This window comes from Panthera tigris, chromosome B3 (genome assembly GCF_018350195.1).
Source record: "Panthera tigris isolate Pti1 chromosome B3, P.tigris_Pti1_mat1.1, whole genome shotgun sequence".
Taxonomy (NCBI): domain Eukaryota; kingdom Metazoa; phylum Chordata; class Mammalia; order Carnivora; family Felidae; genus Panthera; species Panthera tigris.
The window spans coordinates 50,839,092-50,983,270 of NC_056665.1; the positions used below are offsets into that span (position 1 = coordinate 50,839,092).

General features: G+C 38.0%; 1 pseudogene; it reads left to right on the forward strand.

Annotated features, from left to right (window-relative positions):
* Positions 1-11,396: 11,396 nt before the first annotated feature.
* Positions 11,397-76,274, forward strand: LOC102956373 (annotated as a pseudogene).
* Positions 76,275-144,179: the final 67,905 nt, after the last annotated feature.

The window sequence follows — 144,179 nt, forward strand, 5'->3', positions numbered from 1 at the left end:
AGGGAAAACAGAGAATGAAGAAAGTAAATATAAACGCAATTCTATGTTAAATGATGTTAAGTACTGAGGAGAAAAAGACTTTGCTAACACAAAGGCAAGGAACAAGGCAGAAAGCTTATCCATCTTCTTCTGTACTGGCCCTGGCCCTGGCACAGTTTATGGTCCAGAGTAGCAGTCAATATTACTTGCTGAGTGAATTTAAGAAGAGGATTCCAGTCAGGGCACTCTGTGGCCAGGGTACCATGCTGAAGATACACTATAAGACCTCTACCCCTGGGTTCTCCTTCCTTGGGTATATGCAGATGGTCTGTCTTCCTTCAACCCACACATTTTTTTTCTCCAAATCCAGGTAACATTCAGTTCGTCTTATCCACACCTTTCCTTATTTAATAACATTCTAGTCTGGCTTCTCTGAGAGTGGTATATGTTCCTTGGACTAAACTTGATTCTTTCACATCCAGTTCTTTCCCAATAATTTTGAAGATGGGATTATCTTATTGCATAGCCAACCTTTTTCACTATATGCCGATGCTTCATAATGTCACATAGTCTACTTACTTTGGGGATGTATCATTAAGTTTCTCCACATAATTGCCACAAATCAAACACATCTGACATTTATAAATGTGTTCTTGCTGGGTGCCTTCCCTTATTTCCTTTGGCTTTAGCTTGTGTTTCTTTGAATTCTGCTATGGTTAATTCTCTATGATTTTCTGTCCCAGGAAAAATTAGTCAGATTATACAAAGGGGCTACAGCAAGTTAGAAAGGCAGAAGAAATAGTAACTAATAAGCATCCCATTACATATATATATATATATACCATATATATATGGTATATATATATATATGATATATATATATATATATATACCATATATATATATCCCATATATATATATTATATATATGGTTTCATCTGTTAGTTCTCATGTGCACAGAGATAAATGTCAAGGGCAATTTGGGTCTTTAAGCATGACAATGAAATTTAGGATATAGAGAACAAAGAAATAAACATTTGGCATTATCTTCCACCTGTCTTCACAAATGAAGTGGGTGAGATCTTAATGAAGGATTCAACTGCTAAGAGTGGCAGATGAAGGACTAGCATATACATAGATTAATATCAGAAATGATCATTATAAGCTTAAAGTATTAGTAATGATCACAACCTAATGCCTTTTTAAAGTAGATAGACATGAATTCAGTTTTTGGAATTGCATAATGATGACTATTTAAGGATATCCTCATAGGAAATTTATTGTTTAAACATTTGAGGTTTCTGCCACAAGAAAAACAATAAACAAGTACTTTATCAGATCTTAGAACCACGCAATGAAATAGTCTATCAGTGGTTCTGGTTTGCAACAATCACAAGTCCCCCTAATAAACTCAGGAGGATATGTCATATTGCCCCCAAATTCCCTACAGATTCATTTTCAAGTATTTCACTTCTATCTGAGTTTGAGTTTCATTTATTCTGAGAAACGGCTTCCTTATCAGTAAAATATATGCATTAACATTTGCCACCAAACCAGCTCTCAGAAATGATTTGTGAGGTAGAGCGTATTCTCACTAAATTTCCTGAGTTTCCCTGTATAAAAAAAGATTTTATTTAATTTTTTTTAACGTTTATTTATTTTTGAGACAGAGAGAGACAGAGCATGAATGGGGGAGGCGCAGAGAGAGGGAGACACAGAATCCGAAGCAGGCTCCAGGCTCTGAGCCATCAGCCCAGAGCCAGACGCGGGGCTCGAACTCACAGACTGTGAGATAGTGACCTGAGCTGAAGTCTGACGCTTAACCGACTGAGCCACCCAGGCGCCCCCAAAAAAGATTTTAAAGCACACATGATGAGCTTTGTGACAGGCAAATAAGCTTCAATGATGAAGCTTTCCATTGGTCTCAGAAAATGATGCAGATATTTTGCATACATTATTTTACTTAATTATCACCACTCTGTGGAAAAAGTAACTATTATCGTAATTTCATAAATACAATTGAGACTCAGAGTCATCAAGTACCTTGTTCAAGGTCATGCAGATGGGAAATGACAGAGTCAGAATTTAAACCCTGACTTCATTGATGCTACCTTATGTTTTTTACCTAAAAGAACAAACTTTCTTCCACTCAAAATGATGTTCCTTTGGGCTGTGTCACCTCCCCATATTCCTATCCTCAAATTTTAAGTCACCCACCTCTATTAGTAGGATATTTGAGGCTTCCAATTAGTTTGTTAGTTATAAGCACAATCCCAAGCCTATCTCAGCACAATGACTTATCCATTTTACCAGGCAGTTTCCTTCTGTGTCTGAGTACCTTGTCTCTCCTATTAGAGAAGAAGAGGTAGGTACAAAGACAGGCATCAACCCTAAACTTCAGTATGCACTGATCCTCAAACAAGCATGCCAGTAAGATGGAACAAATGGAAAAATATCCCCAATTGAGAGGCTAGCTCTGACTTGGAAGCAATATTAAATACATCTTGTTCTGTGTTTTGAGGTTTCAAGGGACAGATGTTCATTCAAACCAGCTCCAAACAAAGAAGGAGACATTTTTCAGAAGTTCCATGAGAAAGAATCTGAACAAAGCTGAAAAACTGTGGCTATAAAAGCACGAGAGCTAGGGCTGCTTTTTCTCTCTCTTTCCCTTATAGCACGTACTGCCTGGTAGCTGCATTCTCTCCTCTTTCTGACGGTAAGCTGTTTCATCTTACACATGGTCAGTAATGGCTGCCTCACCATATCCCTATAAAACCTCTTGCCTTGAGTACATACCCCACAGGCAACTTCTCATTCATCTCTCAGTTCCATATTTCAGACAAAGAGTCTGATTTACCCAGCTCTTCTTTTCAAACCAGAACACATAATCCTATGTCACTGACTAGTTTATGGGTGGGTCACCTCTGGATTAGAGGCCCACACCTATTCCAGTTGGCTGCAGGGACAGAGGGTACAAGTCTCCTTGTCTACCACCCTCTCTTTCTGAAATTAGAGGCACAGATGGGCAGACATCATGAACTCTAATGCACATATGTTCAAGTTCAAGTCTCCTTTGTTATGAGGTGTCCTTGCCATCTTTTCTCCAAAGCAATGGAGACAGACAAGATCCATTTTCAGTGAGGATGTTTATGAAAGAAATAGTGTCACTTCATAAAATAAATAGTAAAGTCATAGAAGCTAAAATATTAAAATTAAAATTAGAGAGTTAGGGAGGAAACAACTGGTATATGTCATCAATTTTCAATCTTGTTCTAGTAAAAGGAATGTCAGGCCATATCTGTAGAGTACCACCCAACTGAGCATTTCAAAGGCAATCTGGAATTTTTAGGTTGGTTCAGGCTGAGACTTGATAAATGGGTCAAACTCCCATAGTTTGAATTTAGTCAGGAAAATTGTCTGCAGAAACTAGGGGCAACCCTACGATTTGGGGTTATTTTAGCAACTAAATTTGATGAACAATGTGTTCATCTGTTAACATCTGGGGACTTGTTTAAAGAATCATAATTGCCTCCCAACACTTCAACCATTAATACTTTATCAATACGGCAGTGAAGTGAAGGGGACTTAAAATACATTATTATAACCCAAAATGTGCATGTCTCACATCCTTTTCAATATTCACTTTGCAATTCCATTACTGATTGTCTCTGACAGCAGGTATAGTACAACTTTATGGCCAGTCTTTTCATTTTATGAAGCTCTCCATCTGAAATATTAGAGAGTTGGGATTAGCGATTTCATAGACACAAGTTCCATCATTCATAAATCTTTTATCTTAAAATGGAAAGCATTATCTTTAAACATCTTCTACAAATCTTTCATGGGAATAGAAGGTCATTTATGAACTATACACAAGGTGAATAAAAGAAGTACACTTTATGAAGTTTTTGGACCATTAACTCTAGATTTTGCTTTTTTTTTCATTCAAAAAAATTGTATCTTTGAATGTTTTGAGAGAGTGATGGGAAAATCAGCTTCAATGAATTTTCTTTTTGTGGCCACTGATGTAGGTCACCAAGGTGATTGAAGTCTCCCAGCAGACTTTTAAATATTTGAAGCTGAAAATATTTAAGAGTGTACCAAATGAATAGTGCTTTAATTTTTATTTATATTCTATTTTTGGTATGGTTGTGATTATAGCCTCACCAAGACGGGTGATCAGTAATGAATGTGTCCTGTTGGCAGATCCCTCCAGGGCTCTGATTCAATCTTTTGAGTTATGGGATGAGGACAAAATGAACTATTTTTCAAGCTTGTAAATATGTGACAAATGACAGTGCAAGAACTATTGATTCCAATCACAGTGATACAATGTTTCATAGTCAAGACTGACTCTGGCTTTACAAATTACTTGCAAGTTGAACAGTAAACCCATGCACAACACGCTTCAACCTGGATCAATCTTCAAGAATATTTGTGTCAGTATTCGCCTCCAATTTGAATAAATTCCCAAAGTGAAACGGACTTTTCTTTTTTTACATTAAAAGGTGCTGTTGGGTTTACCCTAATCTTCAAAAGGAAGAAGAAAGCAGAAGGAAATCTTGTAAAATCCCCAGTGACTCTATACACAGGTATCTGCTTGTGTCTTTATTAAACAGTCATAATCAAATGTAATTGTGAAGTGCCACTCAAGAATAGGAATCTTACAACAGATAAAAACTTGTAAGTATTGCCTAGTTCAGCATTCAAATCTTATTAAAACATATCTGGAGACAAAACAAATACATAAAACTCATTCAGCAGATTAGAATTTGACACCACAGTAGCCATTATGTTCCTGTTTGGGACAATTGGATCTGATTATTTTCAAAAAAGCCTCTCAACATGACAGATAATTATATATGAAGACAGACCCTCTTAAAATCCTCCTTACTTGATCATGAGCACTCCTGTGTGTGAAGAAAACTTTTCCTAAAGAACCACTACACAAACCCAGTAGAATATAGTTTTGGGGGGCCAGAATTTTGCAGCGATTGTGAGAAGGCAGCATCTGTACTGACCCCAGCCCCACCCCCACCCCTACCCTGCCGTGGAGCACCATTTTAAACTTGCCCTCAGGTTGTCACGGTATATTTTATGCAGGACTGACCTTAGCGGAGACTCTGCATGCTGATGTATTATTGACCTTCTTCCCCACTGCTTACTCAAACAGGCCATCTGGGTACCAGGACGGTACAGGGAATATGTCCAACTTTCCAGACCAAGATAAAAATAAATAAAATGCGGGGGCGGGAGGGGGGGTAGAAGGAAGGCTCTTAGCTTGTACTATGGATTTGTTTATTCAGAAATAATTGGCGTGGATCTGGCCAAGGCACAATTTCATTCTTTGTGTAATCCGCAGGCCTCCTGGCCCCTCCCCTCATTGTTCGTCTCCATTAAAGTGTGATGAGCCACTAGGCAAGGAAGGAGGGCAGGGAGGCTGCAAGGCCACCACCAGCCCCTCATTATAGAGTCACACTTCTGGGGAGGCTGGAATTAACCAGGGTGTGAGGATGGACACTGAGCAAAGACAGACCCAACCTCAGCCCAGTCCACCATGGTGAGGGCTGCTTCTTCCTCCCATCCCTCTACTATGCTAGGAGTGAGTACTACGGATCTGGAGCCTGGTGAGCCAGGTTGTCATTGCTAGGGGTTTACCTGGCCAGCAGCCCTCAGCTGTCCCCCAGTTGAATCACAAAGAGCCCAACCTTGCCAAGACAGGCCAGGCACATTTACAGCTTCCCTGGTGAATTTTTCCTAGGCTGGAATCCATTTTTAGCGGCTTCACTTGGTTGATCAATGGTTTCCTTTCAATGGTGATATTGACTTAGGAAAATAGTTCAGAATGTCAGATTCAGTTCATACTGAACTGCTCTCCGGGACCCAAAGATAGTTGTGAGTTCTCCATAGCACAGAACACTACCAATGACAAGGGAGGGTTCTGCTTAACCTCTTTTCTTCATCATCAAAAAACTCTTTCTCTCCTTTTCTGGTGTTAAGTGCGATTTGTTTATAATTTAGTTAAGGAGCATAAAGGTTTTTAAAAATATATAAATTTTAAATATTTTATTAAGAAAAAAACATAGTAATCTTTTGGACCTCAGCCTTAATATCTTTCTGGATCTCTCTCCTTAGGCAAGGGAAACAAAAGCAAAAATAAACTATCAAGTCTGCATCAAAATAAAAGGAAAGTGAAGGAAATCATCAGCATAACAAAAAGGTGAGGTCCACAATAAAAAGGCAATCTACTGAATGGGAGAAGATATTTATAAATATGAAGAGCTCATACAACTCAACACCACAAAAACAAATAATCTGATTAAAAATAGGCAGAAGACCAGGACAGACATTTTTCCAAATACATGGACAACAGAAACATGAAAAGATTTTCAGCATCACTCATCATCAGGGAAATGCAAATCAAAATCACAATGATGCATTAATTCACACCATTCAGAATAGCTAGTATCAAAAAGACAAAGAAATGATAAACATTGGTGAAGATGTGGAGAAAAGAGGACTCTTGCACACTGTTAGTGGGAATGTAAATTGGTACAGTTACTCTGGAAACTATTATGGAACGTCTTAAAAAAATTAAAAATACAAGTACCATATAAGCCAATAATTCTATTCCTGGGTATTTACCTGAAGAAAACAAAAACACTAATTCAAAAAGATATATGCGCTCCTATATTTACTGCAACATTATTGGATATAGCCAATATATGGAAGCAACCTAAGTGTCCATTGATAGATGAATGGATAAATAAGATGTGATATATATATAATGGAACAGTAGTCAGCCATTAAAAAGAATGAGATCTTGCCGTTCACATCAACATGAATGGACCTAAAGGGTATTATGCTAAGTGAAGTAAGCCAGACACAGAAAGACAAATATCATATGATTTCACTTACATGTGAAATGTAAAAAACAAAACAAGTCAACAAAAAAACAACAACAAAAAAGAGAAACACACTCATAAATATAGAGAAAAAACTGGTGGTTACCAAAGGTGAGGAGGGTGGGAGGATGGGTGAAATGGGTGGAGGAGATTAAGAGGTACAAAGTTCCAGTTATAAAATAAATAAGTCACAGCACACAGAAAAGTACAACATAGAGAATGTAGTCAATAATATTGTAATACATTTAATTATCATCAGCATTTCATAATGTATGTAACTGTTGAATCACTACATTGTACACCCAATTTTTGGACTAAATATTCAGCACAGTTTTGTGTGGCATAGAAATGCAGATGTTAGCTAAGAAAAAGTCCCCTCCTCCCTGAAGCCTTCTCACCCAATTGCTCCCATCTAGTTCCTCTCCTCCCTTCATTCTTCCACTTTGTAGAGATTGTTATAATATCCTCCATAATATAATGTGTTGTTCATCCATGTCTACCCTTTCCAGAGTCTGAAAGGCTAGGACCACATTGAATTATCTGTACCAACTCAGTACTGTACCTAGCACAGGGGATAAATTCAATAAATATTTGCCAAATGAATGACTAATTATAACTAGTTTCCACAGATTTTCCTCAATTTACAATGGGGTTACATCCCAATAAGCCCATTGTCAGTTGAAAATATTGTAAGTCAAAAATGCACTTAATGCACCTAAATTACCAAACATCATAGCTTAGCCTTACCTATCTTAAACATGCTCAGAACACTTACATTAGCCTACAAGTGGGCAACAGCATCTAACACAAAGCCTATTTTATAATAAAATGTTAAATATCTTATGTAATTTAGTGAATACTGAAAGTGAAAAACAGAATGGTTATATGGCTACAGAATGGTTATAAGTGTGTTGGTTGGTTATCTTTGCAATTGCGTGGCTGACTAGGAGCTGTGGCTCACTAACACTGCCCAGAGTCATGAGAGAGTATTATTACTGCATAAAGGTAGCCCATGAAAAGGTCAAAACTCAAAATTTGAGGTACGGTTTCCACTGAACGTGTATCACTTACCTGCTGTCGTAAAGTCGAAAATTTTTAAACTGAACCATCGTAAGTTGGAAACTATATTTAGAATTTAGCAGTATACCTGGCAATTTAGTTAATCATCTCAATTTGAGGAGGTGGGTATTCCTCTCATCCCCATTGTAAAGAGTGGGAGAGAGAGGTTAAATAGTAGCTAAAAACCTGAGTCAGTTTGTACTTGGCTTGATTACAGAGCTTGAATTCTAGCTACCACACCACATGATAACAGATGAATGTTTATCCCTACCATTGTATGCAAATGAGAAATTTATGCTTCCGTTTGGGGTTAAATAAAAACAGTTTTACAAAATCACTGGGTATACTGGGTTGTGACAGTTATTCAGAGCCTTTGGGGAGACCTAACACAAATTGTAAAATGCATTGAGGCTCTGTTATATTTGTTGAAACTTTTTTGCATTGGCAAAATTCAAAATGTGTAAGCACACACTTTGGATATGCATTAATTTTGTCTTCAGAAAAGTGCATCAATCTGTGGTATCCAAACCCACAAAGATAGTAATAATGTTGTTTTACCATCCAGGCTCTGCAATAGACAAAACTCTTCCTAGCAGCTTCTCTTATTAGCCATATGCCTTTGAACAGCCAATACAATTTCTCTGACCCTCACTTTCCTCCTCTGTAAAGTGGAAATATTAATAGTGCCTTCCTCAGAGGGTTGTTCCAAGGAATAAGTGAGATAACACTTAGGAAAAACTTAGCACATTAACTGGTACATGTTTAGGAGTTTAATCAAAGATGGGCATCTACATGACATCAAAATACCTAAGTATCATTGAATACCTATTCAAAGTAAATAAAAATTAGCAAGGATAATATAGAGAACACAAAAAACATAAAAGAGAAAAAAAATCTGTTCAATAGCACTAAACTGTACATTTAAAAATAACTAGAATGGTAACTTTTATGTTATGTATTTTTTGCCACAATAATAAAAAAAAAATCTCTCCATTATCCTCAGTGTATATCATAATGAGAAAACAAAAAGTAAAAGAAAACAAACCTTCTATCACTGTAGAAATTTCTAAACTATCTAGAACAATATATACTATTTATTTTCATGAATGTTAAAATTTAATACAGTGAAAATTTTTCATTAGAATATTTTTGTGTGTCAAATAATGATAATATCCAAACAAATTTTTATTGATGTTTCTAGGACTTTTTCATATCTTCTTTATATTCTCAAGAATTAAGTAGGCTCCCACTAAAATTTTTACATATTCTAATATTTAGGATGTTAATTTTTTCAAAGCACATTTTAAAATCACATTTTCTTTGCAACCCTTCTAAATTGATATTTCCCACAATCTGTAACAAAACACAAATCTGAATCTGAGGCGGTGCCTTGCTGAGGGTTTGTTGGTGCCTGTCTAAGAAAGATGGGCTTTCTTGGGCTCAGAAAAAGAAGAGCGGAGCTACAGAGTAAGAGCGTGGCACAGGCAAAAAGCTGGCTGGTTCCAGCCTATGGCTACGGAGTCCCCATTTCATGTGCCCTTCCTGCTTCCCCTCTAACACAGTGAATTGCCACAAAGAGTAGCATTTGCCATCCTGATATTTCTGAGACCTGTCCTTAAGCCTGACATCAGGCCATGTGGGGGATGTTAGAAAGTTCAAGAGAACTTTCAGTTCCTCAGAGGTAAAGGCCAATAGGTTGAGCATGGATAGTTACAGTAAGAAGGGTGGAGGGTAGCCTCCAGGCATGTTGTCTAAGAAAACAGACAGAAAGTATAAGACAGAAAATATAGACTCAGGGTGCCCTCATGACAAGCACTTAGCAATGTCAGTGGCCTTCTTTGGCAGTGTGGCCTATGGGACCAATGGCACCTCTACTTACCCTCTGCCTTCTCTTTTCTTTGCTTTTCAAACATGATGTAGACCTGAATGATAGTGGCTGTTCCACTTCCAATGGGCATTATTTTCAGGAAGCTTGTGATCAGCATGGTGTGAAAGAGTGATGTTGCCACCCATGGTTGGTCAGCCGCAAGGAAATTTGACTCAAGGCCATTGAGTGCCTCATAAAAGAGAAAGAGAATGTGTGTGGCCAGGGGTTGGGGTGGAGGTTGGTCATTACCACCCAGATATGTGGTATCTCCAAACCTGGCTGGTGAGCAGAACTTCCTGGGGAACCCTATACATCCAAAGCCAATATATCAGATTCTCAAGAGATATAGCTCAGAAACCTGTGATTTGAAAAATAACAAAAAACAAAAAACAAGTTCTGATGATGAGCCAGTTTAACAACAACTGGAATGGTATCTACATCCAATTCAATAGGATCATCATAATAAGAGTGAATGTGCTCAAAGGAATGATAGGATTCCTGATGGTACTTCCTAAACATAGCCATTTATTTACCAGTATTATGGGACACATTTTTATTGAGCACCTATGTGTCAGCAATGGCAGTAATGAAAATAAACAGAGCCTTTACTCAGACTACTTACCGTAGACTAAAAGAGACACCATGTATTCTTGGGCTCTTGACTTTGTTCTTCTGTGTGAGGACATGGAGACAGTATACCCATCCTTTTCTTGAATAAAGTCAAACCAACTGCTTAGCAAAATGTAAATCAAATGGCTTATACCAACTGTATGACAAATGCTAAGTCATACATTTGCTAAGTAATATGGGACATTCAAACATTAAATTAAAATACTATATATGATTTAATGGCAATAACCATAATTTGTTAAACACCTACTCTGTGCCAGGCATGGTTAGACATCTTCACATTTAATCTCCAAAATAACGTGGGGCCTGCCTGCCTCCAAAGTTCTTTGCAGTGCTGCTGTTCCCCCTTAACAACCATGTGAGTTGTCTTACATATCCCTGCTGACTGCAGATCCGTCACTCAGTTGCCTTGCAATGTTGGCCAATTTACCTAATTTTTCTGAACCAGTTTTCTCACCTAGAAAACTGGGGAATATACAACTTACTTTGCAGAGTTACTGCAAAGTGAGGTGAAATACTGTTTCTAAGGTATCAAAACAGCTGCTTGATGCATAGCAGGTGCCCAGTCAGTGCTAATTCTTTCAGGTCCCTAACTATTCTCTCCTGTCAGCTGGCACCCATCTTGTGAGATTCATTCACACTAAACAGGAATTGGAACTGAAATTCTCAGTTTCCCAAAGGTTATATGTATCCGCCACAGGTGACACATTTATGTAAAGGAGACATGCCACAGATGTAAAGTGCTGGCATCACACAGCATGTGAAAAACACCACATACATGGCCACAGGCATTAGGAGTTGGGAAGTTTGGGGAGGAACAAAGACACTGTGGACTTGGTAGCGTCAAAAGTTCAGACTAATAGTGAGATTTGATGACAGGGGTTTCAGATGCATTTTAAAAAGGGAGAAAGTAGGCAGGTTCTCTTACATCAACCACCTAAGAGTTGTGCTGTGCTATGAAAAGCAACGACTCTCCTTTTCCTCTCTGCCATCTGCCTGGCAGCTGCAAAGTAGCAACCATACGTGAATGCATTGCCATCCATGTTGGCCAGGCATGTCCAAATTGGCAATATCTGCTGAGAGCTCTATATTGCCTGGAACATGGCATCCAGCCTGATGGTCAGGTGCCAAGTGACAAAACCTCTGGGGGAGGAGATGACCCTTTCAACACCTCCTCCAATGAGAAGAAGTCCTGGCAAGCATGTGCCCAGGGAAGTGTTTGTTGATCTGGAACCCACAGTCATTAATAAGTCTACACTGTCACCTACCACCAGCTCTTCTACCCTGAACAGCTCATCACAAGCAAGGAAGATGCTACCAATAACTATGCCTAAGGGCACTTCACCATTGGCAAGGAGATCACTGACCTTGTTTTACACCAAATTTAGAAACTTGCTGATCAGCACACAAGTCTTCAGGGCTACCTGTTTTTTCCATAGTTTTGGAGAGGAACTGGTACTAGGTTCACCTCCCTGCTAATGGAACGTCTCTCTGTCGATTATGACAAGAAGTCCAAGCTCGAGTTCTCCATTTACCCAGCCCGCCTTGTTTCCATAGCTGTTAAGCCCTACAACTCCGTCCTCACTCCCCACACTACCCTGGAGCACTCTGATTGTGCCTTCCTTGTAGACAATGAGGCCATCCATGACATCTGCTATAGAAACCTCAATATTGAACTCCCAACCTACACTAATCTGAATAGGTTGATAGGTCGAATTCTGTCCTCCATCTCTTCTTCCCTCAGAGTTGATGGAGCCCTAAATGTCGACCTGCCAGAAATCCAGATAAAGCTGGTGCCCTACCCTGCACCTACTTCTCTCTAGCCACATATGCCCCTGTCATTTCTGCTGAGAAAGCCTACCATGAACAGCTTTCAATTGCAGAGATCACAAATGCATGCTTTGAGCCAGCCAATCAGATGGTAAAATGTGACCCTTGCCATGGTAAATCCATGGCTTGCTGCCTATTGTACCATGGCAAGGTAGTTCCCAAAGATGTCATGCTGCCATTGCCACCACCAAGGGCAAGTGTGCCATCCACTTTGTGGACTGGTGCCCCATTCACTTAAAAGTTGGGATTAATTACCAGCTTTCCACTGTGGTACCTTGTGGGGAACTGGCCAAAGTATAGTGAGTGAGTTGTGTGCATACTGAGCAAAACCACATCCATTGCTGAGGCCTGGGCTCACTTGGAACACAAGTTTGACCTGATATATGCCAAGCGTGCCTTTTTTCACTGGTATGTGGGTGAGCTAATAGAGGAAGGAGAGTCTTCTAAGGCGAGGAGGAAATGGCTGCACTTGAGAAGGATTATGAGGAGGTTGGTGTGGATTCTGTTGAAGGAGAGATGAAGAAGAAGAATCCTAAAGTTAAAAATGTCACAAAGGTACTGCTTTTATAAGGAAGCTTATTCTGTTTTAAACATTGAAAAGCTGTGGTCTGATCAGTTAATTTGTACGCAGAAGTATATATTCTCACATACAATTACTGACCTATGCTTTAAAACATGACACTTTGTTACAGATTCAAGCTGTCCATTTCTCTTATGGGTTTGAATAAAGTATTCCCTATCTTAAAAAAATAAAAATAAATAGCAAATAAAAAAAAAAGCATGTGATTCAAGATAGACATGGAGGTGAAAAAGCCCAGGTGTGCTCAGGGGTCAATGAGATGCCAGGATGCGGGGGTATAGGATTTGTACAGAGGTTTAAGACAAGCATAGGACTTAAAAGTTCAGACGGGCCAAATTATCAGTGATCTAGAATGCTGGTATAAGGAGACAGGTGATAAGGAGCCATGGTTTCTTGAGCAGTCAACTAACAGGGTGAAAGCTATGGGCTGGGGAATATTTGTCTGGAAGTTATATACCTGATGGAATGGGTGGGGCAAAGTAGAGGTCAATTGCAGGTAGTGGATGTGCCCATATTTAAAGGATTCTCAGCTGGACTCCTTCAACCCTGACTTTATGATTTATTTTAAGTCACCATTTTGGGGTCTGCCTCCATTTATTCCCTATCCTTCATCCAAGCCGAGTATGGCCAAGGCCTTTGTCCTTCAGACTCAAAGTTTTATGATCATCTTCTACTCTTTCCTATCCCGTAGTATCCATATCCATCTAATTGCCATTCACATTGACAACCTCACTCATTCATTTCATTTTAATAGTGTGCTTGGCATCATACCATAAACATATGTCATCTGTGTGCTGGCGTCTCCATCCATGATGCCAATCCCTTCTTCTAGACTTGTGTCATTTATCACCTGGTTGACTTGTGCCTCTTCTATTTGGGAATCTATTTATCAAATATCACTAGCATTCCAGCTAATGAACAACGCACACAGAAATAGACTATTAGTGCCAGATAGAATGTTAAAAGTCATCTAGTCCAACACTTACAATTTATTAAAGAGGAAACTGAGGCTCTGAAAGGTAAAGTCACTCTAGACAGTAGACGAACATTTTAAATCCAGGTCTGCTGATCTCTGCAGCTGTTCTTAACATTTATTATATTATCGCCGTAAGTGATTACGGTGTATGACAATTCCACTAGCCAATAAAGCACAAAACCAAGACCTGCAGAGCTAGAAATAGAGTCTAAACTTGCTGCTTAATAAAAATAAGAAATCCTCATTTACATTTACAAGAAGGTAAAATACTCATCAGCCTCCTTCCATTAGAGCCAACAGCCACAACCCAAAGAATCTCACAAAAAGACTAATAACTCAGAGAGTAGGAAACTATCACCCATGGGCCAAACCAGCCAACTGCCTGCTTTTATAAACCATGTCACAGTAGGTGTGGCTTGGATCACAACCACACCCCTTCATTTACATATTGTCTATGGCTGCTTTTGAGCTAAGATGAGAGTTGAAGAGTTGTGACAGAGACTGTATGACCTACAAAACAGAAAATACTTACTTCTTTTTTCTTTTACAAGTTTTCTGAACCCTGGATTAGAACATTTTAGTTTTATGCAAAGCAAAAATGAATTCCATATTTGGGTGAGGGTTTTCTGGGAAAGCTATCCAAGGTGGTAGCTGGCTGGCCTAGAGTTTAGCACCACAACTCATTGTAGTTCTTAATTCCTACATTGGGTCCTAAGTTTTGAGCTCCTTTGATACCAATTCAGCCCAAGTCTTTTTCTACCTGTTCAGGCAGAAGCCCATAGATATAATTCCACCTGTCAGCAATCCCTCATAACCTAGTAGTCTCCCAACAGGCCTCCCTGCCTTCAGTCAAAACGTCCAAGCTGCATTCTCCATAGCTCCCAGTGCTCCTCACTGTAAGCTAACTACAGGGCACATGCCAAGCCAGGCCTCCCTTCCCATGTAAATTGTTCCAGTGGCCCCCACTGCCTAGGGTAAGGCTGCTTTACCCCAGCTGCACATCAGAGTCTTGGGATGGTTTTTATAAGTATAGATGTCCTGGTATCACCTCAAAAGTACTAAATCTGAAAAGTACATACTCTTTTGAAGCCCTTAAGAGAGGGCTTCCCTGCCTGTCCTATCTGAAGGAGAATGCTCCCATTGGTCTCTGTCCTATTCAATCCTATTACCTTGTTTTATTTTTTTAATAGCATTTATCAGGGTCTGACAGATTAGAGCTGCTTGCTTCTTTATTGTCTGTCTTTTCATCAAATAATATGAGCTTCCTGAGTGTAGACTGTGTCCCAGGTACCAAGAACAGTGTCTGACCTACAATAAGGATCCAAAGATATCTGTGAAATTTTTTTGGGTAGTCTTCCTTCATCTGTCCTTGGCTAACCTGTCCCCACATCCAGGTTCCTCTAAACCACCCACTTAGAGTGGTCCCAGTGCACAACGCTGCCTCAGTACTGTCATGCGCCGAGTTGCCTGGAATGTCCACATTTGCCTGCTGAGTACATGACTGCTCTTCCACAAGCCACTGCAAAGTTGCCTCTCTGTTCCCTGACTCCGGTAAGCAGAGGTGAGCCTACACCTTTCAGCTTCATTACACATCTTCCCACTGTTAGGATTATTTAACACATAAAGACCTCCTACCACTTAACTGGAGGCTCCCTAAGGGCATTCATTTTTTATTCCCAGAACCTAATACTTTACTCAGCAATACCAAACCTTAAATAAATGTTTTTTGAATAAACTAATAGATGGGTGGAAAAAGAAGGAAAGGAAGCAAGGGAGGAAAGGGAGAAGGAGACAAGGAGAGGAAAAAAGGGAGAGAGGGAGGAGAAAAAGAGAGAGAAGAGAAGATGAAAAACCACCTTGTGTTCACGGTGGTTTGTTGCTAAACCAGCAGATGCTGTAATGTAAAGCTGAGTGGTCAGCTCCAGACACATGATCTATTCAGCGATTTCTTTTGAAGACTCTACTGTTTGCTACTGCAACGTTTTCTTGAAGATGCTGCCACAAGGAAGAAAGGATGGGCCTTCCCAACCAGACTTGGGGGATGTTTTAAAAGCCTTTATTTGGGCACCTCCAGTCACAGACTTGGTAGTGTGGTGGAGGAGAGCAGCAGAGAAAACAGTTAGTGGAGACTGAACAGCCTCAAAATTACCTGGTTTCAAATGTGTTTATACATCCCCTGCTCCTTTCCAACACATTTTCAAGGCCATCTGTGGCACTGAATGTTTTAAAGTAAAGGTTTTATGACACCTTTAAAGTATACCTATGTGAGAGGCTAATTCAGGAATATTTTTCTAAGGTGGGGAAGCAATCAAAATTGTTTTTCTCTATAATGAAACATGGCCTTCTCTAGTAAATAGTAATTTTCACTTGGGTTAGGGATGCATAGAAGAGGAGAGAGAGACTGCAGTTGAGGAATTTGCATGTACTTGGAAAGGGCATTTCGCATATGGCTATTTGTGATGATGTGCCTTTAAAAGTATAGCCCTATTATGGATGCATTTCATGAGTTAAAAGGGTGACATTTCTTCGTATTAATAAAATAGAGTTAAGTTCTAATGAGATGAACCTGACATAAATATCCAATTTTAACTGATAGAGTTTTTACATTTTTCATTGATGATAAAAAACGGCTTCCTGATTAAATGAGAAATTCTAGCAGCTTCTTAGAAGAATAGTTAGGAGGAAAAAGAACATAAAATAAAGATGTATTGCAGAGGACAGCAAAGCTATGCAAGATTTCACATTTTTCTTAAATGCACATGACAGGGCACCAGTGGAAAGCGCTGTGTGAAATGATGTACAACGAGTGAAACTAAAGCTCAGATAAGTTAATTGAACTTGCCCCCAGTCACTCTGCAAATCTGCAGCAGGGATGGGATTTGAACCCAGAGCCACTGAGTTATGATGTCATTTCTAACCTCGGGAGCACACACATTTATAGAGACATCAAGAACATCATTGCAAAGCTTAACACCAAAAAAAAAAAAAAAAAGAAAAGAAAAGAAAAAGAAAAAGAAAAGAAAAAAGAAACCCAAAACACAAAAAAGAACAAAAACCAAAAAACCAAACCCTGGCTGCCAAAGCTGATTTCTGTTGTTAATTCTATTGGGCTAGATCCCATGGCACTATGGTCATCTGTTAGGTTGTACCACTGACTGGTCATTCTCCTTTCAAAATGGGCAGTAAGACTGCAGTCATCTATTTTTAGAGTTTATTGTTTCTTTTAAAGCTATTTATGTCTTTGTAATTTAAAGGGGGAAAAGCTTGCTAAATCATGTACAGTTAAATTTTTCTAATCTAGACCTCATTAAATCCAGGATTTGTGCTAATTCCATCCAAACTGAGCTGAATTGTGTGCTATTTTTGAAGAAAAGATGAATAAGCAAATTGACAGCATAGTTAAAGAACACATTTAACCTACTTAAATTAATTATGTGTTTTTAGGTATGTTGGCAGGGAATGATTTGGAGTGAATATGCTAAATGATAGTAACAACTGCCAATATGCCACATGTCTGTGGCCAGACCAAGAGTCAAGAGATAATGTGACATATTATTGACTTTGATCTCAACGACAAACTTATGAAATGGTCCTACTTTACAGATAAGGAAACTGATAAAGATGTTATTTCATGTGTCCAAGGTATCACAGTAGGGGAGAATCAGCATTTAAACCCAGGTCTGGCTGGCATCAAAGCCTGTGTTCTCACCTTCATGCTCTATTACGATAATTCCTGGTCATCTGGGAGTCCCAGGCTTCATAAGGATATGATGAAAGGTGAGAAGCAAAACATGTTCCAAATGTTACATATGACCTCAAAGAGGCTTTGGCTCAAGAATGCCTATCTTACAGCCTATTTTTAAATCTCTTCTGTTCATAAAAGTGGGGTATCTATTCTAAACCATTTTGCTAGCAGAGTGTTTTTTGGATAACTGTATCAGAAAGCAAGGCAACCTTTTTATTTGCAAATAGATTAATTCTGGCTTCTCATCAGTTCCTCCTTAGTTGATGTTAGTGAAATTTTGTTGTATAAAGATGGAATTATCTTAACACTAATTGATAAATTATACAATCATTTTATTTGGGGCAGTATCCTGGTTGTTCCATAAATTGGTCCAGTGCAAAGCTGGCAATAAGCCTGGCAGTAGGTGCCAGCACTGTGTTAGAATCCAGACAGCTGCTAAAGGCAGTGCCGCTCAGAGCTATGTTGGAGCCTGAGGTGGAAGGAAAAATAAGCAATACTGATCATGTCTTAATTTAAGATTTCAATATTTTCTTCATCATGGATTTTTCGTTTTAATTTTTATTTTTAAAATAATGCATTAAGATATTACTTATCTTAGGGCACCTGGGTGGCTCAGTCGGTTAAGCATCCTGCTCTTAGTTTTGGCTCACATCATGATCTCATGTTTCATGAGTTCAAGCCCCAAGTCAGGCTCTGTGCTGGCAGTGCAGAACCTGCTTAGGATTCTGTCTCCCCTCTCTCTGCCCCTCCCCTGCTCATACTGTCTCTGTCTTTCTCAAAACAAACAAACAAACAAACAAACTTAAAAAAAATATATTACTTATGTTAAAAAAGGATATTACTTACCTTGATCGCTTCTGAGTTTTGATCACCCCCTTAAATGCTGCATCTGAGACCAGTACCTCACTTGCCTCACCTTACTCCCAGTCCTGGATGGTCTGGATGTGACCAACAGAGTGTTCTTAAAAATGGAACATTTCCCATGAAAATCAGTATTTCTAACATCCCTTGTAAAAACTGGAAAAAATGGCAACATTGGACTTGCCTTTTCATATGGCAAAAGGTGGCTTTATCCAAGTGGCGGCTGCCTCGACTGGAGAGTAACTGCTGATTTCTCAGCATCCCCCACCACTTCCTGACTGGTTCAGTTACTGCCTGACCCCTGTAGGACTTGAGTTGAGTATTCTGGGGCTAGACCAAATGTACAAATATTATTCTCTAACATTCAGGAAACATGTTTTGCCATAGCCTATAATATTCCTTCAGGATTACCAATGTGCCACTCTTGACATTAAATCACAAGTTAAGATCACTGTCAGCAAAACCCTGAAAATAACTCCATGGACCAGCACTGAGGATCACAGATCACAACGCTGAGGGTGCACTTCATGTGTTTCCTATGCAGAGCCAACTACTTTTTGCATATCAAGGACTGAAGTACTTTCTATCATTGCTAATATTTTTTGAGCACTTAACAATGTGCCTAACTCTATGCTGAAAGCTTTACATATATGATCTTATTTAGGCATCAAAAAACCACATGAGATATTCATATCCCCATTTTATAGATGTGGAAACTGAATTACTAAAAGGTTGAGAAAATTGGCCAAGAATACATAGCTGGTAGATGGAAGAACTTGCATTCACACCCAGAGGAATGACACCAAAATCCTACTCTCTTTACCACTACACACACTCATTCTGTGGCCTTCTGTTGTCTTTAATAACAGACATTCCACTTGTTAAATTTGCTAATTGCTCTTTGCTATCAATGGCACTAATATTTCACAAACACACGGAATTTGAACCAAGTGTACACAACAGCTGCCTATTGTATTAAATTAACTTTAAGAGCCTATCTTCCTTGTTTTTGTGTCTTTTTTTCACAGCAGATTAATTTTTCAAAGGTTAATCACATGACACTTATTTTAATTATGCTTCTCTAGTCACGACAAATGACAGCATTTGACTTCTCGTTGCCTTCCTTTGTATTGTGTGACCAATGAGATTATTAATAAATGCCTTTTTATTATGTAGTCATGCTGTAGGTGCCCACAGGGCATGGGCCAGCCTCATGTATTTTATTCTGGGTGCAGTGTCAGCAGGGCCTTGCGGATTTGCTAATGAGCTAAATCCGGTTAGTGCCACATGCCCTGGACTGCCAGGCATCTTTTAAATACATCACTGCTCTCAGAGACTCAGCTGGGTTCAGTCTGAGAGAGATTAACTTCTCATTCCAATTAGCAGAGAGTCATATTGTTGGAGGGAGAGCTCCTTATGTAGCCCCAAACCCAGAGCCCTCTTAATGATGAACCAATGGCTGGTCAACAAACCCAGATTTAGAGAAGGATGGCCTCAAGAAAGGATTTTGATGTTGTTGTTGTTGTTGTTGTTGTTGTTGTTGTTGTTGTTACTATTATTTAATTACTTGTTTTGTGTATGCCTTAGAGGTCACCAGGGAGAGGCTTTTTCTTTTCAATGTGGAAAACATATTGACTGCTATCCAGCATGATGGAAAATTAAAAGGCAAGGGACTGGGGAATTTAAAATAAATGTAAAATTGAGTATTTATAATCCTTGACCACATTCCTCTACCTCAAAATACTGGGTATAAATGTTATTCTAAATCCCATGTTTTATTTTTTCAGATAATAATAATAGCTAACAGTTATTGAGCACATATAGAGTCAGACCTTTATAACTGCTTTATGAGTATGAATTAATTTAATCCTCATAATAACTCTTGGACAGAGATATAATTATCCTCCCTCTTTGTACTATTTCAGACAAAATGTGTAAAATAATGTCTCTGCTCATCTTGTGTTTTTGTCCTTTCACTTATCTTGTTCTTGAGTTGAATTAACATTTTAAACTACGAATACTGTAGTCCATGATTTTGTCCAAAGGGCAAGTGGACAATTATTTTAAAGTGGAATGTTTTGGAGGATGAAAGCCAGGCCCTAATCAGGCCTCTACAAAGATACTACAGATGTACAGAAAAAAATAGAGAAGTTCCACAGACATAGACAAGCAAGAAAAAAAAAGGTGCCTCTTCTCAAGTACAATTTCTGATGAGAAAAAGATGTGCAAAAAAATAGCCTGAAAATCAAGAAAAGAGTAGAAATGCACATCTTTCTTTCATTTAAGATTAAAAATGATTCAGAAAAACAAACTTGAAAATATGCTCAATAGTAAAGAAAAAAATATCCTTTTTAGATTAAAATTATCTCACCATAGCTCTGTAGTAAAACAAGCACACTGCCCCATCTAAAGAGAACTCCAGAGGTATTCCTGAATAGAAATCAATGTGCACACCCTAACCACAAAGCCCATCTAAAAATCAATGAGGTTTTTTAAAAGAACTTGTTTTACAAGAGAATGTATTCTCTGCAAGCCATGAAAACCGAAGGAGTTATATTTGGGGGTCGGATAAATCTTTTTTTGAAAGTAATACCCCACACTTTAAGTATTATAATCTTTGTTTTAACAGAAGGCAAAGATAAGAAAGGATTCTAAATGTATAAATGCTCTCTGAAGCTGTAATTGTACACATATGCACACACACACACACACATACACACATATAATGGCTTTAAAATGGCCTTCCTAACTAGAGGCAGCCACAGGCAAGACATGCTATGGGAAAGGGCTTGAATGGACATGTAAAGTGTTCATAAATGTGCTTTTTCAAGAGTGTAATTGCTTCCTTATCCTTATTGTCTGCCAGGGAATCAGAATGGCTGGTACGGGGCATACAGCAGAGCAAACAAAGGATCCACTTGAAAAATTATAAAAAATTTGGTGGGTGTGTGTTTGCATATAGGCAGGGGGTGGAGCATTGGTTTGTGTGTTGGTTGGAGGTAGGGGATACGCGCACCAAAACCAACCAAAAAAAATTCCCACAGATCCCAGAATCTCACTTTCGCTCTCTTATAACCCATAGTTAATTTTACCAAAGAAACCTATTAGTTCCCTGTATTTCTGAAATGGGACTTACTCATCATTTGGGTCCCAATGACGATTACTCATCATTTCTTTTTTCCTTATTAAAAGCAGCCTCAGAAGGATTTACCAAGTGAGGAATAAAAATGTCTCCTTTCTAAGGGTTGGCACTACATCCACTGTATGGCCCCACCTCTCTCTTGAACTGGGCCGTGGCTTCTCCTTCATGCTGCTCTGGACGACACAGGGGACTGATAACCACCTCTGGCCCTCTCCAAGCTGCCTTTGGCTCAGTGGCCTGTGGGCCTTTGGAGGGCCACAGCTGAATCTTGCTCATCCATGTGTTTCCTGAACAAAGGACACAGATGCTACAAGGTTAGCAATGCTTTGCTAAATAAAGATCTAACTCCTAAAAAATGTGTTTATTAAAACTGATAAAGAGGAAAGCAGAAATGTTTATGATAGCCATTAGTCTGCAAAACTTTATTTTTTAAATCAGGATAATTTTTTTCATCATTAATATGTTGTAGAACATCATTTTCCAACTCATTAATAAATATCTAAGGTATGAGTAATTTGCCTGAAGTAAGTGTTTAGGAAAAAACAACATACTAGTGCACAGGGAGGTATCTTTGATGCCTTAAAATTGAAGAGTACAGTGCAGTTGATGAAAACAGATGAGCTTATAGGCTTTTGGGCTGAGTCCTTGAGCAAGGAGATTCAGCCTGAAAACCTTAGTGGGGGTGATGGCAGCACAGCAATTGGCCTTGCAGGAGTAGAAAATTCAGGCTGGAGCCATCATGGGAATAACTGAACTTTGGGACTTAGGTTTGCCACCCTCAAACTTATGTAACACTGATTTCTATCAGAAATTTAATGTGTTAATCTATAATACAGTATCTCTTAAATGTTCAGTATGTGCCAGACATAGTATTACCAATTGGCCAAGACAAGGCCCGTATCCTTCACAGGGCTTGCAGTCTAGAGGGAGACGGTAGGGAAATCACTACCTTAGATTCTCAAGGTGTGGTTCCCAGATCAGTAGCATCAACATTGCCTGGGAGCCTGCTGGAAATGCATGGTTAGTCCCTACCTGAGTCATGCTAAATCAGAAACTCTGGGGTGGGATAATTTGTGGTCTAATAAGCCCTCCAGGTGATTCTGATGTACTTTACAGTTTAGAACCAATGGCCTGAAGACTAATTACAGGCAGTGGTTTTTCAACTCTGGTTGCATATTAGAATTACCTAATGCACACCTTCCCATACCAATTAAACAGAATCTCTATTCATTAGCACCATCTTCTTTAATCACCTTTTCCATGTACCTGGGTTTAATCATACCATTATAACTATGACCATGCCAGAGGTGCTACTGACATTTACTATGTCCAACACTCTCCCTGAAATTTCTTCCATTATGTTTTTCTTAGATGCACTTTCTATTTTTAGCTCTCAGTTTAACTGAAGATCTAACTTCATAAGAATTATTTCACATGTTCAAGAAGTTCCAAATGTCCCTAGACATCTTTCATTATCAACTGCCTGATTTTCCCTTTTGAGTTTTATTTCTCTAGCTTGAAACTTTTTTCCCTGTTCAGATGAAATTCTGCTGACAGAATAAACAATAATCAGTAGTTGCAGTTTATGAGTAAAGATTCTAATATAGAAGTGCTGAATGGAAGATATTAATAAGGATTCAAAGGGTAATTACAATTTAAATTTCCTTGTTTTTGGCTGGAATGATGCTATCAAGTCAGTGTGGTAGGCCTGGTTATCTTGTACTGATAAAATCTGATTGGAAAGCAGTTCTGCTCACCACAATGCCACCAAGGCAACTAATCACCAGGGAAATGCAAATCAAAACCACAGTGAGATATCACCTGACACCTGTCAGGATGGTTAGTATCAGAAAAAGAAAAAAAAAAAAAAAAAAAAAAGACAACAACTGTTGAGAGGCCATGGAGAAATTAGAGCTATTGCACACTGTTGATGGGAATGCAAAATGGTGCAGCCACTACGGAAAACAGGGTGGAGGTTCCTCAAAAAATTATAAATACAACTACCAGGCCCCACATCACTCATCATCAGGAAAATGCAAATCAAAATCACAATGATATATTACCTCATACCAGTCAGAACAGCTAGTATCAAAAAAGACAAAGAAATGACAAGTGTTGGTGAGGATGTGCAATCCCACTTCTGGGTATTTATTCGAAAGAACTGGTAGCAGGATCTTGAAGAGATATAGAACTCCTGCATTCATTGCAATACTATTCACAATACCCAAGATGTAGACACAACCTAAATGTCCACTGGCAGATGAATGGATAAACAAAATGTGGTATAAACACCCAATGTAATACTATTCGGCCTTTAAAAATAAGGAAATTCTAAAATATACAACATGGATAGACCTTGAAGACATTATACTATGTAAAATAAACCAGTCATGGAAAGACAAATACTACTTGATTCCACTTATATGAAGTATCCAGATAGTCAAATTGATAGAATCAAAAAGTGAAGTGATAATTTCTGGGAGGTGGGAGGAAGGGGAAATGGGAAATCACTTACCAACAGTCAAGTAAGATAAATAAGCTTTAGAGCTCTACTGACGATATTTTATCTATAGTCAACAACTGTATTGTACACTTAAAAATTTTAAAGGAGGTAGATGTTATGTTAAGTGTTTTTATCACAACAAAAACAAAAATTTGATTTGCATTTATGATAAATAAAGAAGTCTAAAAATAAATTAATAAAGCATGGTACATTAAAAATCTTTCAAAACATGGTATTTATGGAGGGGGGTGTAGTAAGTCGCGTCCTTGGTGGTTAAAAAGTTTACAAAACACTGTTTGGTGCTATCAGTCATGTGAAACTGAAAGAAAATGGCAGTTCTGAGGGTACTGGGTATGTATGGAGAAGGAAGAAGGGGCTAGCTAAATACTGAGCCACAGAGAAGAAGAGGGTCCTTCCACCCTGCTCCCCTTACCAGAACAAATGAAGGTTGGAGCTTATGTGGAACCTGACCAATGCAGGGTTCCTGAGCTGGGCCATGTTGGGGAAGTCTGTTGCCTGAGGTTTTAGTAGGAGTCTCCAGGGTACAGTTACTAGTAGCAGGAGTCCATGGGAGCACCAGGTCAGAACAAGGAAGAGAGGTCAGGTCACAAGTTTGTATAGAACTGGACAGAGAGGAAGACCTTAGAAATGAAGTCAAGGAGGGATGATAATAAAAGAAGTGTAAGTTGACTCTTGGAATAGCATAGCTAACAACTCTCTTAGGGAAAAAGGTATAGGACTACTCTAGATCCTAAAGACAAATTTATCAGTTTCCTTTATGAGCTAGCCCTGAATGGCTAAATCAGACACCTTAACACAGAAGAGACCTCCTCAATCTGGGAAAGAAGACCTATACAGACTTAGGCCCCATTTGAGTAGCTGTGGACAAACCTACCAAGATGTGAGCCTTGTCTCTGAATGGATACTATTGCTCACTGGGGATTTTACTAAAATGATCAGATTCATTTTGCTTGGGTTTGCAATTGCAATAATGACATTATTTAAAATACCACCCATAAAACAGCTATCATCATCTGATTCATTTTTTGACATGTGCTTATATTTTGTGGTAGTTTGAAAGAAATAGCAGTGAAGTTAATGCCTCATTACCTGGAACCTCTAAGGTTAGATCCTCCAACCTAAATCGAATCACAAAAATACATTTACAGCTAATTCACATATTAGAACATCTTCCATCAATCATTATTTGTGCACTCAGAGATTTGCATACATCTTGTATACCACCCAAACTCCTCTCCTATCGAGCCATCCAGTTTTCAGCAAATGCTTCACAGTCACAAAGCAAAAGTACAGGAAATATGGCTGGAAACTGCAGGGTGAAAAAGAGCCTGACTTAAACTGGAGGCATTCCCTCAACCACCATGTGAGGGCCGGAATAAGGTGAAGTTTTAAATCTAAAGGGACAAGGTACACAACTTAATTTCTCTGTGTCTCAACTTTTTCAATTGTTAAATGAGAGTAATACTTCTGCATGTACCTCATAGGCTTAAGTGTTAACTAAGAATTATCATGGTTCTACATAATGATGGTAATACGTCTTCAGTTGGACTCAAAGAAGTTGTACTCTTTCAGCTCTTTTCCATCACAATGTTATATGAAAGAATTCTGACTATATTTTGGAGGACCTGGTGACCAACTCACATAAACAGAGTTTAAGGTTAGAGAGGTAGAAAACATGCCATTTTGTAGGATGCACTGAAAGAAAACGAACCTCCTATGGAAATCAATATGAATTTCTCAGCTAAAGTCAGCAAACACAAAAGTGATGTCTGAGAAATAAGGCATCAGGGACAAGATTGTATATGACCATGTGGAACAAACTGTATATAGCTCTTATTATAGGTTGCAGTAATTATAGGAGTTGCCTTTACTCAATGTTCATTACATAATGTTTATTTAATTCTTCCATCCAATCTAGGAAGTAAGTATGGGGTTGTCCTTTTTAGACATGAGGAAAGTGAAGCTCAGAAAGGTAAAGTGCCTTACCTAAGGTCACACACAATGAATGAAATGGATAAGTGGCAGTGCTGGGGTTTGACCCTGGATCTTTCTGACTTCAGAGTTAATACTCTTAAATGTTATGGAAGCTATCTTGAAAGTATGAAGTCACCTATTTCCAACATATTTTCTTCTCACCTTCAGAATGCCTTAGCTAAAGAATCCTTTCACATATAGCTATATATATGGCTACTGGAACTGGGAAGAGTACGCAATGGACTTAATATTTGTGTCGCCCCAAATTCACATGTTAAGACCTAATCCCCAAAGTGATGGTATTCAGAGGTGAAGCCTTTGAAAGACAGTTAGCTCATGAGGGTGAAGCCCTCATGGACAGAATTAGTACCTTTATGAAAGAGGCCCAAGAGAGTTAGTTCCTTCCATCATTCTGCCAAATGATGATGCAGTAAGAAGACCAACATCTATAACCAGGAAGTAAGTCCCTACTAGTCACTGAATCTGCTATTACCTTGATCTTGGACTTCAGCTGCCAGAATTGTGAGTAATAAATTCCTGTTGTTCATATCCAGTGTATGGTATTTTGTTACAGCACCTGAATAGAGTAAGGCACTCGACCCAACCATTACAGTCAGGATTCAGGTATATAGAAATTCTAGTTAAAAAAAGCAAAAGAAAAACAAAAAACAAGGATTCAGGTATATAGAAATTCTAGTTAAAAAAAAAAACCAAACTGGATTGACCCTGTGAATTTATCTGCTCTTCCTCTAGAAATCTCACTATCAAAGTAATAAAGGAAAAAAAAAAATCTTAAACAACTAAGAAAATGGGAGAGTTCATCAGTGGGAAAAATGTTTTCACAAGTTAAACAGATGGAGAAGTGGTACCTGATGGCACAGGAGAAAGTCCTAGCTTAGGATAAGCACAGAGGTTTACAGCTAAGGATATCAATGGTCTGGCAAAAACACAAAAGCGTTGAGTCTCAAATACACCAAGAATAATGGAGATGAGAGCCAGATTAAGATGTGGAACTGGAAACACTGTAACTAATTGAAAGTTTGTCAAAGGAACAGTGAATCATTACCTCCAATTCCTCCTCTGCTTTTGCATGGACCACCTTTAAGACAGTCAGGCATCTATCCCATAGACAAAGATGTCAGAAGGTTCCTCTTAAGAAACTCTTAAGAGGGTTTCAAGAGAATATCTTCAGGGGTTTCTTTGTGGTTTCTTAGGGCTCCCCCTGTTACTGTGAGTTCTGCACTTATAACACAACAGTTAAATAAAATAGTTCTGCTGGTATATAACACACATTATCAATCAGATTTTTTGTTATATGTAAGTAAATGTAAGTAAACAAGCCAAGGTAACTAGACATTTGAGGAACCCCCCTTAGAATGTTAGAGAGATACAAAAATAAACAGTAAGACATAGCCCCTAGAAAAAATAATTTGGAGGACATAAGAAACTTTAAAAAAGAAAAAACCTCTAATCAATAACCTTAGATTTGAAGAGACAATGAATCTATAGGTTGATATATGAACAGAACAATCAGGCTTCAGCTTTTGGAAGTATGTTAGACGGAATATTTTAGGATGTCCTCCCTTTATAAAACCCCTACATGATGTATAAACTTTAACACATATGCTTATCTATTGCTGAGCTCACTAAAAAAGGAAAATGCCTAAAAGAGAGTTGAAGCCATAATGTTAAGGGTATAGATTGCACAAACCAGAGTGTTAAATGAGTACAGGTTATCCTGATGGCAAATGCCATTAACCAGAAGGTAAAACTTGGGGGATAATGGTAATATGTGGAGAATAAGACTCTATCTTATACCAGTGCCAAGTTGGAGCTGAATCTGAAAACTCCACATAAAGCCAGTATACTTTGAATACCTGGATAAAAATTTGCTTGGTACCAAGTGAGACGATATAGAAACTTGCCATCACCACATTTCTAGATAGAAAGTAAGAGTAATGACAATTAATAATAATATCATCATCATCATCATCAACATCATTGTATGTCCTGAGAATTTTTAATCAAAGACCAGCTGACAGGTCTGAGCTCAAATTTCTATTATGTATTTAGTTATGGGAACAACATGCTAAGAAATTCAGTAAGTGGTCCCAGTTTAATGCCCCCAACATCTGACAGAAGTAAACACTAATTTTACTTTGAGGAATGCATTATCAGCCCAGGTCCCTTGAAATATCAATTCAGTTTGACAAAATATAAGCTCATAATAAAAAATAATACCATGAACATAAGGAGGTAAGCCACCCTGACTAAGAGCAGAACCAAGCAGCCACAAAAATTAAACTGACAAATATCAGATATTGGAATGATCACAGACTTAAGATGACTGTACATAAAATTATTGAAGTTGGTATAAACAAGGAAAAAGGATTATAAAAAATAATCAAGTGACTTATAAATAAACCAAATTAGCTTTTAACAATGGAAAACAGAATAGGTAAAATGGATTAAATGGTAAAAAATATTCCATTTATAAAATAAATATGTCATGGAGATGAAAAGTATAGTATAGGGAAATATAGTCAATAATTTTGTAGTAATGTTGTATAGCAACAGATGGTGACTATACTTATCATGGCAAGCACTGAGTAATGTATAGAATCATCAAATCAATATGCTGTACACCTGAAACTAATATGACATTATATATTAACTATCCTACAATTAATAAATGAAATAAAAAAAAAACTCATGGAGTAACTCACAAACCAGATTAGCATAGTGCTGGAACAAGTGGATATCCACATATTAAAAAAATACATATTGGGACACAAACATTACATACTTCACCAAACTTAACTTAAAATGTATTACAGACCTAAATAAAAACATATAAAATTCCTAGAAGAATATAAGATAGAAGACAATCTAGATGTCATTGAATTTGGTGATAATTTTTTAGATACAACACCAAAGGCATGATCCATGAAAGAAATAATTGATAAGATAGAGGTCATTAAAATTTTTCAACTTCTGCTCTATCTCCCTCCAGAGATCACTGTCAAGACACGGTCAAAAGAATGAGAAGAAAAGCCACAAGCTAAGAGAAAATATTTGCAAAAGACCTAGCTAGTAAAGGCTAGTATCCAAAATATACAAAGAACTCTTAAAACTCAACAATAAGAAAACAACCTGACTTTAAAATGGGCAAAAGATGGAGCGTCTGCATGACTCAGTTGTTTAAGTGTCCAATTCTTGATTTTGCCTCAGGTCATGATTTCACCATCCTGAAATCCTAGCGTTGAGCCTGCTTAAGATTCTCTCCCTCCCTTTTTCTCTGCCCCTCTCCCACTTGCATGCATGCACACAAAAAATAAAAATAAAAATAAATTTTTAAAAAATGTGTAAAAGTTATGAACAAAAACCTCACCAAAGTAGGTATGCAGATGGAAAACAAGCATATGAAAAGATTCTAAACATGATATGTCATCAGGGAACTGCAAATTAAAAGGAGACACTACACAGCTGTTAGAATGGTGAAAATCCAAAACACTGACGCCAAATGCCAGAAGGAACTCTCATCCTTTGCTGGAAGAAATGCAAAATGGCACAGCCACGTTGAGAGATAGTTTGGCAGTTTCTTACAAAGCTAAACACATTCTTACCATACCATACAGTAATTAGGCTTGGTGGTATTTAACCAACTGAGTTAAAAACTAAGGTCCACATAAAAACCTTCACACAGGTGTTTATAGCAGCTTTATTCGTAACTGCCAAAACTTAAATGCAAACAAGATACCCAGTAGGTAATGGCTAAACAAACCATGATACATCCAGACAATGGACTATCATTCAGTGCTAAAAAGAACTGAGCTATCAAGCCATGAAAGAAAGAACATGGAGGAATCTTAAATGTGTATTACTATGAAACAAGATGGTCCGAAAAGGCTACATACCATATGATTCTGACTGTATGACAGTCTGGAAAAGGCAAAACAATGAAGACAGTAAAGTGCTAGGAGCTGCAGGGAGGGAGAGATAAATAGGCAAAGCACAGAAGGTTTTTATGGTTGTGAAGTTATTCTGTATGATACTATAGTGGTGGATATATGTCATTTACATTTGTCAGAACCCACAGAATGTACAACACCAAGAGTGAACCGGACAGTAAACTATGGACTACAGGTGATGTAGATTCATTGATTGTAACAATGCACCACTCTGGTGGGGCATGTTGATAAGGAGAGAGGCTGTTTGGGGTCACAAGGAGTATACGGGAACTCTTTGTACTTACTTGTCAATTTTCCTGTGAACCTAAAACTGCCCTAAAAAGTAAAGTCTATTTTTTAAAAAAGTGATTACTTTTGTTTTAGGGTGGACTTAGAAAAGGCCAATACTCCCACTGAGAACAGCTGCAAATCTCAATAAATTATAAAACTCATATTTTTAAGGCATTAGAGAGCTGTGTAAGCAAGAAGACTGGAGAGATGGGCCTGAAAAAGAACAACCACATATCAAAACATGTGGATGAAATTAATGCAGTACTTTTGAGAGAAATATATAACTTTAAAAGCTTATGTAAGAAGACAGGTTGAAAGGTAACAGTGTAAGCGTTCAAACAATAAGCTAAAAAAATAATATAGAATAAACAAAAGGAACTAGAAAAAATAGAGATAAGGTTAAAAACAAATTAATTAACTAGAAAATAGACCACCAACAAAGACAAAATTTGATTTTTTGAAATGACAAATAGATAAACTTCTGGCTAGACTGATCAGGAAAAGAAAGAAAATACAAATATTCCAGCAATTTTTAAAAAAAGAAACTAGAAATATGTTAGGGAATTAATCAGAATAAAATAGTTTCTTCTCAAACAATTTAAAATTTACATAATTTAAACACTTAAACTATTTAAAGAAATTACTAGAAAAATACACTTTCCAAAGGGAATCAAGAAATAAAAAGAAAATGAATATGTAATCTTCCAACAATGAAAACCCCAAGCCCAGATGATCTTAAAAATAAGCTTTAAAAACTTTCAAGAAGTATACTTTCACCTATATGCAAATTCTTCCAGAAATTGGAAAAGAGAGTGAATACTCCCCAGTTTTTGAAAACAGTATAATCTTGATATCAAAACTAGGTAAGGACACTACAAGAGACAATGATTATAGGCCAATTTCATTTATAAACATAGACGCAAGGATCATAAAATATTGGCATATGGAAGGGCACCCAGGTGGCTCAATTGGTTAAGCATCCAACTCTTGATTTCAGCTCAGGTCATAATCTCAGTTTGTGGATAGAGCCCAGCGCAGAGCCTGCTTGGGATTTTCTTTCTCTCTCTTTCTCTTTCCCTTCCCCCACCCCTCCCCAGTTCAAGCTCTCTCACTCTCTCTCTCTCAGAATAGATAAACAAACTTTAAAAAATATATTAACAAATTAAATTCAGCAATATATAAAAAATATAATAAATCATTACCAGGTTGAGCTTATTCCATTAACTCAAGATTGGTTTAACTTCAGAAAAATCTACAAATGTAATTCACTACATTGACAGGTGAACAAGTAAAAATGAAATGATTTGAGTAGATATACAAAAATTATTTTGTAATATTTAAAATACATTAATTTTTAGTGAATTACAAGTTGAACAGAATTTAATCAACCTACTAAGGGATATCTATTAAAAAAAACAATTGCAAATATCTTATGTAAAGATTTCCTTAAACACCAAAAATAGGAGACAGATGTCCAGAGTCTCTGCTTTATTCAACATTGTATTACCAACAAACATAAAACAAGAGAAAGAAAAAGACATAAGATAAGGGGAAAAAATTGTCAATATGCACAGATGGTAAGATTGTCAAATAGAAATTCCAAAAAATTATTATTCTAGATAAGAGAATTTAGCTAGTTGATTAGATATGAATTAGCATATTAATGCAATTATGTCTATATACTGGAACAGTATGTTACAAATAATATTTTAAAATGTGCCATTTCTAATAGCAACAAAAATAAAAGATACCTAATAATAATCATAAATAAGTTATCCAAATCTTTTATATAGGATTTTAAAAAGAGTAATCTTTTAATAAAAGATGTTAGCTTGTTAGTTTTATGTTTCTCTATTCTGTGCTTAGTGGTTGCCATAAAGAATATCACATGTATCCTTGAGTTAATGGAGATGAATATAAGTTACTACTTTCACCATTTCCATGAAAATACAAGGACCTTAGACACATTAATTCCTGAACTTTCTGTTGTATTTTTGACATGTATTTTAATTATCTTCAGATTTTAAACTCTGGAAGGCATTAAAATTTATCATTTTGTACGACCAGTGTTCATTAAGATTTACACACAGATTTGTCCTTTCTAGTGTTCATTTCTTCCCATATTTCCATGTTTTTCTCTGAGATCATTTTACTTTTGCCTAAACAATTCCATTCAGTTTAGTATTTATGACGGGCGCCTGGGTGGCTCAGTCAGTTAAGCATCCACCTTCAGCTCAGGTCATGATCTCATAGTTTCGAAGTTCAAACCCTACATCAGGCTCTGTGCTGACAACTCAGAGCCTGAAGCCTGCTTCGGATTCTGTGTCTCCCTCTCTCTCTGCCCTTCCCCCACTCATGCTCTGTCTCTGTCTCTCTCAAAAATAAACATTAAAATAATAATAATAATAATAAATAATGTTTATTGTGTAATTTACATACTATAAACGTTACCAATTTTAAGAGTATTTTTTCAGAATGATGAATGCTGTCAAATAATCACCAAAAACTATGTGAACATGATTACTATAAAGGGCAACAAAGTCAAAGTAGTAATCAAAATAGTTCAACCCACAGAGATCAGTACTGGCTAGATAGAATTGAAATAGATAGGCAGACAACTAAAGCCTTATTTAGTTTGTATCACTGGGAAAGCTCTAAGTCTAGTAATAAGGAAGTCTGACTGGAATTACCACAAAAGAGAGTCACAAATTCCCAGGATTGGGGCAGTTTACAAACTCAAAGCCCCTTGAATGAGGGGGAGTCTGGATACCTTTGAGGAAGCATCCCTGTATACCATCAACAATTTAGAGTGTGTATCTTCTCCTTCAGTCTTCTCCACAGGGGCTGTGGCCTTTCATGACAGTGACTGTGCATTGAGGAAGGGGAATACTAGAGAATAGCTCTAAATTGACACAGATTCCTGGAGACTCAAAATGCCAGTCTGTGGGACACCAGTCACAGTAGGGGCTTATGGAGGTCAGATGATCAATAAATTTGGGCTCAGATCTATATCACTGCGGACATGGAGTGATCTATAGTGATCCACCTGCTTCCCACAACCATTAACGTGTGTGTGTGTGTGTGTGTGTGTGTGTGTGTGTGTGTGTGTGTGTATTAGCTGGTGAAAGCATCCATACTTAAAAGTCATTTAAAAAAAATAGGACAAATATAAACTAAAGCATAGAATACATGGTTATGATATAATAGGAAATGTTAAACTTAGTCAAACATTCATGACTCTAAGTATCTAAATGATGAATTTTGTATTAGAAAAACCTTTGTGTGTGATGCCCTGCATTGTTCAACTCCCCACCAAACCAATCAGCACACTGATTGATAGGAGCTCTCTTTTGGGGAGCAAAAGAAAACACCAGAAATAATTATTTCAGAGCTCCACCTATATTTCACTGTCACAAAGATAGTAAAATATGCCAAGGATAGGAAATGAGATTCTAACTCTTCAGTGAAATACGAGAGATGAAACTTGATCCTTTCTCTTCAAAAATTGTGGGAACTACCTTGTCTTATAGTAGTAGGGTATTTCAATGATGATTACCAAATCTGATGCTTATTTTTAAGGCACTGTTTGAAAATTTACTTTGTTTCCTTACATCTTTCTCTCCATAATAAGTAGGAAGTCCATATATCTTAGTTTGTCCATGACAGTCCTATATTATATCTATGTCCAGATATCTCATCCAAGTTGAGCACCCAATACTCTATCAAAGATACCACTGTATGAGGGATACATTAAGCAATCACCCTATACTCAAGGGAGCCTTTATCCATGTGAAGTTTCATGATCTTTTTTGAAAAAATGGAAAATAAGAAACAAAAGTCTTTTCTATGAGACTGACAAAAGATCAAGTATCTTTTTAGTCAAATAAGATAAGTTAAAAGACTTAACTCTTATCCTCAGGCTTTTTAGCCCATAAAATGTGACATAGGATGAGATTCTCACCCCAGTTGTCCATAAGAGTGATTTCTTATTACAAGAGATGGACTTCAACCTCATGGTAAATTAGAAAAAACAAATGCTAAAGTCTATTTTTGCTCTCACTTTAAAACCAGTTTGGCAATAAATTAATCCCATGCTTGGCCTTTTGGTAAGTTATCTCCAAGTCAGAAGAGTGAGGGCTCTTAAGTGCCGCAGAGGTGCCAGGGGTTCATGTTCAAAGGTCTCCTTTTCACTAATATGTTGTAGGTCTTAAAGTGACATTACGGAGAACCTCTCACTGCCCATTTCACAAACTCTCATATATCAACATCTGGAGCAGAAGCAGTGAGGTCAGATGCTTCTGGTGGGGAGGCAGCCACCAGGTTCAGACTAGAACACTTGTCAGCACAAGTGAGCCATTACACGAGACGGGGACCTTCAAACTAAGGGTAGTCATATCAAATTTAGCTTTGTTTTCTTTCTATAACAATGTGTCCCTTTCTCCTTCCATTTCCCCACTTATATCAGTGAAATCTCTTCCCATCCTTCAAGATTCAGGTAGACTGATATCAAGCCAGGAAGCCTTCTCCCATCTCTTCAGTTATGACCATGTAATATTTTAATGACCATGTAATCTTTCTTAAAGGATACCTAGTCCACACATAACTGCCTCACACAACCAGCAAGTACAGGCACCTTGAGAGTAGGAGCATGTCCTATTCATCTTTGAATCACCTCAGCTCCTGTAGCACTGTCTACTATAAGAGCAAATATTTATTTGACTGAATGATGTTCACAATCTGATGCCCTTCCTTTTATTAATTTTTCTTTTATTGCAAGTGGAACCAGTGTGCTTATAATTATGGCATAAGTGTCAGCCTACTGTTGAACCATTTGGAAAGATTCTCTCAGGTATCTAGTTGAGTACTCAAACTAAAGGCACTTCTCAATTATAAAGCAGCTACTCCTAGACTTCATTTCAGTGTTCAATTGTCTTCCAAATATGATTCACAAGACGTCCGAGGAAGCAGAGTCCTTAGATGGTAACATCCAGTGCATTTAAAACATTGTCATTAAGGGGTATGTAGGTGGCTCAGTTGGGTGAGTGTCCAGCTTCAGGTCAGGTCATGATCTCATGGTTTGTGAGTATGAGCCCCACATTGAGTCCCCAGTCGGGGCTCTCCCCTGTCAGCACAGAGCCTGCTTCAGGTCCTCTGTCTCCCTCTCTCTCTCTCTCTCTGCCCCTCCCCAGCTCATGCTTTCTCTGAATCAAAAATAAACATTAAAAAAAAACAAAAAATAAAACATTGTCATTAAGACAATTGCGTAGCATTTGACTTAGCATACGATACATGACAAGTAAAATCACCAGGCTCTGCTACATTCACTGCCCAAGGCAAAGTATTTTTGATTATATACTTTGATTTTATGCCATTATTGATATATTATAACACAATAAACAACAATGCACTATCTTTAAGTGTGCTATTGGATGAACTTATATATAAGAATACACTCATGTAGCTATGATCCTGATCAAGACAGAGATTATTTCCATTGTAGAAGGCTTCCTGTGTTCCTTCCCTTGGTCAGTAACCAAGGTGAGAAAAGTAGTTACTCCTTGCCAAAAATAACCACTGTTCTCACCCTTATAGTGTAGATTGATTTTGTATTTAATTCATATGAATTAGTTAAGAGTATATACTCTTTTTTTCCTGACTTCTTTCATTAAACTTTATGTCTGTGAGATTCATTCATGTTGTTATACATCGCAGTAGTAAGCAGATATTATCAAACAGTTTTGATAAAGTAATTTAAAAGTAATTTAAAAGCAATTTTTCCCATTTTACACCCTTTCTAACACTGTATGAGAGTTCCATTGTTCTGCATCAACTTGCTAACTTGATAACACTTATTATTGTCAATTCTTTTAATTTTAGCCATTCTAATGGGTAATATAGCTATCTCATTATGATTTTAGTTTATATTTCCCTTATAAATAATAAAGTTGATCCATTTGCATTTGTAAATTAGCTATCAAATGCCCATTTTTGTGAAGTGTCTGTACAAGAAACAGAATCAACATTGAGGAGTAGGGAACTAGAGAAAGGAAAGAAGGGAAAAAAGGGAATTCCTGTAGAGGGAGGGAGGTATGATCACCCCCCTCACTGTACAAATCAGACAGAAGCAAGAATTTCACTATTTATCTTCATTTCTGCAAAGTCAAACATGTATAACCACTTATATATAAAGCTCCTAAAAATTATAACTGTTGTTGCTGTTTCTAAAGGACAAAGAAAAATTAAAGAAATCCTCCTGAATCTACGCAGGGGGAAGCAGGAGAAGAAATTTTCAAGAAAAACATTGTCGACAGCATTTTCAAAATAGTGGAAGAAGAGAGACTGGGACAAATATGGCACATGGGAGTTTGATGAGAGCAAATGAAAATGATTCTCCAGTGAGCCATTCCATCCAAGAGAACAAGTGGACTGGGTATGGAACCTTACTGTGTCGTTATTTTCCTGAACTTTCCTTCTCCAGCCCATCAATGCGGTGTCTATGCTAATTAGAAACTCACTGTGTCACTCCTTACCAGTCATAACTGCCATTTAATAATTTCAGGCTAGAAGTGAGACGTAGGTGCTGGAAGTAATGAAATAAACAGTATAGACTAGCAAACTGCTTTCCTAATTATTGAAGGAGAGGAAAAAAAATTGTTCTGGGTGAACAATAGGTTTGATTTCCAAGCTTGAGCCACATAAAAAGGAGACTGCCTGAAATCTTGTTCTGTGTGTGTGTGTGTGTGTGTGTGTGTGTGTGTGTGTGTGTTTCCCTTGTATAGTCCTTTCAACTCTTTGGCCCTGACTTGCTCACAAGCAGCCTGAGCTGCCTCTTCTGATTAGATCTCCTCCCTCAGAGTTTCATTGCTTGTCTGAAGGCAGTGATGATTCCCTTGGGTTTAGCTGCCTATCTGCTGAGATGGTCACTTCCCCTGGTTCTGCCACCTCTTTGGTGTTAGTTACTTGCTTTCCCAGTTTCACTCGTGAAAATAGATTCTTGTATCCGAGGGAATGCTCAATCATTATCTGCTTTTATAAGATTTCCCATATCCCACAAAAATGTACAATGTCAGAGCCAACTGCTCATCTGGTACAAGCCCTTCATTTAGCAAATGCAGAAACTAATGCCTGGAGAGGTGAACTGAACTGAACTGCCTAGAAATTAGTGACAGCTAGGACTGGAACTCATAGCCAGGCCTCTGGGTCTCTGCATTTGCCTCTCATATTATGGTTACATTTGTTTTGCTCTTAAATTCCTCCCACTCTTCCCAAGCCTTGCCCCAACAACTTGTTTGCAGAAAGTAATAGAGATTGGAATAATCATTTTATGGTTTAGAGTCTGTTCGGTAAGTACGGGTAAATCCAACCCTAGCTTCCACATATGGAAGGACCTCTGAAAATTTGCTTCCTATCTGGAGTGAGAGTTTTAGTTCCTCTATGTGGTTGCAGAAGAAAACCCACTTCAAAACATATGTATTTTATGCACAAAATACAATGGATATTTTGCTGAGTTATTCCTTAAATTTGCCTTGAATTTCGAGGCAGAACAGTATTCGCCTAGAATTATTTTTGAATTCTGAATTGGACAATTAATAAAAATGGCAGTTCTGAAGGTGAAGCTTGAAGCACATCAGATCATTTCAATTCAGCAATTCTTTAAGATTTTATGCATACCAGCAAAGTATATGGAATAGTCACCACCATTTTTTTTGTTTAATCATTGTGTACTTGCCTTGGTATTGAAGTTCCCGCAGTGGAGGGAATTATGGGTTGGGGAATAGAGTTATTTTAATAGCAAAACTAGTTCTTAGATGCTGTGGCAAAATAATACAACTCTGCGTAATTAGAACCAGCGATGGACACCAAGGAGAAGGCGATAACTGAAGTGAGAAAGAACAAGGAGAAATACAGAACAAGTCACAGAATTGAAATAAAGTTCAGTTCATCTCATTATCAAACTTTGGTGCTACAGGAGGTGTTGTAAGTTTATACCCACAAACACTGCTTCCCCTCACTATTTTCTATAATATGACATATAACCACAGTTTGAAGAAGACAATATAATATGAGGTGCCTCAGCTGGGAAAACATCTGCTGACCTGCATGTGAGTAATTAGGCTGGTAACCCCCTTAAACAAAGAAAGGATGGACACACTGAGTTCTTCCAGCCAAGAATCCTAGGCCCACAGGGTAACCATTAGCTTCCTCCTTCGGCTGGATTTTATTTCCCACAGATGGCTCCGCATCTGGATGCTCCCCAGTAGTTCAGCACATCTATTAAATTAAGGCTGTTGGCGGCTATTTCTTGAAACCCTTTAAAGAGCTGTTCCCTGGTGAACAGGGCAAATGTCACCTATAGCAGATCAGACTGTAGGTTACTATTTCTTCCTCAATTAACTACAGACAGTCCTCATTCCAGCTTCATAATGCATCTTGGGTAGTGGGACAGCCCAGGGCTCTCAAATAAAGGGACAAACAGCACTCTCTGCTTTGGAACTAAACTTTCAATGCATTCATTGGATTTCTTTACCTCTATAAAAAATGTGTGGGTCAGTTACGAGTATTGTTTCTATTTTCAAGATTATTGATTGTAACTTTGAAAATAAAGCAACTTCTCTCTCAAACAAATGGACAAATGAGATAGACTCTGCTGATTTTTTTTCTTAGCAAAGAATATGAGAAAAAAAGCCAAAAAGCAAAGATGGTCACTATTATTGTTTCTAAATATTGTTGTGATAGGCATAACTGATGTTCTGGTTTTGCTGTTGTGAGACTGCATTCCTGGTGCTGCATTAACACTGCCTTCACATTTATCTGAATGGCCAGCCCATTAGAGAAAGGCTCATCCACCCCATTCATTTCAGTGAGCATATGCGCAGCTTTGCGCAGGACTGGTTCTGACTGCTTCTATGGTTTTCCCTATTTAAGAGCTGAGTAATTGGCACATTCAGTGTAAAACGCAGTCTCTTATTATTGCATAGCTTGGAGCACAGCAAAGAGCATTGGGTTGAGACATAAAAGAATGGAGAACCCTACTATGTTATTACTATGTGAACACTGAATGTGGCTCAAATATTCTAGCCTCATTTCCTTCATCTATGAAATGTGGATGAGAATACCTTTGAGGATGAATTATGTATGTGACAATGCATTCTGAAGTCTAATGTTCTATAGAAAGGAAGTGTCAGTATTATTACTGCTAGTGGTCATTCCTAGAAAATTGATGCTGCTAGTGAGTATGATCTTGAAGTTCTCACCTGCATAAGTGGGAACAATGAAGTCCCAAGGTCAGTGATGTTTGGGAAGTGCAGATTTTCAGAACCCAAATGGGATTAGAAAAAAGGAAAAAGTTCAAGGTGAGGAAACCAGTTAGAAGTCTGTTGAGGGTGATCCAGGAGAGTGTATCTTGCCAATTGTTTATGTTTTCCTTAATTTCTCTCTGCAACATTTTGAAGTTTTCATTGTATAGGCCTTACACGTGTTTTGTTATAATTATCCCTAAGTATTTCATTTTTTGATGCTTTTATAAATGTATTGTTTATTGTTTTAATTTCTAACTTTCATCACTAATATACAGAAATATATTTGATTATTGTGTAATGTTCTTGTAGCCTCACCTTATGTTGAATTGTGTACCTCCAAAAAGTTATGTTAAACTTTTCTGTCTGTATTTTATTTTGCATAGCTTCTATTGCTATATTTTAAAGTTCATAAATTTTCCCTTCTGTTATGCCTAATCTGTTTGTTAATTCCCTGCAGTGCATTCTATTCTTGTATCAGGCATTGTGGTTTTTACATTCTATATGGGTTTTTTTTTAATATATTTAATGTCTCTACTTAACATGTTCAACCCTTCCTCCAGCTACTTGGCCATATGAAATATAGCTATAATAACTGTTTTAGTGTCCTTGAATATACTTTTATCATTTGAGTTATTTCTGGGATGGTTCGGTTTGATTAATTTCACTCCTCATTGTGGGTTATATTTTCCTTCTTCTTTGTATACATGGTAATGCTGGATTGGAATGCAAATATTGTGAATTTTACATTTTTAAAAGCTAGGTTTTTTGTATTGCTCTAAATATATTTGAATTTTGTTCTGGGATACAGAGCAGTTTCTTGTAAACAGTTTGATCCCTTCGGTTTTTGCTTTCATTTTCTCTCATCCAAGTACTAACCAGGTTCTACCCTGCTTAGCTTCCAAGATCAGAGGAGATTGGGAGTGTTCAGGGTGGTAGGACCATAGACTAGATCTTGCTTTCAAATTCTGTTAGAGAGCATCAGAGTACACTTTGGTCTAAGACCGTTTTTTTTTTCCTCCTTAGTACTCTCACAAATACCCCATGAGTTGTGATATTTTCTTCTCTGGCTTGTGGGAATGAAATTAGAAACCACTGCTACACTATGTGCACTCAGAAGATTATTTCCTCTAATCCTTTTGACTGGTTCTTCCCCAAGCCTCAGGTAGTTTTGTAACATGCATATACGAATTAGATTTGAGGGAGCCTCTCTTTAGAGAGTCTCTTTCTGTGTAAAACTCTCTTTGTGATCCTGTCTTATGAACCTCTAGCCACCTTGGTCTACCTGGGTCCTGTCTCCCTGCACCACAACTTGGGAACTTTCTCCAGGAAGTTAGCTGGGGAATCATACACTTCATCTCATTTGCTCCCCATTCTTCAGGGTTCCCTGTCCTTTATTGCCTAATATCTAATGTCTTGAAAACCACTGTTATTAATTTTTTTCAGATAGGAGGGTAAATCCATTCTGTGTTATTTCATCTTGTCTAGTCAAAAATTTAAGCAGCAAATGTGTTGGTACAACATCAATATCAAATTGAAGTCACCCTGAACAACAGCAGGAAAGGGATGGGGGAAACAGTTAGGTGTCCCTGTTTTCAATAGATAAGGAGTAAGTGGAATATTGGTAGGTAACAGTAATGGGGAGATGGAGAGAGTGGTTAAACCAAATGACACACATATCAATGAAAAGGGGTATTTATCAGGAGATGCTGGCCTTACCTCCTGATTCTGAAGTACTTGGAGTGAAAGAAAATTATGCCTCTCCTTAAGAGGCTGAAGAGAGTAAAGTTTTCAAGGAGAAGCCAGATTTCTGACAGGAAAGGAGGTGAAAGAAATGATCAATGAAGTTGGCAAAGGAGTTTGTTAATCCAAAAACAAGGTTTCTGAGACAGGAGTAGAAAGAATGAGAGGGGGGAAGACTGGATTGGGAAGAAACACAGAAGGGGCTGGAGAAGAGGACATGTGTCCAGGATGGTCACTTGGCATTGAGGAATGTGGAACATGGTGGGTGTAACCTGTTCAAGGCTGACAGCAGGATGCACCCACCACATCTCAGTGGGCACCCAGCCATCCCAGGAGTTATATACAGCTTGCAAAGATTGCAGTGTAAGAAAGTCTCAGGAACAGATGAAGAAAGTGACTTTAATCTTTCTTCTAGGATCCTATTGATTGAGTGAATCCCAGCAAGAAAGCCTCAGCATCACGCAGGGAATTGACGTCTATGCAGTAGTAAGCAACCTGGTCTGAGGGTAAAGACCAGAGAGTAAAGATCTGAGTAATCACAGGGGTCCAGGAACAGAGCGGGAGCATAGTCTGCTATTTGCTAAAAGCTGGCAAGAAACTGGACTCTAAGCTACCAGGGAGCAAAAGAAAAAAGGGAAACATGATCAATCACACATTTATCTATAAAAACAAAACAAAACAAATACTTATTTAGGACAGACACAAATGTTCCCAATACGAGGACTGGATAGAAATATTTCTCATGTCTTTTCTCAGAATAAAAGAAGTATGTGATGTCCAGGTACAGTCATGTATCTCACAGAATTCATTATTAAATCATCTCATAATGTCAGTTAATTATTTGGCCTTTTAGTTCATATATATAAAGGAGTCCTTTCCAGTAATAGGAAATAAAGAGGGCTTCATCATGAGGCAGTAGAGTTCCCGGTCAGAGGCAGTTTTTATCAGCTTATAGGGTTTGGCATATAGACTAAGCTGCTCTATGTATATACATATACGGGTGTGTGTGTGTATAAAACCTTACCTAAAATCATGGAAACCATTTCAATTAATCTTTGAAACAACCAGAGAATATTATAAATAACTGAACGAATAGATTAAATACAAGTCAATTGATAATCAATTAGAATGAAAATAATAGTATAGCTCAAGTTAATGGGAAAATGGGATTTACCATATTTCATCAATTCAAAGATGTGTATTTTTTTTCAAATTTTAATATTTCTGAAATCACACTGCTTCTTAAAACAAAGTCTTAGAATGGCTGTCAGCATGGCAGTAGTTTGGTTAAGACTGCTTACACCAATGGTTCTAAAATTGTGTCTGCTCCCTCACCCAAGCAGCACTAACATCACCTAGGAATCACAGAAATGCAAATTCACAGGCCCCACCCCAGACTTAACTAAAGCAGAAAACCTGATTCAGCAATCTGTGTTTTAATAAGACTCCAGGTGATTGTGAAAAACTCAGGTTTCAGAACCACGGGCTAGCATGCTTGAAAGAACATAAATGTATTAATATCAAAACGTACAGAATAGTTATCAGGGTTGGAAGAAAGTCAAGGGGACAATAATGAAGTACCCTTTTAATCTCTAAAAACCAAATGCTTGTGTGCTGGGAAAGAGGATAATTAGACATGTTTAGCAACATTCCCAAAGCTAGGCAAGCTCTACTTAATTGCAAAGCCCCCAGAATGAATGGTTTTTAGTTTACTTATGGATTTCTTTCAGAAATGCTATATCTTCAATGCACTTGATGGCATAAAGGATGATACTGTATGGAAAAGCATAGTCATAGCTAAGTAAAAAAGAAATTCAGATGAGTGAGACTATAAACGTAAGGGAGTTTTAAAAATATATCCACTTTTTAAAATATTTTTCTTTTCATGTATACATTTGGATGATAAGCTATAAAAAATTATGTTTCCTGGGGGCTGAATAAATTGTTCCAAGAAGTTTAAAATAAAAATTCTAAATGATAAGAAAACATAGTGTCAACTTAATTGGTTGCCTTTCCCTTTTTCCAAAGTATATAAAATAAATGGTGCATCTTACAATCTATGTGTCTTAGTTGGATGAAATATGCTAAGTCACATACGTATTAGCCCCTGCTTGTTAGGACCCGTCTTTGCCAAGTACACTTTGTTTTAGGAAAGGTCCAAATTTTATAAAAAAATATATACACTCCTGATTTGGCAGTTTCAGAGAGAAAGTGGGCAGGGTCAGAGAAGGAGAAATGAAAATTCTTAGAGAAACAAAACAAGTTTTCTAGGTCTCTAAATACCCCTAACACATTGTATACTAGAAGAAGGTACAGCACATTGGCCAAAAAAGTATGTTTTGGATTCCAATGATATCCTGACCCTATCATGAGGCCTTGGAAAACGACTGGATTTATAAACTCAATTTCGTCTCCTGTAAAAGGGGGTAATTGTTTATAGGGTTGTAGTGATGGTTGAGGCAGATAATTCATAAGGAGTACCTATAGAATATCTATGCATAATAAATACTCAGGGATTAGGAGCTGATATAACTGCCTGCAACCTGCAGTGTAAACTTGCAGGCTGTTCTCAGGGCAGCTGCCCAAGGGGACCTACCCAACAGAACAACAAAGGGAAGCCCTTGGCTAGTGATTTAACTGCTTGAACCCAAATAGGGAAGGTCAACCCAGCTTTTATTTTGAGAAATAAAATTCTGAGAAGAATTTCAAAACCATTTTAAAACTCCAGAAAGTAAGTCAATTAAAGAGTCTTTCTAATCCAATGTTACATTATCAAAATGAAAATACTTTTTCATTAGGGAAAAACATTTCAGAGGTTATAATTCTTATTGATGGTTAGGATCTTTGAAGAAAATGACTAGTAGCCAAAGACAAACATATTTCAAAGCGGCTCACCCATCCCCGATTGAATCAACAAAGAAATCATTTTTCTTTCCTGAACCAGTGTCCAGATCATCACAAAAAACTTGCATCGAATTCTCAGAGAGCCTCTTCCTTGATAAATAATGTAGGCACAGAAAGATAAAGAAAGCAGCTAGAAGGAGTGATGTCACACAGGTTTAGGATTTATTATTTTCCTCTGTAGTATGTTGAACGCTGTCATGAGGTTAGAAACTCAGAGTTGTGGGCTCTGATCTGAAAGACAGGAAGCATATATCCCTTTATCCAAATATTATCTGCCTCCTGAATCTTTTGCTTTGGTTATTGATCTAGTAGACTCTCTGAACTATAATTTTAAGTCTGTGAAGTCTAAAACAAATGTGCTTAAATCAGGTATGCTCATGCAAAATAGATTAAAAATAGATAGAGGTACCCACTGTCCTTCCTTTTACTTTTTCTTTTTTTTTTTTGTTGATTTTTTCCAATTTTTTTTTATTTTGAAAAGTTGTGAGAACCCACTGTCCTTCTTGTGAGTGTTACCAGGTTTGTAGATTGCCTAGGATGAATTTTTATCTCAATCCACTGTACCCCGGTCCTACTATTTCCTTATTTTCTCATTCTCTCTTGGTTAATAGTGAAATGATAGATATTATGAAAAAATAAGTTCACTATATATTTAAACCATGATGAAAAGTATACTCCTCAGAATGTTAATATGCTCCAAAGTCAAATACAGACTTTTATAAGAGAGAGTATGTTTTGGGTAGTGGACAGTATTGAAGATGAAGCTAAACATGTTATTAAACATGAGGTTATTAAACATGAGGTTACTTTGCCAATCCAGGGTGAGCTTCAGATGTGCCTATCCACAGGGTCACTATGGGTCCGAGGTCTCACCTCAGCTTTTCAGATTTAAAAACTTGTTTTAATGTATTTCATCAGGAATGACCATATGCTCATGTCTGACTTATGTTAGCCAAACTCATAAGTGGCTGATTTGTAAACGTAAATGTGAGATTGCTTACAATGTGGAACATCTTTCCAGTGACCAGAGCTCTTGTGCCAGTTCCCCATAGTGTCCCTGTTTTCTATATTAAGATACCCTATTAACACAATAATTAAGCAGAAGGTTGTTTCTATGTTACAGAAATAGTTACCCTATTTCTCAAGGATGGCATTGAGGCATTTTATATCTCATTTTCCCTGTAGTCCCTTCCTTGTCCAATACCAATGATGTTTATTAAATTAAAGCTATTATATATCATCCAAGGTATAGTCTACCTAAGAACACACCTATTAACCAGGACACACATTCCAATCTCCTATGCACAATTTCTTTGTAAGAATCAGGACACTGATTTAAATACATGTTGGTTTCTGTTTCCACTAGGAGCATATATATATAAACCATCTTCCAATGAAAGTCACTTTGCTGATACTCTTATCTGTGTGTTCTATTGTCACTAGTTTCGGTTTCAAAATATTACCTTTTTCTCCTTCCCTCAAATTTTGATTCAGATATACTATATGATATTCCTAACTATAGACTATACAGAATCTTGGGATCAAGTCTTCTCTTATTGGAAAAGATTTACTTTAAAGACCACTGAGTCCAAACTCTTGTCTTATGCATGAATCCTCTGGGGCATGTCAGCCTTTGAGGTCTTTTGGAGATTATTTATTTATGCATACTTATGGGAAAACATCATATTTCTGCTGAACATGAAATCCACCAAAGACATAAACTCACTGTAAAATTAATTGCTTTTTCCCCTCAAATAATATATTCACCATGAAGTTTCTGACTCTTCAGTTAAATGAGAAAGGAACCACAGTTTCTTTCCAGCTACCTGCCTTAATATGTTTTCCTGTTTGGGGAAGCTGTTTTAAAATAAAAAGTGTCCTGTTGTCAATATTTTCTTCCTGAAATTAACTGCTTTTGAAGGGAAAGCGAGTGCCAATGTTTGAACCAGCACTGACCCCCATCAGTCAGGCAGTCTGGCCAACTCATTAGGTCCTGAGGGAAGTTTGAATTAAGGATAAGTAACACAGATGAACCAGAAGTCAAGTCTTATGGCCAATGAGGAGCTAAAGTGATCATTTGCAAACAGCACCATCCTAGAGCTCCCTGCCTGAGGGTCACCTAAGAGACCTTAGAAATGGAACACATCAATTCAAGGAAGAAGTACTTAGATGTTGGCCATATGGATTATTTAGAACTGCTTTGATTTGTTAGATTGACACACAGTTACAGAAGACAGAGACAAATGCAGATGAAAGTGGCAAAATCAGAAACCTATTGCTCAGTGGGAGTACAAAAGACAGAGGGGGAAATATGGCTCACTTGCTTACTTTCTCTTCTCTCAGGTCCCAACCAAAGGAAAGACTTTGAAATGTCGGAAAGAAAAGTCAGTTGTATTTAACATATGTATTTAACATATGTCTGACTCTTTGGCATTCTACTATCTGAGAAGGGAAAAAATGTGAGCTCCACAAAGTAGAGTAATATCATTAATATTTACAGTTTGTGTCAATATAATATATGCATTGTGGGCAACTTTTATTAACCCGAGTAGTGCTAAATACTGGACATACAAAAATACATGTGGCCTGATTCCTTTCTCTAAGATGGTGGTGTAGTGAGGGAGGAAACATGATTACCCTGGGATGGAGTACATGAGAGAGTAAGATTAAGACAAAGGTGCTCTGCAAATCCAGAGGTTGACTGACTTAGCTTGCAGGGTATCTAAGAAGGGGTTTTGTGAGAGATGTGTTGCTCCCCCCTCCATATTTTTAAAAATGAACTTTATTCTGTAGAACAGTTTTATGTTTGCAGGAAAAAATGCAAAGGTAAGTACAGAGCTCTCCTCCATTCTGCACCCAGTTTCCCTTATTATTAACATTTTACATTAGTATGGAATATTTGTTACAACTGATGAACTAATATTGATATATTATTCATTAAAGTCCATAATTTATTCAGATTTTCTTAGTTTTTACCTAAAGTCCTTTTTCCTATCGAGGATCCCAAAGGGGAAACCACATTACATTTAGTTGACATGCTTCTTAGGCCCCCTTTGCTTCTCGGTTTCTCAGACTTTCTTTGCTTTGATCTTAGAAAGTTATCAGGTTTACTGGCCATTTATAGAATGTTCTTCTTTGGGGATTCATCTAATGTTTGTCTTTTTTTTTAATTTTTTAATGTTTATTTATTTATTTATATTTTTTGAGAGAGAGAGAGAGAGAGAGAGAGAGCGCATGAGCATGGGAGGGGGAGAGAGAGAGGGAGACACAGAATCCGAAGCATGTTCTAGGCTCTGAGCTGTCAGCACAGAGCCCGACGCGGGGCTCGAATTCATGAACCATGAGATCATGACCTGAGCCAAAGTCCGACACTTAAACCACTGAGCCACCCAGGCACCCCTTACCTAATGCTTTTTTTATGATTAGCCTGGGGTGATAGTTTTTGACAGAAGGACCACAGAGGTAAATTGACATTTTCATCTCACCACATAAAGGGTGTATATCATCAACATAACTTATCACTGTTAATGTTCACTTTGATCACCTGGCTGAGGTACTGTTTGTCAGGTTTCTCCACTGTAAAGTTGACTTCCAACCCCCAGTTACACTCCCTCTCCTTAAGGGTAGAGTATATACATCATTAATTGAAATTCTTTGCAGATTAATCTCTCCTCTCCCTTTATTTAGTTATTTAATCATTTACTCATAGTAAATCATCAGTATGAACTCATAGACATTTATCTTATACTTTGAGTATTCATCCAATGTTACTTGATTTTGTTGTTCAAACTGTTCCAACTTTGGCCATTGGGAACTCTTTCAAGTGACTCTTTTGCCCCTTTGGCATAATCTCATCATTACACTTTTGTTTCTATTTTCACGTTTTGAGCACTTTCTTATACTCTGAAACTCCAACACGCTCCAGGCTCTATTTCCTGCCACTCTTCTATCTTTTTAAAGATAAGTATAGTCAGTACTGCTATCAACTTGTTTGAAGATATAAATTTGCTCCATTGTAATTGTTATATTAAAGAATAATTTGTGCATGACACAAACTTAGTCTTTGTTTACCTCCACTGAGGAGACACAGAAAACTGTACTCTGCTGACATGTGCTGCATAAAAATAACAAAATTAACACATGCACACACCTCAAACATCTAGCACCTGCCTCAGTTTACTGTGCGTTAAAAGCTACACCCATTTATGTGTGGTGTTACATCCAATTTCATATAACCCCCTTCTGCTGTTTCTGATAACTCATAGACTGCAGATCCTCTGTCCATTTCCACAAGCAAGTTTTAGGTCTTTTCCAAGTGTGTAGTGCCATATTTATTGTAGTATTTGTGTTCTTCTTAACCCTGACATATATAAAGCTATGCTGTTGTTTTTATTGGGATCCTCTCTTATATTTATATTCGTCACTTGGGAAGTTTTTGAGTGCTGTGCTCTGAATCCCATTTTGGGGGATTTTTAAGGTACAGTTTTTCACAGAAGTGTGTTTTAGGAACATACATGTTATATAATGGCAGAAATGACTGTAGGTGTTACTTACTGAAACGAGAAAAAAGTGTGGGCAGAGAAGGCACAGAGCTTTGAAACAATGATATATATGGTGTACTTTGCCTCATTTTGTGTTGTTGGAGTATAAGAGGTAGTGAATTGAGGCCAACAGGAAAATAAGAGCAGAAGCAAGAGAAAGCATTTGTTACACTAAATTTGGACATTAATCCTATAGCTATTAGAACTTCCTCTAAAAGTTACGAGCCTTGAAATGACATGTACGAATCTGCATTTGTGTAGATTTCCCTATTTTCTGAAGCAGATAGATTAGAGAGGGGCAAGAACCTACTCTGGAAGATCAGGAGGCTTTTGCATATGATTAAGGCCCAGAATATGGCAGTAGGAACTATAAAATTAATTGAAATAGAAAGACTAATGAAGTATTTATAAGATACATTTGGCAAGGCTTAGGAGTGTTTGAATATGGTGGGTGGGGTGGAAAGCAATTAGGGGTGGTGAGAAGCAGTAGAAACCTCCTAGATTTCTGACTTGAACACAATGGAAGATGGTCATCCCACTAACTGCAACTGAGATATAGCAAAAGGAAAATTCTGGTAGGGGCTTTAGAGTAGAGGATGTGATTGGTGGATTAGAGTTAAAAAGCCCGGTACAGGACAATTTTAGATATACAGGTAAAGCTGACCTGGCACACACCTGGATATTTCAGTCTGACGTTTGAATTAATAACATGTGACCGGTAGCTTGGAAAAAAACCACTTAAGAAACAAATGTTAACAAGGATTTGTTTTGCTCATTGTCTTTTCAGGTAACTGGCTCCTTTTCATTCTTCAGGTGTTAGCTTAAATTCACCTCTTCAGAGAGACAGCTTTCTTGAAAAACTCCTGTCAAAATCCTCAATCATATGCAAGTAATTACTTATAAAGGGAGTGAGGGAGTTGTAACAGACAGGAGAAAAAGCTAAGAAGATCTGTATCTTAGCAAAGATCCTGTAAAAGGTAGTTTCAGGTGATCCACCAGAGGAACGCAAGAGTGTAAGTTGTGTCTCAGATTATCCCATCCCAAGGCAAGAGAACTGGCTTTTCATAATCCCCAACTTGACACTTATTGGTTAACCACTCGCCTGAGATGAAAACTTTAAAACTCTAAAGTGCCCTGGGCAAAGCAGCTCCATGGCTCAAGGACCAGCCAAAGAAATAAGCTAAAAGTATACTTTTCACACACTGGAGGAGAGCAACAGCCAAAACAGAAAAAGAAGGAAGGAAGGAAGGAAGGAAGGAAGGAAGGAAGGAAGGAAGGAAGGAAGAAAAGAGAAAAAGAAGAGGAAGAAGAAGAATGGGAAGGGGAAGGGGAAGGGGAAGAGGAGGAGAAGGAGGAGGGAAGAGGAGGAAGGAAGAGGAAGAAGGAGGAGGAAGAAGAGAAGGAAGAAAGAGGAGGAGGAGGAGGGGTGGGGAGAAGGAGAAGGAGAAGGAGAAGGAAAAGGAGAAGGAGAAGGAGAAGGAGATTTGAGATGATCTGAACAGAACAAAAATATTGTAGACCAGAGGTCAGCAAAGAATGTCTCTCAGACCAGATCCAAGTTTCTGTCATTAATTTTGTGATGTAATTTACATACCATAAAATTCATCTGTTTAAATTGCACAATTCAATGGTTTTTACTATATTTATAGAGTTGTGTAACCATCACCACACTCTAATTTTAGAGCATTTTAAGAATTAAAAAAAAAAAGTTTATACCCATTTCCTGTCCCTCTCCACTGCCTCCTTACCTGCCCCAAGCACAAGGTAATCATTAATCTACTTTTGTCTCTGTGGATTTGCTTATTGTGGACATTTTATATAAATGGGACAATATATTATGTGATCTTTGTGACTGGCTTCTCTCACTTAGCAAAATGTTTTCGAGGCTCGCCCTTGTTGTAGCATGTATCAATATTTCATTCCTTTTTATGGCTGGGCAATATTCCTGTGCATTGATATACCACATTTTATCCATTTAACAAATGTTTATCCACTCACTAGTTGATAGACATTTAGGTTGTTTCCACTTTTTTTGATATAAACAATGATTCTATGAACAAGTATACAAGTTTTTGCATGGATATATATTTTTTTCTCTAAGTTTTACTGATATATAATTAACATATAACATTGTGTTAAGTTTTAGGTGCACAATGTATTGATCTGATACACTTATATATTGCAAAATGATATTAGCCATAGCATTAACACCTGCATCACATCACAAAATTGCCTTTTTTGTGTATGTTGAGGACATTTAAGATTTACTCTCTTACCAACTTTCAAGAGTGTAACGGACTATTATTAATTATAATCACCACACTGTACATTAGATTCCCAGAACTTATTCATCTTATAATTGAAAATTTGTATCCTTTGACCAATATCTCCCCATTTTCTCTGACAACCAACCCCTGATAACCACCATTCCTCTCTTTGTTTCTATGAGTTTGGCTTTGTTAGACTCCACATACAAATGGTATCATATAGCATTTGTTTTTCTCTATCAGACTTGTTTCACTTAGCATAATGCCCTCAAATTCCATCCATGTTGTTGAAAATGGTAGGATCCTCTTTCTCATGGCTGAATAACATTCCATTTTGTATATATACCATATCTTATTTATCCATCTATTGATGGTCTAATGATCATCAACTATTGATGATACTTCACCTGTTATTTCCATACTTTGGCTATTAACAATACTGCAATAAACATGGGAGCGCAGATACCTCTGTAAGATCCCGTTTTCATTTCCTTTGGATATATATATCCAGGAGTGGGATTGCTGATCATATGGTAGTTTTATTTTTAAATTTTTAAAGGAAACTCCATGCTGTTTTCCATAGAGGCTGTACCAATTTCATGGACATATATTTTCACTTCTCTGGAGTAGATACCTTGGAGGAGAATTGCTCATTCATATGGTAATGTGTTTAATAATTGAGGAACTACTAGACTTTTTTACAAAGGGGCCACACAATTTTACATTCTTACCAGCAAGACTCAAGGGTTTCAATTTCTGCACATTCTTGTCAACACTTGTTATTGTCCGTCTTTTTTATTATAGCCATTTTAGTGGGTGTGAAGTGGTATCTCATTGTGGTTTTGGTTTTCATTTCCCTAATGATTAATGATGTTGATGTGCTTTTAGCTATTTGTATATCTTCTTTGGAGAAATATCTATTCAATTCCTTTGCCCATTTTTTTAATTGGGCAAAATGTTTTTGTAAATAAAGTTTTATTGGAACAGAGCAATGATCACTTGTTAGGTACTGTCTACAGTTTCTTTTGTGCTACAATTGGAAGAGTTGAATAGTCACAACAGAGACCATATGGCCCACAAAACCTGAAATATTTGCTATCTGTCCCATTATGGAAGCAAGTCCAATATCCCCTATTCCCATTCCAGGAATGTGTCTCTAGAGGGTAGAGCAGTGGCTACCCTTTCACCTCTTGCCCAGTGAAAAAGTTTCCATGGGAATACTTGGAGCTGCTTTCCCAGAGTTCTCAAGGGCAAGGTGTGTGGGTTGTGGAAGTGTTTCCTGAGGTGCAGATGTAGGATGATGTATATCTTACTCAAGGGAGTCACCTACATGAAGTGAGTTGGCTTCAGCAAGTAAAGGCTAGCAAACAGCACCAGATTCCCAGGGACTGAGTAAAGAGACACTAGACTGGAACAGAGCTGTATATGCTAGGGTCAGGAAACTGGAAGAGCAGAGCTCAAGAGAGCGCCTCCAAGGGCCTGCCATCACTCTTTCCAGAGAGTCAACTTCAATCATCTCCATAGCCCAGAAGAGAAGAAGTAACATAGCCATGTACACATATTCCTACTCTGTACTTCTTACCATACCACCTCTGTCCACACAGACAGGGAGCAAAACAGCAAGAGCTACAGCTGGCAATGAAGCGAGCAGAGGGGGAGCCCGCTGTTCCCTCCCCAGGCTAGCCAGTACCAGTGCAGGGCCCATAACTTGTATCTGGAGATTCTATTATTACATGGTTCTGGACCTCGGTTTTTCTGAACTGAGGCAGTGTTTGTGACTTAAAGGGTCTCTAGGCCTTTCTATTACCTTAGAGTGATTTGTAAAATCAGGAACCTGCCTAGGTTTATTTTCAGGGGAAGGGACAGTCTGCTCACTTTAAATAATGTGAGCAAGAGGGACAAAAAGCAGTAGACTAATACTTTGATTACATCAGAAGTTGTGCTTGTTCAACATATTCATCACGCAAATATGTGACATTCTAGCTCTACATTACGTATAAATATTTGCCAAATGGGTTAAAGACTACTTGGTACATAAACAAAATAAAATGCAAGAGTTTCCCCATTGCAAAACAAAATGCCAGAGTTTTGTTCTATTTAGGAAGTCCGTGGCTCAGTTGATGTCCTTATTGTATACAGTCTCTCTCCATATAAGATCATGCAATAGAACATACTGTTTTATTAGATCAAAGTCACCTCTCTTTGGAAGTCTTCCTTGAAATCCCCTCCACCCCTTCCCAACTCCAAGGTAGGTCATGGTTCCTTCTCAGTGTTGCCAAAGCACCTGGAACCTCCCTTTATTAAAGCTCATATCATTTTGTAATATATTTGTCTGTTTTCTTGTCTGCCTTTCCTGCCAGCCTGGGAGTTGCTTAAGGACAGAGAGCATATCTTGTTCACTGATGTGTTATAGCATAGGGACTGTCATAGAGTAAGTGTACTCGATCAGTATTTATTTAAATATTGCTTAATTAACTAATTAATGTCAAATGAAAAATGACTAGATCTAGCCACTGGCTTCCCTCTCCAAATGTCCCCAAAACTGACTGTAATGTGCCCAAGAAGAGTGGGGCATGGGGAGCAAGCCGCACAGATCCACTCCTCCTGATAAGGGAGAAAGTGACTCATTACAATCTTCTTCATAGCATATTGATCAATGATAGATCAGCATACTTCATATTCCACTGAAAGTCACACAAAAGCCTTTTTCCCTTTAGCTGTTCCTACATTTTTGAAGTGAAGTTGGATAAAGCAACTCCTCTCTATGCCTTTGAGCAGCTTTAATTGATGTGGATCACTGACCAATTGATGTGGATGCAGCAATCAGTATCAATTGGAAGGCAGCTGAAGTAAGAGGATTGGCCATCCTGCAGTCTGGTTTGCCAATTCCATATAGCTAGAGCCTGGGCAATTGATCTTTGCTGCTTTAAATGATCAAACTGCAACCTATTCAAGATACACATGGTTTCAAAGGCTCCCAAATGCTGATGTTGGACACTGCTAAAAGGGGAATAATGAGCCTAGCACCATTAAAGTTGGAGTCAATTAGCAGAGTCAGGAGACTGACATTTTGTGTTTCTAAGTATAATTTGCATCCTTTGTATCTATAATAAAACCTTAGTGATTTTCCTGTAGCTTGATCATTCCCTGAGGAGTCACATTTGTGGCTTGGCGGAGTAGTGTGGAATGACATGAGCAAAACCATGAGGTTACTGCCCCCAGAGGTTTAATGCCATCCCTAAACTTCCACCATTCATGCTTCCAAAGACTGCTTTCTCTGAGCCAGCTTTCCTAGGGTATATTTGCAGCACATTATGTCTAAAGGCAGTGATAATGTTATTTGAGGACAAAAAGTTCAAGTGGCCAAATAAATGTGGAAAACTCTGTATTAGATAAAGAGGTCTCTTGGTTTCAGGACTTTTTTGAGTTTATGTATACTATGCACTATGCATTATGTGTACAAATTAGGAATCTCTAAGGGAGACATACATTAACCAAAAATTTTGCCAATTAACTTGGTAGTGAAACATCTAGCGGATTGTATTCTGAGGAACATACTCCAGGAAATGCTGATTTATAGAAACACTCCAGGAGTGGCTTCACGTTCTGTCCCCAAATCCTTAGTGTGAAGGAGGTGCTTTTTCTCCTCCACTTTTTTTTTTTAGTTGTTAAGTATTTACTTATTTTTTAAAATAAACACTATATGTTAGGATAATTTTAGACTTACAAAAATGTTATGAAGGCACTACAGAGGTCGCCTATAGCCCACAACCAATTGACCCCATTGTTAACATCAGACACATTTGTCACAACAAAGAAAGCAACACTGATTCATTACTATTAACCAAAAACCATTATTTGGTCATCACTAGTTTTCCCTCATGTTTTTTTTCTGTATCCCAACCAGGATACCATTTTACATGTTGTCATCATGTCTCTTGAGTCTCATCTCTCTGACAGTTTCTCAGACTTGCCTTGTTTTTGATGACCTTGACAGTTTTGAGGAAAGTACTTTTAAAAGCAATAGAAATCAGGGATGCATAATGAACTAGAAACCTTCTGGAGGGAAAGAGGATGAAGAAAGTTTGTAAGGGCAGGGAAAAATGCAAGAAAATGAAAGGGCAAGAGACAGTTTATTGACTCCTCAGTTTTACAAGATCAACTCTGCCCATAAACTAATTTTGTGGCATATGTATATGGAAAAGATAAATGCAAATCACATTTTAAAAACTTACGTCATTCATATATATCACATCATATTATTTTTTCCTAAAATGCTGCTTGGTGTAGTTCAAAATATAAAAAAAGCAAATATCAAACCAAAAGATAAAACTCAGTAACATTTATAACTAAGAAAATAAAAAATGGCTTAAGATGACCAGCAGGAAGAAATGTGAAGTATACAAGTAGCAAAGATATTTTCCATCAGTATGTCAGTCATCTGACTTAAATTGATAGCTTTTGAAGCACTTTTTGTTCCCTTCCTCTTTCTCAGAAAGGGGTAGGTTTGAAGCTGGGGAAACAGGAAAACTCTTAGGAGGATTGGATCTTTGCTTCCTGGGCTCGGTTTGGGGAAGGGGAAAACAATGACTCCTAGTGATAATTTTTCCCTTTCCCAAACCAAAAAAGTACATTTTCCCTTTTACTGGCTGGACTGCACAGACTCTCAGAAATCCATATGCAAAAAAGGCTAAGATATGGTTTATTGGGCCCAGCGTAATCACTGATTATAGTAGTGAGCAATATGTACAGAGAGACCAGGACCTGGTGGCCATGGACCAGAGTACAGTTTCTTAGGGCATTGAAAGGACTAAGATCTGGTGCAGATGAGGTGGAAGATATTAGTTGCTGTGGGTGGTTAGTGTACAAGCTAAACTGTTGTAACAAAGATTAAAAATACACTGGCCCACCAAAACTAGAAATGATCTATCTCTGTATTATATAATAGTCCAAAGGTGGGCAGGCCAATGAGGGAAAGTGGTCAATTCTGCCCTTTTCAACAATGGGACCAAAGCGGCTTGTCCTACCTAGTTCTTGCTATTTCCCTGCTAACAGAAGACAAAGAGCCACATAAGAGCATAACCAATCATTGTATGGACAAGACCTTAAAAAAGCACACACCATATTTACACAAACACCACCAGTCTGAACTTAGTCACATGGCTACATATAGCTGCAAGAGAGGCTATGGAATGAAGTCTTTAATTGGGTGGCCATATGCCCAGCTAATATTCTATTACCATGGCAGAAAATAAGAACAAATACTATGAAATAGCTTGCTATCTATAGAAGCTATTTGCTCATTCTGCATTCTCCTTTGTCCTAGTTAATAAAAGTGCAATATTGTTTAAGGAATCAATGGGCCCAGCTAATTGCTTATTTTTCAGCCTCTCTAGCAGTTAGGGATGCCAGATGACAGTTCTAGCCAATGAGAAGAAAAACAAAAGTCTGCTGGGGTTTTAGATAAAGCTTTTGCTTCACTGCTAAAGGAGGATAGATACAGCTAGTACTGTTGTTCCTAATTCTCCTTGCCTGAGATGCAGATGTGATGGTTGGAGCTGCTGATATTAAATTATGCCCATGAGGAAAGCTGTAGAGAACGGCAGAAGCACCTACCCTGACATCAATAAACTGATAGACCAATGCTAACAGTTGTTACCCTTAGACTTGTGACATGTGAGAGAACACCTTCCCTGCTTTTTAAGCTTTTTGTTTTTTTTAGTTTCTTCCAAATAATGTTTTTGCTTCTAAAATTACTTCATTCAGATAACATCTTCCACAAGACTTCTGGTGTCGTTTAGTGACTGTAAGCCCAGATTTAGGCATTAGAATTTCTAGATTTAAGTCCTGGATGGACCACTTACTCTTTAAATGATAGTAGGCAAACTACTCAACCTTTCTGTGCTTCACTTTAACTATATAAAAAATTATGATGAAAGTAGTGTCAATTTCATAGATTTGTTGTCAGGATCAAATGACATGGTATATGTAAAGTACCTGGAACATAGTGCTCAGTAAGGTACCATTGTTGTAGAAATATTTAAATCCAAATCAACTAACCAGGCTCTACCTTGACTGGGTGGGGAGAGTGACACCCCTGAATTTCCAAAAGCACATACAATAGTGAATCCCCTGAAGCCCTACCTGTTTGGACGTATTGGGGAGTTGAGGTCCAGCAAAGCACCTAGGCATGAATGCCACTGCTACACAGATGGAGTCGCCTCCTTCTTAAACCTTGCAGACTGGAGATTTGATTACTGCTTTCTTTTTTCTTTTGGGCTGAGGCCTCCATTCCCTTTCAGCCTTTTCCTTCTATTGAACCAACGTCTTTAAAGCCAAAACCTAGAGGTGATGGTTGCAATACTGAAGGTGAAGAAGGGGAAAGGTTGAAAGATAGTTTTTCTTAAAAATTGAAAAAAAAATCTTTCACCTTTCTCTGTTGTCAGAAAATGATTATAATTGTCCTATCTGTAAAAGAGTCTCTGAGATTTTCTTATTATGGTTTCCCCCCTAGTTTTAGAAAACAAGGCAAGAGGGTAGACCAGGTAAGCCAAATCATGTTGGTAAGGTAGGTCAGAGATACAATTAGTATGGTTGGTTCAAATATACCTATTTCTTCATCCAAAGTGAGAGTTAAATAACCAAGTAGTGACATTAGTTTCCTCTCTCCCTCCAAATCAATTAAAATATACATAGATCATGTAACTTTTGCCTTCATGCACCCTTGTACATACCTCACCAAGATTGGTATATGCCATGTCATTGCTATCAAATGGTTCAATGTTGTACATATAAAGTTAAACAAAATTTCTTAAAGAATTGAAATACAAAAGAACAACAAATGTTCCAAGTGAAAAAACATTCAATAAATTTTATAATTTTTATAAACTATGAAAGTATATTAAAAGTAAGTATATTATTCTGTCCTGCAATTATAATTCTTTGAAAAAGAACTAAAAAATAATGTCACTGAACACCCAGAACCCTTCAATATAGCACATAACTGAAAGATTTTTCACTGTTCCCCAAAGAACTCATTTTTCTTGTCTAATAGATGAGCATAATTATAATAAAATTCTCCACAAATTTGCTTTGACTGTCTGCTACCCAATGTTCAGTTCTCCCTTGCATACCAAAGAAACGGTGTTCTTAGGGAACCCAAAGACCTATGTCAAGAAGACATGTAACACATAAATACAAATTTTCTGCTGAGTCAAAGTTGTATAATCTACTTTATATTAAAACTCCCAAAGCAAAATTAAAAAGTTTTAAAATAATTGCATCTATTCCTTAAAAATGAAAGGTTAAGAACACCAAAATTATATCAAGCATCTTTTCTGACCACAGCAGTATGAAAATAGAAATCAATTGCAAGAGAAAAAAAAAACACAAACACTTAGAGGCTAAACAACCAATGGGTCAATGAAGAAAGAGGAAATAAAAAATACATGAAGACAAATAAAAATGAAAACTCAACAGTCCAAAATCTTTGGGATACACCCTTCTAAGGGGAAAGTTTATAGTGATACATACCAACCTCAAGAAACAAGAAAAATCTCAAATAAACAATCTAACCTTATAGCCAAAGAAACTAGAAAAAGAACAAAACCCAAAGTGAGTAGAAGGAAGGAAATAATAAATATTAGAACAAAAATAAATGACATAGAGACTTAGAAAAACAATAGAAAAGGTTAATGAAATCAAGAGCTGGTTGTTTGAAAAGATTCTTTTAAAAAGTTGATAAACCTTTATTTAGCCAGACTCATTAAGAAAAAAGGAGAGAAGACGCAAACAAATACAGTCAGAAATGAAGGAGGGGATATATATAACAAGAGACACCACAGTTATATATATAACTTATATATAACAAGTTACAGAATAACTGTAAGAGAATACTATCAAAAAATTACATGCCAACAAACTGGACAAGCCTAGAAAAATGGATAAATTCCCATACAATCTTCCATAACTGATTTAGGAAGAAACAGAAAATTTGAACAGACAAATAATGAATAACGATATTGGGTCAGTAATCAAAAAACTTCCAAAACATCCTGGGCCAGATGGTTTCACAGGTGAATTCTACCAAACATTTAAAGAACAATTAATACTTATTGTTCTCAAACGATTTCAAAAATAAAAGAGGAAGGTAAACTTCCAAATTCATTCACTTTTTTTCTTTTGGCAAATTCATTTCATGAGGGCATCATTAACCTAACACAAAAACCAAACAAAAACACTACAAAACAAAACAAAACTACAGGCCAATATCCCTAATGAACATAGATGTAAAAATCCTCAACATAATATTAGCAAATCAAATTCAACAATAGATTAAATCATGGTCAATGATCAAATGGAATTTATTCAAAAAATACAAAGGATTCAACATTTGCAAATCAATCAATGTAATATATCACATTAATAAGAAGACAAAACGATAGGATCATCTCATTAGATGCAGAAAAAGTAAATGACAAAATGCAACATTTATTCATGATAGAAATTCTCAAGAAAGTAGAATTAGAGGGAACAATTATCAACATAATAAAAGCCCCATATGAAAAATACGGTTAACATCATACTCAAGTGTGAAAAAATGAAAGCTTTTCTTCTAAAACCAGGAATAAGACATGGATGTCCATTCTCACCACTTTTGTTCAACACAGTACTGAGAAGTCCTAGCCACAGTATCAGACAAGAAAAAGAAATAAAAGGCATCTGCACTCTTTGCAGATGACATGATACAATATATAGAAACCCTAAAGACTCCACAAAGAAAGCTGTTAGAGTTAATAAATGAATTCAGCAAACTTTCAGGATACAAAATTAATACACAGAAATCTGTGCATATATACACTAATAATGATACAGCATAAAGAAAAATTAAGAAAACAATCCCCCTTACAACTGCACCAAAAAGAATAAAATGCTTAGGAATAAATTTAGCCAAGGAGGTGAAAGACTTATACTCATGGATGAAAACAACATGGAAGAAAAACTATAAGACACTGATGAAGAAAACTGAAGATGACAGAAAAGGAAAGATATGTAATGTTCCTGGACTATAAAAATTAATATTGTTAAACTGTGCATACTACCCAAAGTAATCTATAGATTCAATCCAATCCCTATCAAAATACCAACAGCATTTTTCACAGAACTAGAATGAATAACCTTAAAATTTGTATGGAAACACAAAACACCTTGAATAGCCAAATCAATCTTGAAAAAGAAGAACAAAGCTGCAGGTGTCATAATCCCAGATTTGAAGAAATAATACAAAGCTATACTAATCAAATCAGTATGGTACTAGCACAAAAACAGACACATAGATCAATGGAAGGATAAGAGAGTCCAGAAATAAACCCATGCTTACATGGTGTATTAATCTATGACAAAAGAGGCACGAATATCCAATAGGAAGCAGTCTTCTCAATACATGAAAAGCTAGACAGCTACATGCAAAAGAATGAAACTGGGTCACTTTCTTACAAGACAGAAAAAATAAATTCAAAAGGATTAAAGACCTAAATGTGAGACCTAAAACCATAAAACTCCTAAAAGAAAACAGAGGCAGTAATCTCTTGGATATCAGCCTTAGCAACATATTTATGAATATGTCTCCTTAGGTAAGGGATACAAAAGCAAAAAATAAACTATTAGGACTACACCAAAATAAAAAGATGTTGCAGAGCAAAGGAAACCACTGATATAACAAGAAGACAACCAACTGAATGGGGGAAGATATTTGTAAATAATATATCTCATAAGTGTTAATACCCAAAATATATAAAGAACTCATACAACTTAACACCAAAAAAATAAAACATTGGGTTAAAACATGTGCAGAAGAGTTGAATAGACACTTTTCCAAAGATACACAAATGGCCAACAGACACGTGAAAAGATGCTCAACACCACTAATCATTAGGGAAATGCAAATAAAAATTACAATGAGATATCACCTCATACCAGAATGGCTAGTATCAAAGAGACAAAAAATAGGAAGTGCTGGCAATGATGTGGAGAAAAGGGAAAACTTGTGCACTGTTGGTGGGAACATAAATTAGTACAGCTGCTATGGAAAACAGTATGGAGTTTCCTCAAAAAATTAAATATAGAAATACCATACTACTGGGTGTTTATCCAAGGAAAATGAAAACATTTATTCAAAAAGATATATACAAGCATGTGTTTATTGTGCCATTATTTACAATAGTCAAGACATAGAAGAAATCCAGGTTTCCATTGACAAATGAATGAATAAATGGATAAATGAATGGAGATATGCACACACACACACACACACACACACACACACACACACACACTGGAATATTAATCCATTATACCACACACAAAAAATGCAATCCTGCCGTTTGCCAACAACATGGATGAACCCAGAAGGTATTATGCTAAATGAAGTAAGTCAGACAGAGAAAGACAAATATTAAATGATTTCACACACATGTGAAATCTAAAAAACAAACCAAATGAACAGACAAAAAACCCAACAGACTCTTAAATACAGAGAAAAAAAAATGGTGGTTTCCAGAGGGGAGGTGAGTAAGGGATGGGTAAATAGGTAAAGAAGATTAAGAGGTACAAATTTCCAGTCGTAAAATAAATAAGTCACAGAGATGAAAAGTACAGCATAGGGAATATGGTCAAGAATATTGTAATAGCATTGTATAGTGACAGATGGTGACTACACTTATCATGATGAGCACTGAGTAATGTATAGAATTGTCAAATTAATGCAATATACATCCAACACTAATATAACGTATGTCAACTATGCTTCAATAATATTTTTAAATAAATAAATAAATTTTAAAAACAAAAAATGGAAGGTTAATTTGAAAACTTGTCTTCTAAACCACTTTAAAGATTAATCATCAACAATCATTTGTACAGTGCTGCAGCTCCTCATGTAACTCAATAGATCTGAGAGCAGCAAAACTACTTTTAGCATAGCCAGTCACGTTGCAGAGAGGCCTGAGTGGTGTATCAGCTCCACATTAGAAAACATGATGGTTGGAGCCCAGCTCCAAATCACAGATAACTGGTTTTCCATTCTACTCTGGGACCTGAGCTAGATATTTGGCAACTGAGATATCTCAAGTGGAAAAATGCCTGTCTCATAAGGTAGTTATGAGGAGTGAATATGTTGATCCATAGGCTTAGCACAGTACTGGGGACTGTGAGTACCTGAGAAGTTGTGGTTGTGGTAGTGGTTATCAGGCAGGGTCACAGCTGCCTAGATAGAACATGCACTCAATGATGTAAATGGTACACAAAGAGATGCATCTCAGGCTGCTACTGCTGGAAGACGTTAAATCACTTTGCCAAGGACCATTGCAAGGGGGATGAGAGCAGTCCTCATACCCCATGAATGCAGATGGAAGAAGGCATTTGTCCCTCCAGAGGGACAAAAAGAATGTGCCTGGAGAAAGACACATTACAGAAGGAGTTTATGCCCTGAAATGAAGCCCTAGAACTCTTAGTAATGGTTCACGTGAACAAAACTGCATTTATCATCGGAAGTTTGACATGTAAGCTCCATGATGGCAGGGGCTTCACTGGTCTTGTCTACAGCTATATCCCCCAAAATAGAGCATGGTATATAGAAGGTATTCAATACACGTTTATTTATTGTACGAATGAATCAAACAATTAAGCCATCACCCTGTCTATGATTAGTTGAGTTATCCTGGACCAGTTATTTAGCTTCTTTGAACCTCTATTTTATGATTTATAAAACAGGAATAAAAATAATACATATTTCACAGGACTACTCAAGCATTAAGAGAAGTAGCACTTTATTGAAATGCTGTATCTGGTCAGGAAAACTGTCAACAGTGTGCACCACAAATTCAAAAAGAATTATTGCCATTGTGTTGTAAAAGTGACAGAATGCCTCAGTGGTCATGGCCCTGTGGAGGCTCACTCCAGCAACTCAGCAGTCCCTCAGAAGCCACAGTAGAGTGGAAGTCAGAGGGCACAGCCAAGCTCCCTTGGACACCATGCAGCTTTCTTTCTCTGAAATACACATACTGCCATGATCTTCTCCCCCTGCCCCAGGGTAACCATCCTGAAGAGAACCCCACACATTTGCAGGTGGACTTTCTGGTCTTTGGTTTAAAATCTATCTCATTATATTTTTATTACATGTACATATATAGAATCAAGCAGAGAAACACCTCACCCACTTTTTTTTAATCTCATTTTCCTCTCATCTTCCTTTTCCATCATCTCCTCTGCTTGATCTCTGTTGCTGGGCCCAGTCCAGGTCTTCTCTGTCCAGTCTCTCTGGTCTGGTAGATTAGTATTTAGAATTTCTGGGGTTTGCCTTGGTTTCGCCACATCTAATTGACATGTGACTGGTTCACTGCTCAGAATGTCAATTTCCCCACCTTCAAATTTGTGATGTAGTGATATAAAAAAAATTAGAAATTTGGTCTTTGTGCAGTTGCTGGCCAAGAGCTTCTAAAACCCTTATAACATCCTCAGTGGTTGTAGTCACAGAAGCATCTCTTCTTATTCTTGATAAGGCCCCTTCACCATACTGAGCCTATGCTAATTAGATGACTCTTGGAGCATGGGAACTGATTCCTAGAGGAACCAAGCATTGATTAGAGAGTTGAAACTTTCAGTCCCACCACCCGACCTCCAAGGAGAGGAGAGAGGCTGGAGCTTAACTTGTTCATCAATGGCCAGTGTTTAATCAATCAATCCTATGTAATAAAGCTTTCATAGAAACCCTGAAGGGCAGGATTCATAGAGCTTTCAGACTGGTAAACACAATGAGGTACTGTGACGGTGATGGAAACTCTATGCCTCTTTTTACATACCTTCTCCTATGCATCTCTTCTATTTGCTCCCAAGTTGTATTCTTTATAATAAACCAATAATAGAATGTACATCACTTTCCTGCATTCTTTAAGTCATTCTAGTAAATCACCAAACCTGAGAAAAGAGGTGCAAGAACCCCTGATTTATAGCCAGTTAGTCAGAAGTACAGGAGACAATCTGGAACTTGTGCTGGCCTCTGAACTGGGGACAGTGTTGTAAGAGTGAGCCCTTAACCTGTGGGGTCTGTACTAACTCCGGGTAGTTAGGGTCAAAATTGCTTGGTGTGGAAAACCGACACATTTGGTGTCAGAAGGGTTGAGGGTCAAAGAAACAGGAGGTGGTGACCTTTAAAAGAGAAGACACTGGGGTTCCTGGGTGGCTCAACCAGTTATGTGTCTGACTTCAGCTCCAGTCATGATCTCATCTTTCATGGGTTTGAGCCCCACATCAGGATCTGTGCTGACAGCTCAAAGCCTGGAGCCTGCTATGGATTCTGTGTCTCCCTCTCTCTCTGCCCCTCTCCTGCTTATTCTCTCTGCCTCTCTCTCTCTCTCTCTCTCTGTCTCTGTCTCTGTCTCTGTCTCTCTCTCTCTCAAAAACATTAAAAAAAAAGAAGACACTGATACCAAACTCATGAGCTAAAAGGCTCAAAACAACAGATGTGAGAACATTCTATACATTGCAAAGCACTTTATATATTTAGTGCATTCATTTGCTCATTCATTCATTCATTCATTCATTCTTAGTGTTTTTAGGCACCAACTGCAAGGTATTATTATTTTTTTAATATTTATTTTATTTATTTTCAGAGAGAGAGAGAGAGAGTGGGAGAGAGCACAAGTTGGGGAGGGGCAAAGAGAGAGGGACGGAGAGAATCCCAAGCAGGCTCCACATTGTCAGTGCAGAGCCCCAAGTGAGGCTCAATCTCATGGACTATGAGATCATGACTTGAGCTGAAATCAAGAGTCAGACACTTAACAAACTGAGCCTCCCAGGTGGCCGTGATATTCTAAAAGGTCTCCACCTACTTTGGCTGATAAGAAATGTAAACTCCTTTAGTAAGTGAACTAGAAGCCACAGAAGAAAAAAAAGCAGAGCTCCAGCAGAAGCATGAGGGGATAGAACTGATAACTTCTCAATAAAGGACCCTTTGTGGTATGGTAATCTTCTGCATCTATGTGGCTATCAAAATCTCTTTGGCTCCATCCCATTGTGCCATTTTGACAATGGCACTAGAAGCACAAACCTCACCAGAACCACCCTAATCAATTTCACACAGCCTTGTTACCAAGCTTCAGGAGCCTAGGCTCTAGTGAATTACATGTTTGGGTAATTAATCTTCTCCATCCTGAAGCCCTTATATGTGGGAAGCCGCCACCAAAGCCAAGAGCGATGTTGCACATTAGTTGTTTAAATGCAGCCTGGAAGCAGCCTTCAGAGTGAAATGATACTAATCAAACCCTGCACCCTCACCATGATGGGTGCTCTTGCAGAGAAACAAGTGGCTAATTATGGCCTGGGCACCATTTCAGAATTTGTTGATTAACTCCTAAGAGGTTCATTAATTCTTAACATAGTAGCATCTAATTATTTTCGGGGAATCCCATATACAAAGAATTCTCTGTTGATCTTGGGCCTTTTTGTATTAATTGATTCATAAGATTACTTGAAATTAAATGACGAATTCCAAGCCATTAAGCAAATTGGCATTCTAATAGCAATTATTATTATTATTATTATTATTATTACTGAAAATTCAGATAAAGGGAATAAAAAGAATACAGCAAAATTATTTTGCATTATACATAGAAACAGAAATGTATTTCCACTAACTAAAGTTTCAGGCATTAGTTAATTTTACTCTTTTAAAATCAGAATAGAATACAATGAAATAATTGTATTTAAATATAATTTTTGTTTCTCTTAACCCATTTAATGTAGCAATTTAACTACCCTCATGGCTGGTAACATCTATAATAAATGTACTAATTATGGAAAATCATCTCATTATGACCTGAACAGGGTGAAGATAAGGTGGGATCACTATTTTAGTTCTTGTGAAAGTTCCATTAATATTTCTTTCCTGTACCAAACTGACTGCTGTGAAGTTTAAAAACATAAGAAGAAGTGAAGAAACAAGGGCAAGAGATAGGAAAAACTAATATGCCCCACAAGCAGATATTTCAACAAAGTCTATTCCTACATGTGTCCACTGATCAATTTTTAATCTATTTATTCATCCTGGGCAACTTTGTTGACCAAATTTGGCAAAATCACAATCATTGAAATAGCTCTAAATTTGGGCTTCATCTGTGCATTTGTGTGTGCACACACATCACATCAATTATTCAATAACACAGTTTTATAAAGAATGCTAGCAATACAGAGAAGAAAGAAAAATCAAGGAAAAACAAATCATTGCGTTTTAAATCAGAGTCTAGTTCATAAGGTTTAAGTGGCTAAGACTGAAGAAGACAACTATAGAGGAATCCTGCTCCTTGATCTTTGTCAAGAGAGGAAAATTTTAAGACAACCCAAGGAAAAATCCTATAAATGATCATTTCAGGCAATATTTAGTAGTGCTTACCTAGTGCCAGGCATTTTTTGGATATGACCTTATTTTATCTTCCTAACCAGCCTATAAATGTAGGAGATTATCCTCACCATTTTACAGTTGAGAGCACTGAGGCTTATAGAGGGTAAAGCAACATGTCCATGGTTATTTCTAGAAAGTGGCAAAGGTAGGACACAAACCCAACAGTCTGATTACTGAGACCATGTTATTAAGTACGATACTACTTGCCTCTTTTGTAGTTTTAGAGATTCAAAAACCATTGAAAATCACTGTAAAATTCCATGCAACATTTATGAAGCACAAACTCTATAGATTGATAATGCTCTTAGTTGTAGTAGTGTGTCAAACCTTTTTTCAGGTACACTTTGAGACTCGCATTTAAAATATCAAAAAGTCAAGGAGCACCTGGGTGGCTCAGTCAGATGAGCATCTGACTCTTGATTTTGGCTCAGGTCACAATCCCAGAGTTGTGGGATTGAGCCCCATGTTGGGTTCTGCATGAAGCATGGAGCCTGCTTAAGATTCTCTCTCTCCCTCCACCCATATTCCTTGCTTGTAATTGCTCTCTCTCCCTAAAAACAAAAACAAAAACAAAAACACAAAGTAAAAAATGATAAAAACCCTATATCTGATTGCACATCACCAAAGATGGCTTGAAATGACCACAGTGTTTCACTCTGAAATCACAAAACACCAGTTTCCTTGGCCAAATTATTACTTTCATACCTAAAAGTACAGTCTTTATTCATGCAAGATGAGTAGTTTTACCAGGACTTCACCAAATAGGAGATATATATATATATATATATTATATATATATATATAATATATATAATATATATATATAATATATATATAATATATTATATATATATATTATATATATACTTTAATGTTTGTTCATTCTTAAGGGAGAGAGTGTGATTGGGTGAGGGACAGAGAGAGAGGGGTCTGAGGATCCAAAGCAGGCTCTGCGCTGACAGCAGAGATACTGATGCGGGGCCTGAAGTCACCAACTGTGAGATCATGACCTGAGCCGAAGTTGGATGCTTAACCCGCTGAGCCACCCAGGTGCCTCCAAATAGGATATATCTTATTTCCTTATGCCTAAGATGCATTTTTCCCTCAAAGCTGTGGTAAACCTGTTGGTGCAGTTTACAATCCAGGAAATACTGTGTTCTTTGGTTCCTTCTTCCACAACTCTATCCCTAGTGTTAACTCTTATGCAGAAGCAAGCCAGTGTGGTGCATTACCCAATGTCAGGCAATCATGAAGTACCGTCTGTGAATCTGAATAGAAGAAATACATTAACCACTGATAGGCAGGAGAAAACCTCTCAACAGACACGAGAAATAAATATCTTTACAAGCAGTTCCCTAGTTAAGACACAAAAGCTGTGGCAGCAAACCATGTGTCCCTGTATGTCACATTACATAACTGACTACAAACACTCAGAACTGCATACTTCATTATGAGCTTTAATTATCTGAGCTATATCTATATAGCTATTTGTAAGATGGGTATATAACAGCATAGGCAGTAACCTGAAAATTATGTACAAGTACAGCATAACATTGTATATCACTACTGTTCCTAAGATTGCAAAGTATTTGCAGGAATTGTAGTCCATTCTATGTAGGAAACACAGTTCCTGCATCATCACAGGTACTGCCAAGTACAGTAGATTTAAAACTAAAATGGCTTACTAGTTTCTAAATAATCCCCTAGGAAACAGTTTAGTCTAGACCATTATCTTGATAGTTCATAATTAGGTTCAATAATAAAGCTTGTTTTGCTGACCTAGGTCAGATCAGCATGTCCACAGCATCTGAGCGCAGTGACCTTGCTTTGAGAGGGTATTGTTAGAAAATCCATTATTATCATCACATACACTTCAGAGAAGTGGCTGTTTTGTGAATTGATGGTGTGATGTTGCCACTTTAGATAAAAGAGTCCATGAATTATTGACTTAATGAGTTAATGTTGCCTGATTTCACAACAAAGTCTTTACAGTCTTCCATGCTATTTACTGAACACATAATCACAGTATATGAAGGAAAGCTCAGGTAATAGTCTGTGCCGTGCATTTATGAGCTACATCAAATCTGAAAAAGGTATGACCTCACAGAGGTGTCACTGTTTCTCTCTCCTTAGTCAGTGTGTCTCAGGCCAACTTGTGGATGGTCATTTGAGATGGCTTTCTTCCCATTATTTTTGCCCTGCAGACACCAAGCAGTTAATTGTTTCTTCTTCTCCTCAAGACTTCTTTTTGTGCCCTAGGTAAGTCCTTGGGATCAGTCCTGCATAATCATCCTGGCTATGTAGTGTGGTTATTGCTGGGTAGAGGTTCAAAAAGAGCCTATAGAGAAAGCACCTTGCAGGGAATACCCCACTACCCTGATGCATACCATGGCAAAATGGAAGTGAAGTCTTCTGATGTGATGGTATTTTCCTTTAGAGTAGGTCAGACACAGGGGAGAGTGTAAAAATCTACATACAAAGCACTTAATAGGTTTTCCAGAAAAACTGGTGAGCCGATGAGTCATGTTGAACCGGTGGGCTGTTCCTAAGTTTGGTTTTGCTACCATTCATGGATGCTTATTGTCTCCTCAAAGATTTATACACAGTACTTCATTCAGGCCTCCCAACAAACTAACAAACTAAGTGTTTACATATGAGGAAACTGAAAGCCAGAGAGAAGAAATAACTAGCTGCTAGGAGCGGTAGGACTAGCTGGGAGGAGTAAGGATTCAGAGTGGAGCCTGGCTAACTCCCAAGCCCTGATAAAGGCTCATCCCTGCTCTTTGGCATTGCAGCCTCCTGACCGTCCTCCTTTCCATGTCTTTCATGGGTATGTTGGTTATTAGCCTATGAAATCTATTTGTAAATACTTCCTATAGCCTCCCCTGAAGTCCAGACGAAAGTCCATGAATTTCAAGATGGCTTATATTTCAGTTCTGGCATGACTTTGCATCTTCGCTTCCCTCGATCCCTATTTGTATATCTTTATTCTCAGCACACCCCTTGTTTTTTAATTGTCAAGATCCTGGCTCAGATCTTCCCTTCCTATCTCTATTGAAATTTGATCCATTTTTCAAAAGGTACTGTTGTAATTTTGTTTTCATGAAGTCTTTCCAGATCCCCCACCTCCTTTAAAAAGTATTCCTTATTCCATTCTTCAAATCCCATAACACTTGCTTGTGCCTACCTCTCGGGGTATTTCATTACAGCCTGATCTATGATAATTATTCGTTGGCTTGTTTAGCTTCTTTTCGTGGGAAATGGGGGTCCTTTAAGGGAGGGAACAATGTCTTAGTCCTCACTGTATCTCCAGGGTTTAGCATCATGTTTAAAATGAGGAATACCCAAGGGCCCCTGAGTGGCTTAGTCAATTAAGCCTCTGACTCTTGACTTAGGCTCAGGTCATGATCTCATGGTTCATGAGTCAAGCCCAGCATGAGGTTCTGTGTTGACAGGGTGGAACCTGCTTGGGATTCTCTCTCCCCCTTCCCCTTGAAATAAATAAATAAACTTTTTTTAAAAAAGAATGAGGGATACCCAATAAATGTTTGTCAAATGAATAATTAGGTAAGTTAACTGTTGTGAAGATATAGAGAGGTAAATGAGTTGAGTCATGGTTCAGAGATATTCCACTCAATTTCTTTGTAAAAGGACTGCTTTGAAAAGATAAAGTGATACTTCTCTGCCCATTTATCCTTTTGTCTCAGTCTACTGTTTTGTTTGCATGTTAGAATTCAAGCACCAGCTGGGGAAAAAATAAGCTGATACGCAACAGAATCTCTGGCCCATCTTACTGGCCTATTTCTTTTGCCTGAAGGAGTTTTTAAACAAACTGAGGAAAATTCCTGCACCATGTTGGGCAATTTATCTATGTACCGTAGCTCCATTTCCTTCACTGAATAAAGGGGTATAATAGTACCTATTATTATTTACCTCCTTCTGGATCCATTTTGTGTCCCTATTTGTGATTTTTCTTTCATACCTTCACATAGAATGGGTTACTCTGTCAGAAAGCTCTTCTTTGGGTTGAGCTACCATCTGTCCCCTTTCATCTTAATCCATTTGTCCAAGATCTGCCTCCTGAACAGCACAGAACAAACCTAACCCCTCTTGTACCTAACACTTGTACAACGCTTGTGAAAAACAAAATACTCATTGGGGGTGCACATACACAATTGATCCAACGCATAAGCATGCTGGCAGGCATTTGGAATCTCAGTAGGAATGATTTGGGGAACTTAAGGGAGAAGAAGCCCATTTCATGGCTCCATTTCAGACTGGTTGTCTTCTGCTCTGGGAGTCAGTGTGGTAAAATAGAAAGAAGATAGACTTTCAAGTCAGATGTTCCTGGACTCAGTTCCTGACACTATTACCATGTGGGGCATCACTTAAATTCCTTGAGCCTCATTTTAACATACCTTAAAGCACTGTTTGAAGACTGAAATATGTTAATAGACACAAAGTACCCAACACATAGAAAACATTCTAAAAACTGTCAGTTCTATTATTCCTCAATTTCTGTATAATCCCTTTTTCTTTTATAAAAGGACCTCTAGTCGAAAGAAGGCAATAACAGTAACTGTTATGGTTTCTATAATAAAGTGTATTTCCCAACAGTATCCAACATTTAAACAAAAGTATCTAATAAAACATCAGCGAGTTTTCAAATATTCCAATGAATGGCTATTGCTAATCCATTAAATGTGAATAACTGCTTGATTTTTATGATTTAACCTTATTTTCTTTTTTTAATTTAATTTTTATTTATTTTGTGTGCGGGCTCACAAGCAGGGGAGGGGCAGAGAGAGAGGGGGACAGAGGATCTGAAGTGGGCTCCACGCTGACAGCAGAAAGCCCGATGAGAGGCTTGAACTCAGGAACTTTGAGATCATCACCTGAGCTGAAGTCAGACCGCTTAACCAGCTGAGCCACCCAGGCATCCCATTTAACCTCATTTTCAAATTAAGAAAGCAACAACAAAGGCAACAATACTTTTAGGTTATGTCATCTGAGTGTTCTATGGAATCATAAAAAAAAACAGAAAACATCCTATGGTTCCTGAAAGGTTGAAAATCACAAATACAGGTAAAGCCTTGGGAAATGGGGAAATGCAGTTGCACATCCAGGGAGAAGTGTTTTGATTCTACCTACACTCCCCCCCACATTTTGCCCCCAGACAGGAGCACATGGAAGAGGGGAAGAAAGCAGACCTGAGGCCTGTGGGGAAGCCTGTAATCCCTGGCTCAAAAGGGAGCCCAATGTGGCCCTTTCCCTAGGGCCTCCCAGCCACTCCACTTCCTTCCATGCTGTAGCTGCTGGGATCCTTTGTCTGCAGAAACTCTGGCAAGGTCTCCAAGCAATGTACCAGGGAAATGTCTCCACTTAGTTATTTGTCACTCAAAGACTTATAAAACCTTTGTGTCAAGTGGAATTTAAGAGGTAGACTACTGAATGTGATCTGAGAAAGAAACCCTTCACCACTCAAGAGGTGCCATGCCTCATCCTACCTCGGCACCTTTGCTCTAGCTGCATGTGTAATGTTCTTGCCCCAGATCCTTACCTGTGTTTAAGTGAGTGGCATCTTTTGTGTGAATTTTCTTCCCTGCTCTTTCAGATGTCCCTCTTCATGTGCATGCTTCTGCATGTATAGAAAAGGTATATGTATGAGAGGCTGCTTTTGTCTGTCTTGTGTATTGGACAGTGTATCTGTTCATCCTTGTTCTTCCTTGTCACCACAACTTACATTTTACCCTAGATGCCGATATGGTCCTCCTCTCTCCTCTGCACCACAAAACCACGCTTAGACGTTTTCTAGATGTGCTTTTCCCCTTCCTTCCTCACCACCTCACCTCATATCACTTTGCATTCTAAGCTGTGGGTCTCCTTCCCTCTATGAAACCAAACGTTAGAGGCACACCATGACCTCAATATCTCCTCTGTGCCAAGGAGGTCAGTGCTAAATGGAGTGCTCAGCCACGGTACTTACCTCACCCCAGTGCCTCATTCTACTTGGCTTTTGAGTTGTTTTCTTAAAACATTAATTTGAATTGTACTGCTTAAAGAGTATTGTGATCTTTTAAGCCTCTTCACATGCCTTTTGGAAGAAGGCAGGGAATAAATCCTAGTTTCTCAAGTCACCAAGACCTATGGCTTCTTCTTAGCTCTTCCTCATCTCAACTGCTCTCTGATTTTTGATGGTTCTGTCAGCAAGAAACACCCTCATTGGCCCTCTCTCATGCTTTGTCTCTATATCTTTGCAGCCCCTTTTTCCTGCCCCAAAACAAACACATTTTCTGGAATTTTCCCTTATCCTCTCCTTCCTTCTTTCCCACTGTTTTCTACCTACACTCTATTTTCTCTCCCTTGGTACACCCCATCATTGCTATGGCATCAATTTAGACTATAGTGTCAGTGACTCCCATATCTGGGTATCAGTCCAGACTCAAATCATAGGACTACATTGCCAGTAGCCTCTTCAACAGTTCTTCTTGGAACTCGAGACTCCGTAAATCTAAACCTCACTTGTATGTACTTCTCCCATCTTTTTGTTAATGACACCATCAGATCCTTAGTCTCCTAGACCTGGGGAGCATTCTTGTACTTCTTGTAGTCCCTCACCCCACTCCTACCATATCAGCCTCCTTAGCGCCCCATATTTGTCTTCTTGTTTCCATTCCTACTGCCTCTGTCCCAGCTCAGGTCCTCGATAGTGCTTGCCTGGACTACTCCACACTCTCCCAATTGGCCTCCTGCTTCTAGTCTTTCCCCACTCCAATATATTTCTCATGCTGCGCCAGAGACATCTTCTCAAATACCTCTCTGATCATGTCACTCCATGTTCTGCTACCTCTGGTCTCCCCAGTGCTTATAGAACAATGGTCAAATGCTTAGCACGCCAGTCAAGACTTTCCAGGATTTGGGCCCAATGTCCATCTTCCTTAATCCCCTCTTCACTGCTTTCCAGTCCCATAACATTCTTTGTTCTTTCTCTGCCTTGCCTTGATTCACACCCTTTCCATCTCTTCACTAAAACCTAACCCTGTTTTCAAAAGCTCCCTCACCTAGGAAGCATTCCCCAATCTTTCTGGCCACAACCCATCTTCCTCCTCTGTGTTTTGCTAATACTTCATTATTATTTGACATAAACCTTAGAAGAAATTCATTTGTGTGGTGTGTGTGTGTGTGTGTGTGTGTGTGTGTGTGCGCACGCGCACGCGTGTGTAACATTCCTATATGCTGGGCCAAGTGGTTTACAAGTCCATCCTTATTAATTCTATTAATTCTATAAAAATGGATTTTGATGTGGAAATGTTGTGGTGGGGTTCAGAGCCAGTGGCAAGAAAGAATTCTTGAGACATCTTGTTGCAAAAAGGTGGTTTTACTAAATCAAGCACAAGGACCAGACTCCTGGGCAGAAAGAGCTGCACTGGGATGGCAGAAGCAATGGATTATATACTTGGGAGTTGAGGGAGGTAAAGAAGTAAAGAGAGGGGAAGTTTCTGAAAGGATTTTCATATGCTAAAGAGGACTCTCAGGATCCAGGAGGCCTAGCTATTGTCAAGCTAAGGTTGTTTTTCCCTTTAGCAAAGCATTAACGTTAAAAGAGTTGGGAGTTCCTAGAGGAATGTCATATTCTGCTTACCTCAAGTATTTGCCAATGGGCTGCAGGTTATAAGGAAATTTAATTGTATCTACATTTCTTTCTGCCTTTGTTCCCCACATCAGGTTTTATTAAAACCACTTTACAGATGGGAAAACCAAGGATCATACGGATTAAGTAACTTGGTCAAGGTCATATGGGTAGTGAGGCAGTTTCTCTTCCCACCACACTCTCCATACTTTTTACTACATCAGGTCACCTCTCTGAGGACAAAGAGCCACAGAAATCTAAGGGAACAGATGTGACAGTTTAACAGTGACAAAGCAATGCTGACTTTGGACTGTCCTAGTCCTACTTCTTTACTTGGCTTTTCTCTTTCCAGACCCTCTTCTGATATTTGGTTTCTGTTGCCTTTTAAAAGTTTCATTATTATGCATAATGTATTCATTGAAGGGCAGCATTTCCTGTAATTTATGTCTCTTCATTTTACTACTCAGCAATTCCTCAGTATTTAACCTCATAAATTTCCAGTTATTGTCCTATATTTACACATTGCATCTGCCGGAGAAGCAATTTAATACTATGTGGAATCCGAAGGGACACTTACAAAGAGGGTGAGCCTGCAGCTTATGCCTCTCCTAACAGAGGCAGACTGCTTGTGATCAAAAGCAAATAATCACACCTTCCTTCCCCCCCTTTTGTATTTACCTTATTAAATAACAGAAGAACCCGATTCCCCTGACTTCCCAAAATCATCTTCAGCCTGTTCCTGAGAGCCTGGTTGCTGGCCTCAAAGTTCCTTTGTGGCCACGATGCTTTTTGCATGCTGTCTGTACCGCTCCATCAGCCTGCCGGACAGCCTGTTCCTCCCCCTCTGAAACGCCAAACAGTACTAAAACCTCACTCATCTGGCTCTCAGCTCCCTTTGTTCCTCTTATATTGTTCTGCCATTGCCCTGAGGCCAAAAGATCTTTTGGGGCAGTGGCCCTGTTTGGTGTTTGGCACAATTTCATTTACTGAACATCTCTATGTACATTTATGATGCCATATAACTAATAATAAAAACAGGACAGCCTAGGGCATCGTTTTTTATTGTCAGCTCCATGGCAGCCATGGGGGATGGGAAGGAGAAGGACAGAGCGAGTGTACGGGAAGGTACAAGACTTGCCAATAGAAGCTGGCTCTGGCTGAGCCTGTTCTCCTGAACCACATCCCCTTCTAAAGGGCTGCAATAATGATGCAAGGCTTGTCCAGACCCTCTTACAGAGCCACAGGGGAACAGACCATAACAGATGACCTGTGTGCTGTAGGGGAGCCGCCGTGGTTGTGTACCCCACTATTTTCAAGTGGCAGATTCGCCCATCTCTAGGAGTGAGCAAAATGGACGACGGCAGAGCTCACGCTGTTCATCACTGCCTGTTGCTAAATTGATGCAGCTCTCCTTGGACTCCATCAGCTGTGCAGTAATCCATATTGATGGCTGGGCTTTAGAGCAGCTGTTTGTATGCTCTGCATCGCTCTGTGGCTGTCTGCTCTTTGTGGACATGGCCTGGGTGGTATATGTCCCTGGATTCTCTGAGTTGGACTTCAGTGTGTTGAAAAGTCCATTACAGGGTTTTAGAGGCAAAAATTCCCTCCATGAAGGCATTCTCAGCAGGCAGCATAGAATAATGGAAAGAGCCCTGACTCTGAAATTAAGTAGCCTGACTTCATGTTTCAAGTCGCCCTTTACTATCTGTGTAGCTTTGAGTAAATCACTCAACCTCTCTGAGCCTCAGTTTTGCCTTCTGCAAGTAGAGAGAAAAGAATAACTCTTTACCTCAAAAGACTGTTTAAAAAACCCTAGATAGTCTTTTTGTATATTGAATATATTTATTTGCTGGAAAGTGATTATCATAATTATTGATATCATAATCGATTATTTTATAAAGGAAAGAAAGGTACAGAAGAAAATCTATGCTACACACGTTACTACAGAGATATGGCAAGGCAATGATAAAGTTGAAACATGTACTGAAGATAAAGAAGAAATAAGCTGCTCATTTCCATTCTAGATGATTCCTGCTATTTCAGTTGCCGTGGTTGATCTGGAAAACTTGGCACCGTATGCCAAAAGTGTAATTATTGGCAGCATCCTCTACAGAAAGAGCAAGTGAACCCTTTCTAAGCTTAAAAAAAAACAATGTCATTTTTACATCTATTCAGAGTGTGTGGCTTATAAACAGTTAAAGAGGCTTTTTCTGTGAGAATCCATGGATTAAAAACTATAGAGCACCAGGTGGGATGTACTAGAAAAATGAATTCCATCCACCTGATTGGCACTGACTGTGGAAACACATGGTTAGCTGGAAGAAGCCCTTGGTATTTGCCAGAGCCGAAAGGGACTGCATCTCGTTTACCAAATGTGTGTCAGTGAAATACAGATTCATTTTGAGTGGGATGTTTAGTCATGATGCCAAAGCAAAGACAAACTCAACACACAAAGGAAAGTGAACTGACACATGGGATGAGGGCCAGGCTGCATCCACTTCTGAAATTTCTTTAATAATCGCAGTTGTTTCAGCCCTACATGCTCTTTGTGAAGGGCCCAGTTCCCATCACCTTTTAAAATGGTTTCTTGTTTGCTCCATGCAAATCCTTATCAGCATATTGTGCATGCTATTTTGGGGATTATTACAGATAAGTTACCCTTTATCTCTGAGCTGCACATGCTGAATGCCACACCAGGCCCTGCAGAAGAAAAAGGCCAATCCCTATATGTTCTAAGGACATATTAGATATTTTCAGTAACAGAAGGTTAATAAAGAAAATAGAGATGACCTGTTCTAGGCGAAGATTTTCTTTTGTTCAACAAGGAATGTACCCTATGTGCTTTTTTGACTTGCCAATCTGCTAATTTTAATCAAAAAAGTTGATTTAAAGAGTGCCTTAGCTGTCTACATTTCTCTATAACTGAAAAATCCATTTGGTCTATAAAAATGATAAAGCCATTAGGAGGTTTTTCTTCAACTTCAGGCAAAGGAAGAGGTGGTGACTGCTTCAGATTTGTTTTTGCCTCTTTGTTTATTTTGACTCCTAGTTTTTGCATATTGAAAGGTGTGTTTACTCCTGGCCCCAGGAGTTTGGTTGGCCCCAAACCCAGTAGTCAGGTTTCCTTCAGTCATTAGCTGGAAGGAAGGGGATCAGGGCAGACACTCACAGCCATTTATCTTCTTCTTCAAGTGCTGCATTCTTTGTAAATGAAAGAGGCCAATCGATAGGGCAATAAGGAAGGAGGAAGGTAGCTGGGAGGGCCCCACTGTGAGGTGAGGTCTGTTCTCAGCCAGGGCCCCACCTATACTCCATCCTAGAGGTGTGACCAGTGAGCACTCCAGAGAGGAAAACTAGAGTTGTGGGTGTGTGTTTGTTTTTTCAAACTTAGCTCTCTGTTAAACAGAACAGTGAATATTTTCATGCGGGCATCTGTAGAGTACACATGAGTTTAATATTTGGAGTTATTGACATGAGACCAGGTATACTCATTTATCAGGAGGCAGTGCTCTGAAGGGGAATGTCACAGACTAGGGGTCAGGCAGATTGGGGTTCCAATTCAGTCTTCACCACTTATCAGCTGTGTCAAACTGTACAGTCCCTTTGCTTCCCTGGCCTCCGGTTTCCAAACGCTGTACACTGGGATGAGAAAAGTGTCTGCCTTGTAGGGTAAGTTAGGATGATGACATGAGACCATTTGTGTTAAAGTATCTCACAGACACACGTGGTAAATGCTCAAAAATGTGAGTTATTGGGTGCCTGGGTGGCTCAGCCAGTTAAGAGTCCAACTTCGGCTAAGGTCATGATCTCACCATTTGTGAGTTCAAGCCCCACAATGGGCTCTGTGCTGACTGCTTAGAGCCTGGAGCCTTTCAGACTCTGTCTCTCTCTGTCTCTCTCTGTCTCTCTCTCTCTCTCTCTCTCTCTCTCTCTCTGCCCCTTCCCTGCTTACACACTCTCTCTCAAAAATAAATAAACATTAAAAAAATTTTTTTAACTGTGAGTTATTATTTTTATTGTATGGAAACTGAGATATGAAAAGGATGTGAGAGGAAATAGACTACTGCCTGATAAAACAGAAGGCCCCAGAGGCTGTCTTGTAACCTGAGTATGTCTGCATTTTCTCTGAGGGGCAGCCATTTTCTGAACTGTAATTATGAGTTGGATGGATATGACATGTCAGTATGTGAAGATACTAAAAATCAGCACTGTGAATCACCATGGCTTTAGTCACATAATTTTTTACTGGAATGGAACTCTGTAGCACACACAGCCTCATCTACTCAATTTGTGGAAACCCTAAGAGAAGTTAAATGATGCTCAGAGAGTCACAAGTTGAGTTAGTGGACTGAGTCATCTTTGTCTTTCGTTTCATCTAAGTAACTTCCCAGAATTCTTTTTTTTAATTTTTTTTTAATGTTTATTTATTTTTGAGACAGAGCATGAGCAGAGGAGAGGAGAGAGAGAGAGAGGGAGACACAGAATCCGAAGCAGACTCCAGGCTCTGAGCTGTCAGCACACAGCCCGATGCAGGGCTCGAACTCACGAGCTGTGAGATCATGACCTGAGCTGAAGTCGGACACCCAACCAACTGAGCCACCCAGGTGCCCCCAGAATTCTTTATGAAAGAGTATATCAATATTAAGAAGGAATTAAATGGTCTTTCAAGCAAGTACACGGGTATTCAAATATCTAAGAGAAAAAGTTTATGAAGTTCCTTATTTGAGAGGTAATGGCCAAGAAGCCATAAGTATTTTCCCCCAACACATAAGCTTGTGTTCCAGACTCAGGTCTGTGCATTTTCTCCTTCATCTAGGTTGCAACCTCAGGATTCCCTGAGTTTTCCTACAGTGATTCCTGTTGCCTTTACATCCTATGTACATCCTATACTGTTGCCTTTACAGCCTATGGGTTCACATCAGAATTATGGCTACAGACCTCAGGTTTCTATGCATAACAACTCACTTGGATCACCTATAGAAACCCTGGTAGACTCTAAGTGTTGGATTTCACTCCACTGGTGCAACAGAATTTCCACACAGTGAGTATTCTGGAAAAAAGGATCCTTCAGTGAGTGATGCTCAGGTAAGAGCTGCAGGAGGCATATCATTTAGGACTCAACTGGTGGTGACAAAATTGCAAAATTACCTGCTACTGCCCCTCCCTGCAGCCTCTACCAACAGAGTATGGGTACTTTTGGTAGCCCCAGACCAGAATTCTATCTATAACATAAGCATAAGACAAAATATTGCAATTGAAAAGCAGGCATAAACACACCCTGTGTCTATTTTACCATAATTACTGTATATAACTTATAAGTCACATACTTATACCACTTCCAACTCAGTCAGGAGGAAGTTTGATGTATTGCAATGGAAAGGCTATGGGTTTAGGGACCAGAGAGACAAGGAGATTCAAATCAGTTCTGCTACTTACCAGCTCTGTGTCCCTGGATAAGTGACTTAACGTCTCCAAGCCTTAGTTCCTTCATACCTACCACATAGAGTTGTATGAGCTTTAGAGATATATCTGTTACACACTACACCTAAAACTGGATGCTGTATAAATCCTGGTGATAATTCAAGGTAAGGGTTTCTATTGCAATAACACTCTAATGAAAAATATACATTCTTGACATTTTTTTTTAATGTTTTTATTTATTTTTGAGACAGAGACAGAGAATGAGCAGGGGAGGGGCAGAGAGAGAGGGAGACACAGAATCTGAAAGCAGGCTCCAGGCTCTGAGCTGTCAGCACAGAGCCCGACGCGGGGCTCGAACTCACAGACTGTGAGATCATGACCTGAGCTGAAGTCGGATGCTAACCGACTGAGCCACCCAGGTGCCCCTCTTGACATTTTTAAATAACTGGCAATACAGAAATACTTTGGATGAGCCACTGGACACTTAGGAAATGAGGTACTGGCTCAAGGTTCTATTTATATATTGACTGGTTAGGTATAAAATAGGGGATGATTGGGGCGCCTGGGTGGCTCAGTCGGTTGAGCGTCTAACTTCAGCTTGGGTCATGATCTCACAGTTGACGAGTTCTAGCCCTGTGTCAGGCTCTGTGCTGACAGCTCAGAGCCTGGAGCCTGCTTCGGATTCTGTGTCTCCCTCTTTCTCTGCCCCTCCCCAGCTCATGCTCTGTCTCTCTCTGTCTCAAAAATAAAGATAAACATTAAAAATAATAATAATAAATAAAAATAAAATAATAAAAAATAAATTAAAAAAATAAAATAAAATAGGGATTGATAAAAGCTAGATTTCCAAATACAATACACCTGATTTTTCCATTTTCCTTGAATTCAAAATTGTAAGTGATATATTTTTTTCATTAATATTACCTCACTAGAAATCACTGGCTATCATTATTTCAGACTTTGACTTTGCACATTAAGGTTCTCTCCAGGGGCACCTGGGTGGCTCAGTCAGTTAAGTGGCTGAATCTTGATTTCGGCTCAGGTCATAATCTCAGGTTTTTGTGAGTTCAAGCCCCTGCAACTGGCTCCCCTCTAACAATGCTGAGGCTGCTGGAGATGTTCTGCCTCCCTCCGTTTCTCTGCCCCTCCCCCACTTGTGCTGTCTCCCTCTGAAAAGAAATAAATAAACTTAAAAAAAAAAGATTCTTTCCATAATTTCATTTGCATGTGGCTCCAAATCATAGCTCCCTGTACACAGAGAGAAATACTATTTTCCTTACAACCTTGCTCACAGTTGTGACACACATTCCTCCTAAGCCCCTTTCCTCCCCCATCAGTACTAGGTCCCAGAAACCAAGTCTTGACCACTGAAGACCACTGAATTGACTCCACACACTGAGTCTTGGCTGTAGGACCCTTGTGCAGATGAAGATGTCAAAAGGCAATCTGCAGTGAGAATGACAGTGTGATTAACCAGAATGAGGCCTAAGTCAGAAGTAGCACGGACCGCTGGGAAATTAAGGCACCAATTTTCACCGTCAAGATCAGCTGTGATAGGGAGGTATATCCTAGCAACAGCAGAAGTCTTAACCTTGCCATCACAGAAAAACTAATTTTGTGCTGTTATCCGTTCCAATATCTTTTAATCCAAAAAGTCTTTAAACAGAGAGTAAATACTTATACATTTCTTTTGCTAAATCTGCCTTTTGCCTCTAATTGGGAAATCCTTAATTCAGTGAATTAAAAGGTCTTAACACAAATTTCATTTGCTTTTATTCTTGATGCAACTGTGGGAAATCTCACTGTAGAGACCAAGAGGGATCGTAACAGTTAACATTAACAGTGCTCATGGAGAAAATGATACTTAAAATCACCCTGGTGTATCTTAAACCAAACATAACATATTTCACTACCTAGCTGAACAGTGTTATAGCATGCCCGGTTACTATGTTGATTCAGATTCACCATAGGGCAGCGCCATGTCTTAAAACATAACTTCGCATAAAGTGGCCGCCCAATCAGAACGGAGGCTTTTTTGTCCCTTGACACCAGTGCTTTAAAGAAGCTTGACTATGATATATTTATATTTATAAAAATAAGCATCATAGACCTTTAGCTGCCAGATCTGTTCTTAAGACAAGATAAATCAGCAATTTCATACACTGCATCAAACTGTCAGAACATGCAGTTTCTCTTTTGAAACATAAGCAAAAATAAAATTGCTCTTCAGTGAGCCTGAGCCTCCAATTAAAGGTAAAACTGTGCAGAAAGATAAAATTATTCTGCAAGTCTGTATGTTTCTGGTTAGGAGGCCCCTACCCCAATTCTCTAAGCTGCCCCCCAAACCAAGAAACCCTCCCTGAAGCAGCCTGTTTGCTCAACACTTCATGGCAGGTCCCAGCACTCACCAAGAGCTAAGTCTTGTGCTGGGGACCCAGTGATAGGAAGCAGAAGGGCCAAGGGAAGGAGAACAACCACGTTCAAAGAGGGAAGAGAAGAACCCAGGCCAAGTGGAAATATGGATGCCAAGGAAGAAGGCAGTTTTAAGAAAGTGTTGGGGGGAAACCAAGTTGAAGGCAACCTGGATATTATGAAGCATGTGGACTAACGGAAGACAGATATATTTGGAGGTTACTGGTGACCTTGAGGAGATCTCTCTGTGCCTGCAGAGAGGCAAAATGTAAGGATGAAGGAATGAGAAGTCTGGTGGTGAAAGAAAGGAAAAGAAGCATGGTAGCTCATCTAAGTATCCCAAATGGCACCTACTGGGCAAAACATGAGCTCCCTTTGTGGTGTGATTGCAGGATGCTAGAAAGCTGACCAAAGGTCTGTCCCATGGGCCTAGCAGGATTCCTAATTCAGAAGAAGAGTAAATCCTTATACTCTTGGATGGGAAATTCTCTCTATCCCAGAAAGTCATTCTTGAGATACAATAATAGTCAATCAACAAACCAATTCCCATGCCAGTTCTCTAGGGGGGGGGGGGGGTGGGAAATGGCAGACAGAAAAACCTTAAAGTAGGCAGAATGAAGGATCCATTTGCATGCTTCCCTTGAATTCTGGCAGAGGATTAAATTCAATTACGGCATGGACACTGGATATAGGAGGGGTCTTCTCCCACTGTGTGGGTATCCAGGGAGGCATTTTACTGACAAGGGGTGACTTGGATTTTGCACATTAGTGGCTTTTATTCTCTCTCGTCTTTAAGGCTCATGTTTGACTTGGTGATGGCTAAAGGCCTGTCTCAGAGCTCTCTGGAAAGTCTTAAGATTTTACATAGAAATGCTGGTGCAAGTTTGCTGGTGTCCTCTGATTGGCAATGTTACTGTGGTTATTGCTGTTCTGACATGTGTGTGAAGCTCGAAACTCTGAAGCTTACACTGCAGCCCTCTTGCTTCCAGACACCCATGATCTCAGCCTGTCACTCCACCAGCAACGTGTAGGTCTCATGTCTGAGGATCAACTTCTGCCATTTCTCAAGCTGTCCAAGACGCTGCTGAGATGCTCTTGCTAAAAATAAGGCTCACTTGTCCCCTCTGCTGCCTGCCAGAGTGGGCTGGCAGCTGCCCTGGTCTCCCCTTCACCACAGCTTCCTGCCAGTGCTCAGGGCTGCATGTCACAGTACATTCTGCGAAGGATACTTTTGTCTCCATGCTCCACTCAGAGCCTGCCAATCACACATTTTACTTTTCACCTTTTTTCTTCTTCTCTCAGAGAAACAGTATAGTGAATGCTACATGTATGGATTTGGGGACAGACTGCCTGGAGTAAATGCTAGCTCCAATACTTCCTGGCTGTGTGACCTCAAACAAGATGCTTAACCTCTCTGTGCCTTTTTCAGGCCAGTGTTTTAAGAACGACTTCTTGTATAACTATTTCAATCAAGCTTTTGGTGTCTTAATTGTAGGAAATAAGGTAAGAAATTTCCTTTGCAGAATAATCTCTTCATAAGGCTTCCTTCTATCTGCCTGTGCTACTCATAATGGTCAATACCACTGTTTTATTTTGTTTTTATTTGTCAGACTTTCTGATGAATTTATTCATCAACATATTATTGTTGGATTGTTTGTTTTACAGTTTGTTTTGCAGTACACTAAAATACCATACACTGACATAGTTCTTTGCTGTGTAGCAAGAGTATTTTCACACACAGCCTTTCATTAGATCTTCAACAATCCTGTGAGATAACGTATTATCTGAGTTATTCTAAAGATGAAACCCAGTTTAGAGGGAATCCTCTTTTCCCAAGGTCAAATGCATAGCAAGTGAGTGGCAGTTGCACACCACATATTATAATGGCTGTCACATTAAAATAAACAAGAGACTTCACTCCCACTTTAAACTTGAATTGTTTGTAGCCCTTACTAATCTTCCCAAAGATTTTGCAGTCAAGTTTGGTTGCATTTTGATTCATTCCTTGGGAAGTTTCCATTGAGGATGGTAAACGTCAGTCCCTGTCAAAAGTATGGCTGGTTTGATGCAAAGTGATGTGTGAGCACCTACAGGATGCTGTTAATTGATTCGTCAATGCCTTTAAGTGTGAACAGGTGTGATGAAGTGTAAAGAAGTATGTGATGTGGATGTGGCAGAGCTGTCACACAGAGAGGACTTTGACTATCAGAAGAGATGCCTCCCCAACCACTATCTACCTTTCTGTCCAAACATCTGTCCCAAACCATCCTGCCTTGGCAACTTCAGAAACCTTAGGAGATGTAGCAAAGTGGCATGTGCCATCTTCATGTACATTTGAGTAGACAGGACATATGTTACCACGCTGGAACTTGGAGGTGGATTTTCCTAGGGAAAAGGCATCATCTCTGACCTATAGTTAAGGACAAGATCTTTGCTAGGATTAGGATTTTTCTTAATTGAAAAATTACATCCTCACCAAAATCCATTTTTAAGTTAAGAAACTGGCATCCAGAGAGTCCTTCAGTCAGTGATAAAATATCCTCACCAGGGGCGCCTGGGTCATTCAATCAGTTAAGCATTCAACTTTGACTCAGGTCATAATCTCACAGTTTGTGGGTTCAAGCCCCACATCAGGCTCTGTGCTGACAGCTCAGAGCCTGGAGCCTGCTTCGGGTTCTGTGTCTCCCTCTCTCTCTGCCTTCCCCTGCTCATTCTCTCTTCCTATCTCTCTCTCTCTCTCTCTCTCTCTCTCTCGGTCAAAAATGAATAAACATTTAAAAGTATATATCCTCACCAAAATGCAGCCGCAATGCAAAGTCTAGGTAGGATTAGAAGAGTACAGGCTAGAAGTTGAGGTCAGAGGGTACCAAGAACATGCCTACAAAGGGGAGGAGAAACAATTGTGTAAACGTCTGAGCAAGTCAATGTTGCCCATCACGCCCTGCATTCTTCCAAATGTCTCTGGTTACTGTTCGGCTGTTTCTTCCTGTCTCATAACCAATGAGAGGTTAACAAGTCAGAATATCATCAGCCTGGTTCTGTGTACTATGACTTTTGTAACTGGTTAGTCTCTGTGTCTGAGAGTGAAAATGTCAGATCCTCTGACCTAACTCCTTCCTACATACTATACTTGCTTGGTTGTGTTTGGTTTTCCTCCAGAGCATTGATGATTTATGGCAGTGGGAGTTTGTAGGGGGGGTCTTCAGAAGCAGAGGCTAAGATAGAATCTGATGTGCAAGATGCTTATCAGAGATCAATACCTAAGGCAGGGAGAGGAAGAAACAGATCAGACAGAGGGACAAATAGGATGTGATCAGGTCTGAGGTCAGACAAAACTTGGCCAACCCAGTGGGGAACTGTGGAGTAGATGTGGCTCATCTGTGTTGTCATAGGATGACCAATTTGTACTGGCTTGCCCAAGATTTTTCTTTTTCAGCACAGAGAGTCCCACATTTCAGGCACCCCATAATCCTCAGCAAATTGGGATACTTGGTTACCCCAGCACTTGTCTCAGGTTGGGTGTCATATGTCACTGAGGCTCAGGCTGTGATGCTGAGGCACACCTTGAAAAGGCTTTAGGCAGAGGCTATCATGGAAACTGATAGCAAGACCTTGCTAGAGAGGAGGTGTGAGTGGTATATGCCTGGTTCCACCATAAGGAGATAGGATGCTGTACCCCCAGTCCTGGATGCCCTGACTCTCTTCCATTCTTTCTCCTGTTTCCTACCTTATAAGGCTATGGTAAAGATACAGTGAGATAATATATGCCTACAATCAGCATAGAGCAGGTTCTTGGTAAGAATGAACCAACATTATTTTTGAGGAAAAATCTCCCACTTTGGAAATGGGAGAGAAAACTGCCTCAAGCACCCTGCACTCTAGTTAGCCTCCTGCCTCCTCACACCTGCCCTCTCTTCCCTTTCTATAGGCACCCTCTCACCTTTACCTACTTCTTTGATTGGTTCAACATCTGTGCAATCTGGTGAAAGCAACAGCCCCTGACACCAAGACTTCTGAAATACACTGTGGCAGAAAATGCTTTTTACTTGGGGGCTTTCTGCTCTCATAAAAATCTGAGAGTCAAAGAGGGCCTGCAAATAGTCCATGTTCAGTGAGGTCCTTGTAATTCTGAACTGTGGGCAAGGAAAGGGTAATGCTGACTGAGGTTGAAAAAGTGCAGTGGAAGGCAAACAAATTAATGATTTAAGGTTTTGGAAAAAAAGACTTTTGAAGAAAGCTTGACCGTAACCTCTGGAGCTTACAGCAAAGCTCTACTCAGTGAAGGTGGGTTTCAGCAGTAAATTGGTCTGGACAAAACACACAGACAGTCATTATGAGAGCAGGAAGCCCTCCTCACCTTGTTGGGGCAGTGACTGCTAATGAGAGGTGTCCTTAAAGGGCAGCCTTCTGGGAGGAATTGGGCTAAATTCAAGGACAATAGCAATCCTCATTAGGGCCAAAAAGCTGGGGGCTGTAATATGGGTACCAGCTTGCCAGGATAATTCCTGAGCTGCCTGCCTACAGCTGGTTGGCTCAGTTGAATAGAGAGTTAATGAAGCCAAGAGCAGGAGGCTGTTTCTGCAAAGACCAGCCAACTTTATACTTTTCTACTGACACGGATTCTACCACTATGCTAGAACATGAGGCTGAAACTTGAGGGTTAACTTATTATCTACATTCTTCAAGTTTATTCTCCGGGGATTTCACTAAATTCTTAGCAAAAGTGGAGATATGCTGTTTATTTGGAGGCTCAACCAATGATCCAGGCCAGCAATAAGACATTAATTCAATTCACATGTTTATTCATTCTCTCAGTCAATAATATTTGAGTGCTTACTCTGTGGAGGTATTGTGAAAGACAATAAACAATACAAAGTTAGACCTATCACTGAAGAAACAGGACATTCAACACAGGAGAGAGGCAAAGACAGTACCCAGGTTGATGTGAATATAAGAACCAAGATGATAACTGACAGTTGTATAGCAACTGTAGGAGGAAGAAAATGACTCTTGCCTATAAAATGAAGGTATAAATCTGTAGAAAAAGATACCTCCAAGAAAAGAAAAGAAAAGAAAAGAAAAGAAAAGAAAAGAAAAGAAAAGAAAAGAAAAGAAAAGAAAAAGAAAACAAAACAAAAACAAAACAAAACTGCTAGAATAACCAAAGAGTTTAAAAGTAAAGAGGAGTGCCTGGGTGGCTCAGTTGGTTAAGGGTCCGACTTCAGCTCAGGTCATAATCTCATGGCTCGTGGGTTTGAGCCATTGGACTCTGTGGTGACAGCACAGAGACTGGAGCCTGCTTGGGATTCTGTGTCTCCCTTTCTTTTTCCCCTCCCCTGCTCGCTCTCGCTCTCTCTCACTCTCAAAAACAAATAAACATTAAAAAAAATTTAAAGCAAGATTTTCACTTCTATTGATAACTTTTTGGTTAATACCTGATACATATATGGGAAATTAAGAAAATGAAGAAATAGGGGTGCCTGGGTGGTTCAGTTGGTTGAGCAACCCATTCTTGGTTTCGACTCAGGTCATGATCCCAAGGTCATGGGATCAAGCCCCTCAGTGAGCTCTGAGCTGGGCATAGAGCTGGCTTAAGATTCTCTCTCTCCCTCTCTCTCTCTGCCTCTCCTGCCAAAAAAAAAAAAAAAAAGAAAAAAAAGAAAAAGAAAATGAAGAAATAGGACAATTAATAATTCTAGAGAAAATAAATTATAGGAGAAAAGAAATGAGTACAGGTAAATATGTTAAGAGAAGTTCAATATTACGGACTAGAAAAACAAATATTGTTAAAATGTCTATACTACCAAAAGTAATCTATACATTTAATGCAATCCCTATCAAAATACCACCAGCATTTTTCACAGAGCTAGAGCAAACAATCCTAGAATTTGTATGGAACCACGAAAGACCCCAAATAGCCAAAGCAACATTGAAAAAGAAAAACAAAACTGGAGACATCACAATTCTGGACTTCAAGTTATATTACAAAGAGTGTAGTAATCAAAATAGTTAGGCACTGGCACAAAAATAGACACAGAGATAAATAGAATAAAATAGAAAACCCAGAAATGAACCCACAACTATATGGTCAACTAATGTTTAACAAAGCAGAAAAGAACATCCAATCGGAAAAAAAACAAAACAAAACAGTCTCTTCAACAAATGGAGTTGAGAAAGCTGATCAGCTACATGCAAAAGAATTAAACTGGACTACTTTCTTACACCATACACAAAAATAAATTCAAAATGGATTAAATACTTAACGTGAGAATTGAAATGATAAAATTCCTAGAAGAGAACACAGGCAGTAACTTCTTTGACATTGGCCATAGCAATTTCTTTCTAGAAATGTCTCCTCAGGTAAGGGAAACAAAAGCAATAATAAACTCCTGAGACTACATCAAAATAAAAAGCTCCTGTAAAGCAAAGAAAGCAACAACAAAATAAAGGGCAACCTATGGAATAGGAGAAGATATTGGCAAATGACATATCTGTTAAAGTGTTAGTATACGAAATATATAAAGAACTTATAAGTAGCCAAAAGCCAACAGATGAACAATCCAATTAAAAAATGGACAGAAGACCTAAATAGACATTTTTCCAAAGACATACAGATGGTCAACAGACACATGAAAAAATGCTCAGCATCACTCATCTTCAGGGAAATGCAAATCAAAACTACAATGAGATATCAACTCACACCTGTCAGAATGGTTAAAATCAACAATACAAGAAACAACAGATGTTGGTGTGGGTGGGAGAAAGGGAAACGCTTTGATAACTGTTCGTGGGATTGCAAACTGGTGCAGTCACTCTGGAAAACAGTATAGTTTCCTCAAAAGTTAAAAATAGATCTACCCTGCAATCCAGCAATTGCACCACTAGGTATTCACATAAAGAATACAAAAATACGAATTCAAAGGGATACATGCACCCCTATGTCTGTAGCAGCATTATTTACATTAGCCAAGATATTAGGAGAAGCCCAAGTGTCTATCAATTGATGAATAGATAAAGAACATGTAGTGTGTGTGTGTGTACTGGACTATTACTCAGCCATATAAAAGATAAAGAACATGTGGTATTATATATTAGATATATAATATACACATTATATATATGTATATAATATATATATTATATATAATATACACATTATATATATATGTATAAATATACATTACATTACATATATTAATATTACATATATACATAATATATATAACACTATTCCTCAGCAATAAAAAAAGAATGAAATCTTGCCATTTGCAATGACATGGATGGAACTAGAGAGTATTATGCTAAGTGAAGTAAGTCAGTCAGAGAAAGATATATACTAAATGATCTCACTCATATGTGAAATTCAAGAAACAAATGAGCAAAGGGGGAAAAAGAGAGAGAGAGAGAGAGAGAGAGGCAAACACATAAACAGACTCTTAACACGAGAGAACAAACTGGTGGTTACCAGAAGGCAGGTGGGTGGGGGATGGGTTAAATAGGTGATGGAGATTAAGGAGTATACTTGTGATGAGCCCCAGGTGATGTATGGAAGTGTTGAATCACCACATCATACACCCATAATTAATATTACACCACTAACTAAAATTTAAATAAAAACTTAAAAAAAATGTTACATAAAGAGTTGTAATTGGAACTGCAGAATGGAGAAGGACAAGGGACTGCTCTTTTTCATTATAAACTTAGAAGTGTCATTTGATATTTTTAACTGTATGTTTAGGACATTAAAAAACATTTTTATTTTTTTAAATGCTGTTGGTCTTTTATAAAAACAAGAGTCAGCAGGAATTTAAAAATCTAAAAAAGAATAGGTAGAGATGACATTGAATCACATAGTCTATAACAGGAAAAACTGTTACAGCTTAAGTGTTCATCAATAGGGGATTGGTTAAATAAATATCAGTAAATCCATAAAATAAATGGAGTATTTCACAGCTTTTGAAAATAAAGGGTAGGTTGATATGTGTTGATATAGAAAGATCTCTCCATATATTTTTAAATGAAAAGATCAAGTTTCAGAAATTACTGAAGTGTGCATGTATGTATACATATGTGTGTGCATGTATTTATGTCTGTGTATATGTCTGTACATACACGGGAAAGTGTATAGAAAGATACAGAATGAACTATCAACTATGGCTACCTCTAGGGAGTTATTGGAGCAGGGTCAGAAGGACTCTCACTTTTTCTATCTAAATATTTATTTTCTGCATCAATGAGCAAGTACTACCTCTATTATTTTTTTTAAATGTTTATTTACTTATTTTTGAAAGAGAGAGCAAGCACCAGTGAGGACAGGGGCATAGAGAGAAGAAAGAGAATCTGAAGTAGACTCCATGCTGCCAGTGCAGAGCACAACATGGGGCTTGATCCCATAAACCATGAGATCATGACCTGAGCCAAGATCACGAGTCGAACACTCAACTGACTGAGCCATCAAAGATAAAATCCACAAAGATAATATTTTTTCACTAAAATACAGACAGAGAAGGGGCTGACTCAGTTGCATCAGACTTCAGGAAGCTTACCAGGAGCAGTGCAGAGGATAGGTAGGGAAGGGGTGGGGTGGATGGCATGTGTGCCATTAGGAGATTGTGCTGGTCTAGGCAAGAGATGGGGACCTGAAATAGAGCACCAGTGAAAAGGAGGGGGAAAGTGGTGCAATTCTGAATCAGGAAAGGTATGGCATATGCTTTGGTTGATTTCCCAGGAAAGATGAGAAATTTTTTTTTTAATATTTATTTATCAATTTTGAGAGAGGGAGAGAGAGAGCATGAGTGGGGGGAGGCACAAAGAGAGAGAGAGGGAGAGAGAGAATCCAAAGCAGGCTCCATTTTGTCAGCACAGAGCCTGATGAGGGGCTGGAACTCAAGACCATGAACCAAAATCAAGAGTCAGATGCCTAATTGACTGAGTCACCCAGGTGCCCCATGATGAGGAATTTTTTGGATAGTTTGTTTTGTGGTAGAAAGAAATGGAGACATGGCCAGAACTCCCCAAACTGTGAACAACCCTGTTTAAGACCCTAGGTTATTTCTGTTCAGAGAATAAGTTTAGCAGCTGAAGTTTGGTATGAAGCCAACTTACGTTCCCACACCCCAGTGGGAAGATTCTGTGGTCAGCAACTGCATGTTAGCCCTGGCAGTCTATGGTCTTTATTACAGCCAGGACTCTTTGGCCCCTTTACTCTTGGTCAGAACCTTCAAGATGGTCTCATACCTATGATGAGCAAAAGAAAAGAAAGTCAATACAGACTAGAACACAAGGTATGTGTATGGAGGGGGTAGGCAGGGAAACCCCAATTAGCTGTACCTGCGGGTGTATTCTGAAAGGACTTGGGGATGGCTGGAGCTGTAGAGGAGGGTATGAGGGTGACATGACATAATCCACATTGATGTGGAATGTATCTCTGCTCAGCTCCCTTCCCACTACAGAGACAGGTAGAAGAGGAGGAGGAGGGGAGGCCCAGAGAATATGTCCCCTCATCTGACAGAGCTATTAATAATCTTTGGTTACACAAAGGGAGCCCCAGAGCTGGGTATAGAAGGGAGGGCAAAGGAAAGAAAAGGATGAACACATTTACGAAGGATGAAAGCCTGGATTGATGGAAAGAACAAAGAAACAATAACCAGAATAAGAATATCTGCTATTCAGTTCTAAGTTGTTTGCCCATCTGTGACATAAACTGCCTCCTTTCCCAAACATTTAGGGAAGTCTGTTATATACACAAAGCCCTTATAATTGTGAGCTTGGGGAGTGGGCACAGATAAATAAAATGGATAATTCCATATCTGGGAGGGAAAAAAGTTCCATTCAGGACAGCAAGACAATCCATGAAGCTAGATTAATTTCATCTGAATCTTAAAAGAAGAGACAACTCATCTAACTCTAAAATTAAGTCACCTGGAATATGCAGTCCTTAGGGATTAGCCCTCTGGAGTGTACAGCAGAGCAGAGAAGGGAAGGCAATGTATCCAATGGGCAAACAGAGAATTCCCAGCACACAGGCACACCCCACCTTCAAGGAAGGGCAGGGAAATGCAATTCTCTCCTGTGACCGAAGGGGAGAAACTGAAACAAAATGGTTCACTGAGGAAATTTCTCAGCCTGTACAGAAACAATGGGGCTTATGTGGGTTGGGGGAATACTATTTACAAAATGTTTCTCAAATAAATGCTGTATGTTTTCCTCTTTATTATTCACTCCTCCAAAACGCCCTGTGAAGTAGGATTCCTGGTTCCTCATGGCCCTGTACCCCAACTGCCATAAGCCAGGACAGTTTGCTTATTTGGGTATATTTGAGAAGTGGTAATGTTAAAAAGAGCTTTCTTATGTCCTTTACATTTGTATAATGATTTGAAGCTTACCAAGCTTGCTCGTAAGCATTGTCTCATTTTCACCTGAAATGATCCCATGAGTATTTACCATTTTTTGGGTGGGAAAAAATGTCTCTGAGAGAAGTGAAATGGCCATAGAGACAGAATGAGTTGGCACTTTCATGAGCTTTTACTGTTAGCCAGACCCAGTACTGGGCTCCAGTGATACAACTATGAAGAACATCAGATCCTTTGCCACCTGAGCCTCTTGGCTTGTGGCCATAGGGGCTACTTTCCTTTAGGGATGAGAAAAACTGGCACAAGCTGCATAGCCTCAAGCAGCACTAAAGCTGATGGGTTTCTTTTCCTTCCTTCCTTCTTTCCCTCCTTCCCTCCCTTCCTTCCTTCCTTTTTGTTCTTTCTCCCTGCCTTCCTGCCTTCCTTTCTCTCTCTGTCTTTCTTCAGAGAGAGCAAGTAGGGGAGGGGCAAAGAGAGAAGGAGACAGAGAAGCCTAACCAGGATCCACATGTCAGCATAGAGCCCAATACAGGGCTTGATTCCATCAACAGTGAAATCATGACCTGAGCTGCAATCAAGAGTTGGACCCTTAACCGCCTGAGCCACCCAGGCACCCCATAAAGTTAATGGGTTTCTGGAGCAGCTGCTAACTGGGTACTCATGGATGCTCCATGTTTGGAGTCTGCTCAGGAGGGTCTTGGTGCCTAAAAGCCTGAGTTCTGGGTATCTTGTCCTACTGCATTTTGAATTGGCCCTTCTAGTGGGAGATCTCCTAGTAGTAACTGATTCCAAAATACAAGCATGGTAGTTGCTCTGGGAAAATGCCTGACCATAGTCTGAGCTTCCAACCAAACCTCTGACTTAAAAACTGCATGGGAAATATGATTGCAAAGTTTGACAAGTCATGTGTGGTTCATTGATATATAAAAGCAGAGGATCCTTATTTCTCTTCTGTTTTGTTTTGCTTTGTTTTGTTTTGTTTTGTTTTTTTAACCTTGGATGGGCCCTAAATGAAGAAGTGCTTCTGGGCTTTACCTAGACGTACTGCCAGGCCAAAGAGGCCAAAGAGTGCCACGAAAACAAAAGCCATCCCCTAAGAAAAACTGCACAAGTTGAAGAATCTTGCTTTTTGCTTTCATTGATCTTTGTGCTCCTCCTATACCCAAGGAGAGTCAGAAGGGAGGACCACCAAGATGTGATCCACCCCGGTAATACAGATGGGAGTCCAATTGAGGCTCAGGAGCTTCAAGGGGCCAGACTAGCCAGTTTTCTGCAGAGGTGGGGATCTACCTCAATTGCCTTGGCCAAGGAATCTTCTCAGTGAGTGCCCTTCAGATGGTCTGGATGTGAATCCTGGATCTGCCTCTAGTATCCAGGTGACTTTGGCAAACTTCTCATTTTTTCTTTGATTCAATTCAGAAATAGGGAAATGGGGTAATAATAAAACTTACTCCCAGGTAATACATGGTAATCTCTCAATAAGTGTTAAGCACTACGACTATTGTTGTTGTTATTTTATTGAACAGAGAGAGAGAGAGTTCCAGCACCACCTCAGGTTTCCAAGATAATTGTTCTAATTCCTGAAAGGTCCTCCACCTCTAGAGAAAGAATGGAGCGCTACTAGAAATTTACTGACGGCTGATCTCCCTGCCTGGTAGAAGGCAGATCATTTCAAGATATACCAGCTATCCCAGAGTGGATGTTCTTTGGAGGTTCGAGGAAGAATTTGGGCTTTCATATCCAAGCTCTCAATCCAGACTCTCTGCTCCCTACCTGTATATGTGTGGGCAGGCTATCAAACTTCTCCAAGCCTGTTTCCTTATCTATAGACCAGAAACAAAGTGTAACCCTAAGTTTACGTGTGTGGATAAGAAATAATATACTCAAAGAGACTTGTATGGAATCTGGCTCAACTGCAGCTAGTATTTTGATTCTTATTATTCCATCTGACCAATGACTAATCCTCGTAACCAGAACATAGAAGTGCACACACATACACACACACGCATACACACACTCACATATTTCCCTCCCAGGCCTAGAATGGCCATGCTTTTGGGTGTGGCCTTCTTCTCTTGGCAGGAATTGGTCCTGATACTGATTCTAGGAACAATGAAGAATAGATGAGGGAACTGATATGGAAAAATAAAATAGAAGAATAATCATAATGCCTACTGATCGCATTGCATTTTATAGTTTACAAACTGCAAATTTCACCAAAATTGCCTTGGTCACTGATTTTTATTGAAGTGTGCTTGACATACAATATTATATTAGTTCCAGGTGTACACCATATTAATTCAACATTTATATACATTACAAAGTGATCACCACTATACATCTAGTTACCATACCTGACCATGCAAAGTTGTTACATATTGTTAACTATAGTGTCTATGCAGTATATTTTATATCCACATCTTACTTATTTTATAACTGAAAATTTGTATCTTTTAGTCCTCTTCCCCTATTTTCTCATCTCTCTGGAAACTACCTAATTGTTCTCTGCATCTATGAGTCTACTTCTGTTTTGTTTTGTTTGTCTTGTTTTTTAGATTCTGCATATAAGTGAAATCATATGGTATTTTTCTTTCTCTGTCTCATTTCACTCAACATAATACATCTAGGTACATCCACTGTGTCTCAAATGGCAAGATTTCATTCTTTTTTATGGTGCCTCAGGTCACATTTTAAGCAGTGATCTAAATCAACACCTCAAACAAGACTGTATTCTGAACCAGCAGCCCTCACTGGAGACCATAAGCAATTTTGTAAATGTTTTCTCCTGCTCCTTGGTTAAGTTTCTTTGTATCCCTAGATAGTTGGACAAGGAGTATGGTTAGTTACCTTGGACTTCCATTTCCAATCTCAGCCTTGCCCATTAAATCCTAAACTAAACCACAATCTCAAAGCTGCTTAAGTAAATAGACAGCAAGCATTTACCCACCATGATCTACTGGTGTTTTATCTTTTTTCAAACCTTTCTGTAGAGCTGGTCTTAGATAATGAATATATTAGACATTAAAAAAAATAAAAAATAAAACCAGTAAAAATAAAACCAGTAAAAATTGATTTCTAATCACTATACTATATCCTAGACTATTGCCTTTCTCTTGAAATGAATTCAGATGAAGACTAATTTACATTGATTTTTAAAATCTAAACTGCACATTTCTCTAACTACATTCAAAACACAAGACCAAGTTTTATATTATTGTTTAAGCCTTTTGGAGAGCTTAATTGAACAGCATTTCAGGTGACCCTGGTCTGTACTGAGAACATCTTATTACTTTTAGTGTTTTATATCATTTGATGTGGTACTTTAGAAACTAAACGGTCCACTTTACATATGTATTACTTGAGACCCTTTGTTCCCTCATCTCCCACAGCACACCAAAACAAAGGTCAGAGAGACTGTTATGTGTTTGGGCAAGATTATGGTTGAGAAATTATTCATAGGTGAGTTCTGATTATTATCTTGTACCTAGAACAGAGTTCAGAACAAAATAATGAACACATTAATTATTAAATTAGTAATATGCACTGATGGAGAGGTATTGTGACAGTTAACCAAAGTTATGAGTATTTGACATTTACAATTAGATGTATCTATCCTCATATTTTCAAGCAAACTTCCTTAGCACTTTGGGAATTCTCCTAACACCACCTACGTGCCTCAAGGAAATGTGTCTCATCATCCCTGTCTCCAGAGATACAGATTCTGAGTAGTCTAGAAGTTTAGACACTTTTTCTTACAGAGTCAGATAGTACACATTTTAGATTTTGTAGGTCAAGAGGCATAATCATTTAAAAAGGTAAAAACCATCCTTATCTCTTAAGACATAATTAAAAAGTAGCTGGCTGGATTTGGCTGCAGGTCATAGTTTGCAGGCTCTTGATCTAGGCCATCATGACAATCCCATGCTCTTTGCCAATTACAGTCAGGAGTCTTAACTTAAGACCTCCATAGAGGACTTCATTTCCCTGACAATAGTTACTGGTCTAAGGATGAACACATGATTTGAGGTGGCCCAGTAAGACCAGAGAAAAGAATCTGATTCTATCATTTGGAGAACAGTTCTCTCTCTCTTTTGCTTTCTCACATCCTCTTTCTTTTCCTTCCCTTCCTTGCCCTTCCCTCTTACTGGAAATAAACGAGTAAGCATATTGCAATAACTGCTTCTGATAGCCATCCTGTGATGATCAGAAAAGCCAACCTGAGAAAAAAACATCTACAAGGAAAACAACAGAGCTGAGAGAATCACAGAGAACAGATGTAGAACCCTGCTTGTACAAAGCATGAGGCCCATTCCACTTTGGTACTTCTTATTATGTGAAATAAATAGCATATATATTAGTTAAACTAACAACTCAAGTTGTTTCTTGCATCCCAAAGCATTCTGATACAAAGTGAAAATGAGGTGTCATTAATAACAATAAATATTGCAATTTATGCATCTAATAGTCTTAGGTTACTCATACAGGAATTAACTGCTCTCCCTGTACCCTTAAGTATCCTTTATTTATTTCTGAATGAATGTTAAAAGCACATCAACTCATATTTTTCTCCTCCAGCTTCTTTGTTGATGTCTGCTTCCTGTAAGCCCTGGTATCTGGAGATCCTGCTGTGGCTAGATGGAGATGCCTGCCAATGGCTTCTGTGAAGATGCTATCTGTCCTTCTCAAATGCCATCTCCCGTATTCTCCCCCACTTGGTCACCATACTGGCAGAGCCAGATTATGTTCTGAGCAGAAGTGTGGGAAATGTTCTCGCTCCCTGTTTTACAGATTAAACAAAGAGACCCCAGAATTTAAAGGAATATAGACTGCTATTTCTCACACATTGAGTATTGAGTTTACTGAGGAAGATTTTGGGGTAGGAGGCTCTATTATTTATTTTTTTTAATGTTTATTTTTGAGAGAGAGAGAGAGAGAGAGAGAGAGAGAGAGAGAGAGAGAGAGAACACAAGTGAGGAAGGGGCAGAGAGAGGAAGACCGAGGATCCAAAGCAGGCTCTCTGCTGGTAGCAGAAGCCCAATGTGGGGCTTTAACTCATGGAACTGTGAGATTATCACCTGAGCTGAAGTCAGATGCTTAATTGACTGAGACACCAGGCACCCAGGCTTTGAAGGACTTAATAGTCTTTGAAGGACTCAAACTGGTGATGGTCCTGCAATTTGTATAGGTAGCTTCCAGATTACTCTATTAGCATCCCTTCCAGGGAGAAAAAGGAAAGGACATGGAAGAGTGAATGTAAGAGGTCCTGAGACACACATGAAAAGTGTCACACATCACTTCTCACAAGCCACTGAAGATAATTTACTCAACCCACATATCCACACCCAGTAAAGGAAGTTAGAAAATGGAACGTCTCTGGGCAGTCATGTGCCAAAAGATCATTCTAATGTTGTGGAAGAAAGGCAAGAAGGTGGATAACCACCTCTGCCACATTCTCTGTGTGTTGTTAGCCAGACCCCCAAGCCACACAACCTGGGCACCAAGAATCACATTCACTGTAAAGACATTCTCTTCAGCTCCCACTCTAGTCTCAGGGCTTATATTGTCAAATTGATTTTGCAGCTTGCTTTTAACAATCATTCCATTTGATTCTTAAAACCTCATGAGAAAGACTGGAAAAATGTTACTGCCTCCATTTTACAGATAAAAAATAAAAGGTTAAGTGACTTGTCTAAGATTATCCAAGTTTTCAGCAGAACTGAAACCTGGCAAAGACTCTTTCCTTGACCAAACTCTAGATATGCTCCTCTATGTGTGATCACATCTCATTCTTGGCCATGTCCTCAAGAGCACAGTTTTAGCAAGAATCCTACTTAGTCAACGTAGCCAGAATCTTCCACCCCCAATATCTGACCGACGTCCTTGTCCCCCACTATCTCCCAAATGATGTCTAACCACCTGACCTGCCTTCATCAAGAATCCTGTTAGGTAAGTGTAGCTAGGTTCCCCCTGTTCCCTCCCTACCCCCCACACACCTGATGTCCCCTCTTAGTAATTTTCCATCTATTGACTCTCTCACCCTGTTCCTTGCCTATAAATGCCCACTATTCCTTGTTGTATTCCAAGTAGAGTTCACTCTCTTTCCCCTACAGCAATATCCTATCACAGCACTACTGAATAAAGTTTGCCTTACCAGTTTAACAAGTATCATGAATGATTTTTTTTTCTTTAACAGGCCAGAATTCAGGTTTCCTTGTTTAAACTGGGTACTTTTTTTCATGAAGACACAGACTAGACAAAAGCAACACATACTTACTCTCACTCACATGTTCTCATCGCAAAACACCAATAGGAGACCACATGTCAAAAGCACAAGAAAAATATCTAGCCAGGGACACATGAGAGCAAAGCTCCAGAGGAAAAGGATAGTTGTTCTGTGTTCTCTCTGCAGCCTCTCATTCATTCTCTGCCTCTTCTCTGCTCTGCCTTGTGCTATAGAGGCATTTCCTGGTCTCCTTGCTGGCTGTTTTCCAATTGTTTCAGCCAATGAGAAGCACTGAAACATATCAGGAGCTGGGCTATCTCTTCCCTGCTCCTTTCCTTCCTCTCTGGAAGTTATTGCATCCCTCCATATCTGCCCTTTGCCAGGAAGCCCCTCTCCCTTGGCCCGCCCTTCTCTCTGAGCTCCAACCACACTTTGCTCTCCTAGCCCCTTTAGCCCTAGTGGTGATAAGAGTTTCCACTAAATCTAGTCTCTGGTTGCTTCAACATCCCTCAATGTTTGTTGTTGTTGTTGTTGTTGTTGTTGTTGTTGTTGTTGTTATTTTTAACCTTGCCTTAGCCTTGCCTCTTCTGTACCTTATTTCTTCATTTGAACTATCTGGAATAAATTATTTCCTTCAAGGACCCTGAATGATACAGAATACATGTAGAACATTGGATTTCTAGCGAAAGCAAGTATGGCTGAGAGTCATTCTCACCTCTGCAATAAGCTTGCTACTGTCCTAACATAACCATCACAATAACCTTTACTCTCCCCCAATTCAGCACATAAACACCACCAGGGAGAGCTGGCTCAGTCTTTGGTTTTAAAATTGAGTTTTATTATTCCCCTTCTTTCTTCTGCAGATACAGATTCTGGTCAATGCTTTGTGGCTTGTGGTTCACCTGCTGGCAGCAGCAGTGGGGAGGTTAATCAAACCCTGTGAAGGCACAGAGAACATTGGGATGTTGTTTTATGCCAATGAGAATTTTTTTCCAGTGCTTAGGATACTCAAACAAATTTTCACTAGGGAACATGAGGGACTACCATCCATTGAAAAAGGATTAATGAATTCAGGCTTTCACCCTAAGAGTTTTTTGGTAATATTAGTGGCAACAATGCAATAGCTAACAATCATTGTGGCTGTATTTTGTGCCAAGCCCGTTCTCAGGACTTTACATGTATTTACTAATGTAAACTTCATGAAGGAGGAAGGGATGGTACCTTGGGAAAAAGAGATGAAACTTTTTATTCTGACTTAACAATCAGAGAACAGTGGAATAGATGGGAACTTGCAGTTTACTAAATTTATCTTTCTTTCTACAGATGAGAAGAGTGAGACCTACAGATACGATATGGCTTCTCCACATCCATTTGGCTAATTGGTAACAGAGCCAAGACACCAACCCAGATTCCTCTTTTTTCTCCCTCAAACATATTAAATCTATAAGTCAACATGAAGCCATAAGTAATCATCTCAGCAATTCATAAGTCAATTTGGTTGGCCCACAGAAATGGGGAGGAGTCTCACTAAAAGATATTCCACATGCTACCTTTTTACACATTACCCACATCAGTGATTGCAGGGAAAAAAGGCATGGTAGGTGAGTCCTGGGGTTCATAAAGTTCAGAGGCACTTCTGAGGCAGGTAGTTCTTTATCACCAAGATGAAGGATACTCTCTTTAAGACAAACCGAGACTTCTGAGTAGGAACTTATCATCATCCCTCTTCTGGCCTGGAGATGGTCAAAATTAACTCTGTAGACAATCCTTCAGCAAACTTTTTCCATAAAAGGCCAAATAGCAAATACTTTAGCCACCCAGGCCATATGGTCTCTGTTACTACTCAATTTTAATGTCTTTCCAAGCTCCAGTCTGCTATGCTCTTATTTAATTTAGCATTTATTAGTCACAGTTTGGATGTCCTTCTTTTAGCTGTTGGGGAGAGGGACCCTTCAATATCTGGCTTCTATTTCTGACAATATTGCAACCTACATTCAAGAATGCCCTGACCTCAGTCGGTTGAGCGCCGACTTCGGCTCAGGTCACGATCTCGCGGTCCATGAGTTCGAGCCCCGCATCGGGCCCCTGTGCTGACAGCTCAGAGCCCGGAGCCTGTTTCAATTCTGTGTCTCCCTCTCTCTGACCCTACCCCATTCATGCTCTGTCTCTCTCTGTCTCAAAAATAAATAAACGTTAAAAAAAAAAATTAAAAAAAAAAAAAGAATGCCCTGATAATGTAGCACACTTAACAATATTGAATAAAATATTTAAAACAAATAAAGTATGGCTGTGCTGATGGGAAAGCAAGAGAACTTCAAGATCAGAAAGAAAATATAGAAGTGTTAATGCACAGGGGAGAATGTTGGAACCAGCATTTGCCCTGGAGAAATATATCCATTCTGACAGTCTACAATCTGAGTTTTAATAGACATCTACAGGAAATAGGAGAAAAAGCCTATGACCTAGGTAAAGTAATAAGTTGGGTTCAAGCTTCCCCTAAAACCAGGATCTTCAAGGGATAATATCCTCAGTAGGGGAAAAAAAATCACCCAACAAAAGAAGATGGTTTTGATATATGATTATCTTGGTCTTGGCTCTGGATGATTGAATAAGGGGAAGTTATCTCCATATGCTACACTCCTGCAGATGTAACCAGATAATTAGCATCTGGTTCTCCCAAAATACAGTTTAAATTAGTTCTGGGTTAGAAAATACCATCAAAAACTAGAATTACAAGTCTTCTATGGAGGGACATATTTTACAACTAAGTCTCAAGTAATTTCCACAGATAAAGTCTGTGGTAGACTAAAAAATGGTCCTTCAAAATGTCCATATTCTAATCGCTGAAACCTGTGAATGTTACCTAATAGAGCAAAAGAAACTTTCCACATGTGATTAAGATAAGGATGTTGATGTGAAGAGATTATCCTAAATTATCTGAGTGGGCACTAAATGTAATCACAAGTGCCTCTATAAGAGGGAACCAAAGGGAAACTTCACACAGAGGAGACTGTGATGTGAGGACACTGCAGAGACATTTGAAGATGCTACACTGCTAAGACTTGAAGATGGAGAAAGGTGCCATAAATTAAGAAATGCATCCTTTGGACAAATAGTAGTACAAATAGTAGTACAATTGCTGGGTCATAGGGTAGTACTATTTTTAATTTTTTAAGAAACCTCCATACTGTTTTCCAGAGTGGCTATACCAGTTGGCATTCCCACCAGAAGTGCAAAAGGGTTCCCCCTTCCCTACATGCTCGCCAACATCTGTTGTTGCCTGAGTTGTTAATTTTAGCCATTCTGACCAGCATGAGGTGGTATGTCATTGTGGTTTTTATTTGTATTTCCTTGATTATGAGTGATGTTGAACATCTTTTTATGTGTCTGTCAGCCATCTAGATGTTTTCTCTGGAAAAGTGTCTATTCATGTCTTTTGCCCATTTCTTCACTACGTTATTTGTTTTGGGGTATTGAGTTTGATAACTTCTTTATAGATTTTGGATACTAACCCTTTATCTGATATGTCATTTGCAAATATCTTCTCCCATTCTGTCAGTTACCTTTTAGTTTTGTTGATTATTTCCTTCACTGGGTAGAAGCTTTTTATCTTGATGAGGTCCCAATAGTTCATTTTTGTTCCCCTTGCCTCCAAAAACATGTCAAGAAAGAAGTTGCTGTGGCCGAGGTCAAAGAGATTGTTACCTGTTTTCTCCTTTAGGATTTCTATGGTTTCCTGTCTCACATTTAGGTCTTTCATACATTTTGAGTTTATTTTTGTGTATGGTGTAAGAAAGTGGTCCAGGTTCATTTGTCTGCATGTCACTGTCCAGTTTTCCCAATATCGTTTACTAAAGAGATTGTCTTTTTTTTTCCATTGGATATTCTTTCCTGTCTTGTCAAAGATTCATTGGCCATAAAACTCTGGGTCCATTTCTGGGTTCTCTATTCTGTTCCATTAATCTATGTGTCTGTGTTTGTGCCAGTACCATACTGTCTTGATGATTAGAGCTTTGTTATACAGCTTGAAGTCCAGAATTGTGATGCCTCCAGCTTTGGTTTTCTTTTTCAACATGACTTTGGCTATTTGGGGTCTTTTGTGGTTCCATACAAATTTTAGGATTGTTTGTTCTAACTCTGTGAAGAATGCTGGTGTTATTTTGATAGGGATTATATTGAATATATGGATTATTTTGGTTAGTATTGACATTTTAACAATATTTGTTCTTCCAGTCCATGAGCATGGGATGTTTTTCCATTTCTTTGTGACTTCTTCGGTTTCTTCCATAAGCTTTCTATAGTTTTCAGCATATAGATCTTTAACCTCTTTGGTTAGGCTTATTCCTAGGTATTTTATGATTTTGGGTGCAACTGCAAATGGGATTGATTCCTTGATTTCTCTTTCTGCTGCTTCATTATTGTTGTATATAAATGTAACCAATGTCTGTACATTAATTTTATATCCTGTATTGAATTCATGTATGAGTTCTGTTTTCTGGTGGAGTCTTTGGGTTTTCCATGTAGAGTATCATGTCGTCTGTGAAGAGTGAAAGTTGGACTTTCTCCTTGCCAATTTGGATGCCTTTTATTTCTTTGTGTTGTCTGATTGCTGAGGCTAATACTTCCAACACTATGTTGGATAACAGTGGTGAGAGTGGACATCCTTGTCATGTTTCTGACCTTAGAGGGAAAGCTCTCAGGCTTTCTTCATTGAGGATGATATTAGTGGTGGGTCTTAACATGTGGCCTTTATGATCTTGAGGTATGCTCCTTCCATCCCTACTTTCTTGAGGGTTTTTATTAAGAAAGGATACTATATTTTGTCAAATGCTTTTTCTGCATCTATTGAAAGGATCATGTGGTTCTTATCCTTTCCTTTATTAACATAATTTATCACATTCATTGATTTGCTGATATTGAACCAGCCCTGCATCCCAGGAATAAATCCCACTGGATCGTGGTGAATAATTCTTATAATGTATTATTGGATCTGGCTCGCTAGTATCTTGTTGAGAATTTTTGCATCCATGTTCATTAGGGAAATTGGTCGGTAGTTCTCCTTTTAAGTGGGGTCTTTGGTTTTGGAATCGAGGTAATGCTGGCCTCATAGAACGAGTTTGGAAATTTTCCTTCCATTTCTATTTTTTGAAACAGCTTCAAAAGAATAGGTGTTAACTCTTCTTTAAATGTTTGGTAGCATTCTCCTGGAAAGCCAAATGGCCCTGGATTCATGTGTTGGGAGATTTTTGATTACTGATTCAATTAACTAACTGGTTATGGGTTTGTTCAAATTTTCTATTTGTTCCTGTTTCAGTTTTCATAGTTAATATGTTTCTAGGAGTTTGTCCATTTTTTCAGACTGCCCACTTCGTTGGCATATAATTGTTCATAATATTCTCTTATTATATTTCTGTAGTGTTGGTTGTGATCTCTCCTCTTTCATTCATGATATTATTTTATTTGGGATCTTTCATTTTTTTTTTAATTTTTTTAATGTTTATTTATTTTTGAGAGACAGAACATGAGTGGGGGAGGGGCAGAGAGAGAGAGAGGGAGGGAGACACAGAATCCGAAGCAGGCTCCAAACTCTGAGCTGTCAGCACAGAGCCTGATAAGGGGCTTGAACTCACGAACCATAAGATCATGACCTGAGCCAAAGTTGGCACTTAATCGAATGAGCCACCCAGGCAACCCTCCTTTTTCTTTTTGATCAATCTGGCTAGGGGTATATCAATTTTGTTAATTCTTTCAGAGAACCAGCTCCTGTTTTTGTTCATCTGTACTACCATTGTGTGTGTGTGTGTGTGTGTATGTTTTTTTTTTTTTTATATCATTGATTTCTGCTCTAATATTTATTATTTCCTGTCTTCTGCTGGTTTGGGGCTTTATTTGCTGTTCTTTTTACAACTCCTTTAGGTATAAGGTTGTTTGAGACTTTTCTTCCTTCTGCTTAGATGATCTGTCCATTGCTGTAAGTGGGGTGTTGAAGTCCTCTACTATTATGATATTATTATTGATGAGTTTATGTTTGTGATTGATTTATATATATGGGCTTGTCCAAGTTGGGGTCATCAATATTTACAATTGTTAGTTCTTCTTGATGGATAGACCCCTTAGTTATGATATAATGCTTTTCTTCATCTCTTGTTACAGTCTTGATTTTAAAGTCTAGTTTATCTGATATAAATATGGCTACTCTAGCTTTCTTTTGATGTCTATTAGCATGATAGATGGTTCTCTATCCCCTCACTTTCAATCTACATGTGTCTTTAGGTCTAAAATGAGTCTCTTGTAGGCAGCATATAGATGGGTCTTGTTTGCTTATCCATTCTGGTATTCTGTCTTTTGATTAGAGCATTTAGTCCATTTACATTTAGAGTGATTAGTGAAAGATATGAATTTAGTGCCATTGTGTTGCCTGTAGAGTTGGTGTTTCTGATGATGTTCTCTGGTTCTTTCTAGTTTTTGTTGTTTTTGGTCACACCCACCCCAATGTTTATAGCAGCACTATCGACAATAACCAAATTATGGAAAGAGTCCACATGTCCATTGACTTGACGAATGGATAAAGAACATGTTGCATATATACACAATGGAATATACACAGCAATAAAAAAAGAAGGGAATGTTACATTTGCAACAATGTGGACTGAACTAGAGTGTATTATGCTAAGTGAAATAAGTCAGTCAGGGAAAGACAAATATCATATGATTTCACTCATATATGGAATTTAAGAAACAAAACAGATGAACATGGGGAAGGGAAGCAAAAATTAGATAAAAACAGAGTGGGAGGCAAACCAGAAGAGACTCTTAAATACAGAGAACAAAATGAAGGTTGCTGGAGGGGTGTTGGGTAGGGTGATGGGATATATGGGTGATGGGCATTAAGGAGGGCACTTGCTGGGATAAGCACTGGGTGTTATATGTAAGTGATGAATCACTAAATTCTATTCCTGAAATCATTCTTATACTATATGTTAACTAACTTGGATTTAAATTAAAAATAAAAATAAAAATAAAATAATAATAAAAGAAAACAGATGAAAAAACAAAAGAAATGCAAGCAGTACAGCTTTAAGAGCTGGAACAAGGAACAAGAAAAGAAATTGCTCATCTTCCAGAGCCTCTGAAGGGAGTGCACACTTGAAAATAAACTGGTTTCAGCCCAAAGAAACTCTTTTTGGACTTCTAACCTCTAGAATTGTAAGAGAATAAATTTCTGTTCTTTTAAACCACCAAGTTAATGGTAATTTGTTACAGCAGTAATAGGAAAGCCCAAGGAATACAAAGTCCAAGGAATGTGAGCTCACAAAAAGAAAACAAAAACCAAAATGACCAATCATACAATAAATAAATTATCATGAGATATAATCTTCAGGAACAACATACTAATGAATCATACCTGCAAATAACAGTAGATGTTGAACTACATAGATATAGAATATTAAATAAGATTGATTAATATGTTTGAAGAAATAAAAGAGAGAATTAAAAGTATGACAAAGGAATGATGCCATAAAGTAAGCCAGGTAGTTGTGAAAAAGAAGTGAATAGAATTTCTAATGTGAAAAACATGGAGGCTGAAATTAGAAACTTAACATATGTTAAGCTAAAGAAAAAATTTATTATACACAGCTAAAGAAAAAAACTGGTGAACTAGAAGATAGACCCGAAGGAATTACCTAGCTAGACTGTAGCACAGTACAATAAAGAGGTGAAAAATATGAGAAGAAAGTTAGGAGACATAGAGAATAGAAAAAGATGGTCCAATATGTGTCAGAGACCTAGAATCAACAAGAAAGAGAACAAGAGAGGGACACTTAAAATATTCAATGAGATAATGAATGAAAATTGTCCAGTTATGATGAAAAATATCAAGCCCTCAATTTTAGGAATCTCATCATATCTAAAGCAGAATAAATAAAAACTAATCCACAACTAGACAGTGTGGTGACATCAAAGATAAAAATCAGTTTATGATGGGAGGGAAAGGGGCAGATTACCTACAAAGAAAAAAAAAGTTAACAACTGACTTAGTAAAATAGAAGTCCAAATTCAGAAGTATCATATTTTCAAAGAGCTTAGAGAAAATTACTTTCAACTTGTATTTGTATACTCTGCAAAATTATTTAAACGCAGGACGGAGTAAAACTAAAACATTGTAGATAAACAAAAATAGAATTTTTACTCCCACCCCAAATGTGAGTAAATGAAATTCTAAAGACAAAAGTAAGATGATAGAAAAGTCTGAGAAAAAAAGTCTGAAGCCTGCATCAGATTCTGTGTCTCTCTCTCATCCCCTTCCCCATTCAAGCTCTGCCTGTCTCTCAAAAATGAATAAACATAGAAAAAAAAGAAAATAGCAAATAAGTAGGCAAGAAAGAAGGGGGCCAAACATTCTTCATATTATTTGAGTGGAAGGCAAAGATAATGATAAATGTTAGACTTTTAAAAATGTATATTAAGCCTTCTAAGAAATGACTAAAATTATATAAAAAGTATTAAGATTTTCAAGTGAATAGAAGAAAAAATATAATGAGAGAGAAAATATCTCAACTGAAAGTTAAAAAAAATAATAAAAATGAAAATCAATAAAAATATTTCAATAATCACAAACATTATAAATTGCCTAAACTCTTCAGGCAAAAGACAAGGATTTTCAGAATGAATTTTTAAAAGTATAAAACCTTACATGTGAAAACACACACTTATAGCATTATGGCTGGCACAGAAAAATTGAAACCAAAGGAAAGGAAAAAGATAGCAGTAAAATTCTAACCCAATAACTGGGTTATATTAATATTGGAGAAAATGTATTGTAATGCAGAAAAAGCATTACTAGAGATAAAATTATCACTGTATATTGATTAAAGGTCTAGTTCATCAGGAAGATAAAACAGTTCTAAATTTTTATGTACCTAATAATATTGATTCAAAATATATAAAGTTGAATGACAGAATAAAAAATTAACACATCTACTACCATAGCAGAATATTTTAACACACGTCTCTAAATAACTGATAAATCAAGAAGGGAAAAAAGAAATAGTGGGGATATAGATTTGAATCACACAATTAACAAAACCACAACCAACTGCTTCAGATTATCCCGTATTTCAAAGCATCAATGGAACATTTACAAAAATTGATCATGTACCAACTCATAAAGAAAGTCTCAATAAGTTCCAAAGTATGAAGATAGAGGCCACATTTTCCAACCACAGTGAGATTAAGTTAGATTCAACAATGTAATGTTAATTAAATAAGAAAAACTTTCTGCCCCCAAGAAGTTTATATTCTAGAAGCAGAGACACAGAAGAAAGCAACTAATTAGAAAAAAAAGGCAGGGTATGTTCTAAAAGAAATGGCAAAAAGCAATTTCGAGGGAATATAAAGGAACTGATATATAAATGAACTGATTCTGACTAGTGGGATCAAGAGTGATCTAATGGATGTGCTAACATCCAGACTGTACATGAAAGATGAGGATGGAACATGGGGGTAACAGCCTTCTAGGCAAAGGCACAAGATTAAAAGTGAGTGCCCAGCAGTTGAAAGATGATCATTTAGGTCAGTTTTTTTAAATATTATTAACCTTTATTTTGCCATAGGCCTCTTTGGCAGTCTAGTGATGCCTGTGGACTACCTCTTCAAATTTTTTTTAATGCATAAATAGAATTACAAAGAAAACCAAATATAGTGAAATACAGTTATAAAATATTCAAAAATATACTTAAGTTTTATTAATTTCAAAGTCACAATGAGTTGTAAACAATGTATTTCAAAAGACTTGCAATGACCATAGTGTGATATGAAAATATGTCATTTCTATTGGTGATGAAGTCACAGTACTTCTAATACCACTGTGGTTGGTTTCCTGCATTCATTATCAGTGGAAATGCTACATTTCATTTAAAAGTTAATGAAAATAAAGGTGCAATTTTCTTCCCAGACTTTGGTCTATAAAATAAAATACAGGCCTGATCATGTCATACGTCAGGTGTTAGACTAGGAAAGCAATTTGAATTGTGTGTGTGTGTGTGTGTGTGTGTGTGTGTGTGTGTGTGTGTGTACAATTGGTATCACACAGATTTTGATGCAACACTTAGTTTTGTGTTATTTTGTTATTTTTTTTTTCTGCATTAATAAACTATTAAATGAGACTGATACTTTAATATATACTCCTATAGTGCAATAAAAATGACAACTATGATTTTACCTAGGAGTTGTATATGTAGACATTCCTTAATTTCAAGGCAATGAAAGGGTCCTGAGATTCAAGATGTTTCTGTGATCCCCTACTGCATATTATAGAGGCTAAACTGTTAACCACTTTCAGAATATCTCATTCCAGTCTTCATCTACCACCTCATGTTTGCATAGCAAGTCTGTTTTAGTTGCCTGAAGTGCACATGCCTCATTTTGGTAATCTACTTTAGTCTATTTCTGTGCACTGAAAGACAGTCCAATTCAGTATTCCACACTTCAATATTAATTTGTCTTTTCAGCTATTTCAACAGAGGATGTGTGTCCTCTGCTACAACTTGGCTCAAATCCATCTGTCATTTTATTGACCTACTGGAAACAATGTCCAATGCATTCCAGCTCACAGATTGAGTTTGCTTTAGCCACACATGAAACCAGGACACTGTTAAGTGTCTGTTTAAAAAAAAAAAAAAAACATTCACAATGACAGAGAGATTTTCCACATTGAAATGAATATACATCATAAAAACTAGCATATGGAACAAGAATAGGAACTTTCAAAATTTCAAAGGTTAAGCAGATCACTTAAAATTACAATTGTAAGTGAATGATGTATGCATTTACTGTTGACTCAGGAATAGTCTCATGCATTTCTTTTAAAATGTTGATTCATAAAGGGCATTTTTCTCAATAGTTTTAGGAGAAGCACTCAATGACACAGGTAGATAATTTTGAAATAGAGTATCTGTTCGCTACAAAGAATGAAAACCAGGCTATTTGGGGGGAGAGAGGAGCAAATTATTTCCCAATATAAAATTTTCCTTCAGTAAACACATTTATGAGACCAAGAGATGAGGGTGAAAGATTGTTGTTGTTGGTTTTTTTTTTTTTAATCTCTTTAAGGGCATGTGATCCTTAATGAAATTGTATACAGAAAAATCCAATATAAGTATAATTTTAATCCCCCTTATCTGTGGCACAGTTCATTGCATTATAAGAGAGGGTTGCTGTTATTTATTTTGTGATTTACATGGCCTCAAACAAATAGGAAACTGGCAAACACTCATTCCATAAATGTGAAGTGTGTAGAATTAGTGGGATTTTTCTTAAACCCTAATCAGGAGGAATGCAGTGCTTTATTTATCAGGTGAAAAGGAGGGCTCCACTGACAGGACAAACAGAAAAGCCCCATTGGAATTAGGCTCTGTTCTTCATACTGTGTTTACAAATGCCTCTTTCTCTAGGCAAGAAGCAAAGTATGATTCCCAGGGTTGTTCTGCCTACAAAAGCTACATGACATCTTCTCTATTACCCTGAGTTGCTTTTTTATTTCCAATGACATTATTTGCTAGATTCAAAAAAAGGAGATAATTCTCAAAGTGGATCTCTTCCAAGGACTTCTAAGAATAAAAGATTCTCTCCCTCTTCCTTAAAATATTAACATGAATTTTGGAAAACAATCATTGCAAAAATCCATACTTCACAGACCACTATATAGATTTCCAACTACATTTTAATTTTAAATCAGCTCTTACACTTGCCAGAAACACTGTCCAAAACATTTTTGTTAATTCAAAGATATGGAATTTACATTCACAGAATATTTAAAACATTAATTTAGAAAACTGAAAAAATTATATAGTTGTGAAGAATATAATTTAAGAGAAATACAGGCAACCTTTTGACAACAATTATCTTTAGAAACGACTAGATTTCCAAACTTTAATTATTGGCTATAATTTACTTCTACAAAATTAAGATATCTTCTCATGCATAAATTAACTAGCAAATTTTTCCTGGCATATAGATTGCTAATCTGGGTTCAAATCTTAGCTTTTCCACTTTCTAGCTGCCTCACCTTGTAAATCACAATCACTCAGAAACAGTAAAATGAGAATAAAATTAACTCTGTCTTAGGTTTTGAGGATTAAATCAAAAAATTAATGAGAACATGCTTTGTAAGCTATAAAGTGTTATTGAAAGATTAAGTATCACCAGTGCTTTTTAAAGTACAAACTGAGATATCATTACTCATATATGATATATTGTAAAATGTCTCTCTCAACCCTTTGTCTTCCTAAACCCCTCTTCCCTCTCTAAACTGGCATGAAAACTTATTGTTTCTGCCAAATCAGTCTGGATGTGAACAGCCATTTATTTAAAGATGTGCATCAACACTACTTGCAAAAAAAAAAAAAAACCAGAATAGTATACGGTATTATAAAAATCACTAGGCATTGTTATTACCTCAATATTTGATACAGAGAATATTAAGTCAAATGCATGATAATGTCATTTTTTATAGATCAGAAATGGCAAAATATTGGCAATTTCATGTTCAACCTACTATCTATTGAAATAAGAACAAAAGGAGACTTGAACTCTCTAAGAAATATTTAAGTGAAATAAAGGATTATTATTTTGAACACACACACACCAAAAAACAAAGAAAAAATGATCTTCAAACACCATCCAATAGTAGCATTTTGTTGTTGCCCCTTATTCAATTGCCATGTCTTATAGTCTGAACTAGAATTTAGGTCTTTTTGACAAGCCTGGAAGAGTCCTGTTTAATAGTATTGCACTGATCTATTATAAACCTTTTTTTTTTTTCATTTTAGGCCGTTTTTGTGTTTATAAAAATAATGAATGTTCAAAAAATAATGAATGCTCATTGTAAGAGATTCAAAAAATACATAAAAATATAAATAAGAAAAAATATTTTTTTTCATTCACAAAATATTTAATTTATACTTTTTTCTCTACACTTATATTTGGGCATAGTTGGAATGATATTATACATATAATTTTGCACTTTGCCTTTTTATACTTAAAATTCTTTTCTGTAAGTAGTTTTCAATGTTAATTCACTCTTGGTAAATGTAATTTTTATTGTTAAGGTAATTTCTCATTTGTAGGTGTGTTATAGCTTACTGAATCTTTCCATAATTGTTAGACACATAGAGTCTTATATCCAATAGCTCAATGAACATCTTATATATATTATTTTTTTCTGTTTCATATTTTTCCTTATGATGAAGTCTCATAAATCAAATTCTTGGGTAAAAAGACAGGACTCTTTTTAATGTTCCTGATACATATAGTAATGTGCTTTCCTTAATTTGCATTCTCATCAATAGTGTTTGAGAATATCTATTCAACATGAACCATTATCATCGCAAAGTGCTATTAAATGTTTCAGTTCTTGCTTGCTTGTCCTCCTACAACTGCACCAAGTACTGTTGATTATAAATATGCAGTGATTATTTTAATTCAACAGAAAATTTTCTTCCCCACTGAAGAAATTAGTTTTAATTTAATGTTGATTGTGTTGGGGTGCCTGGGTGGCTCAGTCAGTTAAGCGTACAATTCTTGATTTTGGCTCAGGTCATGATCTCAAGGTTTGTGAGTTCAAGCCCCAGGTTGGGCTCTACTCTGACAGTGCAGAGCCTGCTTGAGATTCTCTCCCTCTCCCTTTCTCTCTGCCTTTCCCACGTGTTTTCTCTCTCTCTCTCTCAAAATACATAAACTTAAAAAAATTATAATGTTGTTTGTGTTATTTTGACATATAAAATATGCTTTGACCTTGTCACTATAGTACAAACCAATTAATGACAAATGTGTTTTCAGTTATTTTTGTGGTTATTTAATTTATTTAACAGTTACTAAGCACCTGCCCAGATACTTGGTACTAGTTACTTGAGCTGGACATAAAACAGTGGAAATTAGAACAATAAACAAGTAAACTAATGCAAAAAGTAATTTCAGATAGAAATAAGTGCTAAGAAAGAAATAAGTTTGTCACAGAGAGAACTGGGACATTTGAACAGGGACATACATCATGAGAAGACTCTAGCCCTATGACATTCAGTAAGAATAAAGTCCTTGATACTATAATAAATGGACAAAATAAAGAGGAGAAAATCACAGATTGCTTAAATTCTTATAATGTGAGAACCAAGATCATAGCTTGCAAGTTCAATGGAGTGTAAGTTTGTGCCAAGACTGAACCACAAAGGATACATTCCTAGTTTCACTGGGTATGGGGTGTTTTTCATGTTAATCACATTCTAATGAGAAAAACCACATGCAAATGAAGCAAACTACCATCAGCCTAAGTAGCTATACTATAAGAGGAGCTTGGGAGACATTTGTACAGTATACAAAGGATGAGATCTCAAGAAAATGGTCTTAGGTTGTAAACAAATGGGATCTGAATCCAGGAGCTGAAGAACTTCTTGATTTTACTGGTAACATGGTTAAAGTCAGTGTAAAGAATCTGAATGTTTTTTAGAATTGACATTGGCTCACCCTTTGGGCCAAATGGACTCTACTGCAAGGGAGAAAACTTTAAAAGTCAAGAGATTTTCAAGCTCATCTTGCTGGTAGTTTTGGTGAATATATGTAGATTTCTAGCAAAGAAGGCAATGATGGACCTATTTATTATTGCCACTGAGGGTCAAACTCAGCCAATTTTCAATAGGTAGATGGAGGAGTTAAACAATAAATATTTGATTATTATTTTCTGACCACAGAAAAAGGAAGCTGAATCATGTTATCGCCATGAATTTTTCAACTATATATAGAATTCAGAAGATCTCATAATATATATATTATGGTAGCTTGTGTCCAAGATGGCCACCATCAATTCCTTCTCTCCATGTCTGCCTATGTCATCCCATCATTGAGAGGTAGAATCTATTCTCCCTCTTTTCTTTAACCTAGGCCAGCCTGAGTTATGTGCTTAGGTAACAGAGTGAGATGGAAGTAATATTCTAAGACTACTGAGGTTAGGTCATAAGAAGCCTTATAATTTTTCCCTGGGCCTCCTGGAATTATCACTCTGGGGGAAGTAAGCTACCATGTAGAAAGTCCAATTACCCTGAGAGTGTCATACTGTAAGAAACCTAAGCCACATGGAAAAGCCTGGAAGAAGAGGTACCACATAGAAAGAGTAGCCAAGGAACACTGACACACCAGCCACGTAAATAATGAAGCCATTTTGGAAGTGGGTCTTCCAGCCACGTTTGTGAAAAAATATCTTATTTTCTGGATCACCTAATGACTCATTCTCTCTATTCATTATTGTAGGGAGCTTACATTAATATGAATTAGAAAAAAAGTAGTACATTTTGTTGAAATAATCATCTTTAAAACACTGCCTTCCTGGGACAGGGGTGAATTATTTCTAAGTAATATCATCTTTCAATTTCTTCTTCCAAGACATTTCCAAAGTGCAAATAAAAGAACCAAGAAGAATACTGAACAATATAAAGACAATATAGTATTAAATGTCCAGCTAATAGTGAATCATATGATTCAATTCAACAGAGAAGGCTCCACTAAGTCTGTAATAAAAAAGTAATGAGTTTTATAACAAAACGGAAAAGAAATGCAGATAGAAATCTTTTCAGTACAAAGACAAGAAGGATTTGCAATTGAATACTGAAAAGGCTCACAAGTTTGGAAACCATGACTGATGAACTCTGAATATTCAACAATCTTTAGTTGAATACATTAATCAAAATACACACTAGTATAATAACTGCATCTCATCATTTTGCCTCTTCACGGTTGCAGTGTGAAATGAGAGCAGAGGGAGGAAAGGAAAGTGCAGTCCAGTGGAAATGCACACACTCTCCGACTTGAATCGGAAGCAATAGCATTTTCAAGCTGCAAAGGACCTGAAAAAACAGAATTCACCTTCCTCATTTTACAGTTGAGGAAGCAAGATGCTCAACGAGAGTTAGCTGCTCAAGGACACAGAGCAAGTTTTTATCAGAAATAAAATAAGAATCCAGGTATTCTGACCCCAGACTAACAACCAGGTTTCTTCCCCCATGATTACTTGAATTACCTAAATTTTATTTTAATTTTGTTTCTAGTAATATGCATTCAAAGAATAATATTTGGATTTTTAAAAATAACTAGTGAAAATACAATTGGCTATCTATTAATGGGAGGAGAAGTAAAGCCAAGGGCCAAGCTTTGTTAGGAATAACAATGGAATACAAAATGTTATCTTATACATAAAATGGTATCTTTATACCAAGAACTGTGCTTGTTTTCATTCTTTTTGCCTTCTTCCTAAAAACAAATCATATCCTATTGCACTCCTCCTCCCTTTTGCCAAGCTCTGTGTTAAGTTTTAAAGGAGATTACTTTAAAAAATGAATAAAATATAATTTCTGAGGAGCACAAGTTTAGTATCTAACTTTCCTAAAAACATAAAATTGTTACAAAATAAAATGTTCAAAATAAAACAGGAGGGTCTTTGATTTGATTGTCTCACTTTACATATTTAAAAACAGGCAGCAGGTATTTCGTGGCTGAAGAAAAAGAAATCTTTCAAACACTTTAGGTGTAAAGCCACAGATGTGGTTTGTCATGAACCTACACAGCAACAGTTTAATGCAGGGTGAATCAAATCTAAAATCCATCTTTTAGTGGAACCAATTCTTGCAGAATGTATAATTATTTTTCATGCTAAAATACTGTGCCACCCAAAAGGCTCCATTTTTTCCCATGCTAGTACATCCTGTCATACCAATGTGGACGAGCTTTGGGTTACAAAGTCCTTTGGATTTAAAGGTCAATTAGTTTGGTTCCACTTTAATTAGAAGCCATCATAATAGTGCTGTGTGAGTAATTTATAGAGGCATAAATATTGACATCAATTTTTGTCAGATATTCTGATATCATAAACATCATGTAAATCTAGGCACCAGCAATCAATTTGCACATAATAGACAAATTTTATTAGAACTGTATGACTGCACTACTTGGTTTTTAGAGTCCCTCTCTTCTTGCTACATTAAATCATCGTTTTAAATCATGTCATAGTGTTCCTCACAGCAAGCAATCAAAAACAGAAAATTTAAGTTTATTGGATCTTTGCCTAATTTAATGATTTTTTTTTCCAGAGTTGTGCTCTTTTGAGCCCTGTGATGAAGTTTTGGCTCTGTGCCTAGAAACACCTCCATGCTGTTCAGAACAGGGTGAGGCACAAACCAAAGCTATGGTAAGGAAAATCCCTTGCTGCTTCTAGAATCTGAAGAGACTCTGTTAAAACTGTTTCTGTTCAGTTAGGATGCTTGGATGCAGAAAGCTTTCTGCTTGCTGCTCAATCTCAAAGGTATGACCACCAGTCACTGAAGCACAGTCCTCAAGGGTTCCTGTGCTCAGATGTTTCTCAAACTGCAATCCATGGGTATATTTTCAGGGGTCCTTGAATTGCCTATGAAAACGTTTTTAATTTTTTAATTCAAAATTAATTTCCTTATTTGTTATCTCTATAGTTCATAATATGTTTCTCTGTCCTAGAATATAATCTCTGTTAGGGCAATGATCTTGTCTATTAGGTTCTTAGATAACTCCTAAGTGCCTAGAACAGTTCTAGCATAAAGTAAGTACTTTGTTCAATGGACTAATTAGGATAAACAAATTTTGAATCAATTGGATGACCACCACATAACAGAAAGCAAACCCAAGATTTCAGCACCAGCATTTCGCCCTGCGTTTTATAACTACACTGTGCCAAGAAATCAAGTTTAACTTTAAAGTAGTGTTCCTCAAACTGGGGGTAATGGGCCACTGGGCTGTATGGAAATGTTCACAGAGGTCCACAAATTCTGAAGACAGAGAAACACTGGTCAAGTCCAATTTATTCACTTTACAGATGAGGAAACTGAGGCCCAAAAAAAGGGACAGGCTGTCTCAAAGTTGCTCAGTCAGTCTGTGAGCCAGAATTAGCAGCCAGATCCCTTATTTCTCATTCTACTGTACTAATTTCTCCTTTGGTCTTGATCTTCCATTCAGAAAATTCTAACTATGAAATCCAAAGCTAGAACCAATCATTTCAGTAAGGAAAGGAAGACATTTCATTTTCAGTGGCTGTTCTTTTTCTTGCTTTTCAATATGCTATTATTTTATGATGCTAACTTTATATTTAAACTTTGAAATATTGGTAATTTGTGTGTGTTAACTCTCTTGGTTGCCTTTTTTATTTTTTTTTTTTACATTTATTTATTTTTGAGAAACAGAGTGAGACAAAGCGTGAGCGGGGAAGGGGCAGAGAGAGAAGGAGACACAGAATCTGAAGCAGGCTCTAGGCTCTGAGCAAGCGGTCAGCACAGAGACTGATGCAGGGCTCAAACCCACAAACTGTGAGATTGTGACCTGAGCCGAAATCGGACGCTCAACCGACTGAGCCACCCAGGCGCCCCACTTGGTTGCTTGTTTTATGTTGACTAGATTATGAATGATCTGAGAACCTGACCCATGTTTTTACCATGTTATTTACCAAAATCCAGCTTCCAATGAGTTTCCACTTATAATAAATGAAATTGTGCAGGAAACACTTTCTTGGTATCAAGAATATCACACCAAGTGGATTTATGTTCCTTGAATTGGGAAGATCTATCAGAGGCTGAGGAATATCCCTTTTAATCACATCTCTCTCTCTAAATAACTGGTTTTTCTGCCTTTTTGCCAAACCTTTACTTGACTCAGAAAACTGCACCTTTTACATATGGAAGATACACATCAACGAGTTTCCCAAAAAGAAACATAACCCAGTACAGTACAAGTGGGTTGAACAAAAACATTGTCTTAGAATGCTACTAAGTATCTTCTTTAGTCATGTTTTTCCTGTTTACTTGTGTTAGTTAGTAAAATTCATAGACTTATCACTCATTCAAAATTATAAAATATCATTTAAGGAAATCATTGAGATAATTTTTTTTCTAAGATTTTGTAACTTATTCATCCAGGCACAATACTCCATTAAGAGATCTGTAAACTGTTTTTCACAGCATCATAGAGTCATTGAGTTAGAGCTGGGAAGTATTAGGATCACCTGATCCAATCCAATAAAGAATAAACTAAAAGCCAGCAAACAGAAATGATTTGCACAAGGACATCCAGCTAGCCAGTGTGAGATTGGGATGTGACAAAGACTTCCAAATTCCCATTCCAATATTTCTCTTGCTTTGATAACATACAAGTAATTTATATTCAACAAGCATCTCTGTTGTGCTTCTTGTACTGCTAATGGGAAATTCCTGTTACAGTGTAATATGTTTCTGAAGGAGTTGAGAATTCGGCCATGTTAGGTCAAAGGTCCCTGTAGGGTATATATAGATTTGCCCCACACTCTCTCTGATCATATGCTAATCAGAACTCTTCCTGAAGATATTAACCATCCTTTTATTGTGCTAAAAATATCCTACTTTGTATTTCATTAGGCCATTATATTTTGTACAAATTAGTTTTAATGTTTATTTATTTATTTTTGAGAGAGAGAGCAAGCAGGGAAGGAGCAGAGAGAGAGGGACACAGAGAATCCCAAGCAGGCTCTGCCTCAGCACAGAGTCTGATGTGGGGCTCAAACTCACAAACCTTGAGAATGATCACGACCTGAGCCAAAACCAAGAGTCAGATGCTTAAGTGACTGAGCCACCCAGGCACCCCATTTTTATAAGTTATTTTTTTTATGTTTATGTTTTTTTTTTATTTTTGAGAGAGAGAGAACATAGGCCACTATTATATTTTGAAGAGAAATTATGCACTTACCAAAAAACATGGCTCAAAATTCACTACCTCTGGTACATTTTCCATCTCAAAAATAAGCCAGCCGTACTTTCTTATCTCTGCTGACTACATTGACCTGCTCACTGCTGATTCATCACTGAACCAGTCAGTTTGCTGGCATAGCCAAAGCTCTTAGGTTTATGTTCTGGTCATTATCATGGGGATAAGTTGAGGGTCAGATGGGGGGAATTAGTGTATTATTTATTAGAAAGACTACAAGAGTGTGGAAATGCAAATTTGAGCCATAATAAGTATGTTCTATGTCCTATATAAAATCATGACTGACAAAGATTCAGAAAGAGGACTCTGACAAAGATCATGCCCTCCTGGAGCTTACAATCCAGGCATATATACAGACTCTGCTGTTAACTCTCTTATTTCCACCAGAGAATTTCAGGAGAATAGAGGAGGAGAAGACTTTTGATGGGGGATAGGATAGGGTGGGAATCAGGGATGGTTTAGAATGCAAGGCCACATCTAGATGCCATCAAAAACTGACTATGCATGTATGTGTATAAGCTGGGTGTGTATCAGTTGTTTCTGCCTCCATCCAGGCAATAGCTGAGCACTTAGGGTATATGAACAGCAAGTCAGCAGGTTAATCATTTGGTGTTTCATTGCTTATTTCGTGATCAGTATGGAAGCGATGGCTCCAGGCAATATTATAGACTCAGTCTCAAAGTTCAAGTTGTAAACAATCTCTTCAAAGCTTCTGTGGAAGGTGGGCCTCTAAAGTTAGGGACAGTTTGAAAGTTCTTGCTTTGAAAGGGGCAACAGACCACACATTGGTCTGTGTGCTCACACAATTAGTGCAAATATTATCAACTTTTAATAGACAAAGGTCAAAGACAAACTAACAAATATGTAAAAAAGTGAAGATTTGAATATTCAAGGCTGAATACTCTTTACCTTACACATCCAATCATTAAGTCCTGTCAGGTATACTCTTAGCTAAGTCTTCTTTTATCTATTCCTCACTATCCACCCCCTAATGACTCCATAATAATTCCAGTCATTATTTACATTGCAGCCATATAGAACTTCTCAATGCACAGATATGAACTTCTAATTCTCTTGCTTAAGGATCATCTGGCTTTGCTTAACATCCTCAGTAGATCCTCACTGCTCATCAAATAAGCTCCAAGTTCCTGAACATGGCATTCAAAACTTTTCTTTTCCCTAAATTATTTTCTCTTCACCTAAATACACCCAAACTCTAAACATGGTTTCCTTAATATGTCATGCTACTTCATGTACCCATAGCTTTACAAATGTTGTTCACTATGTTTAGAATTTTCTTCCTTTATGTCTACCCAAAGAATGTCTAATCATGCTTCAAGGCTCTTTTTAATTATAACTGCCTTAATGAAGCAATTCGTCACACAGATCTGTATTACTCTGTTCTTGATGACCATTAGTTATCTGCACACACCTGTGGTAGTATGCATCTCTTTTCATTGTAATAATGCATTTGCATTCCTTACTGTGATTTCATTGAGCATAGGGACTTTCTTTTTCATCTTTGCATCTCATAGCACTCATCAATTTGCAGAATGAATAAAAGTTAAGCATTTGTTACATTAGTTAAGACTTTATGCTTTGACTACAGATTTGATTTTTTTAAAAAGAAAGTCGGCTGAGCTGAGACCCCTGGATATTAAATGAAATTCAAAGATGCTGGTGAGAAATCAAATCATTTTTATGTGAGGATGATCACTAATAGCCTTAAGCAGAATAGAACATTCATTTTAAAACAAGTGATTGATCTTGATAACAGCAGGGCAACCCAAAGGACAAAGTCCCTTGCTAGCTCCTTGAGAGGAAGAACTATTTTCTAGTTCTTTCTTATCACATGCAACACCTTGTAAAGGGTGGAATACATAGCAAACCCTCAATAATGCTTGTGGAGAGAACAAATAGGCTTATAAACATGGGGATGAACCTTGGTATTCTAAACATGCTGCTCATTGTCCCTTACCTCAGACCATAACTTAAAGTAGCTAATATAACATTTAGTCAGCAATATTAATTAATCTCAACATTAGCTGCTATGATTACCTATTGAGCAGTTTCTCATTATCTTAGTATAGCAAATCTTTTATATTTAAGGTATGTATGCATTAAATATCTGGGATATTTTCAACCTATTTTCCCCAAATCATTTTGGATCCCAGTGAGTTATCTGAGTGACCACTTTGAGATCAAAGATGCCAGTGTGAGCACCTCTACGTATGATTTTGTGATACCCAGCACACAGTAGGTCCTCAACAAATGTTTGCTGAAATGAAATAGTTAACCTACATTATCAAAAAACAGAATTTAGCGATAATACTATCACACAAATACACACAAATATGTGGCATTCTGAAAAACATAAAGGATATTTGCCTGAAATAGGAATCATTTAAACTCAGCACAAAGAATAAGGATGTGCATTTTAAAAGTTGAGACAGTCAAGTGAAATAGTTGCAGAAGCATAAGTTGGGAGTCAAACAGACCTGGATTCAATTTCTGGCTCTGTTACCAGCTCAGTGACCTTGGGTAAAGGTTTGTGCCTCAGTTTTCTTCCCTGGCAACACTGGATTATTATCACCTTTTTAATACTCTGGTCAAAATTAAATAAGCTAATACACCTGAAAGCACTTACTACCATGCCCTGGCCCAGACCATTCAGTGATAGCTTGTTGTAGCTGCTCTTAATTGGCAATGACAGCTGCCTAATCCTTTCTTTACCCTCTCTAGGGTAGTTGCTATTAGTGATGTGCTGTTAGAGAACCAAGACCCTGTTGAGCAGTGTTTCACAAACTTTACCATGCAACACAATACCCTGGAGGACTTGTTAAAACTCAGATTACAGGGCTCCATCACCACAGCTTCTGATTCATTAGGGTCTGGGATGGGGCCAAGAATTTGCCCAAGTTTGCCCATTTCTAATAAGTTCTCAGACGATGCTGATGATGTTGATCCTGGGATCACTCTTAGAGAAGCACTGCTTTTGAAAAATTATTTCTGCTGTAATGAGAATTACTGCAGGAAGGAAAAAAAGACATTTATGGGTTCTTGAGTGTGGATATCCCTGAGGGCTTCGTGGGGCCTGGAGATACAGAAACGGAGTATTCTCACCTGCCATCCCAACACTGGGAAAGATAGAAATCATTTCAGTTTGCCAGTAGTTCTCAATGGATAAACCCAAAGCAATCACCAGATAGGCTGAGAGGGGATGATCGGGTAGAGGACAAAAGACAGGAATTCTCAAAGCCTCCCACCACCTGACTTCTACTATTTTCAAAAGCTCTCTTTCACTGACCTTATTTGGGAAAAAAGAGAACTACTTTGAAAATTACATGTACTGAATGTGTATTCATCTATCTCCCAAACTGGGCAACTATAAAACCAATATACATACTGGGACAGAATCAAAGAGAAGCATACACAGTTTCTGCCATGGAAGAGCTCAGAATTAGGGAGTTTGACAAGCATGTTAAGAAAAAAAAAAGTGACCAAATATATGTGACATTAGTGCTATAATAGAAAGAAAAAAGTGAAAGGGGATATAGACACCTAGAACACAAAGACCAATAATAAATAGCCTATGTATTTGTGGTGTTTACTGTAAATGAGGCATTGTTCTATTAATTAATTTAAATTCTCAGTATAGCAGTAATATGACTAGTCCCATTTTACATATTAAAAAACTGAGGCACAGAATGGTTAAATGAGCTGCCCAAGGTCACACAACAAAAATATAGCAGAATCAAAATTTGAAACCAGGCAATCCTGCTCAACATCTTTTCTCTTAATCACTACACTATCTGGAGATGAAATGAGATGAAATTTAAAAAGACAGATGGAGACAAAAAGATGATTTATGAGAATGGCTCAAATTATCAAAAGAAGCCCATCTCTCTTCCTTCTTGTATACCTGAAATCATCTTAGTATTGGACTCCTTCTGCTCCAGAAGCTAAACAGGTAGAACCATTACTGCATTGCCATATCCTAAAACAGGATAATCTAAAGAACCACACTGATTATGTGCACTGACTTCTGTTACGTTGCACTATTTCCCTAAATATCCACAGCAGAGAAAGTTTCATAATAAATTATGTCTTAATCCTGTGCATTAGTGCTGGCCAGTCTCCCACAATGTCAAAATTGTAAGCAATTGGCACAGAGTCATTGTGACAATATGTAAATTACTTGTAAAGGGAACTTGATTTTGTGTAATAAATGCTATTTGAATCTTAATTTGCTAACAGTATTTTAATGCAGTAATTGAGGTCATGAAAGACGTGGGCTAAAGATGAAACCATCTATAACTGTCAATTTTAAACAGGACTGCATTACCCAGGTTTATAAAATACTCCAAGGAATTAAAAGGCAAATGCAATACTTATACTTGCTACAAGAAACACTGAAATGTAACTGTAGGAAAAGAAATAATATGCTACGGGACCATAGGAGGGGTTTGGAATAGGTGATCAAAGATTTTATCTGAATCTAAAATTCCATAGTTCTAGGATCAATGTCCCCTGACCTACCTAGGTTTTTCCTTAATGAAATAAAGGGACATCTCATTAAATCATATGGCCCCACTTTAATTCTTAATAATTTGGGGCACCTCTTCATTGCCATGCTTTCATAATTAATCACCAAACCTCCTTTGTCTTCTCAAAGAAAGCCCTCAACCAATTGTCCAATCTTCTTTCTCTTTTCAGAACAGTTCTCTGATCAAAATCAGGTTCAGCATCTGTGAAACTGACCCTCCAGTGTGAAATCATTTTTTAATGATAAAGTGCCAAAAGTGTTCTGTAAGTTTAAGGTATTAATTGAGTGTTATAATTATTATTATGCAGCCACTTCCCATAGTGATGACCTTTGTTCTTCTCTACCTCTCCTTCATCTGCTCTATTTTATGATCTGTCATTTTTCAGGCTTTAAAGCCTCTCTTCTTTTCTGAAACCTGAAACTTTGGTATTCTTTTCTTCCCTTGAGTTCTGCCCTCTGTGAACAGAGCTAATCTTTCTCCAAACCCAGCGGACACGGTAGGGAGAGCCAGATTTGGCTCTGATTGAGGCCAATGATCACCATTTCTCCTTCCTTATGTAGTCACACAAAACCCACATTGAGTTATGCAGCTTGGCCAACATTTAGAACAGGAAGGAATTTTGAAGGAAGCCACTCATCAGCGAAGACCTGAAAACAAACCTCCTTTATGTTATGCCCTTTTTCAGAAACCTAAAATGCTGTCCTCTCTTTATCACATCAAGTCATAAGTCTTTATTCAAGACCTGTGGTCTTGTTGAATATAACCCATCCAATCACTACTCACTTACTTCTGGCTTCTCTATTCAGATGTGTGTCCATGATGTCACTTTTCTCACTACCTCTTTTTGCCCCTCCAAATGAGGACTACCGATCCTGCTCATCATCTTGGTACTAGCCAGCTTTCCAGCCCAAGTTCAAATCCTACTTTTTCAATGGAGCTTTGAACCACCTCATTGGTTCCATGTATTTCTTCCCTTCAAATTCCTGCTCAAAATTATTCCTTCTAGAATTAGTTCCTTTCTCTTATCGGCTTCCCAAGAACTTCGCTGATATTCTATAAAAACACTTACCACATTGCACTGCAAGTATTGTTTCTATAGCTTTTTGACCGTATTATATATTCATCCTAGTAGAATCTGTATTTTGTTCATTTTTATAATTTAAAACGATAATAAAATCTGATCTATATTAGATACTTGATAAACAATTGCTGGATAAAATAATAAATGATTGCCCAAAGCTCTGAAAGAGTATTAAGTTGAATCCTCTCTTCATATGCTCATTTACAGTTTTGTCCATTTTGCCATTTTTCATTATGCTTATTAATTTATAAGTTTCTTTACACATTCTTCATACCAATCTTGTCAGTTTTTATAATATATATAATATATATATACATATAAATATGTATATATAAGAAATATTTCCTCCCCATTTGCAATTTGTCATTTTACGTTGTTTATAGTGTACCTACTAATATGCTTATTTTAATATGGCCAAATTTATAAATATTTTATATTCAGCAGCTTTTGTGCTTTGTTTAAAAAAATCTTTCATACCTAGTTTAAAAGAGCATAAGATTCCAATTCAGAAAACCTGCAGTTGTATCCATATTCTACCATTTATTCCCTGTGGGATCCTGGTCAAATATTTAACTTCTGTGGCCCTCTAATTCTTTTTTTATGAACAGTGAATATTATTTATATAAAGAGTTGTTATGAGGATTAAGGGTGAACAATGTTTTATATGTAAAGTGTTATATGTATGTTAATTATAATACTGGCTAAGATTAATTTTTGTGCAACTGGCATAGCCTGCAATTTCCAAAATGAAAAGAATACCATAACAGGATTCAGAAACCCAGAGTTCTAGACTACTCATTTCTGCCATGACCTTTCTGAATAACCCCAGACTTTTAACCTTCACCAGCTTCAGCTGACCATCTGTAAAATGGCTACACTGTCTGTCTCCTTGTGATGCTATGAGCACATGGTAATGTTTAATAAAAAGGACTGGGGCTAGGGTACAGTGAGTGAGGTACTTACCTCAGGTGCACAATATAAGGGGACACCAAAACAACTTTAATCAAGATAAATAATACTTTAATGTAATATTCTTGAAAATCAAAATTGGTGCAAAATTCCATGGTGAACGAGATATCAAATTTTTAAATAAAGATAGGATTTTATTTTTAGTAGAATATTTGTTTTCCACATTTAAGAAATTTTGTCTTCCACAATATGAGAAATTATTACTCACACAATTATCTATTACAGAATGGCCAGAGGTAGGACCAGAAACATGGGGGGTAAGGTTATTGTTTGCAGCTTTTTAAGAGCACTTGCAAACACTTGATCTTTGTTCTCTTCAGCAACAATAGATGCTGAGTGGTGGCTGCTCAGCTGGCAGGTGACTGTGTTTTGAAAGCTTTGGAAGCCTGTTTCCAGCTGATTGGCTATTTTCACTATTGGTGAGTTACTCTGTCTTAATCACAGCTGACTGATCTCAGCTGGCTTCATTCTTTGGCCCTGTACCTCTTTCCTCTCAAAGCCAATGCTAATAGCAAAGGTGTCACTTTCCCCTGTGACTATTGAAGCCTCCTTCTGCCTAAGGAACAGCAAGGCCAGTTAAGGGGCTTTCTCATAAACACAGAGCACTTCCAGCACATGGTAAATAATAAACTGAAACTCAGCCAGCTGCTGACAGGATTGGCTGGTGACAGGATTAGCGATAGAGACAGTTTAGGGACCGGGGAGTGTTTTAAGCCTTATAAACACTAAACATGTCCAAGCTCCGCATGCTTGGAATGCACCAATAAGTAATGAGCTGGATATGATTTCTTGCTTTGGAAGCACCTCATGATGAGATTTACTGAAGAGGCAGAGGAGACTCCCAGATCTATAATGCACATTCAGGGTATGACAGAGGAGGATAAATGTACTGTATATAATAGTCGAACATACCTTCTGTTTTTACTGTTGTGAATATTGACTTCCAAATGGATTTAATCAAAATCAATAACAAAATGTACAGTAATGAAGTAATATAAAATGCAGTAATGTATAGGCCACGAGGTTGAATATGGAATATATTAACAGAAAAGCAGCTTTGCAAGAATAACTCATCCCTCTTTTAGAATCTTTCTTCACCTAATATAAGACAATAAGAAGGAGAGGCAAAGCTCTAGAGCTGGGCCACAAAGTGGGTCCTTTATAGAACTTTAAAAAATTATCTTTTTTAGCAAATTTAGTAAGACAGGATTGGGCCACAGCTGGAAAGACAAAGTAAAGAAATCTGTTTATAAGATCAGAAGGCTGACCTATCAGTGGATGGTCCAAATATTGTCCTTTCAGGTTGGCTTTTAAAGGGAAACAAAATGACTGATTTATAACAATATCATGATTTTCTAAAAGTTAAATAATTCTAAAATGCCTTATATATACCTTTGGAGCACACACATGCAACCTACAGTCAAATGGCAAAGGGCACAATTTGTTAAGAATTGTCTACTTATTAAATTTATATCCTAAGAGATAAAAGAGGGAAATGTATTATCTAAAATCGGCCAGAAAGGCCCAAGGTGATTTTTGAATAATCGATATTTTCCAATATCTGCTATAGCTTTAAACCAGAGAAAAATAACTGATGCTGGCATTCACTAGAAATCTGTTTGGTTTTTGTTTTGTTTTTTTTTTTTTGAAGAAGTTTAATGATTTGCTGGTAAAGACTGACTATAATACAAAGATTTCAAAGACTATATTTTACGAAGAAGGAATAGCATTCCCATTTTATAGAAAACCAAACTCAAGTTTCAGGATAATAAGTCTTACCAGAAATCACTGGATGAACACTTTCACTCATTTATCATTTGTATTTCTTTCTTTACAACTTCAATTTACTTTTCCCTTCTCATATTTGGCTGTTACTCCTCTCGATTAACCTTTGTGTTACCATCTGAATTCCCTCATTTCCTTCCTCCTGTTTTCCTATTTCTTCTTTGACCATCCTTATACTCTCCAGAGAAGCTTTAAAAGAGGAAAGAATGAAGGCAATAAATAAGGAAAATAACCTACTTTTAAACACTGGTAGAATAGCAGATTTAAGGCAAGAGGTACTATCTTTTGAATACCTCCTTTTAAAATGGATGAAAGGATCAAAAAAAAAAAAGGGAGGGAAGGAAGAAATTAAAAGAAGAGAAAGAAATATATGGGTGAATTACTGACATTTTCTAGTGCAGTCCTACAGTGATGAATGTGAACTTCCACATGCCATTTCTGTGTAATGTCTGAGCATTATTGGAGACAAGCACTGACATACAAAAACATTATTAGAATCTGAACAGCAATAGCCGCTTTAGGTGTGGAATGGCTGAGAATTCAGATATCAGGCACAGACCATCTAGGGTCTAGCGGCATTTCCTACTCATCCTCAAGGGACTCCACCATGACTGGAGTAATAGAAGTCAAAACTTCAATCAGGCCCTTATTAGTTACTTTGCACACAGGATACGAGGTACCATTGTTGGTGGCAAGTGAGAGCTATTGTAGCTTAGAATTGACAATGCTTTTTTTAAAAGCTATCCTTGACTGCTCAATATAAGGTTAGGAGCAGGTCATGTACCAGGTTTTTTACCAAATTAATGCTATCAGAGGAATTACAGTTAAATGGAATTCTTTCTATCTAAACAATTCCATCTTGTTCCATCACTGCTTCTTCTCTCCATCCCTCCCTATATAAAATAATTCTGACTAGTAGACATCTGGAATAATATATATATATATATATATATATATATATATATATATATATTCAAGTTATCAAACAAAGACTTACCACGAGGCTTGTGCTCTTTCTCTAAATTATCTAGGAAATCAAAGTTTCAAATAGCCATTAATTTTTTTTGACAGGTTTCAAGTAATCTTTGACATTCTGCTTCTTGGTACATAAACTTTATTCAAATGGCCAAAAATAAAATCTGAAGAGACTCTTTTGTTTGATAATCATTTCCTTCATCTATTTTTCATATAAACAGTATATTGTTGTGTTTAGGAGAGGCTTTGCTAAATCAGCCATCAAATACATGCAGGAATCAAAATCTAAATCTAATTACAACTTATTATTCCATACTTAAAGGCAAGATGCCTTTATGTCATCTATTGTTTTTTTTTTTTTTCTTTTTTTTTTTTCAATTCTAACAACTCTCCTGTATGGTACTTCTAGAATCATTTTGTCATTCCTTTGCCAGTCCAATGAAAGAAGACTTCATTACACCTATGTCTACGCACACAAGTAAATGGGATATTTGAAGGTATTTGTTTTCAGTAATTGAGTTAGTGATAATTCTTTAAGCATCTATGTGCCCACAGCTAATATATGTGTTTGAGACGGGGCATTGGCAGTAGGGGAGAGCTCATAAAAGTAGACTTTAAAGGGACTCTACAAAGCATAGTAAAAAAATGACATTGCATTGACAGAAGTGACCCTGAATTGCTAGAAAGCCTAGATTTCTGGAATAAAAGATATGTGAATTTTACCCACAAAATGAAAGTGAGTTATTGTAGATTCTTAAGCGGAGAAGTGATGAGATGGAGGCTATGTTTCAGGAAGATTTGTCTATTGTGGATGCTTGACAATTCGGAGATATGGAGGGAAGGATGAGAGAACAGGAGTCGATGGGAAGGAAAATGGAAGCCAAGGACATGTTGAGGATGCTTATTTAGACAATAATCCACAATAAAGTAAAAAGTGCCTGCTACAGACTAAATGTTTGTGTCACCCAAAACCCATGTTGAAACCTAAATCCTCAATGTGATGGTATTAGGAGGTGAGGCCTTTGGGAAGTAATTAGGTTTTAGGATGGAGGTCTCATGAATGAGATAAGCATCCTCTTATAAAAGCCACCTGGGTGGCCTACTCAGTTAGATGTCTGACTTCAGCTCAGGTCATGATGTCACAGTTTGTGAGTTTGAGCCCCATGTCAGGCTCTGTGCTGATAGCTCAGAGCTTGAAGCCTGCTTCGGATTCTGTGTCTCCTTCTCATTCTCTGCCCCTCCTCCACTCGTGCTCTGTCTCTCTCTCAAAAATAAACAAACATTAAAAAAATTTTTTAAAAAGCAACCCTAGAAGCTCCTTCTCCCTTTCCACCATGTGAGGACATGGCGACAAAGAAACTGTCTGTGAACCAGGAAGCAGGCCCTCACCAAATACTGCACCTGCTGGCACCTTGATCTTGGACTTTCCAGCCTCCAGAACCATGAGAAGTAAATGTTTGTTGTTTATAAACCACCTAGTCTGTGGTATTCTCTTGTGTAGCCCAAGTGGACTAAGACGTGACCTAAGCCACAGAATGGAGAGAAAAAATAAGAAAGGCAGATCAGAGGGAAATTGTGATTATTTTAAGTCTGGAAGGTATAGATAAACAGACAGTAATAAAAGATGAATCCTAAGTTGTGATACCAGAGAACGAGGAGAAGGAATTTAGCACTGATAGGAAAACAGGAGTCAGCAAAAAGCATGGGTTTGGGAATAGGAAGAAGTGGGAGAAAAGGCAGGGAAATTAAGAGGTTAAATATGTGATTCAGCACTTGTTAAATTTGAGAGGATGAAGTTACATCCATCTAGAGCAATTTAATTAACAGATAAAAAGATGGTATCTGGATTAGAAATAAAAATTGAAATGGATGTTGTAAGCAATCAGCATGGAGATGAAAGCAGAGGTCTTGAGAATGACTGCACTGGCCCAAGAAACAAAGGCCGAGAAACAGAAAGCCAAAGGAGTGACCTTGGGGGAAATTTGATTTTGAAAGATGGGATGTAAATCAAAAAAAGAGATCTCAGAGAAGAAGGAAGGAAAAGCTGTAGCCGTATTGTAATAACTGTAAGAGTCCTTACAAGAAAGAAAAGACATGGGTTCTAGTTTTAGTTTTGTCACTTACTAATGGTAACATTGACTGAGTTCTAGGATTGTGCTGTGCTTCTGTAAAGTAAAGGATGTGGATGAGTTCTTTTGCTGTTTAGGATATTAGGAAAGAGAAAGCTAGAGTGCTGAGAAAGCTCTAACAAGAAATACTAGATAGAGTAAAAAATCATAACTCTTTTTTAAAATGTTTATTTATTTATTTTGAGAGAGAGAGGGGTGGGCAGAGAGAGAAGGAGAGAGAAATCCCAAGCAGGCTCCACATTCTCAGTGCAGAGCCTGATGCAGGGCTTGAACTCACAAACCTTAAGATCATGACCTGAGTTGAAATCAAGTGTCGGCTGATTAACCAACTGAGACACCTGGGTGTCCCCCCGCCCATAACTCTTTTTTTGACCTCGGGGAAAGCTAGTGTTACAGCACAAAACAAGCAGCTTGATTACCAGAAGAGACAGTGCCAAGAAGAGATAGGCCGTGCAGACTGGCTCAGCATGGGAGTAAGATGTATCAGCTGCCATATAAGCAGGTAAGAAATCATCTAAAATTTTGGCAAATGTTAAAAGTCGAGTGTGGGCTAATGTGACAGTATAAACTCTTGTAAGCCCCAGAACATAAAGAAATTTATACTCACTCATCACACAAACTGTTTTCCTCAGATCTTTACTGGGTGCTCTTAAGATTTGGGGTACTGTGAGAAACCAATGACAGCACCCTCAAGGGTACAGGTATACAGGAAGGGATTAGCTGACACTGCAAGAATCCACAAGCCCTGTCATCCTACCCAGAACATTTTCTCATGTGGAACAAAGTCATCTTCTACTGAGAGAGAAACACGAACCCCATGGATGGTAACCAACTGCTGTCAGTAGAGAAATCAATCCTCTTCCCCAACAACTGAAGTGCTAAAGAAACTAAGTACAAGCTCAATCCCTAATTCAACCACAAGTTTTGTCTTTAAAGTTCATTTGCAAAGCAAGGGTTGAATGTCAGTCAGATACTTAGATACCCAGGCCAGACTACAATACTATGGAGGGGCATTGCTAAAGGTTCACTTGTGGCCTCCCCTAATTTATATGTTGATGTCCAAACCCCTAGTACTTCAGAATGTGACTTTTTATCTTTTTGGAAATAGGAACATTGCAAATCTAATTAGTTAAGATGAAATCATATGGGAGAAAGGTGGTCCTAATCTAATATGACTGGTGTCCTTATAAAAAGGAGAAATTTGGAGACAAAGACACGCCCACAGAGAGAATGTAATATGACAATGAAAGGAGAGATCAGGGTGATGCTTCTATGAGCCAAGGAACACCAAAGATTGCCAATAAGCCACCAGAGGGGACAGGCATGGAAGATTCTTCCTCACAGCCCTCAGAAGGAACCAACCCTGTGGATACCTTAAGTAAGGCTTCTGGCCTTCAGAACTGTGAGACAATACATCTTTGCTGTTTAAACCACTCAGTTTGTGATACTTTGTTATGGCAGCCCTCACGAGACAATACAGGCATTGAAGAAGTTATACTAGTAGATTCATAAATTCACTTATTGAAAACATTTTTTTCATTCTCTAGTATGTGAAGTGGACATGGTAATGAACAAGAGATAAAGTCCCTTCCCTCAAGGGGCTATAATCTTAGGTTCAGAGATAGACAATAACACAAATGAATAAATTATATACCAAGTAGTGCAATGTGCTTTGAAGAATAAAGCAGGATACAAAATAAAAATAAAGCAGTCAGGAGGAGAAATGCTTCTCCGAGGAGGTGTCCCGGAGTAGGGACCTAACTAGGTGAGGGCAAGAGCCAGATAAATTCTTGACAGAATAGGCCTCCAAGCTAAGGGAGCAACAAAGGTCTTGAGGCAGAAACTTGCTTGGCATGTTTTGAGAAACAGAAAAAAAAGAGCAGAGTGTCTACAGCAGAGTGAGCTAAGAGAGTAGAAATAAGGTCTGAGAGGCAGAGCCAAGATCATGCAGGATTTGTAAGGACTGTGAACTTTATTCCAAGTGTGATGGGAAGCCATCGAGGGTGATGAGAAATTACATGTTTCAAAAGCTGGGTGCCACATACAACTAAACTTTAAAAGAGGGTTGGTGTGAAAGTAGGAACATCCTTTTGGAACCTTTACAGTTGTTCCTGCTGAGGTGATATTATCTTGGGCTAAGGTGGGAGAAGCAGCCACACACAAGATGTATTTGGACAGAATTGCTGACAGTATGTGTTAGCTATATGGGCGTTGGTCAGGAGGAAGTCTCTGCCTTGACAGAATAATTTCCAGCCTGAATTAGAAGATACAGCTCTAAGTAGATTTCAAAGTTCTGGGAAGTAACAGACTATGTAGTATGGCTGGGCATACAATGGCTGTAAATATTTTAAAACCGTGCAAGATATTGTGAATATTTTCAAGTGGCAGAATCCCAACAGAAAGTGCATTTTAACAGAGAGCATTTTTACACCTTTCCGTCTTTCAAAATGTTTTCCACATTTCCACCCAGGGTGTTCTCCCTAGTGACAGCCATTGGTGGAATCGTTTTGAAAGTGCTTGCCTTTCATCACAGGCCAAAATAAATCAAAAACTGTGGTCACAGCTTTTGCAAGGATTGGTTCAATTGTGAAAAAGAATATGTTTGATCTGTGGAGGCTCTCCAGGGGAAAATGTTTTGAGTGAAAGGGCAGCATTTTATTTTCTAAAAACAAATGCTTCATCATTCCTCATCCATAAAGGCTATATCTGCACACACAGAAATGAAGAAAAAGGTTTAAATAATTACCCAAACCATGCACACACAGAGCGGTGCCGAAAGGAGGGAGAACCACAGCATTCTGAGGCAACAGTGGGGTCAGTCTTGTCTGAATTAAATATCTAACTGGAGCAAAGGCCCAAGATTATTGTTCTACTTTCACTTCACTTAAAAGGAGGAAGATTTTGCGAGTTTTATTTTCCTAGGAAACTACTAGCACTTTTCTTCAGACTCTGTTAAGATAGATTCCTAAGAGTTGTGATGCTAAATCAAAAACTGGTAATTTTTATAATTCTGCATATTAAATAAAAGCTGCTATAAAAAGCCACTGTCTTCTAAATGTCAACCCAGTACTTTTCCCATGTGGAAGGATGTTTTCCTTGATTAGATTTATAGCTTTTTCCAAGTCCTTAATCAATGCAGTCTCAATCAAATAACTAATCAACTTTGCTTCCTAATTTGATGAATTATACTAATAAACTCCAATTTGTACCAAGGAAATGTAGATTTACAGTCAATTCCTTTTCATTTGAATGAGATACTTCCACCATTAAAAAAAAATATCTGATCTCACTTTTTATTTTCAGAAGTTTTGGCTAAGTTAAATTTTCTGTTGGAGTATGCCCAAGATACTAAGTTTTATGCCTCAATAAATGGTGTCAGATTTTTTTATCATCAGTTGCCATGAGAGTCCACCAACAGATCATATCCCCCTCAATCTCATTAATGTCTGACAGTGGAAGAAGTACACTATTTGGGGTTTGTCCTGAAGAGAATGAATATTTTGTGACTTGATTCTGTCACTCTTGTCGTACAGTGAAGCATGAGTCTTGAGCCCTCCATCACATAAGCACTTGTAGATACTCCAGCTTGACATTCTAATTTCACATTTGGGTATACAGTATTTCCTTTAGTCTTTGCCAATCTTACTAAGATTTGTATTACTTTTTTTGGTGTACTTTTTTAATAAGAAGATGAGAACAGAAAACATGTGCAGGAAATAATGCATCAGACACAAACATCCTCTTCACTAACTTGACCATCAAACTCTAAAGATGTAAACAGTCAGGGCCCTGTCTTTTCTATCACCTCTCAGGTTGCTCGTTGCTGCCTACACTGTTAAATTTCGAAAAAATATTGCCAACTGACTAAATGCTTAATCAAATCTCCCAACTTGAGTTCAATTAATCTATTATTATTATGCCCCTACTATGTGCTAAATACTACTGACAGTAAGTATACTGATGAATAAAATAGCCCGATGTTCATGGGCTCCCAACTTGGGTGGATCCTAGATTAGTACTTATCTTGAATGATCCTAGATGGGCACTTATCTTGAATAGATACAAAGCTATGGAGAAGTTTATTTGTAAAAAAAAAAAATCAGGGATCAGGACCTTCAGAGTCATCAGAGTCTCCCCATTCAGGGCATTTCCTTAATCATGGAATTCTTTAATCCAGTTCAGGGAATATAAACATTAACATACAGAAAAAGACACATTGCTCAGTGATTCCAATCTTACCTTATCCAACCTAGTTCTTACCACTTTTAATGAAGAAAGCAATTTAAAAATAAATTCCACATATATAAGTATAGGGTTAGACAGGGTCTTGGAAGTCCCTTAGCTCATTTTCCTATCTTGCAGAGGAGGAAACAGGCTCAGAGAGAAAAGTGGCTTGCTTTAGGTCACCCACTTCTTAGTGCCAAAACTTGGCTCAATGAGTCTCATTCTTAAATACTTGCCCCCCACACCTCTCTAAATGAATATAAATAGGCCAAACATGATCCATATTTAAACTCCATGGGAAAAAATAAGATAAGAAAAATTGGTAAAAGTTACTATCATAATATTAGAATTCAGCTCCATCAAGTAAAAGATGTGGGGTCTGTGCTGAGTCCCACTTACTTTCTTTACCTTATTCTGGAAGGCTGCTGACTTGCTCCTCCCAATCTCAGAGACTCAGGTCAGTGTGGATGTGGGAGAGAGGAAAATCTGTGTGAAACTCCATTTATCTGAGGAAAAGGCCAAGACCACTAGCACCAGTTTAGAAGGAGGAAACACTGACAGTCAGCTGAATGGGGTCAAAAACCAGCTTTATCATCTACTGTGCTCACCTGGACTTATCTAATCTCTCTGTGTATTAATCCCTCATCTGTAAAATGGGATGGAATCATATCTACCTCATGGTATTGTTATAAGGATTAAGTAATTGATATTTATATAGTGATTAGATTTGCCTAGCACATGTCTGTGCATTTTTAAAATTAATACAGTTCAGTGGTGTAAGTGCCCAATCTACTAGAAACAAGAATACTTAGAGATATGTCTTGTCTAAAAATAATTCCTTTTGTTGTTTTTTATAGAAGGCAAATTTCAAAGAGAAGATTCTGTTGAGGATTCACAGTGTAGTTATCTCCTACTGTTCATTATGATGTCAACTTCAGTTAGAAGTGGTATCATGCCATTCAGATGGATAGCATTAAATACAGCCATTTGTTTAAAATTAAAAATCACTTTATTTTTATTTTTTTAATTAATATGTTCTTGTTTTAAGTTTTTATTTATTTTGAGAGAGAGAGAGCATGCATGCAAGCAAGCAGGGAAGGGGCACAGAGAAAGGAGAGAGAGGGAATCCCAGGCAGGCCCACACTGTCAGCAAAGAGCCCCATGCAGGGCTCAGTCTAACTAATTGTGAGATCATAACCAAGCCTATATCAAGAGTCGGATGCTTCACCAACGGAGCCACCCAGGCGCCCCAAATTAATAATCACTTTACATTGGAATTTTCCACAATGAGTTTTATGGAACATCCATGTCCTTGAAATATAAGTATGAGTCAAATGAACCAAAATTCTTCCATAGTCCAAAACATGGGAAAGCACTGGGATACACAGAATGCAATAGGTTTCTTTGCTGCAGGATTTTTAAGAGCCTATGTTTACGCAAATTGAAAATTCTGTTTATTAAGGTGAGAAGGAAATCATCATTAGATTAAATTTAAAGAATAGCAGCTAAAAATGCAACTATGCATTACAATACTTTAGATTATTAACTGCCTTTCAAAAGGCCATTCCTGCAGGCACTGATTCTGATAAAGTTTTCAAAGTATAAATCTCTATGATCATTGCTAGCTGGGCATCTCTGTTAAGAGTTTTTACAGCTTAGTCTCCAGTCAAGACCCAATGAAAAGTCCACAGAAGTGACAATCTTGTGTAGCTTTTCCACAAGACAATAAGAAACAAATAGAAATTTTAATTCATTAAAAGGAGGGTTAGCATGAAGTTTTGATAGAATATCCAGCATATTAACATGCCTACTGTTAAGAGTGAGTGGCAGACTTTTTTTTTTCCTTATGTAGGTAAAGCACACTTTCAGAGCACCCAGGGTGTTTGGTTCCTGAAGAATTTACTGCTATGACCATTTTAAAAAAGATCAGAGCCTAGCAATCAGAATACGTTTTACCCTGTCAGGAGGAAGACCTTCCTCTGAAAGTACATCCAGCCTGAAAGGCTCATTGTGTTCTGGCCAAAAAGGTTAGAGTTTGCACCAAAGAGAAGACTACAGTCTGCAAAATCTGAGACAGTTATACCAAAGAGAAATGAGATATTGGAAGCAGGCCTCCTGCAGGCCAGTGGAGCTTCTATAGTACCTCTCATTATTATGAGGTAGTTGTTTAACTACGTGTGTTCCCCTCCTTGCCTCCATTCTTTGATTCTAACAGCCCAGAGCATCTCATACCCAGGTGGTTAAAACAATAGGAAAGTTGTAATAGGGCTGAAATGTCATAAATTCATTTGAGTGTTGGTTTCTATAATTCATCTATATACTTTCCAGTTGATCTAGCCAGATATTTTAATAATTTATTTCCTGGTAGATTTTATGAAACTGAAACCTAGAAGAACAAAAGCCACAGTCAAGATGCTAGTGCCTAACTGAAAATATAGCATCCACAGAAGACGGCCTGTTTTTACTTACAAGTCTGATGCTGAAACAGGAACATGAATCTATGTGTTTATGCCCATCAGCTCCTTGACAACTGATAGCCACCGTTGGGGTTGATTTGGAAAAGAGAGGATTAAAGTTTGAAGAGAGTGCAGGAAATTGTTCAGCTCAACATTACAAATGTTTGAAGGAAGTAGATTTGGGCCTGGGAGGGATAGAGTTTCTAACAAGTAGGTGAAAAAGGCCAAGAGATCCATGTCAGGAAACCCGTTGTTTTGGTCTGCTCTGGAATTAAGTTTTCATTGGCAGTTGGAAAAACATCCACTTGGTGCATGCTGTATTTCCCTCCTTAACTAGACTGAGCCAATGGAGATGAGTAAATGTTTGCAAATGTTTCCTTCCATGTTACTATTTTCCCAGGAGTACACAACATTGAAGCCACAAGGCATGAATTGATGTATGAATCGGAGAAAGATGTTTGCTGAGCGGGAAGAATGTGGAAGACCATGACAGCTCCAAAATTAAGACTTTGGTACATATTAGACAAATCTCTTCTCCTCCAAAACGCCCACCTATACAACTTACCAGTTTGCTACCCTACCCCAAGACCTATGCATAAACCTATTAAGACCAGGAGATGCCTTCCATCCATGATCTCTGGAATTGTGTTATAAAGAATTGTATCTAGTTACTATAATAATAGTGTTTCTAAAGAGTTAAGCCTATAGACATTTTCTTCCAGGAATATTTCTCTTCCGTTTATCAAGGGATGTTTGTCCTTGTAAGTTTTCAATATTGTTTTGCTTAAAGGCATATGAAATTTTATCACTGTATCAACTTGAAATAAAATGTGGAAGTGGTAGCAGAATTTCAGGCAGTGATAGAATTCCCAAAGGATTCTGGTGTCCTTTTAAAAATTAAATACAATAATGGAAGATAAACTGTGTAAAATGCCAGCACTTCTCTTCCCCATCTCCTCTGTTTGTGTACTAAGCCAAGAGGTCCCACTGCCAATCATATCCTAGGAAAGAAATAGTATAGAAAGTGCTTCTCATATCACTCATGCATTCATTAGATCCCCTGTTTCTCCCCTTTAATTTTGAGTCTGGTGTTAATTCACTGCACACATATACCTATAAAAATGTATACACCTTCTCTGATTATAATACATGTAGATTGTTGGTAATTTAAGAATTCCTGAAAATATTTAGAAATATTTCTGTCTGGATTTAAAATGTCTGAACAAAGAACTTTAAAATGAAATCTCCATAGGAAACATATCTACTGACACTGCAGCATAAATACCATTATTATGATAATGAGAAAAGTATTGGATTTCCAAGAATAACCAATATAGTAACTATCCTTCCCCCCAAAAAATGCTGAGAGAGAAAAAGATGGGGGTAATTCTACATCTAAACCCCAAGGCAGAGAAATTAATTTCTCTATTAATGTAAACAAAATGATTTGTCTTTTCATAACATTACATCACGTCAAAATGCGATTTGTTTTATACCTTAATCACCCCTATACCTGTGGTCATTCCTCCTAATATTCTGAGTATTATTACAATGCCTCTGGCTGTTTTATTTTAATTTCTCCCCTTTACTTATGAAGAGAAAACATAATTGTTTAAATGCAGGAGATATTTTCTTCCAGAAATCTGAAAAAGCACAAAGAAAACAGAATTTTGTGAGACATAAATTTTCAAAAATACCATAAGAGACCATTCTTTAGGATACAAAGCCCCAAATTTTGCCCCTCACAATCTCTTTGACAGCAGGCTGGTAGGGGAATAAGGTTCTTTTTCATAATATCAGCTTCCAAAAATATGATTTCTATTCTACACATCAGAAATTTCCATAAGAACTAGTTCCATTTCTGACCCTCATAGTTATGTCCAATCACCTTAAAAACTGCTTATTTGTTTTATCTCTATACCATCTTTAGGTACATGGACTTACTACCACTGAAGAGAGTAACACATTGTTTTATGTGCCCAACATAACTTCTGTAAGGTTTTACAGAGCTGCCATAGTTTCAGTGATACTTAAACTTAAGCACTCTGTTCAAATGCTTCTTGACTTTATAATCTTAGATTACATTTCTATACACACTGGCAGCATGTTGCTGTTTTTATCTTTAGAGTGCCTCCTCACCCAGTCCTGTATTTTCCAAAACTGCCTCTCAGTCAGTTTGTTCCCCAGCCTACACACGCCTGATACACACAAACATATTCACTCACACATGTTCACTGTGGAAGGTCCGTTCTTTCAGTGAAACACAGAGGTAAGGCCAAGGGAGACTCTAATTTATTGACTCTTTTAGATGCAAAGCCTAATTCCAGGTGCTCTCATTTTATCTTTATGGCACCACTGTGAAGTATTTTCTTATTCCTATTTTCAAGTCACAAAATGAAGACCTGAGTAATTTGCCTGGATCCTACAGCTATAGATGGATTCAAATGTAGGCTTACCGGTCACCCAATCCCCCACAGAACCACCAATTTTAAGAAGCCAATAATTTCTCAACCTTCAACCTCTTTTCCACTCTGCCTTCCCTATCCTCCGTCTTCAGAGACAACAGCTTATGCAACCACTTTCTTGAAGAGTCTCAATAAGTTGTTATATAAACTTGCCTTTGTTTAATATTAACATTTCAGTTGTGTGATATCAATGCCCCCACTCTTTGATAGTGGCTCCCTTGATGACATCTTAGCCCAACTCCACAATTTTTTAGACCCTTTCAGTTACTTCAATATAGTGCAATACAGCTTAAACCTTCATCTTCATATCCAGTTTGAAGCTCCAGCCTACACAGACCAGAAATATGGCTCCAGGAGAAGGCAGGAGGGAGAGGCATTTGTTCTCAAGTCCCATTCTCCTCCCTGATGCTCCAGCCTGAGTCTAAATAGGAAAGGGGGTACGAGAGACAGAAATCTCTGTTGCATCCTGGCTCCTAGTATCAGGACTAGGGTGAGACCAAGAAGGCACTAAGCCTGCCCTTACCCAAGCCCACAGGGAGAATCTCCTCAAACCTGTACCCTGGGAATGTCTCTTGCATCCCTTGCTCACGCTGCTTCCATATGATGCTGGGGCTTCTGCTCAATGCTGGCCTCCATTTAAGAGGTGCAAAAAAACTGGCTGGCTTTTGCTGGGGCAGTCTCTTTATTGAGGACCTCTGGAAGAACAGCACTTCCCCTGGATCCCCATATTGCAATTACACTCCCTGGTTGGGTGCCCCCTCTCTTTGCCTCAAGCCCACCTGGGCAAACCTATGATTCCTGCCTCCAATTTCATCTTCCTGCATGCAGATCCTCAGGAACTATTGAGATCTCTTATGTCCTCAACAAGAGCTACAGAAAACTAAGGTGGGGCAAGGGTTATGCCCCGCTTCTTAACAAACCCCATAAGCACAATCCCTGTATGATTTGCTGATGTGGATTCTTCAAGCAGGCCTCACACCTTCCCAACACTCTGTACTAGGCTCTGAGTGAAAACCAGCAAACTTCAGGGAACATATACCAGGGTCTCCCAAAATCTCTCTCTCCACTGGCAAAATCTCTCTCTCTGGCAGAAGGTTGCTGATCTCGGGGAATGCTTTTGCCTATGCTTAATAAGGTTCCACAAACAGATATAGTTTTAGAAGCCAAGAAATCTGCTTTTTATAAACCCATGGTCAAGGTCTGAGCTTTCACAGCATTGCCGTCACTAAAGCCACCACTGAGCACACAAAACCTTCCTGACTCTACAGGCCTCCAGCCCTGCAGTGAGAAATGCTAGACGCCCACATCCTGACCTTGAGCTATTTGCCTGGCTAGGATTTTTTTTTCTACCAACCTTGGAAGCACTAAGCTATTTCTGAACCCTGGTTTCTTTTCTGATTGCTTACCAAGCAATAATTCTCCAGGTTCTCCATTTGCCCTAGAAACAGAAAGAATCACAGCTCACTAGAAAGTCAAGAGGCACAAGTGGTACCAATGCAAAGTAGCATCTGAGGCTTTCCAGAATCATAGACAACATCACCCACATTGGCTGGGATCTTGGCCATACATTTCCACAACCCCCAACGTGACCTGTCTGTGTTGTCTTGAGCTCTGAAGTGATGAGGGCCAGAATCAGAGGCCCTCAGGGTCTCCTGGTTCAACCTCCTGCCAGATATGATTGATATCTGAGCTCAAGGGCTGGTATGAGTGAGGGTGACAGAGTGAAAGTCTCCCTGCAGAAGGCAAATGTTTGCAAATTGTGCTTCTTGGAGTCCTGGGTGGTGATGACAGGATTAGGAAGAGGCAGAGAAATAGCCTCTTCTTGATATGTTTTTTATGCTGGATTTGGGTTATAATTTAATATGGAAAAAGGGTTTCAAGTCTTTAATATTGAAAAGAGGATAGAGGTTTGGACTCAGAAAAAAGAGTTCTAAGTCCTATCTATGTCCTTTACCAGTCATTGATTCTGAGCAAATTATTCAACGCCTCCAGTCTCATCCTCATTTATAAAGTGGGGGAAACAATACCTGTCCAATTGTCTCCAAAATTATAATTAGCATGAAATGTACAAAAAATGTTTACATTTCTTAGAGACCAGAAGGGGCCTTTGGTTTACATCCTCTCCTTTGATCTTTATGACATCTCTGTAATGTAGATGCCATTGAACTTCATTTATCATATTGAAAACAAAAACAAAAACAAGTTCAGAGAGGTTCAATAAGTTGCTAACAGTCACACAGTGATCCAAGATTTGCTCTCAATTCTGACTCTTGATCTTCTTAGAAACAGAGGACTTGGCTATGCTTCAGATTTATATATTTATATTTTTTAAATTTCACGATAAAAAGGCCACCTAGACTGTAGAAGGTATAGAACCAGAGAGAGTCTGAAGGTGTGGAAAGAGCTTTGGGCCAGAACTTGATCTTGAACTGGGCTTAATGTTGCCATTGTTATTCTCCCCAGCTCTCCATACTACTGTCTACAGAAATACGAAGGACAACAACAGCTGCTGTTTACTGAGTCCAAGGCACTGTACTCACTGACATATATTATTTATTATCTCATTTAATTACCTCAATTTAGTGAATCCTTGCAACACTTGTATTAGGTAGGCACTTTTATTATTTCTATTTTACAGATGAAGAAAGTTATACTTAAAGAAAATGGGTTAAGTTTCCCAAGGTCCAGGGCCAGTCACATTGTACATGCCTTGGCTGCTGTAGCTAATCACCATCATCTCCCTGATGCCATTACTAATTTTGCCACCATCACCGTGGCACCTGACAATGCTTCCATCTCTGCTGCTGCAAGGCTGTCAAAGCCCCGGTTCATCATCTGCCCTCCAAAAGGCAAAATTGCCCTTCTCGGTTTTAAGGTACCCTCCTTCAAGAAACATGGGAAAAGTGCAACAGGACATGTGAGGAAGATTCTCCCTGACTCTGAGCAGTGCCTTGAGGTTAAATCCAAGCATCTTTACTCTTTCCTCACATGAATCACCTGTCCACCTGGGAATGCTTCACTAGCTGGGAAATCTTTTCTTCCCCTTATTTTTTTTTCTGAGAATTATCATTATAATGAATATTTATCCAGTACTTTTTATGTCTTGGGCATTCCACTAGTGTAAAAACATGCATCATCTTATTTATCTTTACAACAACTCTGTGAGATAGTTACAGTGATTATTGCCAATCTATATATGAGGAAGCTAAGGCAGAGAGAGAGGTTAATAACATACATTCATACAGTGGGTTAGCAGGAGAGCCAGGCTTCAAAGCCAGGCTATTAGTCACCAAGGTGAACACTTTTAGCCATTAAATATGCCACAAAGCCTTGTCCATTGGCCCCAAGAGTCCATTCCCTGCTCTTTTCAGGGATATAAGATGACAAAGACCTACCCTAAAAGCTCAGAATGATCCTCCCTATATAAACATCAAGATGTGGAGATTAACTCACTCCATGTGTATGTGTAGAGATTTTTGTCATCTAAATATGCTAAGAGGATATGGGACAGACTGCGTAAACTCTGTTGAAAACAAACGGGAAAAAATAATGCCACCATATTGCCACTTTTTAATGTGGTTTTCTTTCTGCTTTTCTTGCATGCTTTCCTTTCTTCCATGCAAAATATTTAAAGTTGGTACGCTTTCTTTGAGCTTAAAACCACATAAGGAATAACCATGCTTCATAATTCTAATTTCAATAATATTAATAAACTAATTTCCATTTGGTTCTTTGATCAATTAACATGTTCATTGTGCCTTGCATCACATTAAGATATATACAGTGTAAATTACGGATATGATTCAGGAGCAAGCTCTACTCTTAAAGGTATTGAATTCTATGGGAGAGATCAAGCCCAGAGAATATGGTCTCTGTTGGTCTAGATAGCCAGTTTTCTCTCCCAAAACATTATGAATACCCTTTGTCACTGCCCACATGAGACATCTTTGTCATTAACAAATGCACACTGTATCAGGTAGGACTGGCTACATAATTTTCAGGGTCCAATGCAAAACGAAACTGTGGGAACCCGTGTTCAGAAATTACTGAGAATTTTAAGACAACATCTCATGAAACCAAGCAAGGGACCCTTGTAAGTGCAGGGCCTGTGCAATTGCATGGGTTGCATGCACATGAGGCCAGCCTTGGTGGCATGTCACTTTTTTTGTGCTCTGTTGGTTCTGCTTCTATGTCAAATACTTTGACCACCCCCAGGCCAACTCCATTTCTTAGACCAGCTGCCTTCTGAGCATTTCCTACCACGCCACAGCTGCTCCTCCTGTCTCCTATTGAATCCCTGTCCCAGCTTCTCCATTTGACTATTTTCTATATTCCTTTCTTCTCTTCACAATAAATTGAGTAGGCTGCCTTGGCTGGCTCTGTTGCAAGATCAGAGTAATCTGACTCCAGCGGTAAGGCGTCCTCCCACCTACAGGCCACTTGCCTCTCTCTTCCCCTCACCCAGGAGAAGTGGGGGTGAGGCTGAAGGGAAGCCAGAAGAAAGAGCCACAGACAAGTTAAATCTTGGTAATACCACTCTTGTAGCCACAATGAACTTTGGTACTTTCTCACCATAATGAAAGTTATTTTGCATGAAATTGCTTGATAATTGGCCAAACCACTACAGACCCCACAAAGCACCCTCCTTCAGTTAAAGGCTTTCTCAATTTTGTTGGGAAGTTTATTACCAAGCTGAATTCAAGGAATATGTTAATCTTCCTGATGAGTATAGTTCTGGTGGGCGGGCCCATTTTCATGCTTCTTCAGATGTAAAGCAATGCATCTTGCTCACCTGAAAGGACCCTCTGTGCCATACAAGACAGCGCTAGAGGTCCAGTGAATGGTGCAAACAGTAGAGGCTTCAAGAGTTGAGAGGAAGCTGGCACTGTAAGGGTAAGAACTCTGGAAGTCTTCAGGGAAGAGGTGAGGATTAAAAGTATTAGTTTCATAAGGTAAAATAGAATGATATTTCTGCCATTCAACTCAATAGCAGAGAGTCTGCAAATCTCAAAGAATAGTTTTCTATATGGAAATACACCATTTTCTTTACTGACTTCCAAGATTTTATTATGTGATTTCTATTGCTAAGGCCTTTTTCCTGATCATTTAAAATTGTTCCTAATCATTTAAAATTGTTCTCATTATGCCAATATTTATGCTTTTATAATATTTTAACCCACGACTACTTTATT